Raw genomic sequence first — 144,179 nt, forward strand, 5'->3', positions numbered from 1 at the left:
GTTGTCTTATACCCGTACACATCCATTCCCTGAAACAATTTGAAACGAGACTCGTCCCAACAGGCAACATGTTTCTAGTCATCAACAGTCCAGTGGTCGTGTTGACGGGTCCAGGCGAGGCGTAAAGCTTTGTGTCGCTCAGACATCAAGAGTACACGAGTGGGCCTTTGGCTCCGAAAGCCCATACCGATTATGTTTCGTTGAATGGATCGGATGCGGAAGCTGACACACGTTGATGGCCCAGCGCCGAAAACTATTTTACCGGTTTCCTGATATTCACGGTACACTCGTGAAATAGTCATGTGGGAAAATTCCCACTTCATTCTACCTCTGAGATGCTGTGTCCCATCGCTCGTGCGACTATAACACCACCTTAAAACTCACTTAAATCTTGATAACCTGCCATTGCAGCAGGAGTAACTGATCTGGCAACTGCGCGAGACACGTTTCTTATATACTCGTAGCCGACAGCAGCGCCTTATTCTGCCTGTTTATAAATCTCTGTGTTTGAATATACATTTATATGCGAGTTTCTTTGTGCGCTTCAATGTACATTATCATAAACTTTTGGCAATAATCAGAACATGCACTTCAGTGTATCTCATAAAACGCCTGAACCTAAAAATTAACTTAGTCAAAGAATGAAATAAAAGAAGTAGATAATAAATTTTTAGGACAATAGATACATCAAAATCGTAGTTTTGAAACCCACATCCTCGAATTAGTTGTTGTAATTCAGTTACAGTTGCGTGGGGTATGATTTCTGATACATGTGTTTTAATTACCAGGAATATAGTTTATTTAGCATAGATTTATCCTCTGGGGAACTCAAGATGCTGAACCATTATTTTCAGAATAAAGGAAAGGGGAGTGTTACAAAAATATGTTATTTTCAGAATGTCCAACTATAAAACTTTGAAACATTTGGTAATTTCAGAGGTCTTTTATAATACATACATTAATTAATGTGTTTCTTGTTATCTACATTTCATTAGTGATTCCTTAGCTTCTCCCGTCCTATTTGTACATGTGTACTATTATGTCAATATCTCGTTTGCTTTTTAATAAATAGTGTATTACCATATAACCCAACCTTTTGTTCCTTAGTGAATGATTCACTAGAGGATCGTTTGTTTGTGAACTTTCGTATGAACTCTAACTTCTTTGATTATTTCGTCGTGATAATTTCGAGAGACACATCTAGGAGGAAGCGATATGTTGCCTTACTCTTCTTCGAATGTAAGCTCCCTGAATTTTGGCAGTAGCTTTCTCCTTCCTCTGCTGTTACATTCCAACTGCTCATGATCATTACATTTTAATCTTTCACTCCTGTCATACTGTCTCTTCGTTATGTGGAATTCTGTTTGTGTTGTTGGTGTGCTATTAAGTCCTGAATCCTGATTGGAAGGCGGTCCGTTGTTCTGGACTTAAATTTTTACGCACTAGGCTGCTTAGAATGCGGCTAGGGGATTAAGAACGCTCACGCTCGCTGACCCCCCTGGGAAGTTAGCATTCGTCGTAAAATGGGGCTGTCAGATTTTGTTATGTAAATCAGGGGAACCATAGACTGTTCGCTATCTTGAGAGGAATGATAATGCGTTAAATTCGCGTAATGCTAGCCGGAGGAGTATTCACTTACGACACAGTGTTTAAAACTGAGAGTAACTCATTTTAAATCTACGAAAAGCAGCATCATGACGGGTAAGAGCTTGAAAACGAAGGTAAACGTATAGCAAATCAGTGTGAGAGGCACCCACATGCCTTGCTCATACTGTGGCATCAAGCAGTCAGGCCTACAAGATGAGTGGTCTGCCAAGAGAGTGGATTCATTCTTATTTATCGAGTAACATGAGCTCTAATACTCTAGTTAAGTTACAAATATTCTCCTGTTTGCATATTACGCAACAGAAACGGATAACGCACATCTGACTATTAGTAACTTACACAACTCTGACTGTTCACTACGCACTGGCAATACCACATTTTCTTTCTTACCCAATGGCTTTGTTCAACACATGGCCATCGCACTGAATATGAATGGCGCAAACATTATAAATTCTGGATATCATGATAGCATACTATTCGAAGGAAAAGGCCACCAACCTTTTACTCTTCACTATCTTTTTTATTACGATAAATTCTATAACCTAAACACACCATTACATTTTCTACAACAATTACACATGAGAAACTCCGCCCAGTGGGCATGGCTTTACATTGTTGATTCTCTATCTTATGGTCTCGTAATTATCTAACACTACAGTGCACTTTCTGGATAGAATGGTGGATCTTTTGCTATATCTCACACTTCGACTCTCACACCCATCATCACGAAAATTTCCTCCAGACCGAGCGGTACAAAAGGAACATGCATAACCCACTGCCTCTGAACCTATCTTGCTACTCTCCCATGCAAACCACACATACTTAAATTACATGGAATACACCACACTGGCAACATGGAATACAACACAAGCAATAGTCACAACGTTATAATCACATCACTTTTAGCTTTCCCACTTCAATTAGTATTCATCCCAGTTTCACACGACACTGCCCCACTTCGTAATTTTTCTTTCCTACTATGAACTCTGGAGGATATATGCACGTCTTCCTGTGCAATGCAAGCCAAGTGGCGTTGCTGGATAGACGGCTGACTCACCTTGCTTCACTCTCAGAGTATTATAGTTTGAATCAAGCGTCACACGGAAACGTAACACGCAAAATAACATTAAGAACATATTCGTCGCACACGCGAGTCCTCAACTGATACCATGGACGAGTACTTCTCTTTATCCTTTGTCTCATACACAGATTGAGACTCACACAGTACTCACCACGTGGAAGTACTCGTCTCTAATTTCAAGTCCTGCACACGCCATTTCTTAAATATTTCCAACTTATAATACACACGCCAGTATTTTGCCTTAACTTTAGCACTCGGAAGTATTTCAACTTATTGCTACATGTGGTTTCATTGTGACCGTTGGTCACTTACGAAGATTACTACAATCCCCTTAATATTACCTGCCTGACATTTAATTCTCCCCACAAAAGTTCCTGAAATAGAGAAATTATTATTCTAAACTACTCTTAAGTATTCCTCATGCATACCATTCTCTCCACTCTTTTGTCTTTACGGAGTGCACCTAAGACAGGTCTTACCAACACAAGATCCACCTCCAAAGTGCTGAAACATGGCCGTTCTTCAGGTCAGCTAGCACCTCCATCTAGGTGGGGGAGCACCTTGCTACCATATTGGTCAGCCACATTTCAGGCGCTCAAAGCTCAGGTAAATTTCATCTCTTTGGTTCCACCAAAGGTGACCAAAGGACCGTTTCGAAGATGATCATATATTGCACATTCACTATCTGCAGTTGGCAGACGGCCATACGTTCATTCATTTCACAGATCTCACCAAATTGGGTGTAGGGATTTATTTTGTGGGTGTGCACATGTGATCAATTAAATAAATAAATTGTCATTCTTTCCTACACTGATATCCGGCTTCGGTGTATTAAGTGAAATTGAGTTATTATTACAAAAAGTATGTTGTTCTGACAAGAATAACGAAGAATGTTGTACCTATTTTCAATGTCGGGCGGTACTGTACCCTTTCAAGTGTATGTTACCTAAGTTACAGTCAGAATTAGAAGACCTACAGTGTGATAGGCAGTTGTGTGAGAAGTTTCATGTTAAATTAAACCTCATGGACATGTACAAAAAACTTCGATACCATAAATTTTCGGCACTATGCAAGCTTGCATCTGCCCTTGTGTCGGTGTTTGGATCTATGTACTTATACAAGAAAGACTTTTTCAGCGGTGGTTCAAATGGTTCAAATGGCTCTGAGCACTATGGGACTCAACTGCTGAGGTCATTAGTCCCCTAGAACTTAGAACTAGTTAAACCTAACTAACCTAAGGACGTCACAAACATCCATGCCCGAGGCAGGATTCGAACCTGCGACCGTAGCGGTCTTGCGGTTCCAGACTGTAGTGCCTTTAACCGCACGGCCACTTCGGCCGGCTCAGCGGTGGAGAGATTAAGATCTATACACATAAGGTCAATCACATGCTTCAATTTGAAAGTTTATCTTCGAATCAGTAGTGCTTAGGAAGTCGGATCAAAGATTATTGTTCTAGCAAAAATCAAAGCTAGTTGTGTTCATTGATATCTACAGCTTTTACTTTTAACATGTGAATAAAACTTATGAAATACAAGTTGATGTCTTTAAACTTCGCCCGAAAACGAGATTCATCACAAGGCTGCATCAGCCGTGAGAAATATCATGCTTCGTACTTAACTGCTACTTGTTCCTCGCTTCATGAATTATGATAAGTGTAAGTTTCATTTCACTGTCATTTGTCATCAACGCAACAGCGCTAGGAAGTAATTTCGCCACGAAAAGCGTTAATTAGCCACCATGAAGCGATATGTTTTAGGAGAATTAACTTCAATGCCCATAGAATCGACTCGTAGATAACAGTTTCTCGTGCTGAGCTACCATGTTCAGATTCCTCCCTCGTCTCCCCTCTCTACACATTCCTCATCATTAGCCACTGCCGGCCGCGGTGGTCTAGCGGTTCTAGGCGCTCAGTCCGGAGCCGCGTGACTGCTACGGTCGCATGTTCGAATTCTGCCTCGGGCATGGATGTGGGTGATGTCCTTAGGTTAGTTAGGTTTAAGTAGTTCTAAGTTCTAGGGGACTGATGACCACAGATGTTAAGTCCCATAGTGCTCAGAGCCATAGTGCTCAGAGCCATTAGCCACTGTTACATAGCTGGTTGCTCTCTGCCGTGGCGTGAGTGCGAGGTAGCTCGCACGAGCACAACGGTGAACTTGCCTGAACTAGACGAACGTGCAGTTACAGAATATTTCGGATTTAAATGAGGCTCATTACACGCCACCCGCCCCCGCCAGCATAACCCCCACCCCCTCCCTCCACCATCCACCACCCTTCTTCAGTATCTGGTCAGTGCGTAACGTAAAGCTAAACACGTGGCAGCTTGACGGCCCGGTACTTCTGCGAACACGCCGTTGACAGCCGCGAGTCAGCGAGGCCCAGCTGGGCTGGCGGACTGAATTATGCAAGAGGCGGGAGAGTGCCGCAGCTGGGCTGGCCGTTGCACGGGGGGCGCGCCGCGCGCTGAGTGCACCAGCAGACGGCGAACGTACGACTTACCAGGACGGGCGCGGCAGCACGCCGTTTCCGCCAGGGGAGATGTCTAACATCCTGCTGCACTTGGCAGCACGGCGTGTAATCCTTAGCGACTCGAAAAAAATTAACAGTCCGTAAGACTCTGTAAGCCGCTCCCCCATTATCCACACGTCGAATAAAATTTGGTATTCCTCTTAACGTAGGCTGGGCATGGTTGGCGAACAAACAACTGTATTTCAAAGTAGGGTCCTGTTATGCCATGTTCAGGAAAGGTCTCTAAAGGTCACAGGTAAAAAAAAGAAGTCGACATATGTGATTCCGTTGCAAGAGGTCGCTTATTTTATGATAAATATGTCCACGTGATGCTAAAAAAGTAATATCTTCTCAACAATATTCAAATCGTGAGCTACACCCTTATTTTTTATATACGAACTCTGTAAACTTATTCGTGGTACTTTTGTTGCCTTTGTCTGATGTCACTTTCAGAACGCAAGTTAATCATCAGATTAACTGATTTAATACGATTGCATTCTCAATTGCTGGTGTACCACCACAATAGAATAAACACAGTCAATGGCTGAGGGAGTCTAAATGAGATCAGTGACGTATTTAGGTTTCCTCCACCAACTTTCCGCCATCTGCAGGCCTTCGCGACGGACTGTCACCTGGCCCAGGTATTACGTTTTGCGAGCCGGCACCCTCCTGCTCCGACCCTAAGTGGGAAGAGTGTAGTGCCACGCCCGATGTCCCTCTGCAAAGTACAGCTCACAGAGCTCTGCTTCCTCGAATCATTTGCACAGCCAGGTCGCTGGAAGCAACATTTATGGTCTGACAGAGTAACTAAATTGAGAGAGTGGCTTGCCACCTTTCACTGTCTCGTTCATACGAAACATTACGACAGTTGTTAATTTCTTGAAACCTTTGTGGACAGAATTATGAATTAATATAGACAAAAATTCTAAAATATACGTTACGTAAGGACCAAAACAAACATACACTGACAAAAGAACATAAATCAAGTCTGCAAAATACATTATGTAACATTACGTGTTTGTTACATTGGGGACTTATAGATGCAGTTGACTTAAATGTTGACTTGTGAATATGTATGTAATTTTCTGACATACGAAAGTGTTTGAGAATTTGAAACAAATTTGCACCCAATGAAATTCGCACTCACAAAAGCTCGAGGAAAGGTTCTTTAATCTCTCCTTCCAATCTCCGCCCAGCAGGTAGAATCGCCGCTCGGCAGGTAGGAGAGCCGAAGGCCTTATTTTACGCCAGTGTGTGGCCGTAATAGTATTGCCAGCAACATTGCTGAGATGCATAAATGCCCAGGCCATATCCGTCTCGGTTCTTGTCTGTATGTGTTTGCCTTTCACTCTCAGCCTCGATTCTTCTTCCTCAGCCGTCTAATGAATTACACGAACGACTGCTCCAAGAATACATAAGCAGCTACACGTAACAAAACAACCAACGAGAAGACTATGAACGTGATAAATAGATCTACAACTAGAGCGAAGGAAACACAAAGTAATGGATACAAAGGACGATCTTACTGCTATCACTTTAGACGATCTGCAGTACTGAACATCAATTTGTATTCTTCATCGGTATTGAAGCTTCATCACGAGTTTTAAATGATCATCAATTTGCCAACTGTTATTACTTTATTGCGATGGTTGTATACATTACTTTGCACGCCCTATAACTCTGGTCAACTCTGGTCTACTACCTTAATAAATTCTTTGAGCCCTTCCATCAAAGCATTGCAAATGCCTTGTACCAAGAAGCATATGGATGAGAAATGAACTTTAAAGACATAAAATTTTTCAGTGCGTCACGTATGGCTGCTAAAAATGTAGAATAAAAGATATTTTCAAGCATTTAAAACAAAGTTGTTAGTTAATTATTTAGTGTTGGTTGACTAGTTTCAGACTTCGCCCACTTTCAACAAAATCTGTTACGAATGGATGCGTTGATTCTAGATAATAAAGGTATCGTAAATAATAGGGTTCATATGGTAATTATTTACGCATTTTGTATTTAGGATGTGTTTGGTGTGGGCAGCTCTGTTTATGTCACCACACTTGAATGTATCTCAGATCAGCGTTGGAAGATGTCGCAATTGTATTTACACCTTACTGCATCGTATTATGTTTATGTGCGCGCAATATATGTATATAGATGTGATACCTTCATTACCAAGCATGATGTGATCGACGTAACAACGACATTTTATATGCAGTGAAGAATTTGTTCTCACTGGATTACGGTGGTATATTTACTGCAGGTATTATCGCAATTTTGACAGAAACACACTCGACAACACCACCATTAATAAGGCAGCCAAAACATGACGATATGACTACCCTGGCAGTAAAAAAAGGAAAGAAACGGATGTATGAAGCCTATGGTGGACTGATGGACGTTTAAGGGGACTTGGAATAATTTTTGTCACCATCTAAAAGACAGATTTATCCTGTTTCAAGAAATGTATTTTTTATCTACTTTTCAATTGTTGATTTCGTCTTAAACGCTCTTGCAGATAAGAAATTACTTAACACATGTCTACATGCCCAAACACCAAACCCTAATGAGAGCTTCAACAGCTGTGTGTGGCAAAGATGACCAAACACAGTGTTCGTTTGATTGACAGTACTCAGGTGTAATGGATGCAGTCATCTGTTTCAGTGAAGGTGTAGTTAGCAAGACAAAACTAATGGACAAATTAGGCATCCAACCAGGAAATAATATAATTGCACTTGTGACCTGGTAGTCAGAGAGAGGCACATAAGGCAACGATTGTGGATCTACATCTACATCTACATTTATACTCCGCAAGCCACCCAACGGTGTGTGGCAGAGGGCACTTTACGTGCCACTGTCATTACCTCCATTTCCTGTTCCAGTCGCGTATGGTTCGCGGGAAGAACGACTGTCTGAAAGCCTCCGTGCGCGCTCTAATCTCTCTAATTTTACATTCGTGATCTCCTCGGGAGGTATAAGTAGGGGGAAGCAATATATTCGATACCTCATCCAGAAACGCATCCTCTCGAAACCTGGCGAGCAAGCTACACCGCGATGCAGAGCGCCTCTCTTGCAGAGTCTGCCACTCTACCGTTGGCTACAGTAAACACATACACTTTATTTGAGGAAATAATTTTCAACAATCATTTAAAGGAATTTACAGCACTGACAACTGAAGGCCTTACTAAGAAAAAATTCCAAATTATTTGTCGGATGAAGGCCACAAGCATTATTACAAACAATTAATGGCTGGAGGCCTGATTAAGAAAGGATTCAAAATTATTTGTCGGCTGAAGGCCAGAAGCAATTTCAGAATACTCAACGGTTGAAGGCCTAATTACAAGTAAGGAAGACAATGACACGTTAAAAATACTAAAACCTTTATAAACAATCGTAACAAACTATAACAGCCTATAGTGACGGCTGAAGGCCTTAGTAAGACAACAACTGAAGGCCACAAGCAATGTCAGAAACCATTAACGGGTGAAGGCCTGAATTACAAGTGAGGAAAGCAAATACACCTTAAAACATGAAGGTAAATTTTAAACAATTATAACATCTTGACCATGTAAGATGGAGTGATCCACAGATAGTGCTCCATGGATCAACCTGAGGAAGGTCACTACAGCTGTGTAAGCGGTGAGACTGACAGCCAAGAGTAATGTTCACCTAAGGAGGGCAACTCACACTAGAGACGGTTTAAACGCCGATCAACCTCCTTACCAAATCCTCCCAATGCCAGATAACCAGTACAACGATGGAATAATTCAGGTGAGGGCGAAGTGTCAGGCAGCATTGCATCTCCAGAGTCCAGTGCTTGAAACACCAAAAGGCAGAAGGAAACACTATAACCAAGGCAGACAACGAAAACGATTATACATGCCCCAATCAAGGAAGCTGTCAAATTACACGCCATGCCGGACAGCATCGGCAAGACGAGGAAAAGGGCACTGCCGAAAGTTACGCTAACATCCAGGGCAGGTAAATGGGGCATTAGCGGCCACTAGGCAGTAAGATACCGCTGGTTGCACTTCACCGATAATTACACCAAATTCAAACTAATATCAAACAGTAGAAGGAGGATAATAGCTTACATCAGCCTGACAGACTCTACTTTTTGCGGTTGATCTCACTGACCCTGGGAGCAGCAACATGCAAACAACAGCGAGATCTCAAACAGTGGAGGTTTCAGTGCTGTATAAGGTTCACTCAACTTCAAACGTCCTGGGTTCGGTCGTCAGGTACAGCCCCTCAATCAGACAGTGCCTGCACGCCGCCAGCCCTCGCGCTGAGGGCCACCTCGCTGCTCCGTCCAAAGCCGAACTGCCTGACACACGTGACGACCCGGAAAAATACAAGCGGTCGCGCCATAGATAGTACCACAGTACCGGCTATCGATAACTGCTGCTGCTGCCACTCGCGGACAAACAATACTAGTAAAGTCAGTGGTGCCATTAACAGAAGAAGGAAAGAGACGTCACTACCATTATCACAAAACGCCAAGTTAAGAAGAGCAAGAACGTGAGTCGCACACGGCTCATCTGTGCTGACTGCCATAGACTCTCAGCAAGCAGTTGAAGCTGAAAGGGTTGCGAAAGTCAGCACTAACTGTCCAAAGTAAGGAAACGTATCCTGAATAAGTCTACAGTGGATTAAGAAGCAGCTGGCCAGCAAGAATAATGCTGCTTGAATGTTCTGAGAGAGGCATATGATGAGTCAAAAACAATGAGAACAATCTTTTCTCAGTTTCTCGAAACTGCATTTTGAATTCATTAGGTACATATACCTTCACAATGATATAAGCTATGTTCGCCTAATTCCTCCAAAGTGAACCGTCTATTATACCGAATGTCGTATTTCTTAAATTATGACAGATAATTAAATAGCTATCCTCGTACAACTTTGGTTAATGTCATTCAGTGCTGGTACAAAATCGCAACTTCCTTCGCATTGTAGATCAAGAGTAACACGCGATGAAAGCGAGGCGTAGATATGCAATCCATTGAACTCCAGGTCCCCTTAAAGCGAGATATACACCATACATACACAGAAGCGAAAATAAGCTTTCAATTTGCAGCACGAACCACAGAGAATAACACACACTCCATTGAAAATGGATGTCTTCAAAGACCAATTGATGGACATGCTAGAAGAAATATCTGTACAAATCAACATTCACACGACTAAGCTCCCAGAATAAATGTTAAATCAACAAACAGAATCGCGCAGCAGAAAAATCACATAAAATTTCCATAGCACTTTACTCAGCAAATGAAAAGCACTGCCCGCATCTCGTGGTCGTGCGGTAGCGTTCTCGCTTCCCACGCCCGGGTTCCCGGGTTCGATTCCCGGCGGGGTCAGGGATTTTTCTCTGCTTCGTGATGGCTGGGTGTTGTGTGCTGTCCTTAGGTTAGTTAGGTTTAAGTAGTTATAAGTTCTAGGGGACTTATGACCACAGCAGTTGAGTCCCATAGTGCTCAGAGCCATTTGAACCATTTTTGAAAAGCACTGTATCATAAATTAATCGTCAAATACGCAACTACAAACGATTCATAGAATCCTTAAAGAGTACCTTAATCAGCATATGAACCGCAATCTATACGGTGAGAATTACAGCGATAGAATACTATTGTATGTAGATTTCATTCAAATTAAACAATATTTTTGCATTCAAATAGTGCTGAAAGGAAATGAAATATTTATTCTACAACTACGATGTGATGGAACACTGTCACACATTGGATGTAGTCATTGATCTTACTACAATCGCAGAGTACATTGAATACATCAAACATATAAGACATAATAAAATTTGTTGCATCTACATCTGTCAGAATTGTGATAACATTTACGATAAATAAGGCAGCGTGACCCACAGTATAGTACGTTGAGGAACTTCTCCATTGTATGTAAAATATCGTTGTCACGTGAATGACACCATTCTGGGTTCAAAATGGTTCAAATGGCTCTGAGCACTATGGGACTTAACATCGGAGGTCATCAGCCCCCTAGAACTTAGAACTACTTAAACCTAACCAACCTAAGGACAACACACACGTCCATGGCCGAGGCAGTATTCGAATCTGCAACCGTCGCGGTCGCGCAGTTCCAGACTGTAGCGCCTAGAACCGCTCGGCCACTTCGGCCGGCACCATTCTGGGTAATGAAGGCACAGCAATTAAGGAAAATATATGTTATGTAGATATGTTAACATAATACAGTAAGGTGTAAATATACTTGTGAAATTTTTTAAAGCCGATCTGAGATACATGTAAGTGTTATGACAGAAATAGATCTGACCACACCAAACACATCCTAAATGCAAAATATGTAAGTGGTTACTATATGAACCATACTATTATTTAGTATCCACATTCGACTCATTACAAATTTCATTCTCTGCGTCAGGTCGCATCTGAAAATAGACAAAGCCCGAAACTTGTCAGTCAGCACTAAATGACAAGCAGCTCTGGTATAAACTTTTAAAAATGTATTTCTTTCAGCTCTTGAAAGAGGAATATCAGACCTCTGTATTAACCCCCACTAGCCGAAAACTGAACAGTTACAACTCGTGGTATTGGTTTTACCAGTTTTCGGACAAATTACTTTTAAACGATATATTGGAAATCGGATTTCAGCATTTAGGGAAATGTGTGTTTCCAGTATCAGTTAACAAGCTAAAGTTTCGGAAACAGTTCGCCTACTTTAAAGAAGAACGCATCCATGATGCCCTGTTTCCTTTGTTCTTGCTAATTTTTTTCCTTGTAGAATGCAAATTTAGGAGAGCTCCACTCACATCCACTACCTTGCATTTGCTCATTACGCAACAGCCATAGCTGTGCTCGAGTAAACACATTTGGCCCGGAAATATTTTACTGCAAACATTGCTGGGCAACAGTGGTCGGCGATGTTGCCGTACATTTGGCTGTAATTCGTGTGGCCGTGATATTGGCAGACAACATCGCCGGCCTATACTGTCAGCAATAGTCAATTTTTACAGTCCGTGTAAACGTACTTTTAGAGTGTGCAAAGGTGAAGGGGACTAGTGATGATCGAATAAGATTCGTAATGCCACACTACTTATTACTAGAAGTGATCATTTTTTCTGTTAAATGATTTTTACTTAGTACTATATCTTCAGAGACCACAATCGAAATCAGAAAAACCAATTAAGAAACACAGAATTTAAAGATGTAACCACCTTTACTTCATAAAGAATACTTTAAAATTTAGTAAAATATGGTAAACAGCCGTGGATGAGCATATAGTGCAAGTAATGTACCTAAGACGCGTTGTCACACTAACTAAAAGTCCAGGGTAAGGCACGAATATAGGTACACGGCTTCTCACGTAACACCTAGTGCTACATGCGCTCAGCCCTTGTACAGAGCGCCTTCATCTTCGCACATTATTCGACAACACATGTTATGTACTTTACATTATATATAGGGTGGTTCATTGATAGTGACCGGGCCAAATATCTCACGAAATAAACATCAAACGAAAAAACTACAACGAACTAAACATCTAGCTTGAAGGGGGAAACCCAATAGCGCTGTAATAGTCACAAAAATATAAGTATGTGGCATCACGTAACATTCCCCCAGTGCGGACGGTATTTGCTTCGTGACACATTACCCATGTTAAAATGGACCGTTTACCAATTGAGGAAAAGGTCGCTATCGTGTTGATGTATGGCCATTGTGATCAAAATGCGCAACGGGCGTGTGCTACGTATGCTGCTCGGTATCCTGGACTACATCATCCAAGTGTCCGGACCGTTCTCCGGATAGTTACGTTCTTAGGAAACAGGAAGTGTTCAGCCACATGTGAAACGTCAACCACGACCTGCAACAAATGATGATGCCCAAGTACGTGTTTTAGCTGCTGTCGCCGCTAATCCGCACGTGAATAGCAGACAAACTACCCGACAATCGGGAATCTCAAAAACGTCAGTGTTGAGAATGCTACATCAACATCGATTGCACCCGTACCATATTTCTAAGGACCAGGAATTGCATGGCGACGACTTTGTACGTCGTGTACAGTTCTATCACTGGGCACAAGAGAAACTGAGGGACGATGACAGATTTTTTTGTACGCGTTCTATTTAGCGACGAAGCGTCATTCACCAACAGCGGTAACGTAAACTGGCATAATATGCACTATTGGGCAACGGAAAATCCACGCTTGCTGCGACAAGTGGTACATCAGCGACCTTGGCGGGTTAATGTATGGTACGGAGTTATGGGAGGAAGGATAACTGGTCCCCATTTTATCAATGGCAATCTAAATGGTGCAATGTATGCTGATTTCCTACGTAATTTCTACCGATGTTACTACAAGATGTTGCACTGCATGACAGTCGTTATATGTATTGCAAAATGCATTGAGGTTGACGGACATCATTTTGAGCATTTATTGCATTAATGTGGTATTTACAGGTAATCACGCTGTAACAGCATGCGTTCTCAGAAATGATAAGAAATGATAAGTTCACAAAGGTACATGTATCACATTGGAACAACTAAAATAAAATGTTCAAACGCACCTACGTTCTGTATTTTAATTGAAAAACCTATCTGTTACCAACTGTTCGTCTAAAATTGTGAGCCATATGTTTGTGACTATTACAGCGCAATCTATCTCAAAGCGAAAAAAGTGGTCCAACTAAAACATACATACTTCTTCACGTACTACACGAATATGTAATAAAAAATGGGGGTTCCTATTGAAAAAAAAAAACCGCAGTTGATATCCGTTTGACCTATGGCAGCGCCATCTAGCGGGCCAACCATAGCGCCATCTGGTTTTTCCTTCAAGCTAGACAAGTTTCGTTCTTTGTAGTTTTTTCGGTTGACGCTTATTTCGTGAGATATTTGGCCCGGTCACGATCAATAGACCACCCTATAAGCCATACTTTATTTTATGTTTATTTTGAAGTATGCTTTTGAGAAGTAGAAGAGATACGATTTTTAAATTACATGTTTGTAATTTTATATACGGTACACGTTTTACATTGTTTCTGGGGGAGGACGACATTGGCTGATAGAGGCCATATGTGAAAGTCTTGTGATTGCGTCAGAGAGAAAATAAAAAAAATATCAAACAGTCAGTCATGTTAATCCATACATGAAACGCCGCTCCTTATAAGAAGTCATAATATTGTGTCTATGGATTTTTCATAATAAACAGACTCCCATCACACTTTATCCGGGCTTTGGACTGGCTAAATGGCAAGAGGAAACAGTCATTTAGGCGTGTTTAAAATCAGGTTTTCTATATATTTTTATATTTTTTATGTTTTTGTATTTAATTATTTAAATTTTACATTTTATTTTTAATTTGTAAGTTACTATGAGTATTTACATTTTGAACATTCTTTTCATATATTTCGTCAAGCACTAACACCTGGCTTCATTCAAATTATTCGACATAAGATATTACTCTCAAGGAAGTCCTGATTTCATCATCCTCTTCATACGTTTCTACTACTTTTTCAGCCTTTCATCAAGTTTCGTATAAATCGTTTTCTTTCGTTTGCCTTCTATACGTAATTCTGACCTCATTAATGCACATGCAGAGTTCTCTGCTTCTCTCTTCATACACTCGATCAAGTCTTTAATTTTAGAATTCGGTTTTCCGTGAAGAACCTTCTACAGAGTTGATGGTACGATGGCGCCGTCTGTAGCAGTTCCAAAATCTTATCAGGTTTTCGTCATTTTCTAGCCATCTATCTACAAAATAGTCGAAAAACTGAGAAAGCTTGGCCACATCTGCTGCTTTTGAATGTGACACGAGCCAGCCATCGCAGATATCTTCAGGTTGAAGGAACGCCAGAGTAGCACACATGCGAATTTGTAGCCATACTGCTTCGTTTTCTCTGTATTCGCAAGTAAGTCCCAAGTCTTGCACTTTACTCCAGAGAGATTTCTTCATATGGAAATGGCAGCCATGCACTTGAACCGACGTGATCACAACTTTTAGCCCAGAAATCGCAGCTGATTCGAAATCAACGGTGACATTAATAGGTTTCCATTCTGGTACATTATCCTCAACATTGGGGAGAAGAAGAATGCAAAAAGCCACCAGATAGATGTTTGTTTCGTGCACTGATTTTCCGAAGTCTCCAGAAGTAGTACATATTTGCGAAAATTACTTGCTACAGCATTTGAAGATCCCATCCATAAAAAAGTCTTGTATAGTCTTCATAGCCTTTCTTCCAGCTTTCCCGCTAAAAACTATGATCCAATCTGCAAATCTGTCATCACTTAAGAGAAAACTGCTGCCGTCATTCAGGGTTAATATCTCTGCTTGGAGATCAATTTCTTGTCGTGTTTCTGGTTCTTTCTAATTGTCGTGTGATTTGGCCCACTGCATGTATAATATCCTCTACATTGCTTGTTGTTCTAGCATTTTGGTAACAAAATCATACCTTCGATTGTGCAAGTCGCCTGACTCTTCGCTATATATTTTAGAACTCGAAGTCTCTTCCTCTCGTGAACTCTTCTTCGACTGATTCAACTTCCTTTTTATCTCTAAGCGAGCATCGTCCGGCGTTCCACATTGATGCTAGTTTTAACTAAGTACGAACAGTCTTTGGTCTTCAGCAGTCCTCAGCAATCTATTGTTCTATGTTACGAACAGCACCATTTCACAGTCCCATCTGCTTTGGTTCTCTTTACGATGTACAAGTAACCAGCATAGTGGGCTCATAGTTTACTGTGGATGGTTGTTGACAGTTCGAACGTATGAGCACACAGAGCCACAAGGCGAACGAGCGAACACTCCGAAAGTGAGACTCACACTGACAGTGACTAGCCAAGCTGTCAGTCACTTGAGTGGACGAGGACTTCGCGAGTGCATGTAGGCCGTGCCGCACAGTGACCTTTTCCGGTTTTCCGGTGGATGACAACTCCCGGGGGCGCAGGTAGGCTCTGCCCTTGAGCAGGTAGCTTCAAGCAAAACTGGGTGCGAATTTCACAGATATCTGGCTGGGTGCGATTTTCACTGGGCGCGATTTTCACATATCCAGTGCCACGGCCCGAGGTCCCTCTACAGGTAAAAATCACAGAGCGCTACTTCCCCCAATCACTCGCACAGCCACGTCGCTGGACACAACATTTATGGCCCACAATCCATCTTTCTCCCAGTTCTCCGTCGCCTCTACTACGGCCCCTTTGGGTACAAGTTCTATACAGGCTACACATGCAGTTATAAGAACATTCTGCTCACAATTTCCTCGTGTAAAAAAGTCATAAGACACACATACCAAATGTAGTATTGGGGAACATGGAGATCATGACCTAAAATATGACTATTAATCTGACCGACAGAGTAGCTACAGTGAGACAGTTTCTTGCCATCTTTCACCGTCTCGTTCATACCAAACGTCCATTACGACAGTTGATTTCTTAAAATCTCTGTGGACAGAATTATTAATCAATATAGACAAAAAATTCTAAACGCTAGATTAGTGTTACGTAAGGATAATAACAAACATGCACTGGCAAAAAGAAGATAAGCCAAGTTTTTATAATACATTTTGTAACATTACGTGTTTGTTACAATGGGGAGTTACAGATGCAGCTGAATTAAATATTGGCTTGTGAATATATATATATATATATATATATATATATATATATATATATATATATAATTTTCTGACATACGAAAATATTTAAGAATTTGAAACATTTGACCCTCGCAGTTTTTATTCTGTATGAGAATGTAGGAAACAATTCCCTTTGCTTTTCGATGCGCAAATGAACATTACACTTCTGGTAGATAACTGATGGGCTTCCTTTACAGTCTTTCATATTACATCTACTTCTCCCCTCAGACACAAGTGGCCAATGTCCAGCATTTTGCCCTCTTGAACAATCATTTCGGGAACTGGCTTTGATGTATGCCCTGTGTTCTTCTAATTTGAGTATTCATTATCTACACTTGAAGGACTTCCCCTCTTCCCCCCCGCTTATGTCCTTGTTCATTTTGCACAAGGTATCAGCGATTTCAGCTTTGAACAATCGTCTCTGCTTCTTTTTGGGTACACCGAGAGAATCACAGTGTCTTCTGTATAATAACCATGCGTTTATTACCACCATATCAAGGAAGTGAAATAATATCTGATGGTAGTACTTCTTCGATATGACGTTGATTCTGTGTTATAAAATTAGTGTTTCTAAACTATTGGTTATAGAGAAGAATAGTTGTTCGACAGTATTCAAGCCTTTCTTTGGCCTTCTTATCCCATCAATTCTCTCCTTTACTTAGTGGTATCCCCAGAACGGGAACTTAACGCTGCTGTTATCATTCCCTCCACCAACCTCACGAGCGACAACACTCCTTCCCATGAAATGCTGCAGAACTCATCACTTAAAAAAAGTGTTTGCTTTTGAATGCCTAAGTAGACAGATTTGTGACGTTTAAAAATCGCTAACAAATTCTAGAACTAATGAGTATCATAATCATTTTTATACAGTTACACCTCAAAATTACCTCTGTCACGTAATATTTACTTAAAGTTGATAAACTACGCTTTCATGCATCAGTAATATCAACAACGTCTATGCTGCACAAAATTCTCAAGATACAACTGTTGAAGTAGTTGAAGAAATTCTCTTAGCGCGGCGCCACTTTCTGTACTTGTTACGAATTTGCTATGCACGACTGCGAGAAAATACTTCTCGGTATTCAGATACGGGAATGTACTGTAAGCGTTACACAGTCGTCGAACTCGTCTATAGATGGTTAAAAACCATGTACCACTGGTACATGTAATATAACTCACATTGCAGCAGAGCCGACGAGAGAGAGTCCTTGACAGGTGCAATGCGCATGGCGTAGCTGCTTTCTGCTTCAACCAATCACGTAACGCGATTTTGTACTCATCTCTATGGCAACGCCTCGGAATCGTTGCGACTCTAACATTATTGTTTTCGCCAGCAGCCGTTTACTCTTCGCAGTTGCTTGGTTGGTGACAGCGCTGTAGCTGTCATAGATTTTCTTTCGGCAATCCCAATATAGACAATAAAGGCACCAGCAAACGCGATTAACCTCCTGAACACGCATTCACACGCTAAGCATCTCTCTCACACAGACGACTTCACAACACAAGCTGCACGTCTGCGCGCGCGCAAATGCCTGTCGAAGCCAGAAACAAACAGCAATGTATCACGTGACCCAAAAGTCCGTTAACATTTGAAAATACTTCAGGGAATAACGTAGGTAGAAAGGTACAAATTTCCACACATGCTTAAAATGACAAAATGAGCAACAGATAGCGCTTCATGTAATACGAAAGCAATAATTTGCATAACGATTACTTTTAGCGTAGACGATGTTCTTTACAACAATTTCTCAACATGTCGGCTGTCATTCATCAACAGTACTGGTAATCGAGGGACAGTGTTGTGAACAGCACTGTACAGCATAATCTGTAGGAATGGTGAGAAACTGCAGTCGGCTTTATTCTTTTAGTGTCCCTAATAAGGTCGGACAGTCGTGGTAAACTTGCGACTTGAGGTAACCCTGCAAATAGTAATCACACATTGATCTCTGGGGATCTGGGAGGCCAAACGTGAAGGATGTGGCGGTTCAGCACGCTATCCTCACCGAACGATGAGAGCAAGGTATCGTCCACACGTGCGGTAACATGGCGCGGCGCACTACCCTGCATAAACGCCGTACCTTCCAGAATTGTAACTCAGCCAGGCTTGGGATGATATGAGTCGCTCTCTCACTGCAGCTCGTTTTATATACGAATCTCATGCGGCAGCACTGACCTGTTGCTGTCCAGCGCAATCTGTTAGCCAGTTTTTTCACTCATTTTCGGTTTCAATAAAACCTCATGTCATTTTAGGTACGTGTATCAACTTTTACCTCTCTACCTGCATTATTCCGTGAATTAGTGAGTTTTCAGATTTCAGCGGTCTTTTGGGTCGGTGTGCTCTTAAAGCTACACATCACTGTATCATTTAGAAAACCCATTTAAATCCCTCGTAAACAGGTACATTATGAAATAAACACGTAAAATTGGGACATTGAGATAGAAGTAGAGGGTATTACAGAATGACATCTTAAAATGTGCAGGACTGTAGAGGATGAAATTCAGAACATTTTGGAATACGGAACGTGCAGCCATAAATGTGAGATAAAAATTTCCACAGCCGTAGGAGTTGTTTGACCTCGTATCATATGGGTAGTAACCATTCAGTCCATTGATGTTATGTTATTGCTTCAGATGGAAGACTGTAAAGATACTACTACAGTAGTCTACCTCAGTTTCTGTGAAGGAACTTGTTTACTTAGCATTTGTCGTCCTTCAGTTCACCCATTCCATCCCTTGGTGCTGTACTATAAACACACAGCTATGTAGTGTGAGTTAATATACAGTGGTCTGCTTAGTGTCTGCTTACTTGCTTTACGTATTGTGGCTCAGTTCTTATTTCCTGGAGCGCAATTAGGCATTTGGAGAATTTTCTTGTGTGCGTTTGTGTTGTGGTGAGGTTTGTGTGATTACCTGAGTGGTTGTCGATTGTACGCGGGAAAATACCCAGACAGACGCCTTCCTTATAGCCCATTATTCACCAAAGTTGAGCGTCGACTGTGGCAGAGAGGAACCACGTCAGCTGATACACATCAGGCAGTTGCAACGAGAGGACACGAACCCCTGGATCACAGATCTCACCGCGTCACAACCTTGCAGCTGTGTAATAGTTTGTGGTTTCAGCACGATGGCGTTGCAGCTCACTTTGGTCGTCAGATGAGCGCATATCTCAGAAACAACTTCAGACCGTCTCTCGGCGTGCTCACTCTCCTCATCTCATCTCACTTCACTTTCTGCTCTGGGCTTATGTAATGCTCCTTGTGTACTCAACGCCAGTATGAAAGGCACCTCAGCTTATTCAGCGCATCATTACCATCAGAGGGGAGCGTGTAATCTCACAGAGAATTGGAGAAAACGTTGCTCTTGGTCGTACGTTACGTAGAAAGTTGGTAATCTCACACTGAACATTTAATTCAAAGCAGTGAAGCAACAGATTCGGTTTACAGTATTTGACCTGTTCTGCTGTTTTGTGTATAAAAGTGTTCTGAACCACAGTTAATTTAGGCTGTTGAATCCATAGAAAACGTACGGCGCTGCAGAAACTTTATGCTACATTTTCGGCTGTAGATTCCTTATTGCAAAATACTTCGAACTACACCCTCTAAAATCTTCCAAATTTTTAAGGGTGGTAGCACGTCAAAGGGCCGACTTGGAGCAGGAGAGGCATCACAGGACATTTTAATAACCAATGTCTATACGTGGAAGTTCGAAAACATAACGAAATAAATTTTTTTACGTGTCAAATTTCATCATCTGTTTCACTTGCTAATGGCAGCATTTGTTGCTATAGGTACACTTTTCTTCATAAGTTAGAGAGACTCCTCGATGAATTTTGCACAGCATACATACCATGCTTACAGGTGTATAAAACTCTAGAATATAATTTATGAAAAAACGAATGAGCTGTTATATTTTAAACTTCATGTTTAGAAAACACAAAAATTTTATAGTTGATGACCTCAATTTTTACCACAGTTTTTAACAGATTTTGAAAATCCTAGAGTTTCATACACCGTTAAGTATGGTTTGTATGCTGTGCAAATTAAATTAGTCATGCCATTGTCATCCTGCAACTGGGAGTAACGTGTGAATTAGTTCCCAAAGTTGTGATAATATGCTAACTTAAATCAGAATCGGTATCTGAACTCTAATCCTAGGAAAAGTAGAACAACTGGCTACTGACAAGATATTTATTGTACACTGAAGCTCCAAATAAACTGGTATAGGCATGCGTATTCAAATACAGAGATACGAAAACACGCAATTGGCAACGCCAATATGCGACAACAAGCGTCTGGCGCAGCGGCTAGATCGGTTACTGCAGCTACAATGGCAGTTTATCAAGATTTAAATGAGTTTGAACGTGGTGTTATTGTGATGCAAGAGCGATGGGACACAGAATGTCCGAGGCAGCGATGAAGTGCGACCATTTCACGAGTGTACGTTTAATGTCAGGAATCCGGTAACACATCAAATCTCTGACATCGCTAAGGCCGGAAAAGAACCTGTAAGAACGAGATCAACGACGACTAAAGAGAATCGTTCTACGTGACAGAAATGCAGCTCTTCCGCAAAATGGCTGCAGGTTTCAATGAGTGGGCAATCAAAAAGTGTCAACGTGTTAATCATTCAACGAAAAATCATCGATATAGGCTTTCGGAGGCGAAGATCACTTGTGTATCCTTGATGAATTCGGGCCACAAAGCTTTACCCCTCGCATGGGCCCTTCAACACAGACATTGCACTGTTGCTGACTGGAAAAGCGTTGCCTGGTCGGATGAGTCTCGTTTCGAATTGTATCGAGAGGATGGACGTGTATGGATGTGGAGACAACCTAATGAATCCATCGACCCTGGATATCAGCAGGGGACTGTTCAAGTTCGTGGAGGTTCTGTAATGGTGCGGGGCGTGTGCAGTTGGAGCGATATGGGACCCATGACACATCTAGGTACGACTCTGACGGGTAACACGTACGTAAGCATCTTGTCTGTTCATCTGCATCCCTTCATGTCCACTGTGCATTCCAACGGACTTGGGCAATTCCTGCAGGACAATGTGACACCCCATACGTCCAGAATTGCTACAAAGTGGCTTCAAGAACACTGTTCTGAGTTTAAACACTTCCTGTGGCCACCAAACTCCCAGATACGAACATTATGGAGCGTATCTGAGACGCCTTGCAACGTGCTGTTCAGAAGCGATCTCCAGCCCTCGTACTCTTACAGATTTATGGACAGCCTTGCAGGATTCATGGTGTCAATTCCCTCCAGCACTACTTCGGACATTACATGTATTGTATTGTATGTTAACCGGAGAGGCTCCGTCCCCGCTGCAGCCGCAGTGTTCCACAACCCCACGACGACTACCACAGTCCACTTCACCCCTCCGCCACCCCACACCGAACCCAGGGTTATTGTGTGGTTCGGCCCCCGGTGGACCCCCCAGGGAACGTCTCACACCAGACGAGTGTAACCCCTATGGTTGCGTGGTAGAGTAATGGTGGTGTACGCGCACATGGAGAACTTGTTTGCGCAGCAATCGCCGACATACTGTAACGGAAGCGAAATAAGGGAAACCAGCCCGCATTCGCCGAGGCAGATGGAAAACCGCCTAAAAACCATCCACAACTGGCCGGTTCACCGGACCTCGACACAAATCCGCCGGGTGGATTCGTGCCGTTGACCAGGCGCTCCTTCCCGCCCGGAAAGCTGTGCGTTAGACCGCACGGCCCTCCGGGCGGGCTACTTCAGACATTAGTCGAGTCCATGCCACGTCATGTCGCGGCCCTTCTGCATGTTCGCAAGGGCCCTATAAAATATTAGGAAGGTGTACCAGTTTCTTTGTCTCTTCAGTGTAAAAACAACACTTAAAGGAAAATATAAGAATTGAACAAATATTGAGCGAGAAAGTTAACTCCCATTCACCAGTCAAAACATAAGATCGGCATAATACTGATAAACATAGAAGATAGGAAAGCATCCATCATGGCTGGCTTCTTACAGGAAAAAGGTCCGCAATAATACCAATGGAACATAAGAGTTACTGATTAAGATTGTTTATCTGTCGAGCTGTGTTGCGTATGTCACCGATTTCAGTGCCGGGAAGTGCAATTCTGCTGCTCCGATCTCAGTGCTGTCGACACTCGGCTAGACGAAATGTGTTTTTTAGTTGTAAATTCTGACTACACGGAGGACGTCAAATGCCGTCGGTAAAATCCTAGGTTCGAAAAATCTGCCGCGCGGGGTAGCCAAGCGGTCTTGGGCGCCTTGCCACGGATCGCGCAGCTGCCCTGTCGGAGGTTCGAGTCCTCCCTCGGGCATGGGTGTGTGTGTTATCCCTAGCGTAAGTTAGTTTAATTTAGATTAAGTAATATGTAAGGCAAGAGGAGAAAGAGGAGAAAGACTAACTGACTTCTGTAACAAGTTTCAGCTAGTAATAGCGAATACCCTGTTCAAGAATCACAAGAGGAGGAGGTATACTTGGAAAAGGCCGCGAAATACGGGAAGATTTCAATTAGATTACATCATGGTCAGACAGAGATTCCGGAATCAGATACTGGATTGTAAGGCGTACCCACGAGCAGATATAGACTCAAATCACAATATAGTAGTGATGAAGAGTAGGCTGAAGTTCAAGACATTAGTCAGGAAGAATCAATACGCAAAGAAGTGGGGTACAGAAGTACTAAGGAATGACGAGATACGTTTGAAGTTCTCTAACGCTATAGATACAGCAATAAGGAATAGCGCAGTAGGCAGTACAGTTGAAGAGGAATGGACATCTCTAAAAAGGGCCATCACAGAAGTTGGGAAGGAAAACATAGGTACAAAGAAGGTAGCTGCGAAGTACCGTGGGTAACGGAAGAAATACTTCAGATGATTGATGAAAGGAGGAAATACAAACATGTTCCGGGAAAATCAGGAATACAGAAATACAAATCGCTGAGGAATGAAATAAATAGGAAGTGCAGGGAAACTAAGACGAAATGGCTGCAGCAAAAATGTGAAGACATCGAAAAAGATATGATTGTCGGAAGGACAGACTCAGCATACAGGAAAGTTAAAACAACCTTTGGTGATATTAAAAGCAACGGTGGTAACATTAAGAGTGCAACGGGAATTCCACTGTTAAATGCAGAGGAGAGAGCAGATAGGTGGAAAGAATACACTGAAAGCGTCTAGGAGGGTGAAGATTTGTCTGATGTGATAGAAGGAGAAACAGGAGTCGATTTAGAAGACATAGGGATCCAGTATTAGAATCGGAATTTAAAAGAGCTTTGGAGGACTTACGGTCAAATAAGGCAGAAGGGATAGATAACATTCCATCAGAATTTCTAAAATCATTGGGGGAAGTGGCAACAAAACGACTATTCACGTTGATGTGTAGAATATATGAGTCTGGCGATATACCATCTGACTTTCGGAAAAGCATCATCCACACAATTCCGAAGACGCCAAGAGCTGACAAGTGCGAGAATTATCGCACAATCAACTTAACAGCTCATGCTTCGAAGCTGCTTACAAGAGTAATATACAGAAGAATGGAAAAGAAAATTGAGAATGCGCTAGGTGACGATCAGTTTGGCTTTAGGAAAAGTAAAGGGACGAGAGAGGCAATTCTGACGTTACGGCTAATAATGGAAGCAAGGCTAAAGAAAAATCAAGACACATTCATAGGATTTGTCGACCTGGAAAAAGCGTTCGACGATATAAAATGGTGCAAGCTGTTCGAGATTCTGAAAAAAGTAGGGGTAAGCTATAGGGAGAGACGGGTCATATACAATATGTACAACAACCAAGAGGGAATAATAAGAGTGGACGATCAAGAACGAAGTGCTCGTATTAAGAAGGGTGTAAGACAAGGCTGTAGCCTTTCGCCCCTACTCTTCAATCTGCACATCGAGGAAGCAATGATGGAAATAAAAGAAAGGTTCAGAAGTGGAATTAAAATACAAGGTGAAAGGATATCAATGATACGATTCGCTGATGACATTGCTATCCTGAGTGAAAGTGAAGAAGAATTAAATGATCTGCTGGACGGAATGAACAGTCTAATGAGTACACAGTATGGATTGAGAGTAAACCGGAGAAAGACGAAGGTAATGAGAAGTAGTAGAAATGAGAACAGCGAGAAATTTAACATCAGGATTGATGGTCACGAAGTCAAAGAAGTTTAGGAATTCTGCTACCTAGGCAGTAAAATAACCAATGATGGACGGAGCAAGGAGGACATCAAAAGCAGACTCGCTATGGCAAAAAGGCATTCCTGGCCAAGAGAAGTCTACTAATATCAAATACCGGCCTTAATTTGAGGAAAAAATTTCTGAGGATGTACGTCTGGAGGACAGCATTGTATGGTAGTGAAACATGGACTGTGGGAAAACCGGAACAGAAGAGAATCGAAGCATTTGAGATGTGGTGCTATAGACGAATGTTGAAAATTAGGTGGACTGATAAAGTAAGGAATGAGGAGGTTCTTCGCAGAATCGGAGAGGAAAGGGATATGTGGAAAACACTGATAAGGAGAAGGAACAGGATGATAGGACATCTGCAAAGACATGAGGGAATGACTTCCGTGGTACTAGAGGGAGCTGTAGAGGGCAAAAACTGTAGAGGAAGACAGAGATTGGAATACGTCAAGCAAATAATTGAGGACGTAGGTTGCAAGTGCTACCCTGAGATGAAGACGTTAGCACAGGAAAGGATTTCGTAGCGGTCCGCATCAAACCAGACAGTAGACTGATGACCCCCCAAAAAAAAGCAAGGGACCGAGGACCTCAGTAGTTTGGTCTCGCAGGACTGTACCACAAATTTCCAAATTTTCGAAAATATTTCAGTACACTGCCGGACACGAACAAAACGCCCAGCTTACTAGTAAACCAGTAGCAGAGACTTGTGTGTGTGGTCGTAAAGACGCACTTCATAATACCTTAATCGCTACAAAGAAGCTGAAACGTCCGCTTAGAAAAATTATACATGTCTGTGCTTAAACTGACACACAATATTTTTTAGCGCAACGCAATCTGACTTTCACTAATCCCTACAAAAGAATGGCCCTGGCTAACATTAAACTATACCTTTCACAAATAACTTACCTCACAAAAATCCTCGTTACTCGAACTACTGCAATACAGCGAGCGCCACTACTGCCAGCTAAATAAAAGATTCAAACTACTGAATGCACTAACTACTGATAGGCATAGTTAGCAAATGAAAGATTTTGATAGAGAACAAACAATGTGTTTACCTTAATAGTGTTCAAAAGTGATAATATATATAGCAGTTCATGACATCCATTCTTACAAATGTACTGTTTCTGATGGACACACGTCCAGATCATCCGTTCTCAAAAATCCGCCATCTAACTTTACCACATCCACCACTGCTGGCGGCTCACCTCCAACTGCGCAACGCTACGCGCTGTTAACAGCCAACTGCCCAACACTACAGTGGCCAACAACAATGCAAACCAGCCACAGACTGCACACAGCACAGCCAGTGATTTTCATACAGAGCGCTACGTGGCGTTACCAATATAAAAACCTAAACGGCCTACTTACAAAGCATAATACGTTTCTCTGCTGACAGAGAAACGAATGATACCATTTCCAGCGGCAAAATTGACAGTTTGTCAAATCTGATAGTGAGACTGCTCAGTGGAGCGTTGCCGGCAATGTATCACAAAGCTAGCCAGTGACATGTGTACTCTCGACTCTTGACGGAGTGTCCCCACGCCGCACAGCGCCCAGTTTAGTGAAAACCTCCCCTCTTTGACGTACACTGTCCATGTAACCAATCAGCCGCCCGTTACAAATAGAAGATCTCCTGCTCTAGAAGTCATGAAAATGCCAACCAATCGCCTTCGCTTCTTGAAGAAATTGTAACTCCTTCTCTGACTACAGATTCAGCCAATCCGATTGGTTCATCGCCTTGTTGCGGAAATACGCCTTAGCGTCTGAAGTGATAGCGTGAACAATTTTAGCAGTTCTACAGTAATTTCAACACCAGCCAATGATATGACAGCGTGTTTCCCCAAACTCAGTATCATAGCCAAACCGTGCCTTCCATACTTTGCCAGCATCGTTGCGGATGCAGATAGATGACTGCTCAGTACATCCATTCCGTGTTAATTCTCGAACACATAAATCATCAAAGTATATCAGAGAGTGCTCTACATATTTCTAACAACACGAGCACAGTGCTTAATTTACGATCTATCTCTCTGGGTATGAGAGTCACAGAGAATTCTCGCTGTCTTAGGGTAAAATTAGAGAGTGAAAGACGCTCAGCACACTGTCATTGACCAACACTACCTGCAGCACCGTTACCGAATTAATCTGCAACCGATCAGAAATGTACCGCTACACTCCACGTCTCGTGAATGAATAGATCTTTCCGTGTCCTCACCCATCCAAGTGCACGAGATTTCTCGAGTTGCGCCCATGTCGAGGAGCTTAGCACTCATTATCGAAGTATAGTAACAGATTTCAAAGTGTCGTGATATAATAGCAGACGGTTAAGAAGAACAAGAAACGAATGATTTTTATACGCGATGGATCTCCAGTCAGATGGAGTTCGGCGCGTTTTTACGTAAATGAACCAAGCTGTCAACTCTAAAGTATTGTTCTAGAGACTAGGATCTGTACCAGGAAGGTATTAGTAAGAGAGAGCATGGACACACACACTCCTAAGGCTACAATGTTGTGCACTTAAAACGGGCTATAATGGAATGTAGCGCTGTTAATATTCCACTGTAAGAAATATATTTCAAGCGGATGACATACATCCTTCTTCCCGGTTTCTCTACGATAAACTACGTTATCGATCAGTAAAACAAAAAAAACGACTTCCTTAAAACATTGGCTCTGTGTGATACGATTACAATACAGCTTTCCGGAGATGTATTACGCCCACTGTTCACATCCGATCACGGTTCGGAAATTATACTATACCTGCAGCAGCCCTACATATAAAATGATCGTTAGTAACGGCGAATGCCTCTTACAAGAAACAGATAAACGCATAGCAGCAGCGTCCGACATGCGAAAATTACGAGTCACTAACTCTGTAAACAGCACACCTGTCAGGCAAATGTGTACAAAGGGACTGCACTGCCTCACAAGCAACTATGGCTATGTTGTTGTTGTTGTAGTCTTCAGTCCTGAGACTGGTTTGATGCAGCTCTCCATGCTACCCTATCCTGTGCAAGCTTCCTCATCTCCCAGTACTTACTGCAACCCACATCTTTCTGAATCTGCTTAGTATATTCATCTCTTGGTCTCCCTCTACGATTTTTACTCTCCACGCTGCCCTCCAATGCTAAATTTGTGATCCCTTGATGCCTCAGAACATGTCCTACTAACCGGTCCCTTCTTTTTGTCAAGTTGTGCCACATACTCCTCTTCTCCCCTATTCTATTCAATATTTCATCATTAGTTATGTGATCTACCCATCTAATCTTCAGCATTCTTCTGTAGCACCACATTTCGAAAGCTTCTATTCTCTTCTTGTCCAAACTATTTATCGTCCATGTTTCACTTCCATACATGGCTACACTCCATGCAAATACTTTCAGAAACGACTTCCTGACACGTAAATCTATACTCGATGTTAACAAATTTCTCTTCTTCAGAAACGCTTTCCTTGCCATTGCCAGTCTACATTTTATATCTTCTCTAGTTCGACCATCATCAGTTATTTTGCTCCCCAAATAGCATAACTCCTTTACTACTTTAAGTGTCTCATTTCCTAATCTAATTCACTCAGCATCACCCGACTTAATTCGAACACATTCCATTATCCTCTTTTTGCTTTTGTTGATGTTCATCTTACATCCTCCTTTCAAGACACTGTCCATTCCGTTCAACTGCTCTTCCTAGTCCTTTGCTGTCTCTCTAACTTAGTTATAATGTTGAAGTCTCGGTTTTACACCCAAGATTTGACAAGGAGGATGGAGTGAATCACATAAATCAGTGTTCGTTTACAGGAATGTGCCACATTTCACACACATGTGATGGAAGTCATGTGAAGACTGACAGGTTTACCGTTAACTACCGCAAGTAGGCAGAGATTTATACCACAAACATAACATGTTGCTGTATACGAGTAGAACGCTGGCTATGTCATGCCACTGATGCATCCTAACAGAACAGTGGAAAAACTGACCTCCAGCAACTTCTCCTTCGCTAGAATGAATCATCAGTCAACCATTAAATCGTACCTCGTTACAGGTTCATCTCAAACGATCACACCCTCCACTGTCTGTTATCATTTAACGTAGATGCAGGTATGTTTAGAAGCGGATGGTCAGCTGTCTTCCTGAAAAGCATCAAATACAGTAGTCAACTCGCGTATATCACTGCTACCTCAATAGACATACAGTATTATGCTGCCACGACAGAGAAAAATTGACTGCCTCCCTGATCCCATTCGTTTCGATGTCGACGTTGTGTCGAATTCCTCTTGCTGCCGTATACTTGTTCAAATGTACAAATTGTTCGGTGCGTTCCAGAAGATACTCAAGTACTTCCTCGATTTCCCCGCATTTCGATATGTTTTCAGTCAATTTATACCTATGAAGTATATTTCTGTCCTATTTCTTACGATGATTGCTGCTACCTGCGCGTGCTTGGCCAGCAGCGCTGGTGATCGGTGTGGGGGTGATTCACGTTTCCATTCAACGGTAGAAGCTTTCAGAATGGAGAGGCCTGTTGGAGTGGAGGAATGCAGATGAAATAAGTTGTAGTCCTCTAGACTGCCGAAGAGTGAACTAATATTATGTGTTGGATAGCTTACGTGATTGCCCCCCCAAGAATCCGTGTTGTTAGCAGGTGACTGAGTGTGTCCGGTGGGGACGAAAGAACACAGCAAGCTATCGACGTGAGTGCAGTGAGTATGCAGCAGCATGCCGTTAGTATATGTTGGATAGCTTTCGTGATTGCGGAGGAATTTGAGAATGAAAATGCAGGTGCATTTGATCTGGACCATTATTCCCTTCCATGTAAATTGTTTGGTCTACTGCTTCTGCACATTTCGCGCCTTTATTTAGTTGAGAGAAAACCGATTGCATCTAGCATGTGGAAGACATGTTTGCTGGTTCTCTAGACATGAGGACATAAGGATGATTTCAAATTTATTATATGACCCAGAACTGTATTTTCGGGTATAAATAACATCTTTCATCTGTTTGTTTCTAGTTACACAATGGTTTAGAGCATGATCCATTTAGCTAAAATTTTGGGTTTGTATAGAAATAAAACTACGTCCACATCTTCGGAATTATATGATGTGAGCGATCGGTAGGATACTGCAGTGTACGAACAATGCGAAATGAAATATGTTCTTGTAATCCCAGAGTCTAGAGATGGGTGTAGTAACTCAAGCAAACATGCAGGCCCGGACCAGAAACAGTAAGGTGTTTGTACCAAGCAGGTGAAACGAGCCAGTTCTGAGAGTGATTTCGATCCACTGACGGATTTCTGATGTAAAAGGGATGATTATGTATGGCAGAGGATATAAATTCTAGGTTTACTGCGTCGACACAGTTCTCGGTCATATATTGCTGTGTTGAAGATCCGATTCACACTGTAATATTCAAGCTCCTGTCCTCAGTGGGATAGCAGTGTAACTGAGTAAGAATCTTTCCGTATTTGACTTTGAGAGGTTTACTTAACGGTGCAATGTGGTGATCAGTGTAATACAGTTTTTTGCCGCTGAATGTCACGTCTGCAGAAAGAAAGAAAAGGCTGACGGTGCTTCCTTAGGACTGAAGAACATCGTAACATATAGCCACTGTGAGAGAAGGCATACCATCATTTTTTCGGGTGCCGTGTAGATACAAAAGACAACTGCACTGTTTATGTAAAATGTGTGTATATTGTATTGTAAACTTACTGTTACTTACATTGTGTAAGATGTGTTTATATTGTATTGTAAAGTTACTGTAGTTTATGCTGTTTCATGACTTGTGAGGATGACTGTGCATCCTATCGTGAGGGATGTATAGATTCAGCACATCGATAACCACGAAGGTATGAGAGAGATTTTTTCGTGGAAAATTATGTGCGCTTTAGATACAGAGATTCGTTCCAGAAGCACAGTCGTCAAGAGCTGACATTACCTGTATATAGATCGGTGTCAGACTGTAGCAACAATCGTAAAATGTAATTGTAGTTACACTGCTAAATATGTTCCAGGCTTCCAATATTCTTGTAAGACTCATATGCATTTGATGATGTGTAGCCAACTTTTCAGGTTTAACTGTCAGTGCAATTTAGCGATCTGTGCGAAATAATTTTACCTCTGAAAGCCCCATCAGCAGAAAAAAAGAAAAGGTGGATTGTGCTTTGATACCGGCGGCATCAGTAATTCGGTGGGTGAATTCGATAAGAGCCAATCGTAATGCTCGATTCATTCACATCCTTTGTGTTGGGATATTGGAGACTGTACATAGCGGTGGGAACGTTTGTGTGTGTTGAAAGTAGAAATGGTAACACATGATTGTCTGGGAACCACGTTAAGTTAACGATGAAGACTGCATTCGATGTAACGCTGCACCATTTTCATAAACAGGTTCTGTTAGGTCAAGGATTTCCGTGCATACAAGCTGAGACACCAAGAAAGCGAGAGTTAACTACTCATTTCTGGGACACTATACAATTTCCGCGAGGTCGGCTCAGTTAATATTTTAGATAGGCATGTGGCTTAAGTATCGCATTGGGAACATTGCTACATGCACTTGCGAGAGTAGTAGCTACACCTGGCGTTGCGTCAGTCACGCCGGGCAGTGAAGTGTGTTTAATGGTTGTAACCTCCCCACAAAAAATATATAATTAATTAAATATTATTTGGTTAATGATTCTAATTTAGTGTAACCTCAGAACAAAACTGGTTCCCATTTAATGTACCCACAAAATTCTTTTCTCATTTACTGTAAGCTCGAAACAGAAAAATTCCTAAACCTCGTAAAAAAATAAATTCAGTAACCTGGTAAAATTTGGACGACAGCAGTGCCGCGTCATGGCCCTGTAAGATCATTCTGAATAAAAAGCAAAAATTCTCACCTCGATAAAGTCGCCAACTATCTGCTCTTACAATAGCTCTTTTCCGGCACAGGTCTGTGCAATGCTGGCCTATACATTTGTTATTTATGAAAGGAAGCAAATGATTATTCTTTTGCAACAATCGGAATGATCATGCATTGAAAAAAATATTAAATTCTTTAAATTGAAATGAATGCTTGTTATTATTAGGACATTATTAAAAGATATACATGGGAGTTTACATAATATTACTAGATATGCGCGAGGCTGCTTATTTTACCTTATACAATAATACTCAGGCTCCGGCATCGCTGCACCGCTACCGGCCCAGCCAACATGATACACCAGACCAGAGCAGACACACACACTGGCAACAACTTACTGCTACTGCTACACAGTTCGTACAGTCAACACTGCTCTGTGGTCAGCGATTCTCTTATACCTTGCATATCGCAGGCAGTGCATGAGCAATACATCGAAATTACATCTGCTCGGACCTCTTACATAAAATTACATCTGTATTACATCTGCTCGGACCTCTTACATAACCCTCCACTGGAGGGGGGGGGGGGGGGGGCAAAAATTTGGCAGCGATGGTGAGCCAATAGGACTTGCCATGAGCAACAATTTTTTCTTAATTAACTACGTTTACAGTCACAGAGTGTATACATATGTATATATACATGCAGAACATGAAATGAAATAAAGTGCACATGCACTGAGTACAGAACATATAAAGAAATCACAAAATGTATACGCAATGAGTACAAATCATATTAACAAATGACATAAAGTGCATACGCACTGTAGTACAGAACATACCTAGCAATGACAAAATGTATACGCAATGAGTACAAAACATATTAACAAATGACATAAAGCGCATATGCACTGTAGTACAGAACATATCTAGCAATGACAAAATGTATACGCAATGACTACAAAACATATTAACAAATGACATGAAGTGCATACACACTGTAGTATTTTTTACCATTTTACAGGAACTAGAATAGGAAAGGGAAGGATTGCATCATGGTTTTAGCACAGTAGGTTGCACGTAGCTGCACTGAAAGTCCATATCTTTCTACAGAAGCACAACACCAAGTGAGACAATCTGAAGTTCTCTTCCCTGAAGTATTAATCAGTGTAGCCAAGACACTGAAATGTCATATGAATATTCAATGTTATCATTTTGGTAGTACATTAGGTACACCAAACAGTGGAACCATAATAACATCTCCATTGTTCAAGGTAGTGGACACCATGATGTGTCAACACCACACTCTTTCACCAACGTAGAATTAGTGCAGAAACCAAATATAGTGCTCCATGATCATAAGGATAGACAGGACAAACGTATATTGCAGTAATTTCTGGTAATTAAGTCAGAAGATGAAGGACATTAAGTCTTATGCTAGTCATCATTGAGAATTACACTAATCTATCAACCGATTTGAGTAATTGGTGGAACTCATTGCCTAGTTACTAAATATTTCTGTACTATGTATGCCGGCCGCGGTGATCTCGTGGTGAAGGTGCTTAGCCTGGAACCGCGTGACTCCTGCGGTCGCAGGTTCGAATCCTGCCTCGGGCATGGATTTGTGTGATGTCCTTAGGTTAGTTAGGTTTCAGTAGTTCTAAGTTCTAGGGGACTGATGACCACAGATGTTAAGTCCCATAGTGCTCAGAGCCATTTGAACCATTTTGTACTATGTATGGAGTATTACAGAATATTATTCATAAGTCATCTGATGACAGTGAATATTGGCACTCATTGGCCAGTTACAAACCATTTTTATACATTATTTAAAAGTGATCATTCAAAGCAAGAGTTAATTAATGGCATACCATTTACATAATTCATCTAGTTATAGTAATCATTGGCACTCTTTGGCTAGTTACAAACCATCAGAAGTCATCCTTCAAAACAGGAGCTAATGAGTGTAGCATCAAGCTACTGGTATTCATATGTAATAGCATGTAGGTGACATAATACAAAATCAAAATAAGAAACAGTGGCATTCATTGGCCAGTTACTAAACATATAGCAAGTATTGAATAGTACAAAACATTTTTCATCATTCAAGTGACATACGACATATTTAAAATAATTATTGGCACTCATTGGCCAGTTACAAAGTATTTTTATATTTTTATAAAACCTTATTCAGTATTATTCAGAAATTGTCATTCAAAATGAGAGTTAATTATTGGCATAGCATTTATAGAGTATAACAAAAATATTATTTACAGAAATTATTGGCATAGTATTTATGCATTATTACAAAACATCATTCAGTATTACTTAGAACTCATTATTCAAGTGACATAGGACATATTGAAAATGTAACACACTGTAACTATTACTCAAGGTCTGTGATTAGAAAACATCATTCAGTATTACTCAGAACTGATCATTCCAGTGACATAAGACATATTTAAAAATGTAACACACTGTAACTATTACTCAGTCTTACTCAGAACTCTCTTAAACTGATAGCATTATTTGGGACTGGTAACACATTTATTTTTTTTTCTAGCAATGCATTGCATTGGGATCGATAATTAATTGCTGGGGCACGAAAATATTTGCTTTTGACCTACTGCTGCAAATGAGGATTGGTAACGTCATTCGTCATGAGTCAGCTGTAGCAAGGTTATGAAACAAGTAGAGTATATGTGATCACATTCATGAATGACACACACAAATGGGTAAAAAAATGCAAGTACTAGAACAGGTTTAATAATTAACTGCTTATAGCATATTAATTTCGTGAATAGCTTCTCCTAGAAAAAATACAAAATGGATTATTAAGCTGAAAGAAGAAACGCATATTATGCTGAAAAGTAGTGAACTTCGAATTAACAGGTAATGAAATGTGTATTCAATATATATGTACTCTAGCTGTCCTTTGCAAAACCTTCAGTCATTATAGCATGCGACACAAGACATACTGTCAAAACGAACTGCAACAAATACTTAAATAACTACATAGCATTTCTTAACTAACAGTAAATATATAAACTTCATCATTATTCTCATCTGCAAAGAAAAACTTAAAAGTGGTGCGTTAAGTGGCCATATAACATTTATCACTATCATCACCTGCAAAGAAAAACTTCATTATTCATATCACCATAACTTCATTAACATCATCACCTGCAAAGAAAAACTTCATTATTCATAGTACCATATTCTTCATCACTAATCATCATCATTCATTATCATCCGCAAAAAGACACTTCATTATTCATTATTCATATTACCATTTACTTCGTACAACTATTCATAGTATAGAGTTCCTTATTTCTAGCATATTTCATCACTAAAACTAAGATGTGTAGTTCTGTCTGACAGCCTGCATCAATCGCCTCGTATTCTGAAAGAAAAAATTGGTTAAGACTGCTATCATACGATGTGTATAATATATTCATGTTAATGTTTGTTAATTCAGATCCATTTACTCTTCGTGACGAGGTATTGCATCTTCTTTCGTTCATTCCGAAGGTGAAATTCCCATTTCATAGTAATCCACTGTGGTTTGTTTCATTTATTTCATTTACACGTTATTGCTTTATGAAAATGATGAACAATGATTAATGTCTTGCATTTAAATCATATACCCATAAAATAAAAACTGGTTTCTAGTGATATAATTAAGCATACAGCATAGCATGACGGAGAACGTAATATGTCAAAAAACATAGACAGTGTGCAGGTGCAAAAATGTACACAGAGTATCATAATGTAGTAGCAAAAAAAATGTAAAGTAGTCACGATGTTGAGATATCATAAGACAAAAATGTCAAAGTCAAATGGTATTTGTTATACCTTAAAGATATAGTGCATACAAACAAACTGGAAAACAATCATACATACATGAAAAATGGAAAATGTGCACGGTCTAATATATAACGACAAGAAATGACTTTCTTTGTGTTCAGCTTGTATGTTGTGTAGTTGATAGAGGCGAGAGTTGAAGACTTAAATGGAGAAAGAATTTGATAAAATTAATATGTCACTAGATAGGATTACGTAATTGTTCATAAAATATGTAAGTTTATCTGGAAAAATGTGCACAGTCTTATGTGTAACGACAAGAAAAGCGACCTGCTAACCTTACCTTGCTGGGCACTTGCCAAGAAAAAATATTATAATAATCAGTAAGTAATCACATAAATATAATTGCATCATTGGTCATATAAAAATTAGGAAATGGCATTACAGTGTGATAAATCATAAAGTATGTTCATTCAATAAAGGGTTTAATATTGGAGACATGGTGATTGCCTTTACTTTTTCTGGTTCTCAGAGTTTCGACGTGTACAACATTGGGGTGACGAATGCTGCGAATTTTGTATGGACCTGCATATAGAAGCTCAAATTTACTACATCTGTTCTTTCCTCTGTTAGATAAATAGTGTGTACATACTAATATCTTCTGTCCAATGTGAAAGTCACACCGTGTACAAACCTGTTTTTGCTGTCTTCTCCGGCGCTCTGCGGCAAGTTTGATGTTGTTCAGCGCAATGTCAATTATTTCATGGTGTCGTAGTCGACGAGATGTAGGAAGGGATACTAATTCTTTAATTTTGTTAGGTGGTTCAACATTTTTCAGTATAACAGTCGGAGATAGCATAGTAGGTTCATTTGGTATGGAATTAACTACATCCTGGAATGAGAATATTTGTGTGTCCCAATCAATATGTCTTTTATGGCAGTATATTCTACACAGTTTACCAATTTCTTTCATTAATCGTTCACAAGGGTTCGAAGAAGCATGATACTTGGATATATAGATCGGAGAAATGTTTCTTGTTCGTAACATACATGTCCATACAGCAGATCGAAATTGTGGTCCATTGTCGGAAATTACTTTCAATACATGCCCTACATGAAATAAAAAATGTTTTACAAATGCTTTCGAAACAGATTTAGCAGTTGCTTTGCGTAACGGAGTGAAGGTAACAAATTTTGAAGTGAGTTCAACAGCGACAAAGATGTAGCAAAAACCTCTATTAGTTCTGGGAATCGGACCAAAAATGTCTACAGCGGCCATGTGTCTCAATTTAACAGGTACAATGGGATGTAACGGAGGAATATGTGAAGTCGTGTCTGACTTAGCTTTCTGGCAGATTTTACATGACGCTAAAACTCGTCGAATACGTTTCTCCATGTTGGCAAAATAACAGTTCTGTCTCAGTATTAGAAAACATTTTCTGGCTCCATAATGTGCGTAACTTAAATGAGTATACCAAATTAATTTGTTAACAAGCTCGTCAGGAATGCATAGTAACCAATTGTTGCTGTCAGGGTGAGAGCGGCGAAACAGGATATTATTGCGTACAGTGTAATGGTTTCTGATGGTTTCTGATGGTAACATTATTCCTATCTTGCTAGGGGTGTTTAACTTCTTTCCATACGTTGTCTCGTAGTGACGACGAAATGAAATTTTCAAATGCAACTTGTTGAATGTACATGACGCTGAAATTTGCTTTGCAGAAGTTGGTTGCGATGTCTAGCTGATTGTTGCTGAGAGAACGGGATAGTGCGTCTGCTACAATATTTTGTGTACCGGGAATGTGAACAATTGTAAAATTAAATTCCTGTAAATAAAATTTCCATCTGCTGAACCTGTCGTGTGTAAATTTAGCGGAAAGTAAAAACAGTATAGCTCTATGATCTGTGTAAACGGTAGTGTGTCTTCCATAAAGAAAATGCAGAAATCTCGTAAATGCTCATATAACACATAATGTTTGAAGTTCTGTGACAGAATAATTGCGTTCAGCAGGTGACAGAATGCGACTTACAAAGGCGATATTTTTAATTACTGTAGTACCATCTTCTTCAATTTCCTGAAAAATGTGTACGCCTAAAGCGGTGTTAGAACTGTCAGTAGCAATGGAAAAATTTCTAGTAAGATCTGGATGTGATAAAAGTGGTGCGTTCAACAAAGCTTCTTTCAGATTCACAAATTCAGAATGTGCTTGGCTATCCCAGGACCAAATAGTGTTTTTACCCGTCAGTTGACATAATCTAGGGGTGTCTAAAGCAAAGTAATGAATAAATTTACGAAAAAAAGTTAATTAAACCCAAAAAGCTGCGTAGTTGTTTTTTCGTCGTAGGAACAGTAATGTCACGTAAAGCTTGAAGTTTTTCCGGGTCAGGCGCAATGCCTTCTGCTGAAATTACATGTCCAAGAGATTTTATAGAAGTTTTGCCAAAGTGCGATTTGCTAAGATTAACTGTGAGTCCTTGTGCACGTAAAGTTCATAACAGTTGTTCAAGAATCAGATTGTGTTCAGACCAGTTAGCTTCTGCAATAAGAATGTCGTCTACATACGTTGTGACTCTGTCTTTAAGTTATGTCGGAAGTATGCTATTCAAACCGCGAATAAATGCTGCTGAAGAAATAGTTAAACCGAACGGTAATTTACAAAATTGATAACAGTCACCAAAACAGAGAAAAGCCGTGTACTTTCTGCAGTTCGGATGGAGCTGAATTTGCCAAAATCCCGATTTCAAATCTAATGTGGAATAAATAGCAGTACCATGAAATTTCTGTAGAAGTTCTTCTAGTGTCTGTGGGCGATCTGTTTCATTAATAGTAATGTCGTTGATGTGACGCGAATCAAGTACGAGACGAAGTGAACCATCCTTTTTCTTAACTATATGGAGTGGGTTAATGTACGCACTAAATGCCGGTTCAATAATTCCTTGGTCAAGCATAGCTTGCAATTCTTTCTTAACTTGTTCTCTGTGAATATACGGAATGGGATAACGTTTGGCTTTAAATGTGTCGTGCTGTTTAACTTGAAATTCATACATAATACCGGACATAGTACCAGGGACGTTGTCAAAAACTGGAGCTTGCTGTAAAATAATTTTGCGCAGTTGCGTGCGTTCGTCGTCTTTATTTGCACTGCTCTGTTTAACTTTATCAGAAATCATTTGCATAACGTCATAGTCGGCTTCGTCTGAAGTATTATAGTTGTGTACATACGTATATGTGAACAGTATGAAATAACAGTCTATGTTACGTGATGCGGAAATGACCTCTGTACGATTAATTGTTTGTTCTTCTGCAGATAAAGAGTGCTGAAATTCTAATGCCAGTTGTACATTTTCATCCTTTAACATTAAATAGGAATTTTGAAAGCCAATAATTGCGTCGTGTTGTACCAGAAAATTCTTACCTAAAATAACGTCTGTTGTCGATAAGGGAACAATCCAAAAATTTGAGTGAAATGTATGATCTGCAATACAAAATGATAAATGTGTCTGTAATTTTACATCTACTCCTTTACCAGATACTGCTCCTTTTACTTTAGTTTTGCCTAATGGTAATATAGGATAGGTATTCTCTTTGTCACATTCGTTGAAAGTTTCCTCATTTATAACTGACATAGGTGATCCAGAATCGATTACTGCTGAAAATTTGAATGATCCAATCTTTACTTCAATGACAGGGTGTGAAATGGTTTTTTTGAATAACTGGTCTTTCCTGCAAAAGAGTGTCTCGGATGTCGTCAAAAGTAATAACATTTTCGTGAACAAGATTCTGCGTGTCAAAAGTATTGCTTGCGTTGCTGGAAGATGCAACCTGTACTGTATCTAGTCAAATTCTATCCGACGTGCTATTATTTGCGGGAGGATGCTGTGGCATTTCCACTATTTGTACTGTTCTGTTATTTCTTCCTGACGTATTACGTTCGGGATGATATCTACTGTCTGGTTTATTCATGATAATATGTTGTTGCGGATGATTTTGCTGCTGATAAGACCGACTGTTATTAAACGTATGCTGAAAATTGTGACCATTATTTTTACGTCTGTCATGATAGTCATTGCTATATGGCGCATTGCGATAGGAATTTAAATGATGTGTTTTCTGTACGTACTGGTTTCTTTGTTGCGGTGCGTTACTATTTGGAGGAGCCGATGCTATACGTGCAGGCGGTGAAACATTAAAGCTTGGTTGACCTTGCAGACTGCATTGTTGGTTAGGTATGCTAACAGGCTGGTTTTGATGCTGTTGTTGAGGAAAACCTCTATTGTTACCAAACTGCGGTTCCTGTTGCTGATAATTTTGACGATACTGATAATTAAAATTTTGTCTGTTATTAAAATTATACTGGTAGTTCGGGAGTGTCTAATGGAAACTGTCACTTTCGGTAAAACTTGTCTTATCAGGTTTTCTTTACTCATTCTTAATTCTAGGTAGATCTATAGTTGAAGAGCTGTTTTGACAGATATAAAGGTTAGTAAGAGAGAAGGCAGCAGTCAAGAAAACTAAAGATGAAATAGCACTACTATGGCTCGGGGCCCTGTGCACGCTACGGCACATATTCATCGAAGTGGAATGAATTGCCTGAGGTCACTTACACGCTGCAAATAAATTTTAGTTTCTGCATTACAGGCAATGCCGGTGAAAATTCAAAGGCAAATTGTTGTATCCAGTCGAAAGGGTGAATCTATGTTCTGTCATTTTTAAACACTTTAAGTTTTCTCACTGATAGAAAGTGCTTGTAATCAAAATTATCGTCTCTGTATGTCTGAACAGGTTCAGGATTGTATGAGAATCTATTTGTCTGTGACTGTTAGGAATCTAACTCACGTACTCTTTGTAAATTACCTAAATTACACTGGCTGTGTAAGTCTGACAAGTGTTCGCAAAGTGGCGTATGCTGTGATGTGTTAAAGGCTAAAATATTTTTCATCTCCGTCACTTCGTGCTGTAAAGATGACAATTTTCTACGTGATGTATTATTTGAGGAACCTATCTCACTGATCGTCTGCTGTAAATTTTGGAATTCAGGTGTTTGATTAAACGAAACTGGTTAAGTATCGTCCGATTTGGTGTCATTATTACTTTCGATAACGTCAATACGACTGGCCAATTCATCACATTTTTCAGTCAGTGCTTTTACCTGATCATCGTTTTTAGTATCGCAGGCATTAATTTGTTCTTGTATTTTACGTGTAGTTTTGTTCAACTTTTTAACGTCTGCTTTGATGGCATCGGGATCCTGAATTAGTTCTAATTGTTCAAGTCTGTCAGTCACTGTCTGAAAGTCTACTGTGTGTGTGTTTTTGCTTTAAGATCGGAGATTTCATCATGCAATTCGCTGTTCAACTGTTTGATAGTATTAATTTCGTCTGATACTGTAGCAATATTGTTGTCTACGTATGTTTTTGCTTTCGTAAACAATTTACGTTTATCTTCCTGTCTTTGTGCAGTAATTGTTTCCATGACTTGTCGCTTTACTTTATTCTGTTCCTGTATAAATTTACGATAACGCGTTTCACTGTTTTGTAGGTGGTGATTATAGCGTTCGTCAATTTGGCTGTTCTGTTGGTCAAATTTCGCGTCTACTTTTGCATCCAGTGTGCGTGAAAGTTCTGCTGACATTAATTTAAACTCTTCGTGTAACTGTGTTGCATTTTCAGAGCATTGTTTAGCGACTGCATTAATTTTGTCTCTAAGTAATTTAGTTGTAGCTGCATGTGTATTCCTTAATCCCTGAGCCACAGATCTAATTTCTTCACTACTGCTCCTAGCACAAGCCTTAATTTCCTCACGTAATTGTTCTTTAGTATCATGACATTGCGCGGCAACGGCTGTAATCTGTTCACTAAGTTGTTTGGAATTGCTGTCTAGTTTGTCATTAGTTGTTTGTTCGATTGATTAAGGTTATCCTGTTTTTCTTTCAACTGTTTGAAATTTTCATTAAGTTGTTGTTTGAAATTTTCATTAATTTGTTTCTAATTGTTGTCTTGTTTTTCATTGAATTGTAGCAATAATGCTACAGCTTGATCCAAGTCAAAATTACCGACTCTATTCTCTGTACTGTGTGATGGTGTATCTGCATTTGTCACGCTTTGTGAAACAATTTGGTCATTGTCTGACTCGCGAAAATGTTTGCTAATTGGACGTGCACTTTAGTCACTACACCAGAATCAAATAAATCTTACATACCTTGAGAACACTGTTCACCTTCGTCAGAAACAACTATCTGTTCGTTACGTGGTCTAGGGGTAGCGTCTTTGATTCATAATCAAAACGTCTTCAGTCCTGGGTTCGATCCCCACCACTGCCTAAATTTCGATAAATAATCAGCATTGGCGGCCGAAGACTTCCGGCATAAGAAGTCAGCCTCATTCTGCCAACGGCCTTGTCAAAGAGGGCGGAGGAGCGGATAGAGGTTCAGGGCACTCTCTTGTCCTAGGGGTGGGAAATTGCCCCTAAAGGCGGAAGAATCAGCAATGATCAACGACATGAGGATGCAGAAGGCAATGGAAACCACTGCATTAAAGACACGTAACGTGTATCCACAGGACATGTGGCCTGTAATTGAAGAAGTGTCATGATGATCTCTCCATTGGCAAAAGATTTTGGAATAGTCCCCCATTCGGAGCTCCGGGAGGGGACTCCCAAGGGGGAGGTTACCATGAGAAAAAGATTGAATAATCAACGAAAGGATAACGTTCTACGAGATGGAGCGTGGAATGTCAGAAGCTTGAACGTGGTAGGGAAACTAGAAAATCTGAAAAGGGAAATGCAAAGGCTCAATCTAGATATAGTAGGGGTCAGTGAAGTGAAGTAGAAGAAAGACAAGGATTTATGGTTAGATGAGTATCGGGTAATATCAACAGCAGCAGAAAATGGTATAACAGGCGTAGGATTCGTTATGAATAGGAAGGTAGGGCAGAGGGTGTGTTACCGTGAACAGTTCAGTGACTGGGTTGTTCTAAACAGAATCGACAGCAGACCAACACCGACAACGCTAGTACAGGTATACATGCCGACGTCGCAAGCTGAAGATGAACAGATAGAGAAAGTGTATGAGGATATCGAAAGGGTAATGGAGTATGTAAAGGGGGACGAAAATCTAATAGTCATGGGCGACTGGAATGCAGTTGTAGGAGAAGGAGTAGAAGAAAAGGTTACAGGAGAATACGGGCTTGGGACAAGGAATGAAAGAGGAGAAAGACTAATTGAGTTCCGTAACAAGTTTCAGCTAGTAATAGCGAATACCCTGTTCAAGAATCACAAGAAGAGGAGGTATACTTGGAAAAGGCCGCGAGATACGGGAAGATTTCAATTAGATTACATCATGGTCAGACAGAGATTCCGAAATCAGAAACTGGATTGTAAGGCGTACCCAGGAGCAGATATAGACTCAGATCACAATATAGTAGTGATGAAGAGTAGGCTGAAGCTCAAGACATTAGTCAGGAAGAATCAATACGCAAAGAAGTGGGATACGGAAGTACTAAGGAATGACGAGATACGTTTGAAGTTCTCTAACGCTATAGATACAGCAATAAGGAATAGCGCAGTAGGCAGTACAGTTGAAGAGGAATGGACATCTCTAAAAAGGGCCATCACAGAAGTTGGGAAAGAAAACATAGGTGCAAAGAAGGTAGCTGCGAAAAAACCATGGGTAACAGAAGAAATACTTCAGTTGATTGATGAAAGGAGAAAGTACAAACATGTTCCGGGAAAATCAGGAATACAGAAATACAAGTCGCTGAGGAATGAAATAAAAAGGAAGTGCAGGAAAGCTAAGACGAAATGGCTGCAGGAAAAATGTGAAGACATCGAAAAAGATATGATTGTCGGAAGGACAGACTCAGCATACAGGAAAGTCAAACCAACCTTTGGTGACATTAAAAGCAACAGTGGTAACATTAAGAGTGCAACGGGAATTCCACTGTTAAATGCAGAGGAGAGAGCAGATAGGTGGAAAGCATACATTGAAAGCCTCTATGAGGGTGAAGCTTTGTCTGATGTGATAGAAGAAAAACAGGAGTCGATTTAGAAGAGCTAGGGGATCCAGTATTAGAATCGGAATTTAAAAGAGCTTTGGAGGACTTACGGTCAAATAAGGCAGAAGGAATAGATAACATTCCATCAGAATTTCTAAAATCATTGGGAGATGTGGCAACAAAACGACTATTCACGTTGATGTGTAGAATATATGAGTCTGGCGACATACCATCTGACTTCCGGAAAAGCATCATCCACACAATGCCGAAGACGGCAAGAGCTGACAAGTGCGAGAATTATCGCACAATCAGCTTAACAGCTCATGCATCGAAGCTGCTTACAAGAATAATATACAGAAGAATGGAAAAGAAAATTGAGAATGCGCTAGGTGATGATCAGTTTGGCTTTAGGACAAGTAAAGGGACGAGAGAGGCAATTCTGACGTTACGGCTAATAATGGAAGCAAGGATAAAGAAAAATCAAGACACGTTCATAGGATTTGTCGACCTGGAAAAAGCGTTCCACAATATAAAAGCAAGGATAAAGAAAAATCAAGACACGTTCATAGGATTTGTCGACCTGGAAAAAGCGTTCCACAATATAAAATGGTGCAAGCTGTTCGAGATGCTGAAAAAAGTAGGGGTAAGCTATAGGGAGAGACGAGTCATATACAATATGTACAACAACCAAGAGGGAATAATAAGAGTGGACGATCAAGAACGAAGTGCTCGTATTAAGAAGGGTGTAAGACAAGGCTGTAGCCTTTCGCCCCTACTCTTCAATCTGTACATCGAGGAAGCAATGATGGAAATAAAAGAAAGGTTCAGGAGTGGAATTAAAATACAAAGTGAAAGGGTATCAATGATACGATTCGCAGATGACATTGCTATCCTGAGTGAAAGTGAAGAAGAATTGAATGATCTACCGAATGGAATGAACAGTCTAATGAGTACACAGTATGGTTTGAGAGTAAATCTGAGAAAGACGAAGGTAACGAGATGTAGTAGAAATGAGAACAGCGAGAAACTTAACATCAGGATTGATGGTCACGAAGTCAAAGAAGTTAAGGAATTCTGCTACCTAGGCAGTAAAATAACCAATGACGGACAGAGCAAGGAGAACATCAAAAGCAGACTCGCTATGGCAAAAAAGGCATTTCTGGCCAAGAGAAGTCTACTAATATCAAATACTGGCCTGAATATCAGGAAGAAATTTCTGAGGATGTACGTCTGGAGGACAGCATTGTATGGTAGTGAAACATGGACTGTGGGAAAACCGGAACAGAAGAGAATCGAAGCATTTGAGATGTGGTGCTATAGACGAATGTTGAAAATTAGGTGGACTGATAAGGCAAGGAATGAGGAGGTTCTACGCAGAATCGGAGAGAAAGGAATATGTGGAAAACACTGATAAGGAGAAGGGACAGGATGATAGGACATCCGCTAAGACATGAGGGAATGACTTCCATGGTACTAGAGGGAGCTGTAGAGGGCAAAAACGGTAGAGGAAGCCAGAGATTGGAATACGTTAAGCAAATAATTGTGGACGTAGGTTGCAAGTGCTACTCTGAGATGAAGAGGTTAGCGCAAGAAAGGAATTCGTGGCGGGCCGCATCAAACCAGTCAGTAGACTGATGACCAAAAAAAAAAAAAAACGTAAATTTTGCAAAAGCTGGGCAGCGTTCATTGTAACGGAATGTGCCACGTCAGCAATTGTTACATTTACTGTGGACATAATTGCATTTGTTTGCTCATCATTAGGATCAAAATCAATATTAGTGGTCGGTACGCAGTGATTATCTGTAATCTGAGAGTCGCAAATATTATCGATCAAGCAATTCGAGTCGGCTATTTCACTCATTGCACATCGCGATGTACTGTTAACAGTTTTTCGCGGCATTTCTCACAAATCAAAAGTAAGCACAAAAATGAAACAAAGACGAAGCAAAAATGGAACAAACACAATTACAACAAAGAGCAATAAATTGCCGATGATCTGTGAAAGAAAGAGTGACAAATTAGGAAATGCGTTGCGCCAGACGCAAACTACATTTAAGTAAATAAGAGCAGATATATGACTACTTCTCAGAAATTCACAAAGGAAATCCGATCCTGGGCGGATGTCGCCAAGTGTAACCTCCTCACAAAAAATATATAATTAATTAAATATTATTTGGTTAATGATTCTAATTTTAGTGCAACCTCAGAACAAAACTGGTTCCCATTTAATGTACCCACAAAATTCTTTTCTCATTTACTATAACCTCGAAACAGAAAAATTCCTAAACCTCGTAAAAAAAATAAATTCAGTAACCTGGTAAAATTTGGACGACAGCAGTGCCGCGTCATGGCCCTGTAAGATCATTCTGAATAAAAAGCAAAAATTCTCACCTCGATAAAGTCGCCAACTATCTGCTCTTACAATAGCTCTTTTCTGGCACAGGTCTGTGCAATGCTGGCCTATACATTTGTTATTTATGAAAGGAAGCAAATGATTATTCTTTTGCAACAATCGAAATGATCATGCACTGAAAAAAATATTAAATTCTTTAAATTGAAATGAATGCTTGTTATTATTAGGATATTTTTAAAAGATATACGTGGGAGTTTACATAATATTACTAGATATGCACGAGGCTGCTTATTTTACCTTATACAATAATACTCAGGCTCCGGCATCGCTGCACCGCTACCGGCCCAGCCAACATGATACACCAGACCAGAGCAGATACACACACTGGCAACAACTTACTGCTACTGCTACACAGTTCGTACAGTCAACACTGCTCTGTGGTCAGCGATTCTCTTATACCTTGCATATCGCAGGCAGCGCATGAGCAATACATCGAAATTACATCTGCTCAGACCTCTTACATAAAATTACATCTGCATTACATCTGCTCGGACCTCTTACATGGTTCAAATGGCTCTGAGCACTATGCAACTTAACTTCTGAGGTCATCAGTCGCCTAGAACTTAGAACTAATTAAACCTAACTAACCTAAGGACATCACACACATCCATGCCCAAGGCAGGATTCGAACCTGCGACCGTAGCGGTCATGCGGTTCCAGACTGAATTGCCTTTAACCGCACGGCCACACCGGCCGGCTGTGTCATTGTGATAAATATACTCCATCCCTTAATAAAATGTTCCAAAATAAATAGAGTACACTCCTTCCTTACTCTCACCAGCAGCCCAGCGCAGACAGAGTAATTTTCGTGCCATTTTCCCCCTCCAGACTACCTTCTTCGATTATGTCACAGAAGGGATGACAATACACTCTAGTGGCAGTACTGTGTACTATATCAGTTGGACTCTAGATCTCATGGTGGAGAGGCAGCCTGCAAAATAAAGACTAATGTCCATCACAAGCAGAGTCCTTGTCTCACCATTTCACTCCACCATCTTGAATTATATCACAGAATGGACTACAGTGCTCTCTGGTCATTGTAGTGTGTACTATGTCTAGACCTCGTGGCGAAGATGCTGTTTGTCGCCATACTGGATAATGGTACTTGTGTCATCAGCTGCCATCATGGCTGCCATCTTGGATTATGTCATGGAATGTATGACAGCACCCTCTGGTGGTGGTACTGTGTACTAGGTCTTTTGGAGTGAAGACCTCCTGGTGAACACAGTGGATGGTGGTGCTGTCTCTAATTGTTTAAATAAAGACTGGTGCATGATTTCAAAAGTTGACGATTAGGTAGCATTTCTGCTGAGTTTTTTAGTGGTTCGTATGTCTGTGGGCTATGTGGCATGGCAGAGCATGTGTTCTGTATCACTGTGGTAAATATACCCCATACTTAAATAAATTGTTCCAAAATAAATAAAGTACACTCCTTACTCTCTCCACCAGCCCAGTGCAGGCTGAGTCCGTTCCTATGAATCCTTAGGAGGAGGTGGCATTCAAGTGACTTTGATTATTGGAGATAGTCGAAGTGTGCTATCTTTCACGTCATTTTCTTAGGGTGGCAGAAGTAGAACAATTTACCCATCTTCCCGCCAAAATTGATTCTTGGCGCCAGTTCCTAGGAAGAGGTGGCGATCAGTTGACTTAGTGGGGTAGCTCAATTGACCTATCTTCCAGCGATTTTCTTACGATTGTACTTCCCACCATGGGGGTGTGTCTGGGGGGTGCGGCAGGGGTGTGTGTTACTTCCCAGCCCTCTTGGATAACGTTACTTTGTGCCAAAACATAGGTTGGGATTGGGTGACGTCACAACCGCCATCTTAGAGTGGGTGTCTGTGATGTCACAGGTCTAATGGTACTTGCATCATCATGTGACGTCACGGCCGCCATCTTGGGGGTGTGTCTGTGACGTCACAGGTCTAATGGTACTTGTGTAAACATGTGACGTCGTTACCACCATATTTTATGAGGTGCATTCAAGCTCTAAGGCCTCCGATTTTTTTTCTAAGTAACTACTCACCCGAAATCGATGAAACTGGCGTTACTTCTCGACGTAATCGCCCTGCAGACGTACACATTTTACACAACGCTGACGCCATGATTCCATGGCAGCGGCGAAGGCTTCTTTAGGAGTCTGTTTTTACCACTGGAAAATCGCTGAGGCAATAGCAGCACAGCTGGTGAATGTGCTTCCACAGAGAGTGTCTTTCATTGTTGGAAAAAGCCAAAAGTCACTAGGAGCCAGGTCAGGTGAGTAGGGAGCATGAGGAATCACTTCAAAGTTGTTATCACAAAGAAACTGTTGCGTAACGTTAGCTCGATGTGCGGGTGCATTGTCTTGGTGAAACAGCACACCTGCAGCCCTTCCCAGACGTTTTTGTTGCAGTGCAGGAAGGAATTTGTTCTTCAAAACATTTTCGTAGGATGCACCTGTTACCATAGCGCCCTTTGGAACGCAATGGGTAAGGATTACGCCCTCGCTGTCCCAGAACATGGACACCATCATTTTTTCAGCATTTGGCGGTCACCCGAAATTTTTTTGGTGGTGGTGAATCTGTTTGCTTCCATTGAGCTGACTGGCGCTTTGTTTCTGGATTGAAAAATGGCATCCATGTCTCATCCATTGTCACAACCGACGAAAAGAAAGTCCCATTCATGCTGTCGTTAGACGTTAACATTGCTTGGCAACATGCCACACAGGCAGCCATGTGGTCGTCCATCAGCATTCGTGGCACCCACCTGGATGACAGTTTTCGCATTTTCAGGTCGTCATGCAGGATTGTGCGCACAGAACCCAGAGAAACGCCAAATCTGGAGGCGATCTGTTCAACAGTCATTCGGCGATCCCCCAAAACAATTCTCTCCACTTTCTCGATCATGTCGTCAGACCGGCTTGTGCGAGCCCGAGGTTGTTTCGGTTTGTTGTCACACGATGTTCTGCCTTCATTAAACTGTCGCACCCACGAACGCATTTTCGACACATCCATAACTCCATCACCACATGTGTCCTTCAACTGTTGATGAATTTCAATTGGTTCCACACCACGCAAATTCAGAAAACGAATGAATGCACGCTGTTCAAGTAAGGAAAACGTCGCCATTTTAAGTATTTAAAACAATTGTCATTCTCGCCGCTGGTGGTAAAATTCCATCTGCCGTACGGTGCTGCCATCTCTGGGATGTATTGACAATGAACGCGGCCTCATTTTAAAACAATGCGCATGTTTCTATCTCTTTCCAGTCCGGAGAAAAAAAATCGGAGGCCTTAGAACTTGAATGCACAATGGTACTCTGTCTCAGAACATAGGGTGTCCCAATACTGCTGCAGACCTATTGAGCGATACAATAACAGTTGACATACAATGTAAATATTTAAACATTGCTCTACAATATCAATTAATGATGGGAAATAATATTCGCCAATGTTAGAACTATGCTATATTCGAATTTGAAAGCTGGTGTACAAGTCTTTGGGTCTGGTTTTATTTACAATACTACGCGAGTTGTAAGGTTGGGCACGTCTGTGAATTTCGAGCAAGTGAATTCGTTTCTGGGTCCATACAGACGTATTGTTCAACAATGATGTTACAATATACTTGTGGGAATTATATTTAACATCAGAGAATGACATTTCTGTCATTTTATTGGTACCGCTTTTTATGTGCAAGTAAAGGTACAGGGCAATATAAGATTATTTACATCTACATCTGCACATATACTGCGGGAACCATCGTGCGGTGCTTTGTAGAGGGTACCCTGTACCATTACTAGTCGTTTCCTTTCCTGTTCCACGCACAAATAGGGCAAGGGAAAAACGTCTGTCTATTTGCCTCTGAATGAGCCCTAATTTTCATATTTTGTCTTTGTGGTTCTTATGCGAAATGTATTTTGGTGGCAGCAGAATCGTTCTGCAGTCAAATTAAAATTACGGTTCTCTAAATTTTCTCTATAGTGTTCCTGGAAAAGAACGCCGCCTTCCCTTCAAAGATTCCCATTTCAGTTTCCGAAGCGTCTCCTTAATGCTTGCGTGTTATTCAAATGTACTGGTAACAAATTTAGCAGCCTGCCTCTGAATTATTTCCTTGTCTTTCTTTAATCCGAGGGGGCGTGAATCACAAACACTACAGCAGTACCGAAGAAAGGATCGCACTAGTCTCCTATATGACTCATCTTTTACAGAAGAACAACACTTTTCCAAAATTCTGCCAATTAATCGATCTTATCATATCATATAGGAGTTTAATTATATTTATTTTAGGTTAGCCAGTGAACTTCCCTTCATGCTTTCGATTCAGAATCCCACACGAGGAACTAATCACTGATAAGTAACACTCAAGAGTTCACTCACTGTAACATAATGGAACTAGGTCACCACTTGACTACACGGTCATTTATACTACTTAAATTTACTTTTGACGACGCCGGTGTTTTGCAGTACGGAAGTGTAAATGATGTATGGCAGCACTCTTGTCACACCAGAACTACTTTTTACATTTTTGACCAAAGAGGCGACCGCCGTTCTTAACATGACCAACCGAATACTTAATCCAATGTATTATTTGCAATTAATTCTTTTCGTCTAAATCAGTTTATGTTAATCTTTTAAGATTAAGGTACTCAACAAGGAGACTGAAAGCAAAAACTTTCTATTTCAAAGAAAATATACCAGAAAACTCCCGGGTAAAGAACTCACTTCGGTATGCCTCGGAGGACTGTCTAACCATTGCGTTTCGTAGATAGTGGTGGCTGCTTCTGTAGTGGGGCCGAGACATGAATGTGAATTAGGTTTATGCAGATTCCAGCTTGTCTGCTAATGCCAGATACACGCGCTTTACAACGGTTTAAATTCTGTTGCGAATATGTCAGCGTTTATTCTAAAAATTTTCCGCTCGGGGAACACACAAAAATATTTATTTTTCTTTCACATGTACTGTTGTCACGGGTTTTTTGTCTGTACTTTTACATTTTGTTTCAAACTGTCCAGTTTGCACGCTAATGACGTCGCTGATCGATTCAGAGAGAGATACACGAACATGAAGTCCTGTTTTCATAAAAACTTAGAACATCTTTTCACGCGAATAATAGTACTGACGTGTTAGGCAAACTAACAGTTAAATTTACATTTGATTGATTTTCTAATACACAACGATTTTTCAGTGCGAATTTTCGTGATCTTCACGCCATCCGAAAAAGAGCAGATTGTTGATAATTCACTGTTTGGTACCAAAAGTATAGAAAACCTTTCTTCAGGAAAATACACTCCTGGAAATTGAAATAAGAACACCGTGAATTCATTGTCCCAGGAAGGAGAAACTTTATTGACACATTCCTGGGGTCAGATACATCACATGATCACACTGACAGAACCACAGGCACATAGACACAGGCAACAGAGCATGCACAATGTCGGCACTAGTACAGTGTATATCCACCTTTCGCAGCAATGCAGGCTGCTATTCTCCCATGGAGACGATCGTAGAGATGCTGGATGTAGTCCTGTGGAACGGCTTGCCATGCCATTTCCACCTGGCGCCTCAGTTGGACCAGCGTTCGTGCTGGACGTGCAGACCGCGTGAGACGACGCTTCATCCAGTCCCAAACATGCTCAATGGGGGACAGATCCGGAGATCTTGCTGGCCAGGGTAGTTGACTTACACCGTCTAGAGCACGTTGGGTGGCACGGGATACATGCGGACGTGCATTGTCCTGTTGGAACAGCAAGTTCCCTTGCCGGTCTAGGAATGGTAGAAAGATGGGTTCGATGACGGTTTGGATGTACCGTGCACTATTCAGTGTCCCCTCGACGATCACCAGTGGTGTACGGCCAGTGTAGGAGATCGCTCCCCACACCATGATGCCGGGTGTTGGCCCTGTGTGCCTCGGTCGTATGCAGTCCTGATTGTGGCGCTCACCTGCACGGCGCCAAACACGCATACGACCATCATTGGCACCAAGGCAGAAGCGACTCTCATCGCTGAAGACGACACGTCTCCATTCGTCCCTCCATTCACGCCTGTCGCGACACCACTGGAGGCGGGCTGCACGATGTTGGGGCGTGAGCGGAAGACGGCCTAACGGTGTGCGGGACCGTAGCCCAGCTTCATGGAGACGGTTGCGAATGGTCCTCGCCGATACCCCAGGAGGAACAGTGTCCCTAATTTGCTGGGAAGTGGCGGTGCGGTCCCCTACGGCACTGCGTAGGATCCTACGGTCTTGGCGTGCATCCGTGCGTCGCTGCGGTCCGGTCCCAGGTCGACGGGCACGTGCACCTTCCGCCGACCACTGGCGACAACATCGATGTACTGTGGAGACCTCACGCCCCACGTGTTGAGCAATTCGGCGGTACGTCCACCCGGCCTCCCGCATGCCCACTATACGCCCTCGCTCAAAGTCCGTCAACTGCACATACGGTTCACGTCCATGCTGTCGCGGCATGCTACCAGTGTTAAAGACTGCGATGGAGCTCCGTATGCCACGGCAAACTGGCTGACACTGACGGCGGCGGTGCACAAATGCTGCGCAGCTAGTGCCATTCGACGGCCAACACCGCGGTTCCTGGTGTGAACGCTGTGCCGTGCGTGTGATCATTGCTTGTACAGCCCTCTCGCAGTGTCCGGAGCAAGTATGGTGGGTCTGACACACCGGTGTCAATGTGTTCTTTTTTCCATTTCCAGGAGTGTAGATCTACCGTATCAGAAACAGACTTGAAACTAAATACGAAGTTCCTAAAAATGTGAGTATGGATTAAAGCACTGTGTCGAAATGGAGCATGAACCGCAATAAACACCGAGAAGAAGAAACTTAGAAAATTTGAAATTTAGTGCTATCGAAAAGTGTTAAAAATTAAGTTGGTGGTCAAAGAATGGAATGGAGAAGTGCTAAAAAGAATATTAGATGTCCACGAAAGACCCTTACGAGTAGAAATAATAGGGAAATGGGATATTTTCTACGCAGTATGGAAATAATTAACGATACGCTGAAAGGAGCGATAGAGTGGAAAATTGGTAGACGGAGAGGGACACTAGAACAAGCAAAGTAAACGACGTCGGATATCGTGATCACGTGGCGATGAGAACGTTAGTACAAGATAGAGAAGGTGGAGGGCAGCATCAAACCAGTCGAGAGACCAATGTCTTAAAAAAAATAAAAAAATACGTGCTGTCTGCGGCTGCCGTATCGTCCAAGACTTGCCATGTCGACTCATTACTCAGTGCTGCTTTGGGATCAAGTGTAAGCCGGTCTGTGTGGCCGAGCGGTTCTAGACACTTCAGTCTGGAACCTCAAGACCACTACGGTCGCAGGTTCGAATCCTGCCTCGGGCATGGATGTGTGTGATGTCCTTAGGTTAGTTAGGTTTAAGTAGTTCTACGTTTTAGGGGACTGATGACTTTAGATGTTAAGTCCCATAGTGCTCAGAGCCATTTGAACTATTTGGATCAAGTGTCTTTCATGTCAGGCGACCCTTACCGGCTGCATCTTTGTAGAGAGCAAAGTACACAATGTGTACTCTGAAGTGCCCATATTGTTGCGGACACACCTTTCGATCAACTGTCTTTTGATTTAGTACAGATGCAAAGCATACACACCACGAACGAAGGGCTCATCCCATAAGTCCGCTCTGCGGGTGTACAAATCTTATTTTTAGTCTCTTCCTGATGTCTGAGAGACGTTCTTACAGTCTGTTGACTGTACCTGAAATGTTACATTCATTTTGCCACAGCTGTACTCGTAATATGCGGTCTTGTATTACGTTCTTCGTACTAACGTAAGTTTTAAGTACCCTTAGTACATCAGTTTGAATGCCTTACTTTGATCAACAAAGGGCGCTCCTTTTCCTAAGTTCAGTGGGCGTATTCTTACTATTATTAAGAATGGAACGTTTTCGGTACACATTAGCATTACTTTTTGAACTCTTATAATGATGTTGGCTTCTCAAGCTGTAATCTGACTCCTAACTGTCGTACTATGTCCTACAACTGACGCTAATATAGGTTGGTGATGTAGTGTGATTGTTTATAAGGGAAACTGAATTGCCTATTTGCGACGGTTTTCTGCCTTTCTCCTTTACATGATGTGCTAAATTACGACGTTCACACAGGAAAACCCCTGGATTTCTCAATGCCTACGTAGCTTGATATTTCATCACCAGAATTGCATTTGTTTATCAAAAACTTGAATACAAAGTATTAGTTTTCAACTGTGGTATTTACTAGATCACTATGAACCAGCTTACAGCGTCTTAGGCCATCATCAGATGACTTAATGCTACACAGATAGTCCATACAACTTCGGCAAGTATTCATACTTGCACATAGATTGCTGTACACAGTTATGTGACACTTTATACCTACAACGATAAAAACAGAAGCATAATGTAATACCTAAAGAGACTCTGAAGAATAGTTCTCTTATTACATTTTATTCAAATATTAAAACTACGTGAATGTAAAATCCAAAAATGTTCTACAAGTGAGTAAATGGCACAGGCTACTATGTCACATGGACAAACTGGTGAATGTGATGAACTAACCGAATGAAAGGAGTTGGAGAAAGTACTCTGTGGAATGTGGATGTGAAACGATTATAACAAGCTTATTACGTAATGGCGAGAGATCTAATAACTGGCTCACCCTTATTAAAGTAGCAGCCAGTTACTTTTTCTTTCACCATTAGCTAATAAGCTTGTTACAATTGTTCCACATACACATTCTATAGACTTATTTCTCCCCCTCAAGTTATTTGCTCTGTTTGTAACAATCATCAGTTTGTGCATATAGCATAACAGACTGTGCCATTACTCATTTGTAGAAAATTTTTGTCTTATACATTCACATAGTTTTAATATTTGAATAAGGTGTAATATAAGATCCATTTCTTCAGAGTTTCTTTAGGTGTCACATTATGCCTATGTTTTTATCGATATAGTCGTACAATGTCACATATCTTTGTACAGCAATATTTGTACAGCTATGAATTGTCGATGAAGTTGAGTGTCTAGTATTAAGTTATTTGGCGATGGACTGTGAAGCCGAAAACCTATTCACAGCGATCTAATAAATACTATTGTGGAACATCAATACTTTATATTAAAGTCATTGATATGTCCATGTTCCTCTAAGAGCCGACGGAGTTTTATATCATGATGATGAGGTCCCATACTCCGAGGAGCGTAGGAAACGATGCCAGAGACCCGCACTGGCGACTAGGCAAGGTCGTATCGGAGGTTGTTTGCCATTGCCTTTCTCCGACCGTAATGGGGATGAATGATGATGATGAAGACAACACAACAACACCCAGTCATCTCGAGGCAGGAAAAATCACTGACCCCGCCGGGAATCGAAACCCGGGACCCCGTGCGCGGGAAGCAAGAACGATACCGCAAGACCAAGAGCTGCGGACGGAGTATTACTTTTTTCTATAATTATTCCCGAACCACCTCTAATGACTAACAACAAACAATCTACAAACGCCACCGGTTCACTTACCTTACCGGTGTCATGAAATAGTAATAGTAGAAGCTTCAATGCCCAAATAATTATTGAACTCATAACTGAAACGTCAGCAATGTTTTACCGTAATGTAACGTAAAGCAGTCAGTCCAGATCGCAATGTTTCTGGTATGATAACCGACTTCAGTCGTACACAGACCATCTTCAACCCAGTAATTTCTCCATTGTTGCCACGTGTAGTCGATGTGCGGAGCCGTTGTAAATATAAGAAGCACCTGCCGTCAACTGTACAGGTGACGTCTGGTGCGGCCGGCCGGGGTGGCCGAGAGGTTCTAGGCGCTACAGTCTGGAACCGCGCGAGCGCTACGGTCGCAGGTTCGAATCCTGCCTCGGGCATGGGTGTGTGCGATGTAATTAAGTTAGTTACGTTTGAGTAGTTCTAAGTTCTAGGGGACTGATGACCTCAGAAGTTAAGTCCCATAGTGCTCAGAGCCATTTGAACCATTTTTGACGTCTGGTGCTTCTTGCACTTACAAAGGCTCCACGCGCAGACTCCACACGTTACAAGTCGAGACAATACTGGTCTGAAGGCGGCCTATGTACGTCTGAAACCAATTACCGTACCATAAAAATAAACAGCATTTGCAACTGTTTGTTGTTACGTCCCAAACCTCTAGACTACAAACTGATCCCTGTGGATAGTCTTTATATATGGTCTTCGTTATTATCTTTTCTGACATATTAAAGACGCATGTCGCCCGTGACAGTTGTCTCTTAGACAGTTGCACAACGCCTGTAGAGACTCAAACTGCACTAGGCGACAAAAGAAAGACATAGAACTTAGGTCATCGAAAACGGCAGTAATATCTATCATCATTGCTGGAGCGTACATAGAATGAGAGTCCATCCCAATGTAATGTAATAAAATAAAAATGGTTGTGTCTCTTTTTCTTCACTATCAGTGTAATGTAATACAATGAATGTGAGCCGTGACTTATATAAAAAAGAAACACACATTAATGCAATGGCTCAACATAAAAGAGAAATAACTAATGTAGGAATATTATTAACAGTGTAATATGTTGTTTCACTTAGCCCGACGCGTATAAGCACTCAGTAAACTAGCTCAGTTCTCAGGGGTGACACGAAATTGTAAATACTCATTTATTTAACTGTTGGAACACCACAGATATTCCTCAATATATGCCTAGTCGACGTCAAGTTAAAAGTCGGGCAAATCCTGCAAATTTTTCTGAATTTCAGTTACTTCCGACTCTACCTTTTCTATTTCTTTATTAACGTGTTCTAATATACGTTGGCCCCTGTCATCTAGAGCACGATTAATTTTCTGTATTAACGCTTGTTAGCGTTTGACTGGCATCTCGTCCACTTTGGCTATTATGTTAGCCTCAACCTTTTCAAAATCGCAGTCTGACGTTGGACATCCTCCTCGCGCTCTATTTTTTCCTTCTGTTCCATTATTTCCTGTTGTTTTTTCTCTGCTGTTCCATTATTTCCAATCTCTGGAACAGCGCTGCAAGCATTTCGTTTGGTTTCACTAGCTCTACCTGCGTTCGTTCACTTTCGTCTATTCTCTCGCAGCTGATTTCCCGCGCGGGTACGACCGCCTCTAGCCGTCTCCCCCTCCCCCTCCCCCAACCATCACTACCAGCGATTGTAAATTCAGTTGACAAATATCAGTCTGCGATCCTACATAATCCGGTGGGATGGTGGTTTGTTCAGCCTCAGTAACTAAATTTCCTCATACCAATCCCGGAATGGTCTCAAGCTGTTCGTCGCTCTCGTAATTTTCTACGTCTCCACGGTTACGCCTAGTGTTTGGCCTAGCCATGTTGCAAGCTAATGTCAATACCGTCACACAAAAATCAGACACTAACTAAACAGCACTTTCTATACTAATAGTCACAATCCCAAATACTCTGTTGTGCTCTGAGCACAATGGCACTTAACATCGATGGTCATCAGTCCCCTAGAACTTAGAACTACTTAAACCTAACTAACCTAAGGACATCACACAACACCCAGTCATCACGAGGCAGAGAAAATCCCTGACCCCGCCGGCAATCGAACCCGGGAACCCGGGCGTGGGGAGCGAGAATGCTACCGCACGACCACGAGCTGCGGACAAAGTTTGTCATTCATTGCATGCTGCCAGGTGGAACAAACTAACTTCAATTAGAAACCTGGTCGCGTGCATTCGATTCCTTGCCTCTCAGTCTGTTTTGGATGTAGTGAACAGCGTGGGTCTGCGATCATTCATTCAGATTCTCTGTCAGCTTGTCGTCGTTCCCGTGCGTATGATACATGTAACGGAAACATTTTGTTCATTAGTTACCATTCACTGTGTGCTTTTATACATACATTTAATCAATGACGACAGTTAAATTCGATCAGAGGATTCTAGTTTCAATTTCGACCCCACGAGCAAGTATTCAGTGCAGTCAGCTGTTGGTGTATGTGCACAGCACTGTTGGCACGCAAAACGTTAAGTTCTGTAGTGATAATGATTATCTCTGAACATTCAGTTACACATGCTGCAGAACACTTACTACCAACGTCAGTGTAACGTAATAAAATAAAAATAGTTGTGACTCTTTTTCTTTACTGTCAGTGTAATGTAGTAGAATGAATATGAGCCGTGACTTATATAAAAAAGAAACACACATTAATACAATGGCTCAGCATAAAAGAGAAAGTACTAATGTAGGAATATTATTAATAGTGTAATGTGTTGTTTAATGTTGCCCGACGCTTATAAGCACTCAGTAGACTATCTCATTTCTCAGGGTTTCCGGAATTTTAAATACTCATTTGTTTGACTGTTAAAACACCACAGCTGTTACTCAGTATATGCCTAGTCGACGTCAAACTAAATGTCGTGTGCTTATAGCATCAGAGATTATTTCACCAGTCCGTTCACTGTACAACAATAAATTCCGTAACTCAAAATCGTGGTTTCATTCTGATTCCCAATATAAGATAACATTCATGTCCACCCAGGAGAAACAGTACACATAGCGAAATCGCCTTATTAACTGCGACTGCAGTTGACTTGTCTCTTATAAATCCTGTACTGCTGAGGGCCTATCTCATGTAGCGGTCACTATCTTGTAATCTTTCGCCGAATAATTTTTCATATAACTCACCGAGAACGTTCAGGATAAAATGCCTGTGTGATTTCTGTATCATCAGATCCTTCTTTTTTTTGTGTTGGCTTATATCTCCACGTCATCATGCTTCCACTTTTCTCATTGCACGGTTCACACACGTAGATACCTAGCTGGTCGCTAAAGGGCTTTTATTAGTACTGTAATAACTTGACACGATCACTGCTTCGACGTCTGGAGCACTAAAGACAGTCAGTGAGGAAACCAGAGTTGCGGCTTTCATTGATGCGACAGTAGAATGAGGCGCTCTTGCAGTGCGACGTCCAGCGACAACACTTTGTACAGAGTGACACCACGTCGTCTTTTCACGCGAGCCTCGACGCCACGTACATCAGGATGCACGTATCGCAGTCTTCCGATATGAAGGACAACTGCTAAGTTGTATTCGTCACCATAATGTCGGCCCAGGACCTCGGATAATACACTACTGGCCATTAAAATTGCTACACCACGAGGATGTCGTGCTACAGACGCGAAATTTAACCGACGGGAAGAAGATGCTGTGATATGCAAATGATTAGCTTTTCAGAACATTCATACAAGGTTGGCACCGGTGGCGACATCTAAACCGTGCTGACATGAGAAAAGTCTCCAACCGATTTCTCATACACAAACAGCAGTAGACCGGCGTTGCCAGGTGAAACGTTGTTGTGATGCCTCGTGTAAGGAGGGGAAATGCGTACCATCACGTTTCCCACTTTGATAAAAGTCGGATTGTAGCCTATCGCGATTGCGGTTTATAGTATCGCGACATTGCAGCTCGCGTTGGTCGAGATCCAATGACTGTTAGCAGAATATGGAATTGGTGGGTTCAGGAGGGTAATACGGAACGCCGTGCTGGATCCCAACGGCCTCGTGTCACTAGCAGTCGAGATGACAGGCATCTTATCCGCATGGCTGTAACGGATCGTGCAGTCATGTCTCGATCCCTGAGTGAACAGATGGGGGCGTTTGCAAGACAACAACCATCTGCAAGAACAGTTCGACGACGTTTGCAGCAGCATGGACTATCAGCTCGGAGAGCATGGCTGCGGTTACCCTTGACGCTGCATCACAAACGGAAGCGCCTGCGATGGTGTACTCAGCGACGAACCTGGGTGGAAGAATAGCGAAACGTCATTTTTTCGGATGAATCCAGGTTGTGTTTACAGAATCTTGATGGTCGCATCCGTGTTTTGCGACATCGCGGTGAACGCACATAGGAAGCGTGTACTCGTCATCGCCATACCGGCGTATCACCCTGCGTGATGGTATGGGGTGACATTGGTTACACGTCTCGGTCATCTCTTGTTCCCATTGACGGCAATTCGAACAGTGGATGTTACATTTCAGATGTGTTACCACCCGTGGCTCCACCCTTCATTCGATCCCTGCCAAATCCTACATTTCAGCAGGATAATGCACGACCGCATGTTGCAGTTCCTGCACAGGCCTTTCTGGATACAGAAAATGATCGACAGGTGCCCTGGCCAGCACATTCTCCAGATCTCTCACCAATTGAAAACGTCTGGTCAATGGTGGCCGAGCAACTGGCTCGTCACAATACGCCAGTCACTACTCGTTGATGAACTGTAGTATCGTGCTGAAGCTGCATGGGCAGCTGTACCTGTACACGCCGTCCTAGCTCTGTTTGACTGAATGCCTAGGCGTTATTACGGCCAGAGGTGGTTGTTCTGGGTACTGATTTCTCAGGATCTATGCACCCAAATTGCGTGAAAATGTAATCACATGTCAGTTCTAGTATAATATATTTGTCCAATGAATACCCGTTTATCATCTGCATTTCTTTTTGGTATATCAGTTTTAATGGCCAGTAGTGTACCATTGGTTGCTATTGGGTACACGATCTATTGAGTGCGCAACAAAATCATATCTGGTTCTCTTAGCCGAAGACGTAGACGGCATCCACAACATTTCTGACTGTAGTCTTGCCTTCCAAAGTGTTTGCGACGTTACCCTTCAACAGCGTGACACAAGACCGCATGTTAACCACCCTGCTCTGCCTGGCTGCCGTACCAGAAGTTGATTGTTGCAGTGGCTAGCATGTTCTCTAGATCTCTCCCTCATAGAAAAGAAGAAAACATTTGGCCATGAGTTTCCGAAATACTAACAACCAAGAACTAGCCACTCACTAAGCTTGATAAACTCCTGTATGGAAGCTGAGTGGAATGACGTATCCATACCGACCATCTGAATCAAGTTCGACTTGATGCCAAGCTGGATCAGGACCATTAGTGGTTATCTGAAGTGGCAGCTCAGTGTATTAAATCTTGCACCTTACTTATTCACAAATTACCAACATCTGTCATTATGTACTCTTCCTTAAGCACAATAAATAGTATTGTGTTACTTGCTATACTTCCTGGTGTTCCAGTATGCATAAACGACTGCTGGATAACGAAGGAATCTCCAAGAATCTTTTCACGAGTTGACGCGTTGCGTGCAGGTAAGTCCCAACGCCCGAAAGTCGTAGACTGTTGTGTGATACAGAGAATGGCAGCACTGTAGGCATGAACAAATTGGAAGCATTGTATGTTAGTAGGCCACTTCCGTCATTGATAGTCTGTAATTGGAACTAGCCACTACTGAATAGAGGGTAATACACTAGAGAACGGGTACGGAAGACGAGAGGGGAGGGAAGTGAGTGTGGTACATCAAATATTCTCCGCTACACATGGAAAGCTGTCTGACGTAATACTGACGTGGGAAGTAATCTACTCAATAAACTAAGAAACGTAATTATTATTCAGTGTATGGTAGTTCAGATGTCACATGGCACTATTTTCTTTCTTGCGTACAGGCACAACGGACACACTCACCTCAAGATGTTTCATGCTAATACCGTCAAACACCATCTCTAATCTTGACGGTGGTCTCATTCCCACAAGTTTCTTGAGATATGCCATATCCATCGAAGATCCCTCACTGATGATAAGATCCGTAGACCTACCAAAATGTGGGGATTGCTATGTTTGACCGCACACATTTTCTATGAAATAAGGATCTGCTGGTTTATTGTAGCGAGACTGTCTAATGTGCCATATGTTGCCTGAATGTTTGACAAACCAATATAATGTGTATGCAGCACTGTAAATTCGTTTGTCGTCGTTTCGGAAATGGGTTGTTCGCGGTACACTCACCATGCAGATGTAGAAGAAAGGTCAATGGTCACCGAGAATGTTGAAATAAATCATGGTAATCTGAATGACGGAGCCAAAGCTATGATACAAAAAATCCCCCAAATATGACAGAATCACTTCCACAGCGCCAACGTCAACTCTACAACAGCGTGCAGCTTAGACTCCTCATTGGGCTGTCAGAGACTCTTCACGTTCATCATTTGAAACGAGGCAAACTGGCCAATTGTCACAAAACATTGCGCGCCTCCTTTTCACGTACAGTTTCTGAGTTGTTCGGCCCACTGAAGACGTGCTGGCCTCTATACTGATCTGAGCTATGGCTTTCCGCGAGGTATTAGATTCCACATGTCTACTGAGTGCAGTTCTGCAAATGGTTCAAATGGCTCTGAACACTTTGGGACTTAACTACTGAGGTCATCAGTCCCCTAGATCTTAGAACTACTTAAACCTAACTAACCTAAGGACATCACACACCCACACCCGAGGCAGGATTCGAAACTGCAACCGTAGCGGTCGCACGATTCCAGACTGTAGCGCCTAGAACCGCTCGGTCACCTCGGCCGGCTGAGTGCAAATCTCTTCTCAGTTTTTCCCTCAGGAATTGGTTGATATGGACGTTCTTCCACTGAACACAGTCTGTCGTGCTTCAAAGCGTCACCTACAAGACGAGGTACTCGCCTCTTGTCCTGGCGGTTAGTAGCTTTTCACAATCACTGCTTTTGAAACAAGTTACGTGACTGCAAACAGTATGTGGGCGAGCGTTATCCTGTAGGAAAACACGCCATGGAATGCTGTTAATGAATGGCAACATAGCAGGTCGAATACCAGACTGAGGTACAATGTAGCCCCGAGAGTGCTCATCCTGTCATACGAAATCGCACCACATACCATAACACCAGGTATACGCCTAGTGTGTCTTGCCGGCCATCAACTGGCCTCCTACTAAACAACACATGGCCATCACTGACACTGAGGCAGAAAACACGATAGACCTCCACCTCAACCTTCCATGAAGTCTCGCAACTGACGGTGGTTTGGGGTCAGTGGAATGCACGCTACAGGGAGTCTGGCTCGGAGCTCTCCTTGAAGTAACCGACTTGTAGCAGTTCGTTGTGTGAGTGTCGTGCTAACTGCTGCTCAAATTTCTGCTTCAGATGCAGTACGAGGCTCCAGAGCCATACACCGAGCACGATGGTCTTCCCTCTCGGTAGTGTCACGTGGCGTTCCGGACCTCTTGCAACCGTACATTCTCATGACCGTCCTGCCTCAGTCACATTCCTACCCAGTCTTTCTGCAGTATCGCAGAAGTAACATGCGGTTTTCGTAGCCCCATTGCACGACGACGTTCAAACTCAGTGACGTGTTGATAATGGCGTCTTTGTCATCTTAAAGGCATTCTTAACCGACATCAACTCAACACGTCAAATCTTAAAGGTAACTAACACTCACGACCGTTACAAGATGTATCTAAAGTAATCCTGATTTGCATCCTCATAGTGCCACTACTAGTGCCACTCTTACGCTACTGGTGCGAAATTTTGACATATGTCATGTTTGAGATGTAAAATCACAACTTTCGTTAATATCACAAAGCTCCTGGTCGATGTTCTGATTTTTATTCCGTCAGTGTATTTTGGCCGGTTCAAAATGGTTCAAATCGCTCTGAGCACTATGGGACTTACCAGCTGAGGCCATCAGTCCACTAGACTTAGAACTACTTAAACCTAACTAATTTAAGGACATCACACACATCCATGCTGGAGGCAGGATTCGAACCTGCGACCGTAGCGGTCGCGCGGTTCCAGACTGAAGCGCTTACAACCGCTCGGCCACTCCGGCCGGCATTTTGGCCGCTGAGCGTGAATTACAGAGGTAGTGAAAATTTCAAAACAACAAAAAAAAGACTGAATGTCTCGTCTCACGAGTAACTGTGTATGAGACATCCAAAAAGATTCGAGACTGATTTTATTCTTGGTCTATAAGCGACGTCAGCGAGTAACTACAGTTACAATTTGAACTAACAAGAACCGCGCGACTGCTACGGTCGCAGGTTCGAATCCTGCCTCGGGCATAGATGTGTGTGATGTCCTTAGGTTAGTTAGGTTTAAGTAGTTCTAAGATCTAGGGGACTGATGACCACAGATGTTAAGTCCCATAGTGCTCAGAGCCATTTGCACCATTTTTTTTTTTTTTTGAACTAACAAGCCGGTCGGGGTGGCCATGCCGTTCTAGGCACTGCAGTCTGCGACCGCGAGACCGCTACGGTCGCATGTTCGAATCCTGCCTCGGGCATGGATGTGTGTGATGTCCTTAGGTTAGTTAGGTTTAAGTAGTTCTAAGTTCTCGGGGACTGATGACCTTAGAAGTTAAGTCCCATAGCAGTCAGAAACATTTGAACTATTTGAACTAACAACTGTGAACAACGGATGTGCCAAGTTCCAAATAATTTCGACTGATCGCAGAGCCGTAGTGAAGCAAGAAAATGGCGTCTGCGGAAAACACACGTAACCAGCAATTTGGTAACAGCAAGTCTCGTCACCCATTTCTTCTAACGTCTTCCACAGACGCCATTTTGATGGCTGACTACGGCTCTGCCATCATTGGGAAACGGTCTACGAGTGTGTGCCAGTTGTGCGGTAAGCGCCACGTGCCGCTGGGTCAGAACGGGCTGAGGCACGAGTGGAGGGAGGGGCTTGATTAGCGAGCCCGTCACGATGTGAGCGCAGCTGCGCCAGCGATTAATTAATTCCATTAACCTGGTGTCGAATTGCTGCCGCTCGCTGACGTGTGGCGAGGGCACGTGTTTTGGCTTGGCTGCTCAACCGCAACGTACGTAGACTGCCAAACTCGTTGCACCGCCACAGATTGCTGACTACTGGAAAAAGAGTCGTTTTTCACGTAATTTTTGATATTTAGCTCAATAAGACACTAAGCTAAAACTATTCGAACGTTTCAATCAGGACGTCACCATCATTGCCTCACATTTGACGCGAATTAAAGAGAAACTACTTATGTAAACTAATACATAAAATAAGCAACAAATGACAACCCATCATTCAGTAAAACGAAGTGAGAACGCATACAAATCTTAATCCGTGCACTGACACACACATTAATATAGTAGAATCACCTTGAGATGTTAACTCCAGAAGAGCTGTAGGAAGTTTCAGCTATTTCTAAAAAGACTACTGGATATTATCACAAGGTTGGATGAATTACTTGTTGAAACCTAACGTTCTTTCTCCGTCTGTGAAGGGCATCTCAGTAGCGAGGCAGTGGGTACGCGGGTCTTTCTAAAACGCTGCAGTTCTACTTGAAGATGTTCTTCGCATATGGGGCGAAGCGTTGGGTCTCAACAAGAAATCCTTACGGCCAATGCACAAAACCCCCAAATATTGTAATAAGTTTGACATTTCTAATCGTAAATGTTTGCAGTTTACAAGATTCAGATTGCCCTGGTTCAAATTTTAGCTGACATTTAGGGGGCTCAGAACAAGCAATATCCTTAGTCTCTCGCCGCCCGGAGTGGCCGAGCGGTTCTTGGCGCTACAGTCCGGAACCGCGCGACCGCTGCGGTCACAGGTTCGAATCCTACCTCGCGCATGGATGTGTGTGATGGATGTCCTTAGGTTAGTTAGGTTTAAGTAGTTCTAAGTTCTAGGGGACTGATGACCTCAGAAGTTAAGTCCCATAGTGCTCAGAGCCATTTGAACCATTTGAACCTTAGTCTCTCGAATAAAGTTATTTTCACATAGGCCACATACTCGCAGCCCAATTTTACTTCATCACTGTAATATCGGATCGCTTATTGTCTTATATGTGAGACTGATGACTGTACTACTACTGCTTTCACTCTCGCAAAAGGAAGTCCAAACTCCTAATAAAGAGATTGCCACGACTACAAATTGGCAAGAAGCAGGAATAGATAGATTTGAAATGAGATGTTGGGTACAGCAAAAGAAAAGAAACTTTTAAGAAAGGATTAGCAGCCGTATGTATATGAAGAGCTCAGATGCACGCTAGTACTAAGCAAAGAAAGGGAAGGTGAACGTTGGAACGAATGTATTGAAAGACTGTTTAAAAAGAAAATGTATTGGAGACACGATACTATAAGAAGAAGGACATGACACTGGAAGTTTTAAGTCGAAACAAGCCAACTCCAATAAACGGCACTACAGCAGAATGACTGAGATCACTGGGAGAATATTCCATTACAAACCTAGCCCATCTGTTACTCAAGATGAATGAGACAGGCGAAATAACTTCAGATTTCAAGAAAAACGTAGTAGTTCCCATTTAATTGAAGGCACCTGCTGACGGATTTGAATGTAACAAAACATCAGTCATAAGCCAGCGTACCCTCCGTGATCTCCGATCTCCGCCTTTAGCTTATGAGTTGTGTGGCAATGCGTTAGCTTCATACAAGCTCAAAGTACGTTATATTATTTACCGGTACAATAGGGAAGCAAGACTGCATTTATTACCTAGCAGCTGTTTGTCAGGGAATATTAGTGAACTGTGTTGTGTTTTCCGAACACTAACTGTGTTCCTACGCTCTAACAGTTTTCACAAAAGGAGATTACATGAATGACAGTGTGTGAACTGCGGATTATAGATATATTTTAGCATTCCAGTGGAAGACAAAACGCACTGCGGAACCTTGCGGAAATCGACAGGGAAGGTCTGAAAATGTCGACGGAACGAATGCGGGCTTGTATGAACTGAGATTGGTTCTATTTTCATTGCGGTCACCATCGAATAAACATATTTTTAAGTGCAAAAACTTTGGAATAGGTGTCTTGCTTTTTTTCTGTTACCTTCATACTCAACACATTTCCTCTGAAGGCAAAAACTAGTCTATAACAGACTGTTTCTCCACTGAAAATAAGTTTATCGCCTGAAAAATAGTAAGGACACAATAGAAGATGGAAACAGACGTGCAGGATACGTCTCGATAAGTAGCTCTTTACTATCTTTTTGCAGATGCCTTCACCCGCGTACATATGTCGCGTAGACGCTAAAAGGAACACTTCGCCAGGCCGTAATGGCCCAAGGAATGCCTGTCGGCTGCCGCGCCATCCTCTGTCTTTCAATATCAAGCGAATGCGGTATGCAGAGGCATGTGGTCAGCACACCGCTCTCGCAGCCGTTTTGCAGCCTTCCAAACAGTAAAGCTGCTATTACTTCCTGAAGTCGCCCCTCAATTGACATCACGAGGCCGAGTGTATCCCATACCAGGGCCTCTACCAATTAAAGTGCGTTGGCATCCAATGTTATAACAACAAACCGAAATTTTTGCTGGTTGTGCTTATTTCGCCACGAAACAATATCATCAGGTGACAGTGACGTAGAAACAATATAAAGAATACATAATGTAAACGACTACAACATGCGTAACGGTAGACCAAAATGTTCCTCGCTTTTTTCCAACTTAAGGGTTTTGCACACACATTGCGATAATTGGTTAATGCGCTCAGTATGGAGTGTGACCTCCCAAGGCAGTTGAGGCAATAACGCCCACTCTCCTTACAGCGCTCCTCGTAAGACTTGGAGAGTGGTTGGTAGATACTGACGTGATACAACCCGTCTCCCTAGTACATCCCTGGCATGCTCTATGGGACTCAAATCGGGAGAGCGAGCAGGCCACGCCATGCGTGCAGTACCTTCCTTTTCCAAGAAAACATCAACAACACGTGCTCTATGAGGTCGGGCACTATCGTCCAGCAATACGAAGTCTGGACCCACAGCACATCGCAAGAACCGCACATGAGGTCCCAAGATCTCCTCACGGTACCTGACAGCAGTTAAACCTTGCCGATTGAACAGTACAACTTCTTGAAAAGGTGATTGAGTGGTCAACATAAACCCTGCCCATACCATTAGGGATCATCATCACATCAGTCTTCTTCTGCAATGGTTGGACTCCAAAATCGTGTTCCACCTTCCACCCAGATGCGAATCCCCCCAGAAGCACTGTCCACACCAAATCGTGACTCATCTTCGAAAAGAATATTGGCTACTGTTCGACTGTGCAGGTGGCATGCTGGTGATTTCATTCTAGACAGCCGGCCTGGATGGCCGAGCGGTTCTAGGCCCTACAGTCTGGAACCGCGCGACCGCTACGGTGTCAGGTTCGAAGCCTGCCTCGTCATGGATGTGTGTGACGTCCTTAGGTTAGTTAGGTTTAAGTAGTTCTAGGGGACTGATGACCTCAGAAGTTAAGTCCCACAGTGCTCAGAGCTATTTGAATCATTCTAGACGTTCTCTTCTGAAGACGGGTCGGAGGTACACATACAGCAGGTCTCTGACAATAAAGACCACTGTGCCAAAGCCATCTGCACACCGTTTGTCTCGCTCCAACGTGTCCAGTGGATGCTGCGAGGTCAGACGCCAGTTGCTGTGCAATAATAAGGCTGTACCATTATGCCCTTATGTCCTAATAACGGTCATCTATTTCTGATGCCACACGATGTCTGCCGTCCCCTGGTCTTCGGTATACAGTTTCGGTCTCCGTCGCCACCCCCTAGAAACAACAACATTATTCACATTAAGCCGTGGGGCCACATCAGTTTGCAACTGTTCTGCTTCTATTCTTCCCAAGGCCTTCCACGACAGAGAGCCTCGTAGGTGTCTTCTCTGTGCCATACTGTACCATCTGTACCACAGCGATTGTGGATGTGGGGCTACCCGGCAAACACTATCTTGTTTGATAGGTGTCCTGACGTCATTGTTGGCGTGGTTGTCCTTTGACTGGAATGCTATCTTCTGTGCAGGGCACAGTCGTACGGACATCTGTTGACAGTTTGTACGATTACACCGTGAATTAGACACAAGATGGGGGAATAGTGTTTTGTTGGTTTCATTTTGGATAGTAGTGTAAATTTTGGTGAGTACTAGGAATCGAACATGGGTCCCCGACTTGACAGCCGTCACACTGACTACCCAACTACGGAGGTGGACTGCGTACACACTTCCTGACAAGAAAGTGAGGCATCCAGAAGATGTGGCTGGATGTCACTGAAGTTTTTTACACGCACACTTCATCGGAGGTTATGTAAATGAAGAATTGGAGTTCTCTGTGACAGGTAGGGCCACCAACAGAGTCCATTAGCATTTCTGGGCTTGGCGTTGTTATCAGAATCAATAGAGCAGCAGTAAAACACAGATTCCTTAAACAGTCGAAATCCCAAGTGTAAATAAGCTTCAAACTACTGTTTGCTTCGCAATTGAGTTAATGTGTTACTTACCTGATGTTAAGCATGTAAGCAAAAAGAAGTTTAGACAACGTTCGAAATCATGCTTGATGTTTATTGATAGTCGCTTTGTGCTCTAATTGCGAAACACTGGACGAATATAGTCTGGCTAATTTAGGCTCCATCTTAAGAAAAAGAATATTTTTCAGGTATCCCGGTGCAAATGACGTCATATCTCCAGAACTATGTGTCGTAAACTGACGTAATTTTGCTAGTACATTCAGTAATAATTGCAGATGCTCTCTGCAATGTGTGTTTTGAGTACAGCTATTAGCAAAGAAATAATCAATTACAACGTGATACGAGATGTTGAAGGTCGCCTGGAAAAGCAGCTTAAATGCAGGGAAGTGACAAACTTCTTTCTTTTAATCATTTTGTGGGAGGCATCAGCGAGAAGACTTTTCGGGAAGGTTTAAAATTACGTTCTAAGTGTGTTGGAAGTCACTAAATGCTCTCATTTTCAATAAATGCGTAAATGTATTCCGGCCATTTGCGCATTGAGACTTAGCATACCTCAAGACAAATACAAAGATTGTAACCCTAATGTGTCATCATGTTCAATACTTAACACAATCTACTATTTAAGAGGTATAATCTTATGATTATACCTCTTAAAGAGTAGATTATGACAAGGTTCTAAATTTGTAAATTCGATCAATCACTACTGGGGTATTCGGAAAATCAGGTCCAATCAGGAGCAAAATGGAGACCACAGTGAAAATCCTATGAAGTTTTACATAGATGTGTTGGTGTTTCTAGTATACTTGCCGATCGGGTCATGCCGCTCTTTTCTGTACTGAGCGCACAGAGAACACGTGGAGGTGCCTTGAAAATAGTGAGTCCCTTCAAGTATGAGGACCTGATAAGAAATTTCGCCTGATGTCATGCAGCCCACGTAACATAAGAGTCGCACGTCTCCTTCTTCACTACAATTCTCGGCCGCACTTTGCAGGGGCAATGAAAATCCTCCGGCACCGTTTTCGATGGCAAATCTTTGATCACCCGCAATGCATCTCATAATTGTCTCCCCCTGAGTGTTATGTCTGCTCACATGAGCCACTGGCTATGAAGACAAAATTTTGGTACATACAGCAAGCTGTAGAGCAGCGTAGAGAATTGTTAGAAAGCACAGGCGCTGCCTTCTATGACGGGCGTGTTAGAAAGTTGTTACAACGCTTCGACAAATGTCTAAGTCGGGGCATCGACTATGTAGAGAAGCAGCTGGAAGGTGTAGCTAAAGATTTCAAATAAATATTTTTTGATTTTCGGAGTGGGGTTGATTTTGCGACCGATCGGACCTTACTTTTCGAATAGCCCTCGCAAGTGAAACACTGAAAATCAGATTTTTGTTGCGCCTGGAATCCGTTACGTAGGCAACCTCCTACTAGCGGTGGATTACCCTGGCCCAGGTGGATTACCCTGGCCCAGGTGTGTATGCACACAGATATAATGAGTTGTGAACAGCGACAGACGTTGGGTGGAGGACGCTTATATGCTGCATACCCTGTGAGTCAACGTTATCAGCAACTGACAGGGTTTGAAAGGCATATCATTAGGAGTTTCCGTTTGATTGATTGGTCGCATCATGCAATACCTAGATTTGTCTGACATTCGGTTGTATCAGTAGCCCAATGTTAGACTACATGGTAACATGAGGGCAGGCATATTTGTTGTCAAGAATCAGATCCATACGTCTGACGACCAATAGGGAGGGATCGCCATATTGTGCACCAAGAACGCCACAATCCGTTAATATCTGCACCAGCCTTCCGAGAACAAGTAATGCACTCCTTGCAACAATGTGTGTCATGCCGCACCATTGGTCAGTAACTGTCAGTAGCCAGGTTACGGAATTACGTTCCCTGCCTACCCTAGCGTGAACACAACTTCACAGATGTCTGCATTTTGAGTGATGCTGTGACTAGGAAGCACGGATTGCCGATGAGTGGTGTGGCATTGAGTTCATCGATGAATCACGGTGCTGCACTACATGCTATGACCAATGTTGACGAGTACTGCGGCGATCTAAGGAGAAGTCCCATTCTTCCAATATTTCGGAGAGGCACAACGGTGTCAGTCCTGGCGACATGCTGTGGAGAACCAACAGGTATGACTTCTAGTCACGGCTGATAGCGACAGAGGGAACTTTGACGGCACAATGGTACATCACGGACATTCTACGTTATCATATTGTACGTCTTATGCGACAGTACCAGGATGTCACTTTTCAACAGGAGAAAGCTCGTCGACATGGCTCGTTCAAATGGCTCTGAGCACTATGGGACTCAACTGCTGTGGTCATAAGTCCCCTATAACTTAGAACTACTTAAATCTAACTAACCTAAGGACATCACACACAGCCATGCCCGAGGCAGGATTCGAACCTGCGACCGTAGCGGTCGTGCAAAAATACGTCTCTGTACGAGCTTTCTGCGTGATGTCGAGGTTCTCCCGTAGCCAGCAAGATCTCCAGATCTGTCCCCAATAGAACATTTGTAGGACCAGCTCTGTCGTCAAATCCACTCCTGTGCCAGCATACAGACGAACTTGCCTTTAGTCAGAATACAGTGGTTTTATGAAACCATTAGACTGAATCAGGGCATGCATCCAGGCTACAGAGAGTCAATGTATAGTAACACGTTAGTCTGTACTGCTAAATCCACTGTCAGTTTGACTCTATTTTGTAATCACTTAAACATCATCATATACTCTCTTAATAGGAGAGGGTGCTGGTAAGCACTTCTTCAGTTAAGATCGATGTAGATTAATAATGATCTGGCATTAATTACTGTTCTGTAAGTGATATGTGATAGTAATTGGATAGCAGTGACATCGGGTTTTATTTTTCTGTGCTTGTTTGAAGTGCAGGTAGGTGAGCTGTGGCGCCATTGAGTTAGTAGACTGTTCTGTCTGGCGCCACTGGCTCAGGTGTAGTATCGACTATCCATCTTGCGGCCCCATTGCCAGTATCTATGATAAAGAGTTGGTATTGTGGGTTGTTTCCTTAGACGGTCTTTGCTTGACGATATATATATCCCGTGACCGGGCCAAATATCTCACGAAACAAGAGTCAAACGAAAAAAGGTACAAAGAAAGAAACTTGTCTAGCTTGAGCTAGGGAGTGAGCTCCCTGCCACCGTTGGATAAGCAGCTGCACCAGCAAGTCGTATACTCTTAGCTCACTTATTTGTTACATAGTATAATTCTTAATTTCTTTGCGTGTTTTTGGTATTTGCATTGTTTAATTCATAAAATTCGGGCGTATTTGAGAGTTGTAGCATCGCGTTTTAGTACCTGAATAGTGTAAAATCGCGTAGTCTCCTTCCGCCGCCGAGCAGTGTGTCAGCAGTGCGCAAGTAGCAGCATTACTGCATTTACTAGTCAATCTTGTATTTTAATAACCGTTTAAATTTTGTGTCGAATTGTTTGTGCTCTCTGTAGATTAGTTCAGACGTTCTTTGCACAACAGTTTTTAGCATGGATAGGGACTGCAACTGCTGTTTTCGGATGCAGGCCTGAGTTGGCATCCCTTCGCTCCCAGCTTCAGGTAGTGTTGGCTTCGGTCACACAGCTTGAGGCTGTTGCCAATGGGCATCACTGTGGGGGTCCGGATGGGGGTTTGTCGGGGACGGCCAGCTCGTCCCACGCATCCCCCGATCGGACTACGACTGTGGCTGTCCGCGATACTGCCCACATTGAGGCTGATCCCTCACCTCTGGTAGAGTGGGAGGTCGTCTCGAGGTGTGGCAGGGGGCGAAAGACATTCCGGAGGGCTGAACGGAAGGCCTCTCCAGTTTGTCTGAGGAACCGATTTCAGGCTCTGTCTCAGACTGGTACTGATCTTCGGCCGGACATGGCTGCTTGTCCTGTTCCAGAGGTTGCCCCTCAGTCTGCAAGATCCGGGCGGTCGCAGAGGGTGGGCTTACTGGTAGTTGGGAGCTCCAACGTCAGGCGCGTAATGGGGCCCCTTAGGGACATGGCAGCAAGAGAGGTGAAGAAAACAAATGTGCACTCCGTGTGCATATCGGGGGAGTCATTCCAGATGTGGAAAGGGTCCTTCCGGATGCCATGAAGGGTACAGGGCGCACCCATCTGCAGGTGGTCGCTCATGTCGGCACCAATGATGTGTGTCGCTTCCGGCGGCTATCTGATTTGGTGAAGACTGCCAGTCTCGCTAGCGGGATGAAAGCAGAGCTCACGATCTGCAGCATCGTCGACAGGACTGACTGCGGACCTTTGGTACAGAGCCGAGTGGAGGGTCTGAATCAGAAGCTGAGACGGTTCTGCGACCGTGTGGGCTGCAGATTCCTCGACTTGCGCCATAGGGTGGTGGGATTTCGGGTTTCGCTGGATAGGTCAGGAGTCCACTACACGCAGCAAGCGGCTACACGGGTAGCAGGGGTTGTGTGGCGTGGACTGGGCGGTTTTTTAGGTTAGATGGCCTCGGGCAAGTACAGAAAGGGCAGCAGCCTGAAAGGGGGCGGTGCAAAGTTAGGACATGCGGGGGCCAAGCAGCAATCGGTATTGTAATTGTCAACTGTCGAAGCTGCTTTGGTAAAGTACCGGAACTTCAAGCGCTGATAGAAAGCACCGAACCCAGAGATAAATTCTGCCGAAATTTTTACAAAGGCACAGACGGTGTTTAGAAAGGATAGATTCCATGCAACCGGTGGTGGCGTGTTTGTCGCTGTTAGTAGTAGTTTATCCTGTTGTGAAGTAGAAGTGGATAGTTCCTGTTTATTATTATGGGTGGAGGTAACACTCAACAACCGAGCTAGGTTAATACATTCCTGGAAATTGAAATAAGATCACAGTGACTTCATTGTCCCAGGAAGGGGAAACTTTATTGACACATTCCTGGGGTCAGATACATCACATGATCACACTGACAGAACCACAGGCCCATAGACACAGGCAACAGAGCATGCGCAATGTCGGTACTAGTACAGTGTATATCCACCTTTCGCAGCAATGCAGGCTGCTATTCTCCCATGGAGACGATCGTAGAGATGCTGGATGTAGTCCTGTGGAACGGCTTGCCATGCCATTTCCACCTGGCGCCTCAGTTGGACCAGCGTTCGCGATGGACGTGCAGACCGCGTGAGACGACGCTTCATCCAGTCCCAAACATGCTCAATGGGGGACAGATCCGGAGATCTTGCTGGCCAGGGTAGTTGACTTACACCTTCTAGAGCACGTTGGGTAGCACGGGATACATGCGGACGTGCATTGTCCTGTTGGAACAGCAAGTTCCCTTGCCGGTCTAGGAATGGTAGAACGATGGGTTCGATGACGGTTTGGATGTACCGTGCACTATTCAGTGTCCCCTCGACGATCACCAGTGGTGTACGGCCAGTGTAGGAGATCGCTCCCCACACCATGATGCCGGGTGTTGGCCCTGTGTGCCTCGGTCGTATGCAGTCCTGATTGTGGCGCTCACCTGCACGGCGCCAAACACGCATACGACCATCATTGGCACCAAGGCAGAAGCGACTCTCATCGCTGAAGACGACACGTCTCCATTCGTCCCTCCATTCACGCCTGTCGCGACACCACTGGAGGCGGGCTGCACGATGTTGGGGCGTGAGCGGAAGACGGCCTAACGGTGTGCGGGACCGTAGCCCAGCTTCATGGAGACGGTTGCGAATGGTCCTCGCCGATACTCCAGGTGCAACAGTGTCCCTAATTTGCTGGGAAGTGGCGGTGCGGTCCCCTACGGCACTGCGTAGGATCCTACGGTCTTGGCGTGCATCCGTGCGTCGCTGCGGTCCGGTCCCAGGTCGACGGGCACGTGCACCTTCCGCCGACCACTGGCGACAACATCGATGTACTGTGGAGACCTCACGCCCCACGTGTTGAGCAATTCGGCGGTACGTCCACCCGGCCTCCCGCATGCCCACTATACGCCCTCGCTCAAAGTCCGTCAACTGCACATACGGTTCACGTCCACGCTGTCGCGGCATGCTACCAGTGTTAAAGACTGCGATGGAGCTCCGTATGCCACGGCAAACTGGCTGACACTGACGGCGGCGGTGCACAAATGCTGCGCAGCTAGCGCCATTCGACGGCCAACACCGCGGTTCCTGGTGTGTCCGCTGTGCCGTGCGTGTGATCATTGCTTGTACAGCCCTCTCGCAGTGTCCGGAGCAAGTATGGTGGGTCTGACACACCGGTGTCAATGTGTTCTTTTTTCCATTTCCAGGAGTGTAGTTGGCTCCTTTTACCGACCCCCCGACTCAGCAGCATTAGTGGCAGAACAACTGAGAGAAAATTTGGAATACATTTCACATAAATTTTCTCAGCATGTTATAGTCTTAGGTGGAGATTTCAATTTACCAAATATAGACATTCAGATGTTTAGGACGAGTGGTAGGGACAGAGCATCGAGTGACATTATACTGAGTGTACTATCCGAAAATTACCTCGAGCAATTAAACAGAGAACCGACTCGTGGAGATAACATCTTGTACCTACTGATAACAAACAGACACGAACTTTTCGACTCTGTAAGTGCAGAACAGGGAATCAGTGATCATAAGGCCCTTGCAGCATCCCTAAATATCTAAGTTAATAGGAATATAAAAAAAGGGAGGAAGGTTTATCTGTTTAGCAAGAGTAATAGAAGGCAGATGTCAGACTACCTAACAGATCAAAACGAAAATTTCTGTTCCGACACTGACAATGTTGAGTGTTTATGTAAAAAGTTCAAGGCAATCGTAAAATGTGTTTTACACAGGTACGTGCCGAGTAAAACTGTGAGGGACGGGAAAAACCCACCGTGGTTCAACAAAAAAGTTAGGAAACTACTGAGAAAGCAAAGAGAGCTTCACTCCAAGTTTAAACGCAGCCAGAACCTCTCAGACAAACAGAAGCTAAACGATGTCAAAGTTAGCGTAAGGAGGGCTATGCGTGAAGCGTTCAATGAATTCGAAAGTAAAATTCTATGTACCGACTTGACAGAAAATCCTAGGAAGTTCTGGTCTTACGTTAAATCAGTAAGTGGCTCGAAACAGCATATCCAGACACTCCGGGATGATGATGGCATTGAAACAGAGGATGACACGCGTAAAGCTGAAATACTAAACACTTTTTCCAAAGCTGTTTCACAGAGGAAGACCGCACTGCAGTTCCTTCTCTAAATCCTCGCACAAACGAAAAAATGGCTGACATCGAAATAAGTGTCCAAGGAATAGAAAAGCAACTGGAATCACTCAACAGAGGAAAGTCCACTGGATCTGACGGGATACCAATTCGATTCTACACAGAGTACGCGAAAGAACTTGCCCCCCTTCTAACAGGCGCGTACCGCAAGTCTCTAGAGGAACGGAAGGTTCCAAATGATTGGAAAAGAGCACAGGTAGTCCCAGTCTTCAAGAAGGGTCGTCGAGCAGATGCTCAAAACTATGGACCAATATCTCTGACGTCGATCTGTTGTAGAATTTTAGAACATGTTTTTTGTTCGCGTATCATGTCGTTTTTGGAAACCCAGAATCTACTCTGTAGGAATCAACATGGATTCCGGAAACAGCGATTGTGTGAGACACAACTCGCTTTATTTGTTCATGAGACCCAGAAAATATTAGATACAGGCTCCCAGGTAGATGCTATTTTCCTTGACTTCCGGAAGGCGTTCGATACAGTTCCGCATTGTCGCCTGATAAACAAAGTAAGAGCCTACGGAATATCAGACCAGCTGTGTGGCTGGATTGAAGAGTTTTTAGCATACAGAACACAGCATGTTGTTATCAATGGAGAGACGTCTACAGACGTTAAAGTAACCTCTGGACAGGGGAATGTTATTGGACCATTGCTGTTCACAAAATATATAAATGGCCTAGTAGATAGTGTCGGAAAATCCATGCGGCTTTTCGCGGATGATGCTGTAGTATACAGAGAAGTTGCAGCATTAGAAAACTGTAGCGAAATGCAGGAAGATCTGCAGCGGATAGGCACTTGGTGCAGGGAGTGGCAACTGACCTTTAACATAGACAAATGTAATCTATTGCGAATACATAGAAAGAAGGATCCTTTATTGTACGATTATAAGATAGCTGAACAAACACTGGTAGCAGTTACTTCTGTAAAATATCTGCGAGTATGCGTGCGGAACGATTTGAAGTGGAATGATCATATAAAATTAATTGTTGGTAAGGCGGGTACCAGGCTGAGATTCAGTGGGAGAGTCCTTAGAAAATGTAGTCCATCAACAAAGGAGGTGCCTTACAAAACACTCGTTCGACCTATACTTGAGTATTGCTCATCTGTGTGGGATCCCTACCACATCGGTTTGACGGAGAAGATAGAGAAGATCCCAAGAAGAGCGGCGTGTTTCGTCACAGGGTTATTTGGTAACCGTGATATCGTTACGGAGATGTTTAGCAAACTCAAGTGGCAGACTCTGCAAGAGAGGCGCTCTGCATCGCGGTGTAGCTTGCTCGCCAGGTTTCGAGAGGGTGCGTTTCTGGACGAGGTATCGAATATATTGCTTCCCCCTGCTTATACCTCCCGAGGTGATCACGTATGTAAAATTAGAGAGATTCGAACGCGCACGGAGGCTTTCAGACAGTCGTTCTTCCCGCGAACCATACGCGACTGGAACAGAAAAGGGAGGTAATGACAGTGGTACGTAAAGTGCCCTCCGCCACACATCGTTGGGTGGCTTGCGGAGTATAAATGTAGACGTAGATGTAGATGTAGAAGGGGGAAACCAGATGGCGCTATGGTTGGCCCGGTAGATGGCGCTGCCATACGTCGAACAGATATCAACTGCGTTTTTAAAAATAGGAACCCCCATTTTTGTTACATATTCGTGTAGTACCTAAGGAAATACGAATGTCTTCGTTGGACCACTTTTTTCGCTTTGTGATAGATAGCGCTGTAATAGTCACAAACATATGGCTCACAATTTTAGACGAACAGTTGGTAACAGGTAGGTTTTTTAAGTTAAAATACAGAACGTAGGTACGATTGAACGTTTTATTTCGGTTGTTCCAATGTGAAAAAAATGGTTCAAATGGCTCTGAGCACTATGGGACTCAACTGCTGAGGTCATTAGTCCCCTAGAACTTAGAACTACTTAAACCTAACTAACCTAAGGACATCACAAACATCCATGCCCGAGGCAGGATTCGAACCTGCGACCGTAGCGGTCTTGCGGTTCCAGACTGCAGCGCCTTTAACCGCACGGCCACTTCGGCCGGCTTGTTCCAATGTGATACATGTACCTTTGTGACCTTATCATTTCTAACCACGCATGCTGTTACAAGGTGATTACCTGTAAATACCACATTAATGCATTAAATGCTCAAAATGATGTCCATCAACCTCAATGCATTTGGCAATAAGAGTAACGACATTCCTCTCAACAGCGAGTAGTTCGCCTTCCGTAATGTTCGCACATGCATTGACAACGCACAGACGCATGTTGTCAGGCGTTGTCGCTGGATCACGATAGCAAATATCCTTCAACTTTCACCACAGAAAGAAATCCGGGAAGGTCCGATCCGGTGAGCGTGCGGGCCAATCCACCTGTCATGAAATATGCTATTCAATACCGCTTCAACCGCACGCGAGCTATGTGTCGGACATCCATCATGTTGGAAGTACATCGCCATTCTGTCATGAAGTGAAACATCTTGCAGTAACATCGGCAGAACTTTGTGTAGGAAATCAGCATACATTGCACCATTTAGATTCCCATCGATAAAATGGGTGCTAATTATCCTTCCTCTTAAAAAAACCGCACAAAACATTAACCCGCCAATGTCGCTGATGTTCCACTTGTCGCAGCCATCTTGGATTTTCCGTTGCCCAATAGTGCTTATTATGCCGGTTTACGTTACCGCTGTTGGTGAATGAGGCTTCGTCGCTAAACAGAACGCGTGTAAAAAATCTGTCATCGTTTCGTAATCTCTCTTGTGCCCAGTGGCAGAACTGTACACGACGTTCAAAGTCGTCGCCATGCAATTCCTGGTGCATAGAAATATGGTACGGGTGCAATCGATGTTGATGTAGCATTCTCAACACCGGCCTTTTTGAGATTCCCGATTTGTTGCAGGTCGTGGATGACGTTTCACATGTGGCTAAACACTTCCTGTTTCCTTAAATAACGTAACTATCCGGCGAATGGTCCGGACACTTCGATGATGTCGTCCAGGATACCGAGCAGCATACATAGCAGACGCTCGTTGGGCATTTTGATCACAATAGCCATACATCAACACGATATCGACCTTTCCCGCAGTTGGTAAACGGTCCATTTTAACACGGATAATGTATCACGAAGAAAATTCCGTCCGCACTGGCGGAATGTTGCTTGATACCACGTACTTATAAGTTTGCGACTATTATAGCGCTATCTATCACAAAGCGAAAAAACTGGTCCAACTATTTAAAAAAAAACTCAGTTGATATACGTTTGACGTATGGCAGCGCCATCTAGCGGGCCAACCATAGCGCCACCTGCTTTCCCCCTTCAAGCTAGACGAGTTTTATTCTTTGTAGTTTTTTCGTTTGATGTTTATTTCATGAGATATTTGGCCTGTTCACTATCAATGGACCACCCTATGTATGTGTGTGTGTGGAGTGACGGGGGAGGGGGGGGGGGGGTTGGGGATTGGCGGTAACGTCGCGACAAGAGGTGGTCACGAGGTCCGAGCGGCCGAAACCACGAGCTGCGCAAGGAGGGTCTACGAAGAGCGAAGATACCGGAGTACTTTACCGGGGTCAGCGTCGACTACAAGCAGCCGGCCGATATCCTGTCGGCAGTTTGGCAACATTCGTGTCGGACGACCGCTCGTGGCCCGGATGCCCTTTTATCTTTTTCATTGGTACCACTCAGTAACCACTGCGACGCACCGTGGATCTATAGAACTGCTTGTTGATGAAGGGGAGTAACATTCATTGTCTTCTTGCCCTCCTTATTATTTTTCGGTTTGTACCCGACCCTCAGGTAGTGAAGGGAGACGAAAATTTAATAGTCATGGGTGACTGGAATTCGTCAATAGGAAAAAGGAGAGAAGGAAACATAGTAGGTGAATATGGATTGGGGGGAAGAAATGAAAGAGGAAGCCGCCTTGTAGAATTTTGCACAGAGCATAACTTAATCATAGCTAACACTTGGTTCAAGAATCATGAAAGAAGGTTGTATACCCAAAAGAATCCTGGAGATACTAAAAGGTATCAGATAGATTACATAATGTTAAGACAGAGATTTAGGAACCAGGTTTTAAATTGTAAGACGTTTCCAGGGGCAGATGTGGATTCTGACCACAATCTATTGGTTATGAACTGCAGATTGAAACTGAAGGAACTGCAAAAAGGCTTATTGTAGAATTAGAACTACTGATGGCCTTTGGAGAGCCAGTCATGACAAAACTTTACCATCTGGTGAGCAAGACGTATGAGACAGGCGAAATACCCACAGACTTCAAGAAGAATATAATAATTCCAATCCCAAAGAAAGCAGGTGTTGACAGATGTGAAAATTACCGAACTATCAGTTTAATAAGTCACAGCTGCAAAATACTAACTCGAATTCTTTACAGACGAATGGAAAAACTGGTAGAAGCGGACCTCGGGGAAGATCAGTTTGGATTCCGTAGAAATGTTGGAACACGTGAGGCAATACTAACCTTACGACTTATCTTAGAAGAAAGATTAAGAAAAGGCAAACCTACGTTCCTAGCGTTTGTAGACTTAGAGTAAGCTTTTGACAACGTTAACTGGAATACTCTCTTTCAAATTCTGAAGATGGCAGGGGTAAAATACAGGGAGCGAAAGGCTATTTACAATTTGCACAGAAACCAGATGGTAGTTATAAGAGTCGAGGGGCATGAAAGGGAAGCAGTGGTTGGGAAAGGAGTGAGACAGGGTTGTAGCCTCTCCCCGGTGTTATTCAATCTGTATATTGAGCAAGCAGTAAAGGAAACAAAAGAAAAATTCGGAGTAGGTATTAAAATCCACGGAGAAGAAATAAAAACTTTGAGGTTCGCCGATGACATTGTAATTCTGTCAGAGACAGCAAAAGACTTGGAAGAGCAGTTGAACGGAATGGACAGTGTCTTGAAAGGAGGATATAAGATGAACGTCAACAAAAGCAAAACGAGGATAATGGAATGTAGTCAAAATAAATCGGGTGATGCTGAGGGGATTAGATTAGGAAATGAGACACTTAAAGTAGTAAAGGAGTTTTGCTATTTAGGGGGTAAAATAACTGATGATGGTCGAAGTAGAGAGGATATAAAATGTAGACTGGCATTGGCAAGGAAATCGTTTCTGAAGAAGAGAAATTTGTTAACATCGAGTATAGATTTAAGTGTCAGGAAGTCGTTTCTGAAAGTATTTGTATGGAGTGTAGCCATGTATGGAAGTGAAACATGGACGATAAATAGTTTAGACAAGAAGAGAATAGAAGCTTTCGAAATGTGGTGCTACAGAAGAATGCTGAAGATAAGGTGGGTAGATCACGTAACTAATGAGGAGGTATTGAATAGGATTGGGGAGAAGAGAAGTTTGTGGCACAACTTGACTGGAAGAAGGGATCGGTTGGTAGGACATGTTTTGAGGCATCAAGGGATCACAAATTTAGCATTGGAGGGCAGCGTGGAGGATAAAAATCGTAGAGGGAGACCAAGAGATCAATACACTAAGCAGATTCAGAAGGATGTAGGTTGCAGTAGGTACTGGGAGATGAAGAAGCTTGCACAGGATAGAGTAGCATGGAGAGCTGCATCAAACCAGTCTCAGGACTGAAGACCACAACAACAACAACAACCCGACCCTCAGAGTTTCACTCGGTAGGCTCGCTGGTCGTATATATAGGCAGTAGTATTGTACTAAGACACTAGTTCTCGTTTGAAAATTTGTGCCGCCGATATATTGCCTTTACTTTCTGGTTTGTAACCGATCATCGGTGTTCTAAATAATCAACTCTTGGTCGTAAATACAGCGGGAACAATTGCACAAAGGCACAGGTTGCCGTTAAACAAAGGAGGAACCTTGTGGTTAAATTTAGCTGTTAACCGGTTGAGTTCTTTGATTGTAATTGAATTTCTCAGTCATTAGTTATAATCTGAACAACCTGTTATACCAAGCTGTTCATTTCTGTGTTTGAAAGACCGGCTCATTAGTGGTGTATTTTAGCTGGATCTTGTGGTTCCACCGAGTGATTTCTCTTGTAATACCTGTTCACAAGTAATGTTTTAAGACGTTCCTTCAGAGCGCTCTTGATAACTGACAATCAGTTTAACTTTGAAAATATTAACAGCCGACTGTCACCAGGCATTTAGTAAAAAAAGGAAATTGTCAGAAGTGTCGGGTTGAGATCCAGTCGCACCTTGGTTGCCGAATGAAATTAAGAGGTTGGTTGCTTTGAAGTAAGCCTTGTCATTGTCATATTGTTTGATAATCTGTTTAACCATTAAGCACAGGTGCGCATCTTAACTCCGAATCTTTTGACATACAGCTTTCAAATTAAAACTTATCTGTTTTGAGTAACTGAATCACTCTTGACATCATATAGATTCATGTGTTGCAGAAGGGCATTTAACAAGACAGACTGTGTCCAGCGCGGTAGTAAACACCGTTGTTTCACTCGATACCGAGCGCGCCACAGGTCCGGCCGTCTTGTGATCATTGTCATATTGTTTGCTGTTTTGCAATACAACACTTCAGATTTCTTTTGCAAGGGTTAAAAGCTTATTCAAGTTAAGGTTTAATGTCAAAAGAATTTTGCAAATTAGTTCATTTTGTTAAACAAAATTTTGTGGTTAAATGCTTTGATTATCTGTAAAACACATTTTATATATTGTTAAATAAACAGGATGTGTATAAAGAAAGTTATATTGGTGGGTTCTCCCTTCCAATTTTCCCTTAATTCTAGTAAGTGCCACGTATCAGTAGCGAAAGAAAACAGCAAATTCACTATTAAATACACTACTGGCCATTAAAACTGCTACACCATGAAGATGACGTGCTACAGACGCGAAATTTAACCGACAGGATGAAGATGTTGTTATATGCAAATGATTAGCTTTTCAGAGCATTCACACAAGGTTGGCGCCGGTGGCGAAACCTACAACGTGCTGACATGAGGAAAGTTTCCAACCGGTTTCTCGTACACAAACAGGAGTTGACCGGCGTTGCCTGGTGAAACGTGGTTGTGATGCCTCGTGTAAGGAGGAGAAATGCGTACCATCACGTTTCCGACTTTGATAAAGATCGGATTGTAGCCAATCGCGATTGCGGTTTATCGTATAGCGACATTGCTGCTCGCGTTGGTCGAGATTCAATGACTGTTAGCAGAATATGGAATCGGTGGGTTCTGGAGGGTAATACGGAACGCTATGCTGGATCCCAACGGCCTCGTATCACTAGCAGTCGGTACGACAGGCATCTTATCCGCATGGCTGTAACGGATCGTGCAGCCACGTCTCGATCCCTGAGTCAACAGGTGGCGACGTTTGCAAGACAACAACCATCTGCACGAACAGTTGGACGACGTTTGCAGCAGCATCAACTATCAGCTCGGAGACCATGGCTGCAGTTACTCTTGACGCTGCATCCTAGACAGGAACGCCTGCGATGGTGTACTCAGCGACGAATCTGGGTGCACGAATGGCAAAACGTAATTTTTTCGAACGAATCCAGGTTCTGTTTACAGCATCATGATGGTCACATCCGTGTTTGGCGACATCGCGGTGAACACACATTGGAAGCGTGTATTCGTCATCGCCATACTAACGTATCACCCGGTGTAATGGTATGGGTTGCCGTTGGTTACACGTCTGGGTATCTTCTTGTTCGCATTGACGGCACTTTGAACAGTGGACGTTACATTTCAGATGTGTTACGACCCGTGGCTCTACCCTTCATTCGATCCCTGCGAAACACTACATTTCGGCAGGATAATGGACGACCGCATGTTGCAGGTCCTGTACGGGCCTTTCGGGATACAGAAAATGTTCGACTGCTGTCCTGGCGGGCACATTCTCCAGATCTCTCACCAATTGAAAACGTCTGGTCAATGGTGATAAAGCAACTGGCTCGTCACAATACGCCAGTCATTACTGTTGATGAACTGTCGTATCGTGTTGAAGCTGCATGGGCAGCTGTACCTGTACACGCCATCGAAGCTCTGTTTGACTCAATGCCCAGGCGTATCAAGGCCGTTAATACGGCCAGAGGTGGTTGTTCTGGGTACTGATTTCTCAGGATCTATGCACTCGAATTGCGTCACAATGTAATCACATGTCAGTTCTAGTATAATACATTTATCCAATGAATACCCGTTTATCATCTGCATTTCTTCTTGGTGTAGCAATTTTAATGGCCAGTAGTGTAGCTCTCAATGCAGTCCGAAACCACAAGTGAATCGATTATTCTCATCCATTTTTGTACAATTTCCCCGGGATGGTGAGATTTTTTAGATCGTCTGTCACCATGAGTGAATAATGGAAACACACGTATGATCCAGAGACAGAAGAACGGTCCAAAGAATGTAATCACAATTGTTGTCTACTCAAAAGCAGTTCAAAACAGAAAGGTCAGTTAAGAGGTTGGTCGGCTGGCTCTGAGCACTATGGGACTTAACATCTGTGGTCATCAGTCCCCTAGAACTTAGAACTAATTAAACCTAACTAACCTAAGGACAGCACACAACACCCAGCCATCACGAGGCAGAGAAAATCCCTGACCCCCCCGGGAATCGAACCCGGGAACCCGGGCGTGGGAAGCGAGAACTCTACCGCACGACCACGAGATGCGGGCAGAGGTTGGTCGCATCCGTCGTTTAGGATAATGATGAAATCCTACTTATTCATTACTGACAACATGGTATAACGATCACGATAAAGTACTGTGTTGAACTTGTCGAGAAAGTAAGCATCAGCCGGTCTCTAAATGTTGAGGAAAGTTCAGAAAAGGAATCTTGTTTCTGCTAGACAATGACCCTCCTCGGTAGGCTGCCATCACACAGCACAAATTGCCAGACTTTCACTCTGTAATCCTGAATCAGCTGGCCTATGCACTTGACTTGGTACCCCCAAACTATTATCTATTGTCAAACTTCCAGAAGCATTTCAAGGGAAGATGATTTCTGAACAATGAAGAAGTCAGAAAGACTACGGAGAATTGGTATGCACCACAGTCGACTTTTATTTAAGGAACTAGAACAAACATGACACAAATGTTTTGAGCTCCAGGGGAACTATATTGGGTAAAAACTTTTCTTCAAACCCACAACAGCATTTTCTTTCTATAAAGCTACCCCGTCGTGAGGGAAAAAATTTGGTTCATACTTTTAAAGTATTCTAAGTTAACTAAATGTAGGAAAGAATTACCAACAGGCCGTCTCCGAATACCGTTACTTGTCACGCATTCTCATCCCCACCCTCATCCTTAGGGGTAGCAGGGGCAGCTTATTACCACAGCACTTGGTGCAAATAATGAGATTGGTTGAAGCTGCTCTAGAAATTCCTACGTCATGTCCGTTTTTACCCCTATCCCTACCGCTGTGAGAGGTAGTTGCTATAACTCCTACAGTGGTTCTTGGCTGTTAGTAAATGATAGGGGTACTAAGTCGCATTGAAGTGGGCAGGAAGGAGATGTGGAACGTACTTACATAAATATAAGTACTATATGTAGTAGATTCCCTTTGCGGCAATACGTAAGTTTCAGAAGTGAAAATTGCCTATTGTAACTGGTTAGCCAGGGATGACTCTAAAGTGCGAGGCAAGTTAGTAAGTGAAGAAAATTTTTTTTCTGCTCCATATTTTGACTGCACTGACTCAAGAATGACATGCCTTAAACTTACTGGTGTTTTTGTTAGCTGTGTTAGTTCCGTGAATAGCTATATTAATTGTTTTTCAAGGCCTTTTTTATGAGTGCGAGTTGTCTGACTGCACCAACCAAGAAGTCTACGAGTATATAAACCACTTTAAAAGTGGAAGTTTTTATCTGGGATAAAGAGTAATCTGGTGGGCTATCCTCTTCGAAAACAGACAGTAACATCGAAACAGCTGCACGAAATATTTGTAGTGATTGTCGTGCAGGACTTGATAGCATCACTCATACATTGGCCAATAGCGACAGTTCAGCGTTTGCAGTTGTCCGTAAATCTATATACTGCAGGAAAGTTTGGACTCAATTGTAGCAAGTCAACTGACAGAAAAATACATAAACGTTTAGAAATGTCGATGTCGTATTTAAGGCCTTCTGATAAGTAAGAAGGAGATTTCCACAGTCGCATAGAAATCATTGATGAGACGTATTTCCATCGCTACGAATCGAACTGTAAGCGGCAGAGCTTAACATGGAAACATATAACTTCACCTACAGTAAAAATGTTCAAAAGTCAGGCTTCTGCAAACAACTGATAATAACCGTGTTTTCGATATGAAACGCCGATTGATGATTCACTACACTCATAACGATCAAACGGCGAATAGCGAGAGCTACTCCGAGATTTAAAACACAAAATCGAAGAGAAGAAGAGAGGGAAGCTTTCAGAGCATGATTATACTCCAGGATAATGGATGTCGTCTTATAGCCGGGAAAGCAATCCATTGCACTTAAACTCTTGGTCCAGCTGCTGAAGCACAAGCCGTACAGTCCTGATGTACTCAAAAGTGTTTTTCATCATTTTCGGTCGACAAAGAAGCACCTGCGTGAATCCCAGTCCTCGTTGGATGAGGAGGCTTTAGAGAACGAGAAATAGTAGGAGTGCTGCAAAAAATTTTGCAGGACGGAGTTAGGGAGCTTGCCAAGAGATGGACCAAGTACGTTGAGGTCGATGTTCAGAAGCTACATGCAATGTTGTTTTGCTAATAAAATGTTTCTTTTAAAAGAAATTGTCATTAGCTTTTGACTGCTCAAAGAAAGTGAACCTTTGGCGCTTAAATGGGTACTAAAAACCGTCTGAGTAACCGCATAGTTATTAGTCAATTCGAAAACCTCTCTTCCTTTACAATTCAGGATCAAGCACCAGAGATGGAAAATTGGGTTGGGGCAAAGTGAAATACGATACTTTAGAAATTAGGATATTATTTACAACGAGGTAAAATGGACGATGTAATTGAGCGATGTTTCTATGTACTAATCACCTGCGCGGAATGTATTTGGTAACTCGACCGTTGAAATAATGTAATAGAGACAACTGTGTCAGTCCCTAAAGCACATACTACGTCCAAGTGAGACGAAGTTTTGGTCTTTTCGAAAACGTGAAGAGCGAGCGGAACAAAGGAGCCCAGTATTACGGGCTGCAGCGAGGACTCACTCGTGGCGCTGAATTATTCACCACGTGGGAGAGCGTCGCCGCTCAGCCACTATACTACACCGCTTTGTTTCTTTGTTGCCAGGAGCGATACAGCAACGAGCTGCTTCCATACAGTTCTCTTGGCCAGTTTCATTACGCTACGCCGACATAAACCACTGCCTCATTTCTACAGTGCAGGAATTGTGTCAAACGAGCAGGACACATCGTATGTATCAAAGATTCGTTGTCCTTACAAAAGGTCGGCGAGAACCGTCTCCCACTGTATCTACATTTACGCCCACCGAATCAATGTCATGTGTGCGGCACGATATTCTAATTCTCGTGCACATCATTGTCGCTTCCCGTTCGTTTTCCCTGTAGTTAAGTCAATATTCGTGAGTAGCAGGCTACTATAACCTCGCCTAGCTATTTATTAGGTCTACAACTTTGGTTCAAAAATGGTTCAAACGGCACTGAGCACTATGGGACTCAACTGCTGTGGTCATCAGTCCCCTAGAACTTAGAACTACTTAAACCTAACTAACCTAAGGACATCACAGACATCCATGCCCGAGGCAGGATTCGAACCTGCGACCGTAGCAGTCGCACGGTTCCGGACTGCGCGCCTAGAACCGCGAGACCACCGCGGCCGGCGCTACAATTTTGCTTCCGCAGTTTTCCAGTAGGTGGTACCAACAGGAAGTGATGGTGCAGGCCGTGCATCGTAAGTGTCATACAATAACTTATAACATAACGCCATCAAAATATTAATCGTTATCTGATTGCATCATTGTCAATTGAATATGACAACTTATATGACAACTTACGAGACCAGTTCTAGTCATTTGCAGGAAGTTTTAATTTTCTGTTTTAATACGAAGAAATCTGCAACTGAAGCTCATAAAATGTTGGGTGGGACCTAGGTGAGACACCTATTAGTGAAAGAACATGCAGAAAAAGAATTCAACACTTCTAGAATGGTGAGTTTTGTTGTCCAAGGCTGGAATGCTGGTGGGAGAGTGAAAGTTTCAAAAGCTACTGAAACCAATGGAAACAATCAGCGGTGATCGCTATAGCGAGTGTGAAAGACAGATGGCCACAATACAGCGATGGGTATGCAAAGGTGATTTTGCAGCATGATAGTGCTCCATCCCATGTCGCAGAACCCGTCATAACATACTTGGAAAAAGCTAAAATGGAAAGTAATTCCCCATCCGCCATATTCTCCACACATTGGTCCCCCTTACTTCCACCTTTTTCAGCCTATGGCACACGGCGTGGCCGAACAAGTATAAAACAAGCGTAAAACGCAAGTGTAAAATTGGATCGATTGACGGCTCTCCTTAAATGACAACCAGTTCTTCCATCGCGGGACTCATACGCAGTACAAGAGATGGGAGAAAACAGTGGCAGCGATGACTAATACTTCGAATAGTAACTTTTTTTGTAAGTTGTCACAATAAACCCTCGAAATTCGAAAAGAAAAAGCAGCCGAAGAAAAGTTGTTGACCTAATTGATCTAGGTTATGTGGTTAAGGACTGTAGGGAATGCTTTGGGAGGAGTAATTATTTGATGCAAGTTTCACTCCTCAGAATGCACTTACGCGAATCTCGAGGCGAGAAGCTGCTTTACTAGTCAGCACGAGTGCTTGTTAAAAGACCTTTCGAAATACTACTGCTCCTCCGACAAACCACCCCTACCAATTTATAACAAAAGTTTCATTTTATGAGCAGACTAGTTTAACGACTTCTAGGCCATCGAAATTTAGGTTTGTCCGATTTTTCCAAAATCGCAAAATGCAAATACCGGGATTGTACCACTGAAATGGATCCTACCGATTCCTTTCTCTGTTATTTTCCATGCCAAGATACTATTTGGTCTCTAGTGAAGACGTTCAACTCTACCCTTTCGTCCTTTCTTCATGTTGGTTAGAGCAATGTCAGAAACTGCTCTCGCTGTTCTTGATTCGTTTTGTCCACAGTTTACCAAAACTGGATTGCCAATGGATCTTTAGAGGCGTGGGGGAAAGCGATCCAAACAGTGATTGATGGCAGACCAGTTCTTCCAGGTTGTCAGGATGGTGTTCAGCTCTCCCATCTTGACATTGGGTGGGAGGGTTCTTTTTGACAGGTTGACATGATACTACTCAAATCTGCCGGTGGTGAAGGTGGCTGCCGCAAGACAGAAGGTGTTCCTGAAAATTCTTCATTGTTACAACAAGCTAAATCTGTGTCGAGTCGACCCACAATTATATGTACTGCTACAGCAATGGGGGATGTCTTGAAGGTTACATACGCTGCTGGTAGTCAGTGTACTGAAAAGGCACCAGTGGCTATCTCAGGATGGTGTAGCTTTCCTTTGGGCCAGGAAATTAGAGTTCTGGGACATTTTTGATATCAAGCTGCAACGCTAACCAGTTAAACCATCCTTCTCCCCCCATCACCCCTTAACCTACTGTTCTGCTATGTGGCTTATGTCACCCAGCTAATCAGTTAAACCATCCTTCTCCCCCCATCACCCCTTAACCTACTGTTCTGCTATGTGGCTTATGTCACCCAGCTAATCAGTTAAACCATCCTTCTCCCCCCATCACCCCTTAACCTACTGTTCTGCTATGTGGCTTATGTCACCCTGGGAGCAACTTTCTGGCCCCCTGTGGTTTGGTTTACGACCCTCTGAAGATAATCCATCCTTCTGAGAAACCCCCACCACTCCCCTGCCTCCCTTCTTCTTTCCCACCTTTCTGGGAAGAGGAAGACTTGCTTTGTCACTTCCCCCCCCCCCCTCCTGCTCTTGGGAAATCCCCCAGCCCTGCCCTCCCTGCCCTCCCATCGCCCATTTTCCCCCTCCCCATCCCATCTGGATATTGGCAGGAAAAGACTCAATCTGTGAATTACTGCCAGTGAGGAAGGTTATAAGGTAGTGTCTTTATCTACTTTTTCATTAATGTTTGAGGGTGTCAGATTGTCCTCCAAACTATCCTTCAGCCACCCTTCATCCCTACACACCAGCTCCCATCATCCCACTTTCCACTACCCTCGCCACCACTCTTTCCGATAACGTCTGTATATGGTCATCTTTCTGTATGCCCTAGGAGACAATAACACTTAAAATTGGCAGGAGATTGCTGAAACGGTAACAGACACAATCTTACTATCAACTGGTCTGCACATCAAAAACTTTGCACAAATTACGTAGTGCTAAAAATTATCACTACAGTGGGGGCTAAAATCAGAGTACACATACAAAACCTGATACCACTCACCACTACTAAGCTGTTATCATAAAAATAAATGCTACTGGTAATAACACTGTTCTACAAAATAAGTATTCTTACACTGCACTGTGCTAGAAACGACTGCTTATCACTAACTATTGATAGACAAACTTTGTCTATCAATTACAGCTGTATACATATACAAAAAAAAGTTTCCCAAGGAGTTTAACAAATATATAACAATATTCTAAATTACTGGCTGCTACTGCAGTGGAGGCTAATCCTTCTGCTGCTAATGCAATACACACAACCACCCATAAAGGTGATCATGTATTGACAACAATACCCAGTGTCCACTCTGCTGGGTGCTGGGCTATGTGGCATGAGAATACAAAACACCTGGACACCCACCTGCTGGCTACTGGCAGTGTGGCAAATGAAAACATGTAGCCGGCTCCACGATCTGCTGGCAACTGCCACTTCATCTTGTGCATCAGAGCAAGTGGCAGAGACCTCTGACCTGCTGAGGCCAGCAGCAGCACCACCACTGTGGAATCCTGTAGCTCACTTGATAGGTATGTCGGACTGGGACAACAAGCCCCTATTATCCAGTTTTCAACTCTCAGAAGAACTGTGCTGGGGGTGAGGGGTCCTACTTCACTAGGTCAACACTGGTCTTGGACATAGACACCATCCAAGAACATTCTGGTGTTACTGCAAGGACAGATTGTTGTTATGGTGGATGAGAAGATGCTGATTGCTCTCATTGCTACAATGCTATTCACTTCAAATTATAATTTAACAGCTAGCTGGTCAAAGTGTTTAGATATTTGTGTAGAAAAGTCAATGGAAAGTGACTGGAGTGTTCAGTTAGAGATTGAAAATGTATCAAGAAGTATTGAAGGTCGGTTTAGGGAGTTGGAATGGGATGAATTGTGTTGTGGTGAACCCTGCATCATTCAACAGATAACTTCTGAGTATTGTTCATCTCATCCACCGCTAGAAATTTACTGTGCTGGTGGATGCTGTCTTTAACATCATTGTAAGATGGTGCTGCAGTCATGGTGAGACTGGAGGTTGATCCATTCATCTGCAACACTCTAACAAAACAAACTTGTTCGTCACAGCAACAGCACCAAGCTGTCTGAATCATGTTGTCACCACAGTCAATGTGTTCAGTCATTGATAAATGAATGACAGACTGTACTTTCATGCCTATATATACCCTATGGCTTAGTTGATGACGTACATAATTCTATAAAAACCCATTGCACATCAAACCTGTGTAGTCAGTATCGTGATGGGTTGAGAGAAACATCAGCACTTTGTTGTAAATGACTGGTCCTGCGATGGTTCAGAAGAACACCAGAAGTTGAAGAACAACAATGGGATACTCCTACCCCATGATAATTGTATGTCCATTCAGCTGCAGAAAGACTGCCAACACATCCAAATTGAGTCTGCTTTGGGCATGTGTGTACATTTTCAAAAATTCTGATTCAGCCCACGTACCAGTAAATGCAAAAGATACTTCAAGATGTCGATGGTGTAACACACACAACTTTCAGTCAAAGCTATCGAATCTCTCCATCAGACAAAGGAAAGCCAAACACCATGTTCATATTTGATAATGTTGTTGTGGAAAACCATGATCAAATTGCATGATATATATGTTTTGATCCTCATATGGATGTTGACATATTTTGTTTGAGTTACACATATTCCAGAATCCCAAAACAGCTGGTGAAGGTTAATGCAAACAGCTTTATAGTTTTCAAACAAGACAATTTGAATTTAAAACATATTTACCATGAGAATATACAAACTCACATGTCATTCAGTGGCCTTGTAGCGATATGCACAGATTGCTGGAATTAAGTACATGTTTCTCATTATTGATAATTCATAAAAACTGAATGATGGTAGGTATAGGCAGAACTTCCAGGAGTTTCTTTACATATAGCTACGAAAAACGCGATGAGCATATTACCTTACATGAAACCAAGGCGAAGATCGCATGTACATTGTGCACTGAGCCAGGGAGGACAGGTGTGTATAGAGTGATCAATAACTTAGATGTTACAGTTAAGGAATACTCATACACTTGACTCTGAGAAAGAAAGTAGATGACTAAGCTCCAAAGGTTAATGAAATTGAGACGAATGTACATGATTTAACTGTAAAGGCTGGCAGAATTGAAAGGAATGTTTATAAGGAGTACCCTGTGAAGGAGTCCACTTAGTGTATAACAAAACGTCGATCAACCATAAGGTCATGGCAGAATGGAAGGCTGTTCCATAGAAGTTACAACTGCTAAGGTTAGGACATTTGGATCGAAGGCAGACACTTATGGAAGAGATGAAACCAATTGCTGAATCTCTCAACGAACTCTCAGCGAAAATACACAGTGATCATAGCTTTGCTTAATTCATTAACTGCCATATCAGTGCTAGGATAGACAAAACGTTCGGTATCAGTGGTGAAAAATCATACATGTTTGGCATACAGCCTGTAAGTTTAAAAAAAGTATATAGATTGGTGATAGAGAATTACGAAGAACAACTGGTCTAATGAACCTCATTTTACTAAATCCCACAAAAATTATAAATTATTCGGCCAAAAGTTTGGAGATGACTAGCAAAATATTGCATTTCACTGGTGTTCATAACAAAGTGGGGAACTGGTGCATTGCAAAATACGCAACAATTATAAAACTAATAACAGCTGCTTGACACAGCATTGGTGATGGTATTGTCCAGCATAAAAGAGTCAGCAATCGTTCTCTGCTGTACATACGCTACGACGATCCCCATGAGCTAATAGATGTACTGCGGCTGTTCGTGGCATCAGCTGCTGGTGGTAATACGTCAATTGGAATAAGTTTTTTTTGAGTAATCTCTGAGCTTCGAGAGAGAGAGAGAGAGATATAATCGAAGATATATGGAGACAGCAGTTTCAGAACTGCACAAACTAGTACCCTCAAAGGCACGTTATGATTTAAAGTTTTACTGACTTACGGCAGACTGATATTGTAGATACGTGGGAATATTCATATGAAAATAATAGATTCAAATATATTTTATGGTTATTGATTCATACTCCAAATTTTTCCAGACATTACCTGTTAAAACGAAAATGGGGAGAAATATCGTGGGGGAGTTTGAATGTTTTTTGGCAGGCAGGAAAACATCGATGCCTGGACAACCTTCAAACTGATGAGAGACAGGAGAGTTTTACAATAGGTATTTCAAGACCAAAATGCAGCGGTATTGAATGCATCACTACTCAACATTCACCCACCTGAAAGCGACTATGGTGGAATGTCTGAACAGAACACTAAGAGGTCAAATGTGGATGCGTTTCGATCTTTGTAGCTCATACAAAAAGGCAGGTATCCTCCCAGAAATGACTGCACAGTATAATCGAACTAAACATAACACAATAAAAATGAGACCAATAGATGTTCGTGATAATGGACTCACGGATGCGCTATAAATCGTAATAAAACATTGGATCCATGTAAACAAAAATTTAATGTGGGTGATTTTGTGGATATCTCAAAACACAAGACAGCATTTGAGAAGTCACACCTCCCAAACTAGTCGAGTCACATATTTACAGTTTCTAAAAGTGCAGAGAACGAATCCAAGAACTTACATCTTACGGATAGCAGAGACACTGAAATTTCAAGATGCCTTTGCTCAGACGAATGGCAGAAGAGCTCAGAACCACAACTGTTTCTCATAGAGCGTGTCATAAGATAGCGATCGAATAGAGCATTAATTAAATGTGTTTGTTTTGCTGCAACACAAAACTGCTGGATAGACGTTGACGATTTACTGTATAATATGGTGCACAGAGCACCGCCAGCACACTAGCACAACATGCACGGTAAGAGACAAATTATCCTAGGTGCAGATATTCTCGACATTCTTCCAGTCAAACTGCACATTTCTGGATATAACTAATGTGGACCTGGTACAAAGCTTCAAACACGTTTGTTTTGTGGTGATAAGGAGATTAACCAGTCAGACGAGGCATGTTTCGAAGAAGACACAGCATACGAAAAACGTAAAGTTCTCTTAGGACGTGGCACAGCAGATCAAATTGTAGCTGATAAAGCCAAGGTAATATGTGCAAGAAAGGATATTGGTATAGGGTAGCGCAATGCAGAATTTGCAGTTGATAAATCAATACGTGATAAAATTAAGTTGGACTTACGTGTGAATTTCAAGCAAGTTATGAATGTTTTATGTCGTGCGCTGAAGAAGAAGAAGAAAACAATGAACAAGAAGAAAATAAAGCCAGTGGGGAGGGGTGTATGACAGCGATGTATGCAGCTAAAAGCGCCCAGAAGCATAAAGTACCGGATAAAGTACCCCAAGTTCTGCGAATACCGAAGACCTCAGGCGGAATTATCCCCTTCCTCATTCCCGTCGACGCAGGTCTCGCAGCGATGGGTTCACTGGTTGCTGATGCTGTTTCGATATCCAGAACAGTTCATAAACGCACACAACACCCAGGAACAGCTACGGGAAGCAAGAAGACGTAACCGATGGTGGAAGGATAGGACGTTGAGAAAGGACTACACAGTGGTCTATTCTATCGGATAGAACACTTACAAAAACAGATCTCCTGAAGTTGGTTAAGGAAAAATGCAGCATTCCAAGATTCTATGGCGTGTTTATGTGGGATACATTACCGAAGACCATATGGAAATCCAGAGTGTGTGGAACTATGAATTTAGATATTGCTAGGTGATGAAACACTACCGACTGATTTGGATATTAGTAATCACCGAGTAGGTGCCCAATAAATGATTTAATTTTGCTATTTCCTAAGGAAAAGAAGTTTGTAACACCGAAAATGCACATGAAATACCTTCTGCACCACTAAAACCTTCTGTCGTTTAATATCTGGTAATAAATCGTAATATAGTACTGATTCTTAAACTGTAAGCTTTATTATAGAAACTACATTTAATATGTAATGGATGTAATAGTGTATTTATTTGTGGCTTACATAACTGATTGTAATTATAATGTAAATTTTGTAAATTGCTTGGTAATCGCCAAGAGAACTTGGTTTAAAGATATCGATAACAACGATGAAATGAGAGTAGCCGTGCCATTGTTTATTTTTGCATATGGATAGTCTCTGTCGCGCTGTGAGCAGAGAGGACACAGAGCAGCTTGAGTCCTGGAGGAGTAAGGAAGTGTTTCTTGGGCGTTCCCGGAGACGCGGTGTGCAGCTCTTGTCGCACTGGTGTAGGCGCACCTTATCTGTTAACCCGCGAGTATTGACAGCGCGATATGAGTGGAGGAGGAAGCTTCAATTCTAACTATTGCCTGTCCCACAGTCATCCGTGGCTTTAAAGATCACTCGTGCATCGCAACCAGCAGCAACAGTAGCAGCTCAGCATTGTCACCAGCTACATTCTCCGTCGCCCACACTGCTACAACATCGTAAGACTGTTAACTTAAAAGCGGTTCTAGGCGCTCAGTCCGGAACCGCGCGACTGCTACGGTCGCAGGTTCGAATCCTGCCTCGGGCATGGATGTGTGTGATGTCCTTAGGTTAGTTAGGTTCAAGTAGTTCTAAGTTCTAGGGGACTGATGACCACAGATGTCAAGTCCCATAGCGCTCAGAGCCATTTGAACCATTTTTTTTTGTTAACTTAAAAGTATAGCTAATATTGTGCAGGTATTACCCAGTCACATTTCTTTGACATACTTTAATAACTATCTTTATTGAATAATAACCTGCAATCAAAATTTGTAGTGCACGTGTGTTGTCGTTGTCCTCAGACATTATGACGAAGCAGGGAAACTTTCCTTTTCATCCAATCACGGAGTGCTCTAAAACTATGAAAGACGATTATTTACTGCCGGTTTTCTTTCAAATATGGTTCAAATGGCTCTGAGCACTATGCGACTTAACTTCTGAGGTCATCAGTCGCGTAGAACTTAGAACTAATTAAACCTAACTAACCTAAGGACATCACACACATCCATGCCTGAGGCAGGATTCGAACCTGCGACCGTAGCGGTCGCGCGGTTCCAGACTGTAGCGTCTAGAACCGCTCGGCCACCCCTGCCGGCTCAGGGACAAAACTAATAACTAAAGACTCAGCATAAATTAAGAGTGCGCAATTTCGTTTATTCTGTATTTAGCTTAGCATTTGACTTCTTCTGGCTTTATATGCATTTTATAGTTCTTATGTTAAATCAGTCGCTCGTTTTCTTAAAGCAAATTCCGTCTTCCAATAATTAAAAGTAAACTCCTTTCTCCAAATTTTGCATTACGTTATGTTGAGATTACTTGAAGTCATTTTTATGTGACGAAGTTTCAGTTACAGTCATTTTTTAACCAGAAAATTCATGTAACTTCAGTTTTAAAAGTTAGTATTACAGAATAAGTAGCTGCAAACTCAGTGCTTTCTAATTAATTTGTTTTCTAGTGAAGTTTTGTGTCGTTGAAGTGCGTGGCGGTCTTCTGTTGTGTGATTAATTGCCTGATTTTCTCTGCCATTACCTTTGTTAGGGTTTTGGATATCAATTGCCCTAGTGGGCTGGCAACCGTTTGATTATCCTTTAATAATAATAATCAGCATCTTTTGTATTTAATATTACTTGGTACTCTTTTTCCCCTGTATGGTTAGAGGGCAATTTCTAAATTTGCATAAATCAGAAAAAAAGTCAATATGATGAACATAAACGAAACTGATAATCTGATTGCACTTAACAGCGAACAATTGATAGAACAAAGGGGAACGCTGGCAGCGTTACCCTTTGTTGAGGAACCGGTGGCTAGTATCACAGACGCTGCCGCTGAAACTAACTAAAATGGAATTCCTGGAATTTGCAGATGTTACGAAATTCGGAATAAAGAACAAAATCGAATCCATTGACGGTGAACACAAGGAAACCATTAAGAAATAACCAGAGTTAGAGTCAAAAAAAGTAATAGCTGGAAATACAAACGATTTGTTGAGTATGTCGATCAGTGAAATTAAAACTCAGTCTGAATTAATAAAAGCTCAATCTGAATCAATTAAAGCTCAATCCGAATGAATTAACAGTAAAACTGATGCACAGTGAAGTAAAATGTATGATCAGGCCAAAGCAATCAATATTGTTAACAATAATATTGAAATTGTTAACGCGAAAGTATATGAAATCAAAAAAGAAATAACAGTAATCAATATCGAAATCGGTAATCTTAAACAGGACATAAAAATAGAAAGCATAAGTAGTCGTTTTCAAACGGAACAAGGGAGGATCGAATAGAAATTAGAACATACTGTTGTTCCCATTGTTGAAAATAAAGTGATTCAAAAGGTAGATTAACGTGAAAAGACGATAGCGAATAGGTTACGAATTTGCAAATTTTAATATCAGACGTAGGTACTATAGTGAAGAAATAGTTGATCGTGTGATGAGAAAAAGAAGGAAGTGGAAACGTTAGCGACGACCACTAGCGAAGTGGCTACAAAAGTAACCGAACTAGGAAACAGATTAGACGAAAAGCTGCACTACGTGTCATGCAACGTTCATATTACTAAATATTAGCGAAGAAGGAGCTTCTCAAGAAGCAGTGTGGATTGCACGTTAACGTCTTCATTAAAAATTGCGAAAGGGTATTGCCAGAATCGTGGGCGGATAAGAGAAAAATTAACTCTGCAATCGACGTGCTAGCGGGAGAGTCCAAAAGATGGGCTTAAACCTCGATGTTGTGAAGTAGAGCGTTCAAGAATTTAAGAATGCGTTCTTGAAAGAATATTGGTCAGAGCAGAAGTGGGAGAGCGATTGGCGCGACTTCAGAATCTTATGATGCAAACTCGCGCAGCTCAGTTGACGCATTTAGCGATAGTTGGATCCTTAAATTAGAATATTTGCGTGTTCGACAAACTGAATTGGGTATTTTCTGGGGGTCGTGGATGAAGATTCCAGATGATTCCGAGAAGTGCATAGGCAGTAGTTGCAGAATAATGACAACGTTCTTAGAAAAGTTCGAAGATGACGATAATTGGCGGAATAACTGCGAAACTTTTAAAAGTCGTGGTAGCAGCAAGAGTTACCACAACAGCAACAACCATAGTAACGCTAACCCTGGCAATAGAGGTAACGACCACCATGGTGATAATAACTCACACCACTATATCAATAGCATAATGGGAATATTAATAGTAGAAATGACAGAGGCCAGTATTAAGTGAATATGGTACGTGCTTGTCAGCAAAATGATAATTGGCAGTACAAAAATCAGCAATTGCGACAGGCGGATAGAAACAGTCCTGTCATACTTTATCAGGGAAACCATTAGCCGTGTCGGTTTGGGGCCCATTGGCAGTGGGAAGACCATGGCGGCCCAAAAGAAAGCCTAGGTAATGTCGCTATGGCAGATCCGAAATGATAAGTTTGGTATGGGAGAATGCGCACTAAGACAGAGCGAGTAACGCACCCGCGGTAACAATAATTGAAGTTGAAACGGCAGTCGACAAAGCACTCACTGTCCGTAGTAACAATGAAAGTAGAGTACTGGTCTTTAAGCAAGAGTGGGCCGCTGTTAAAGCAACAACGGTACAGCATGCTCCAATACAGTGCTAAAATTTCCGTTATTGTGCAGGGCAACACGGAACGAGAGAAGGTGTGGCTAGGTCAGTTCAGTCGGGTATACGACAAACTGAAGAATTATGGAAGACAGTATGGGAGACGTTCTAATGGGAAGAGCGAATAATGTTTGATGCTTCTCAACCCACATGAAATTAATGTTAATGAAGAAAAGCAATGCTCTGTATCGACAAGGCAGGCTTGTTCAAATGTAGTGATCGAAGTGGCCAAACCCAACGACGCTGGTTCTAAAGAAAACCGAAGCGAAATTTCTGAAGAGTGGCTAGATGAGTTAACCGACGACGACCGGGCACGACTAATTGAAAGCTATGAAGATCACAACATCTGCGAGGTTAAGGCTGACGTCATACCGTCAGACGAGAGTAGTAGTTTCTGCATTTCGGCAAACCAAAAGCGATTTTGTACGATAATGTGTTTACTTCGTTTTGGGCACTCACCAAAACTTGCCGATTGGTTGTGATCATTGCATGGTGTGCCTGTATAGGCTATTGTCATCAAAGTATATGATATAGCACGAATCCCATAGATGTGTTATTTGTCTTCGTGTGTCTATGGACACACTGACAAAGTCTGCCACAGATCCGTCACTAAAAGAAAACAAGCATGTCAGCATTGGACAATAGTTCGATGCTTTGTTTTGTTTTCTTGAGTATAGTGTCCCAGAACAGCCCACGTGCTTTGTAATAAAAGTTGGAATCCAGAGAATATGTGACCATGAACAGACTCTGGGATTTCTCGAGAACATCCACGAGGAAGTGCATGTCTGTGTCCTTGTAAAACTGTGTACTCTCCTAAAGCGGAGTTGTTGAATTCCCGTCAGACATTCACAGTATGCTCATACTCTGCACCCGATATGGGATCGCCTGTAGGGTTGCTGGAGACTGTAGTTGTGTTGAGCAGGCTGGTTTCGTTGAGTTTGGACATACTGTCCACATACTCATATACACTCCTGGAAATGGAAAAAAGAACACATTGACACCGGTGTGTCAGACCCACCATACTTGCTCCGGACACTGCGAGAGGGCTGTACAAGCAATGATCACACGCACGGCACAGCGGACACACCAGGAACCGCGGTGTTGGCCGTCGAATGGCGCTAGCTGCGCAGCAATTGTGCACCGCCGCCGTCAGTGTCAGCCAGTTTGTCGTGGCATACGGAGCTGCATCGCAGTCTTTAACACTGGTAGCATGCCGCGACAGCGTGGACGTGAACCGTATGTGCAGTTGACGGACTTTGAGCGAGGGCGTATAGTGGGCATGCGGGAGGCCGGGTGGACGTACCGCCGAATTGCTCAACACGTGGGGCGTGAGGTCTCCACAGTACATCGATGTTGTCGCCAGTGGTCGGCGGAAGGTGCACGAGCCCGTCGACCTGGGACCGGACCGCAGCGACGCACGGATGCACGCCAAGACCGTAGGATCCTACGCAGTGCCGTAGGGGACCGCACCGCCACTTCCCAGCAAATTAGGGACACTGTTGCTCCTGGGGTATCGGCGAGGACCATTCGCAACCGTCTCCATGAAGCTGGGCTACGGTCCCGCACACCGTTAGGCCGTCTTCCGCTCACGCCCTAACATCGTGCAGCCCGCCTCCAGTGGTGTCGCGACAGGCGTGAATGGAGGGACGAATGGAGACGTGTCGTCTTCAGCGATGAGAGTCGCTTCTGCCTTGGTGCCAATGATGGTCGTATGCGTGTTTGGCGCCGTGCAGGTGAGCGCCACAATCAGGACTGCATACGACCGAGGCACACAGGGCCAACACCCGGCATCATGGTGTGGGGAGCGATCTCCTACACTGGCCGTACACCACTGGTGATCGTCGAGGGGACATTGAATAGTGCATGGTACATCCAAACCGTCATCGAACCCATCGTTCTACCATTCCTAGACCGGCAAGGGAACTTGCTGTTCCAACAGGACAATGCACGTCCGCATGTATCCCGTGCCACCCAACGTGCTCTAGAAGGTGTAAGTCAACTACCCTGGCCAGCATGATCTCGGGATCTGTCCCCCATTGAGCATGTTTGGGACTGGATGAAGCGTCGTCTCACGCGGTCCGCACGTCCAGCACGAACGCTGGTACAACTGAGGCGCCAGGTGGAAATGGCATGGCAAGCCGTTCCATAGGACTACATCCAGCATCTCTACGATCGTCTCCATGGGAGAATAGCAGCCTGCATTGCTGCGAAAGGTGGATATACACTGTACTAGTGCCGACATTGTGCATGCTCTGTTGCCTGTGTCTATGTGCCTGTGGTTCTGTCAGTGTGATCATGTGATGTATCTGACCCCAGGAATGTGTCAATAAAGTTTCCCCTTCCTGGGACAATGAATTCACGGTGTTCTTATTTCAATTTCCAGGAGTGTAGAAAAACCCCTTTCCTAGTTACAGGTTGAAACTTTTCCTCATCAGGGAATGAAGCTCAGGTGATAAGTATTTTCTTGTGAGGCACAGTTTCAACGGGTGATGCCTGCATAAAATGTAGCGAGTCAACAAAGCGAAGCATAATTCTTGGCGTCATTCGTTTGGAGAATGAAATATACTTCTCAACACTCTCAGGCGGGACACTGACCTCTTTCTCTTCCACACCGAAATTAGCCAAGTGCTCAACAAGAAAATGAGAATCATATCCACTTATATTGTGAAAGGAAAGGGGTATAAGCCGCAGTAATTGATACTTCAAGTTGCATGTGTTATGGGCGGCGCCAAGGAACTACCTCATAAGATGATGTTGGTAACGGCATCCCAAAAATACGGCATTAACAACCTCCATTTAGAAATCTTCATTGTCCTTCGATATGATCTTGGGAAAGTTGTCGCTATAAGGCTTATCGGGGATTATCCCCAAAAAATGATTTGTATCACTTAAGACTCGAATCGTAGGGTGATGGGACTTGGTATGCTGCCACATACGGTAGTTGTTTTTCTGTGAAGGTAGTATGTAAGGCTGTAGGTTCACCTTCACACTGGGTCACACGAGGGAGGAGGCATTCTGAGTTGGCATATACTACAACTGGGCATCGCTCCTGATTGTGAGTATTCTTCAATTACATGTATTTGTTTTCGTCAGTAGGCATAATAACACTACTGGGTCCTTGGAAGCAGAGTTTGCTAATAACTAGTCTGAGGAACCATAAACAAATATGCTGTTTACCCTTACGTTTACCCATTTGGGATGAAAGGTGGGATATGGCCTTGACACAAACATAATGATAATTGCCTTCCTTCTTATTTTCCTCACCTAAGAATAGCAGCATGTATACATGCATGTTATGTTCACCAAAAATTTTTTGAGAAATTTAGGGGTCCGACGACTAAATGTTTATCTTTCTCGTTCTGTTAATCTGACTTGCATTTATCCAGGCCGTTAAAAATAAACTGCTATTCCAGTATTCGTCTCCTCAAATTTAGTTGTTCCTGGATCTTGACGGGAAACTCGATACCATCAAAGATACACACTCTGGGGAAAGTGTCTTTACACACATCGTACCTAATTGGACGCTCAGGATGAACCCAGTAATTTCTCTAACAAAACAGGATTGAATATACAGTAAAAACCTCGTCGGTTTTATTTTTGACATAAATACATGCCTTCTTATCAGCTATATACTTAGGAAGCTCGATATTTACTTGATCATGGAAATGCGTATCGATGTCAAGGTGTAGTGTTTGGCTGAGTTCTTTATCTATCTTCGATCTTAAAAAACTAGGTCCAGTATAGCACTCAAGGTGGACCAATGAAAGCACTTGGTGGTTTATTTGCTCTGTAATATTTTCCTCCCAAAGGTAGTGAAAATTGTCTCTTCTGTGCCAGAGGTCTGTTTGATGAAGGGGAGGGGGGGGTTGTAACAGTTCGATGCACAGCAAAGTGCTGCATTTAATGACGTGTTACAACAGACGATTAACAATCTTGAGGAACAGGAAGGCACGTTTTCAGAATCCCTAAGAGTAACAATACCCTCCTGCTGGATTCTCGATCTTAGTGAACGAGATTTGCTCAAGTCCCATATTCTAATTGTGGTGTGATGTTACCAGTCTGATGTCCTTCACTAAAAGGATTGGGGAGGGAACTGCCCCCAGGCACAAAATTACTATTGTCACTGCAACTACAATTATTTTACAACTGCGCTGCTGCTGCTACCTATGACAAGGAGCAGGTAGGTGCACTTACCTTCCAGTTCAGGCAAGAATGTGTGGAGGAGGAGATGGTGTGTTGCCCCAGTGTGAGCAGCCTGGCTGCAGCTGTGGCTGTGGAGGTGGCTTTTGCGACAACCCTGAGCCCCTTTCTGGAGGGAGGCAGGCCTACAAACGACAGAGTGGAGCTGGCGTGGGGGAGATGGTGTCAAGGGTAGCTCCAGCTATTGCAACTTCCTGCACAGCGATCAGTGCCTTCGTACAAGGTTGTGAGTGCTGCACAGGACCGTGTCTGCATGGTGGTTTCTTCACCATCCCCGATAACCGTGCCACGATGTATTGTAGTGAGACATCTCTTGGAAGAAGAAGAAGACTAACAAAACAAGAATGAAGTGCAATATTCGAGTCATTGCTTGCTGCTGCTGCAAGGAAAGAAGAACATTTCACGCAAGCAGTGTAAGCATGTAAATAAATTACCTATATTGCTTTGGCTCCATGATATATCCCTCAGGTCAATAGGAATCATCTGCAGCATCTCCTCACGGCGAAACAGTTGCCTTTCCCTCTGTTCCATCCATTGTGGTATCTCATCATTGTCACCTGAACTACGATGGATCCAGTGATTCAGCTCCCCTACATCATCTACAACAGCAATGTATTGATTTAATAAAAGCATGTACACACAGTTAATCAAGATTTTTGTTGAATGTACACTTACAAAATAGCTGCGCCGGTGAAGCTATGACAACCACTGTCCATCTCTGCTCCGCTGCCTCAAAATCATCTGCAACAAAAAGGAATATTCCACAGACAACAAATTTTTGTAATGAAGAGAATCTGTCTCATCAAAATATTAGGTACACACAGCACTAGGAGGAATAAAATGTATATTTATGATGCTGATGCTACTGCTAGTGCAACGGCTTCCAGCCAATCCACTATTTCATGGCTAAACTCTAAAACAATAGACAGGTATCCAATACTACGAAATTCTTAGTGAAAGAATTGTGAAAAGTAAGTCACAGTTATCGATGGATATATGTGCTTTCCTGCTAATTCTCCTTGCCTAGAGCGTCTGATGTTTGCTATGCATGGCCGTTTGATCTTGCAATAGCTAACTAGTAAAGAGAGACAAGTAGCACGAGAGCAAAAAGACGAAGACTGGAAAAGCACACAGACAACCTAATGCAGCCACAGATGAGAGCAGTATGGGGATCACTTGGTGGTGGGGGATGAGGTTTACATGGGTTATATAGGTTCACTGATTCCGTACTAGCCAACAGGAATGTAGGAATGGTGACCAACGAGTTAGTAAAGGTCAGCAGATGAATGGATCACACAACTCTTTGATGTGATGGGACAACTCTTTGGTGTGACGTCACGTGTGCTGCACTGCTGTTGAAATAGCTCGTTAATATTTTATAAACTTTAGACTTCATTTACTTATTTTAAAGTTTATTTGTTTTAATATTTGCCGTAAAATTAACTTATTACTGGATTTTCATTAATCTCAGTCTTTCTTCCTGCGTTATTGACTCAAGTGGTCTATTATTTGTGAGTTTGCTTTCGTCGTTCGTCTAAGCCTCGTGCCTCAGTAGTGTGTTTACATTTTGCGGCGTGCACTGCAGCTGTAGCGGATATAAGCTAAGTACTGACAAACTTATTTGTGCTCTGTAATACAGTTATTAAATTTAATAAAAATGGTTCAAATAGCTCTGAGCACTATGCGACTTAACATCTATGGTCATCAGTCCCCATTAAATTTAATAGCGAGATCCTCTCCGAGGAATGTAGAATCTGTAGTAGAAACAAGTTAATAGAGGAGCAGGAGCGTAAGATCTGGGCCCTTCAGGTGCAGTTACAATGCGCAAAGGAGGAACTAGATAGGTTGACGAGGGTGAAGGGTGGTGGGGAATGGGAACTGGCAGTTGGCAAGAAGGTAGCTAGGAAGAGGAGGTATTCAGACAGTTTTACTTTGCATACATGCAATAGATACGACCAACTGTCAGAGTTGAGTGGAGAGGAGCCTCGTGTAGCTGTAGATGTAGGTAACTTGCATCAGTCCTCAGCAATTAGGAGGCCTAGGTTAGCTGCAAAGTCTAGCAGAAAGAAGGTTCTGCTGCTAGGTGGTTCCCACGGTAGAGGTGTGGGCCAGCAGTTGCAGGAAGTGGTGGGGAGTGAGTACCAGGTCACCTGCATTGTGAAGCCTAGTGCAGGATTGGCTCAGGTGACTGAAAGCAGCCGGCCGGTGTGGCCGTGCGGTTCTGGACGCTTCAGTTTGGAACCACGTGACCGCTATGGTCGCAGGTTCGAATCCTGCCTCGGGCATGGATGTGTGTGATGTCCTTAGGTTAGTTAGGTTTAAGTAGTTCTAAGTTCTAGGGGACTGATGATCACAGATGTTAAGTCTCATAGTGCTCAGAGCCATTTGAACCAATTTTTGACTGAAAGCATAGCGGAGTTATGTAAGAATTTTACGAAAGAGGATCAGGTAGTGATAGTGGGTGGAGCAGGCAACAGTCTCGATATGGAATATGTCAGTGGTGACTTGGTTGAGATAGCTATTCAAACTGGTGGCACTAATGTGCATTTCGAGCAACTGTTTCAGCGTCATGATCGGCGCGTTAATGTGGGGCTGGGGAGGGCAGTGATGGCGGAGGGCATGGATCACATCTCAGTGGTGCCAGTTGGGTCTATCAGTAGATGGTGCTTCACTAGGCATGGCCTGCACCTCAATAGGTATGGGAAGGGGAGGCTGGTTAAGCTTATAGGTGACAGTGTAGGGGGTGGTGGTGGTGATAGTGGTATCACTCATGGAAAAATTCCTGTAGTAGTTGGTGTTAGAGCTGCACCTTTTTTAGGCTGAAGTCAGCTGACAGGTATACATGCTTAAAGGAAGTGCCTCTATCTAAGGGCTCACCTCCAGAGGATGTAATGTTTCCAAGTAGAGAAGAATTAGCATATTTCATCAAAATATGAGGTATTAGAGGTAAAGTTAGTGAACTGCTAATAGATGTTAACTCTGAAATTATTGGTATATCAGGGCACCACTTAAATAATGTGATAATTCAGACGCTTTCATTACCAGGCTACAGATTATCTGGCTGTTTCTCAAGGAGTTCCTTGCGGGGTGGGGGAGTGGCTCTGTACGTAAAAAAACAGTATTTCATTTGAGTACATAGACTTACCACGACACTGCACTGAACAGATATTTGAAAGTTGTGCAGCATTAGTTGAATTTAGTGAAACTAAACTTCTAATTGCTGTTGTTTATAGGTCCCCTAACTCCGACTTCTGATCATTTTTGCTTAAGATACAGAGGGTTCTTGATTCACTTTGTAGGAAGTACCAGAAAGTAGTTATATGTGGTGACTTCAATATTAATTTTGTACATGATTGTGCTAGAAAAAGGATGTTGGTACATCTCCTAAATTCATATGATCTGATGCAAACTGTGTTTTTTCCAACTAGGGTGTAGGGGAACAGTAGCACAGTCATAGACGATACTTTTATTCATTCTTCATTACTAGATGGGCATTCTGTTAGTAAAAGGGTCAATGGCCTTTCAGACCATGATGCACAAATTTTAACATTAAAAGGTTTTTGTACTCAAACCAACGTCGTATTTAATTACAAACTACGTAGGAAAGTTAATCCAACAGCAATAGAGAGTTTTTCAAAACTTGTCAAGGAACAAGAGTGGCAAGATGTTTATAGTGCCGATAATATAGATGATAAATACAATGCTTTTCATAACACATTTCTCATGCTCTTTGAGAGTTGCTTTCCATTAGAACATTCTAAACGGGGTACTAGCAGTAATGGACAGCCCGGTTGGCTGACTAGTGGGATAAGGATATCATGTAGAACAAAGCGGGAATTATATTAAAATGTTAGAAGTAGTCACAATCAAGCTACGATAGCCCATTACAAACAGTATTGTAAGGTGCTTAAAAATGTTATTAGCAAGGCAAAAAGTACGTGGTATGCAAATAGAATAGCTAATTCACAGGATAAAATTAAAGCCATATGGTCAGTTGTGAAGGAAGTGTCTGGTCAGCAGCACAAGGTTGATGATATAAAGTCAGTTCGCAGTAATAATATTTCTTTTACTGATAAATCAGATATATGTACAGTATTTAACAACCATTTTCTGAGAATTGCTGGTGAATTAAATAAAAATTTAGTTTCTACAGGAAATCATATAAATTTCTTAGCAAATGCCTTTCCGAGAATGACGTCTGATATACTCCTCTGTGATACAGACAAGAGGGAGATTGAGTCAATAATTAAATCACTGAAAACTAAGGACTCTCATGGTTATGATGGAGTGCCTAGTAGAATATTAAAGTACTGTGCTGCACATGTTAGCCATGTATTTAGCCATATTTGTAATTTTTCCTTTAGAAATGGTCAGTTTCCTGAGCGATTAAAGTACTCAGTAGTAAAGCTGCTTTATAAAAAGGGAGAAAGGGATAATGTAGATAATTTTAGACCTATTTCTACGCCATCAGTGTTTGCAAAAGTTATCGAAAAGGCTGTGAATGTAAGGTTAATTGATCATTTTATATCACACGATTTGCTATCAAATTTACAGTTCGGCTTTAGAAGTCGTTTGACAACTGAAAATGCTATATTCTCGTTTCTCTGTGAGGTACTGGATGGGCTAAACAAAAAGTTTCGAACGCTTGGCGTATTTTTTTATTTAACAAAGGCATTTGACTGTGTTGATCTCACAGTATTGCTCCAGAAGTTGGACCATTACGGAATAAGGGGAGTAGCTCACAATTGGTTCACCTCTTACTTTAGCAACAGGCAGCAAAAGGTCATTATTCACAATGTTGATAACGGCTGTGATGTGGGATCTGAGTAGGGTACTGTCAAGTGGGGCATGCCCCAGGGATCAATGTTGGGGCCACTCCTGTTTCTTATTTATATAAATGATATGCCCTCTAGTATTATGGGTAACTGTAAGATATCTCTGTTTGCTGGTGACACTAGCTTGGTAGTAAAGGATGTTGTGTGCAACATTGACCCGGTTTCAAGTAGTACAGTACATGACCTCAGTTCATGGCTTGTAGAAAATAAACTAACATTAAATCACAGTAAGACTCAGTTTTTACAGTTTCTAACACATAATTCAACAAAACTTGACGTTTTAATCTCACAGAACGGGCATATGATTAGTGAAACTGAACAGTTCAAATTCCTAGATATTCAGATAGATAGTAAGCTGTCGTGGAGAGCCCACATTCAGGATCTTGTTCAAAGATTTAATACTGCCATTTTCACTATTCGAACGGTATCGAAAGTGAATGATACTTCAACAGGTAAATTAGTCTACTTTGCTTATTTTCATTCACTTATGTCGTATGGTATTATGTTTTGGGGTAACTCTTCCCATTCTAGAAGGATATTTTTGGCTCAGAAACGGGCGGTTCGGGCAACAAGTGGTGTTAGTTCACGAACCTCTTGTCGACCTCTGTCCACGAGTCTGGGTATTTTGACATTGACCTCTCAATATGTATATTCCTTACTGTCGTTTCTTGTTACCAATATTAGTTTGTTTCCAACAATAAGCAGCTTTCGCTCGGTTAATACTCGGCAGAAATCAAACCTCCATTTGGATCAGACTTCCTTAACTCTTGTGCAAGAAGGTGTGCAGCATACTGCTGCATCCATTTTCAATAAGCTGCCACTCGAATTCAAAAATCTTAGCAGTAATCCACGTGCTTTCAAATCGAAACTGAAGAGTTTCCTCATGGGTCACTCCTTCTATTCTGTCGAGGGGTTCCTTGAAAAATTAAGTAGATTCTCATTGTATTGATGATAGCGTTTGCTTAAACTTATGGACTGATTTTCTTTCAGGTTTATGAACATTTGTTTTTATCTGTTATTACTTTTATGTTGTAAGTTCATGTACTGACACGTTCCATGACCTTGGAGATTTCCTCCTCAATTTGGTCCTACGGAACTTGACATGTAAATAAAAATAAATAAAAAATAACATTATAAGTCTTTGTCCTACAGACAGGAACCTGCTGAACCTTCCACTGCGCAGGTGTTCCATCGTCTTTGACCTGTTGACTTCTTCTTCTTTATGTTCTCATTCTTGTGGGTGGTCTGGAAGCCTTTTGCAAATATATTTATTCTTTGAGATAGATCGCTATCTAGATAAAATGGTGTGTTTCAGACAAAACTATGAGTTCCCACAGTTCCCACACAAAGGAGGAGGTAACTGCAGATTTGGGTTTTTGAGGTAACTGCATACTTTCGCTGCTCCTTTGTGAGGAGAACAAGGGCATAGTCCTTCTTAGAAGGAACCTGTAGATCGTAATCCCCTTTGACACAAGTGGTGGATGGGGGGAGGGGGGAAAGCAGACATCTGCTGCCACACAAAAGTAACTGAGTGCTTTTCCTGGCTTCTTCTTGGAAGGAGTCTGAACCATCTTTGGCGTCTAATGTATTGTTCTGTTCCAGCAGAGCTACAGGTCTCCTGGAGACATACAGGGAGGAGAAAACTTGTCACAAAATTTTTACCGTGATGAGTGGATGGGCAAAGAAGCTATTAGGAACATTTCGTATGTAGATTGTGGACAGTTGGGAATGTGGGTCTCATGGGAAGCGTGCAAGCGATAAGTCCCTGCAGTTACGATATTTATCTGTGTCCTCGGTGCCTCAGATGGATAGAGCATCTGCTGTGTAAGCAGGAGATCCCGGGTTCGAGTCCCAGTCGAGGCACACATTTTCAGCTGTCAACACCAGTCGGCAGCTGAGGGTTTCAATTAATTATCATTTGTTCTAGAGAAGCTGCACGGTCATCAGTGGTATCTGTTCTTTCGAGAACAGTTACTATCATCATAAATTCAATATTCCGAGAAGAGTGTGCCGAGAATATCAAATTTCAGGCATTATCTCTCACTGCAGACAACGCAGTGCCCGACGGTTTTCACATAATAACCGACAGCAGCGACGTTTGCCTAGAGTTGTCAGTGCTAACAGACAAGCAACACAGCGTGAAATAGCAGCAGAAATCAATGTGGGACGTACAACGAATGTATGCGTTAGGATAGTGAGGTATAATCTGGCGTTGATGGGGAATGCCAACAGGTGACCTACGCGAGAACCTTTTGCTAACAGCACGACACCACTTGCAGTGCCTCTCTTGGGCTCGTGACCATGGCGGTTGGACCTTAGACGACTGGAAAACCGTGGCCAGGTCAGATGCTTCTCAATTTCAGCTGGTGAGAGCAAGCAGGGTTCGAATGTGGTGGCAGACCCCACGAAGCTATAGACCACGCTCTCAACAACTTACTGTGCAAGCTGGTGGTGGCCCCATGATGGTGTGGGCTGTGTTTACATGGAATAGACTGGGTCCTCATTACAACTTAACTGATCATTGACTGGAAATGGTTATGTTCGGCTGCTTGGAAACCACTTGCAGCCGTTCATGGGATTTATGTTTCCAAGCAACGTTGGAACTTTTATGGATGAGTGCGCCATGTCAACGGGCAACCATGGCTCGCGATTGGTTTGAAGCACACTATGAACGATTCGAGCATATCTTTTGGCCACCCTGATAGCCAAATACGAATCCAGTCGAACACTTATGGGACATAACGGAAAAATCAGTTCGCTCAAAACAGCCTGAAACGGCAACACTTCCACAGCTATGTCTCAATATTTCCGCAGGGGACTTCCAACAACTTGTTGAGTCTATGTTACGTCGAGTTGCTGCAGTACGCCGGGAAAAAGGAGGTCCGAAATGATACTGGGAGGTATATCATTAATTTTGATACAGTGCATATACAGCTGTTTTTCGTGTGTCCACTCTATATTTCTCTACAGCTACAAGCTTGACGAAAATTACTGGGATACTAAAATTTCTTAGGCAAGCCGATATTATATTCACCAAAAGCTTTTCTCTCTTTTTTTTCAATCATCAGTCGTCTTATTGGTTTGATGCGACGCCCCACGTATTCCTTACCTGTGCCCACCTTTTCATCTCAGCGCAGCGATTTTAACCTACCTCCTCAATTATTTACTGAATGTATTCCAATCTTTTTCTTCCACTACACCCTTTCCCTCTCCCCCCCCCCCCCCCCCCTTTCAGCTCCCTCTAGCACCGTGGAAGTTAATCCCTGATATGTTAACAGATGTCCTATCAACCTGTCCCCTTTTGTCGTCAGTGTTCCCCATATGTCTCTTTCCCCGCCAATTCTGAGGAGAAACTCCTCATTCCTTATGTTACCAATCCACCTAATTTTAAAGATTCTTCTGTGTCGCCAAAACTGAAACGATTCGGTTCTCTTCTTTTCCCACAGTCCGTATCTCACTACTATATGATGCTTTGCTCGGAACGTACATTCTCAGAAATTTCTTCCCTTGTAACAGAACGACTATGTACACCCTCAAATTAAGGCTTTTGTTTAATACTAACAGACTTCCCTTGTCCAGGAATTCACTTTTTGCCAGTGCTAGTCTGCTTTTTAATTTCTCCATACTTCGTTGGTCATGGGTTATTTTGCTGCCTAGGTAGCAAAATTCTTTAACTTCGTCTACTTCGTGATCACCAATCCTGATGTTAAGTGTCTCGCAGTTTTCATTTCTGCTGTTTCTCATTACTGCCATCTCCTTCTGTTTGCTCTAAGCCCATATCCTAAACCCATTAACCTATTTATTCCATTCAACAGATCAAGTAATTCAGCTTCACTTTCACTGAGGATAGCAGTCATCAGCAAATTTTATCATTGAAATAATTTGACCCTGAATTTTAATGCCAAAATGAAGCTTTCTTGCATTTATTTCATTGCTCCTTCTATGTATAGATGGAACAATTTGGGCGAAAGACTACTCCCTGCTTTACACCCTTTTTAATCCGAGCACTTCGTTCTTGGTCTTCCACTTCCATTGTTCCCTCTTGGAACATATTGTATATTACACGTATTTCCCTATAGCTTACCCCCATTTTCGTCTGATATGTTTTTCAAATCAGCGCTGTGGAATAATACCTAGGGTATCACGAACATCATGGAAATTAATCTTACTATTTTATGTAAAACCTTTCTGGTGTTGGGATCCAGTAATAATTGTCAGAGTAAAGAGAATCTCATTTCATTATTTACGTTTCATTCCATCATCGATTTAATTAAATATTTATGTGATGGTGGCACGCCGGCCACGGTGGCCGAGCGGTTCTAGGCGCTTCAGTCCGGAACCACGGCACTGCTAGAGTTGCAGGTTTGAATCCTGCCTCGGGCATGAATGTGTTTGATGTCCTTAGGTTCGTTAGGTTTAAGTAGTTCCAAGTTCTAGGGGACTGATGACCTCAGATGGTAAGACCCATAGTGCTCAGAGCCATTTAAACCATTTTTGATGGTGGCACTGAGCAGCCACGAAGCCTTTCACCATTGCCTCATACTGAAGTAACGAAAGAAATGATCTCGCACCTTTCATTCAATCAACAGTTCAATCGCATTTGATCTCATAGAAATTATGGAGTTAGGAAAAAATTGTTTCGATTTAGTATACTATCTTCAGATCGTGAAAGATAAATTTGTTGCAAGGATTTCAGGACAGTAGTTACTTCACCATCCTCCTAATACACATATCAGAAAAAAATTTACATCACCTGGGTTGCGAAAGTTTCGGAACCTGTATTGAAACTTGGAACAGAGATCAACATAAACATCATTTCCGCCATTTTTATTGCTCATGAAAACCATATATTGCATGTTGTACTATAAAGCGAGACCTTCAGAGGTGGTGGTCCAGATTACTGTACACACCGGTACCTCTAACACCCAGTAGCACGTCCTCTTCCATTGATGAATGCTTGTATTCATCGTGGCATACTATCCACAAGTTCATCAAGGCACTGTTGGTCCAGACTGTCCAAATACTCCATGGCGATTCGGCGTAGATCCCTCAGACTGGTTGATAGCTCACGTCGTCCATAAACAGCCTTTTTCAATCTATCCCAGGCATGTGCGATAGGGTTCATGTCTGGAGAACATGTTGCCCACTCCAGTCGAGCGATGTCGTTGTCCTGAAGGAAGTCATTCACAAGATGTGCACGATGGGGGCGCGAATCGTCCTCCATGAAGATGAATGCCTCGCCAATATGCTGCCGATATGGTTGCACTGTCGGTCGGAGGATGGCATTCACGTATCGCACAGCCGTTACGGCGCCTTCCATGACCACCAGCGGCGTACATCGCCACCTCAAAACAGCAGGGTAGCTCCACCTTGCTGGACACGCTAGGCAATGTGTCTAAGGCGCTCAGTCTGACCGGGTTGCCTCCAAACACGTCTCCGACGATTGTCTGGTTGCAGGCATATGCGACACTCGTCGGTGAAGAGAACGTCATGTCAATCCTGAGCAGTCCTTTCGTCACGTCGTTGGGCCCATCCGTACCGCGCTGCATGGCGTTGTGGTTGCAAATGTGGACCTCGCCATGGACGTCGGGAGTGAAGCTGCGGATCAGGCAGCCTATTGCGGACAGTTTGAGTCGTAACACGATGTCCTGTGGCTGCACGAAAAGCGTGATTGAACATGGTGGCGTTGCTATCAGGCTTCCTCGGATCCACAATCCGTAGGTAGCGGTCATCCACTGCAGTAGTAGCCTTTGGGCAGCCTGAGCGAGTCATGTCATCGACAGTTCCTGTCTCTCTGTATCTCCTCCGTTTCCGAACAACATCGCTTTGGTTCACTTCGAGATTCCTGGACGCTTCCCTCGTTGAGAGCCCTTCCTGGTACAAAGTAACAATGCGGGCTCTGTCGAACTGCGGTATTGACCGTCTAGGCATGGTTGAACTACAGCCAACACGAGCCGTGTACCTCCTCCATGGTGGAATGACTGGAACTGATCGGCTGTCGGACCCCCTCCGTCTAATAGGCGCTGTTCATGCATGATTGGTTACATGTTTGGGCGGTTTTTGTGACTTCCCTGAACAGTCAAAGAGACTGTGTCTGTGATACAATATGCACAGTGATCGGTTATCTTCAGGAGTTCTGGGAACCTGGGTGATGCAAAACTTTTTTTGATGTGTGTATGTTCTGTGATAACCTTATATTACGCAGTTCCTCCGTCGGGCATGGATGTGTGTGCTGTCGTAAGCATAAGGTAAAGTAGTGTGTAAGTCTAGGGATAGATGACCTCAGCAATTTGATCCCATACAAATTCACACGCACACAGTCATACCCCCCCCCCCCCCCCCACACACACAATGCGGTACCAGTGTCAGGGATTTCCTTAATTTGACTCGGCTGTAGTAGTGTCTTAGTAGTAAAGAATAAATGTATTAAAAATTTATACGTGACGCAGCATTTTTTCACTCATATCAGTGTTTATGACGTCATATCTCGTTAACGACGGTCGGTAAGTCGTAATTATCCCAGTCATCGATTGCTCCCTTACAGTTCAGTTAAAATCGATCCAGTGGTTTAGGCGATGTGGAGCACACACACACACACATACACACACACACACACACACACACACACACACACATACCTGTTGAATCACCTAAAGCTTGCACGGCAAATATTTCGGACGTGGGGAGAACTAACGATTTACGGTATTCACAGAATGGATTGATAGTGAAGGGCTCGTACTGTTAACCAATAAACAGATTGTAATAACACTTAGAAAGTGTATTTCTTGTACAAATATACAATTTTTAAAACGGAAAAATGCCTGTTAACATTAACAAAAGAAAATTAGCGTATTTAGAATGTCATTGGTGCTTGTTGCAGGATTCTAGTGTGAGTCGTTTACGAGATATCGTATTTTGAAAAGTTTCCACATCGACAGTTGTTTGTGTCATTCAACCAGCTAGGTACCATGCTTTTATGTTTACTTACAGCGTGCTTGTGTGTTCCTTGAATACATTGTGATTTGCTAGTCAGTTAGTGTGAGTAGTCTAAACTGAAAGCAGTGAGTGGATAATGGGACTTACCAATGCAGAGAAAGCCGACATTCTCATGGTGTATGGAAGTCTAGAAAGACTGCAGTATATTCTTGTACAGTGTAAGTGGCAAGATGTCCCAAACGACGTTAACCATTTTGACAATTATATATCAGCCTCTTCAGCTAGTCACGTGAAAGTAGTAGTGAAACATCTAGACAACTTAACAGAAAGAAACAAGTGACGACAGAAGAGGGAGAAAATAATATTCTTTCTGCTGTTGCAGTAGATCAGCACCTTAGTTCCCACACTGTCGCACGAGGAAGTGGCATGACTCAGACAAGTGTCCTATGCATTCTTCATAGACATAAGTTCTATCCCTTTCATACCTCTCTCCATCAAGATCTGCATGGAAATGATTGTGATAATCGTGTTAACTTCTGAACATGGGCATTAAGACAGGATACTGCAGATGAATCAAGTATCTTGTTTATTGATGAAACCACATTTACGACTGATGCCCGTGTACACTGCCGAAACATAGCCCATTGGCTTCATCGGGTGGAAGGTCAGCGGCATGGAGTGTAAACATGTGGCGTGGGATAGTGAACCATCAGCTCATAGGCCTGCTTTTCACAGATGGAACACTGAACGCTAGTATCACAGCCTCCTAACAGACCGTCTTCGAGGGATGATAGAAGACGTTCCTCTGCAGACTAAGTGGAACATGCGACAGCTGTCTAGCCCATAGTCTAGTACATGCAGTAGCATGTCTTCACGAATTATTTCCAAATCGTTGGACTGGATGCAGAGGACCTGTACCTGAGCTGGCTGGCTCCCCAGATTTTACGCCTGTAGACTTTTTCTGTGCGGACAACTGAAACACACTGTCTGCAAGGATGCTAAAATGCTAGCAAGTGTGCAGCAACCATTCCACGCCAGACTGCAAGCTTGTATTGCCGCTGTCGGTGGTCATATTGAACATAACTTGTGATGGTCTGTTGTCTCTTTACTGGTCACATTCCATATAACTAGAGTATGCACGGGAGTTGTTCTTTAGTGTATGCTGCCACAGGCGTTGTACAAATATCGCTGTGGGAAATTTTCAAGATACGGTGTCTCGTAAACAACGCGCACTAGAATTGTACACCTAACAGCACTGACATTCTAATCTAACCTACATATAGTCTGTTAACGTCAATAGGCAGTGTTCCATTTAAAAAGGTATATGTTTGCACAAAGAAGTGTTATTACGATCTGTTGATTGGCTAACAATACGAGCCTCAGATGTCCAATCCGTTCTGTGAAAATCGCACAGGAATGTCACTTTCCATTTCCTCTATATTAGCGGTGTAATTCTTGGGTAATTCATCGTGTATACATCCATATTTATAACATATAAGGATGACTTCGAATTCTCGATTTTGGCGTATATCCTGTTTATTAAGTAAAATTTAAATGCTGCGTATGGGATACAAACTTAGGTCCAGTGATGAGAAAGTTAATCAGCAATAAGACGTCAAAGAATGTGAAGAACGTGTGTTTGTGACGAATCATATCAGAGAGCAATATGCAATCTACAAACCCATCCGGAAGATACAAAATTGCCTAAAATCGGCCAAGGATGCTGGCCAACCGCTGGATAAAGTAGGAGTTCATTCAATTCCGATTAGTCCTGGGGAGTTGTACATGGGTGCTACGAAAACAACAGTGAAAAAATGACTTGTAGAGTACAAGGGCAATTGTCGAGTTATCAGCTGCTGCGGAACATGCTTTGCAGCCGGGAGAACTCCACGTTCATTTTGTTAGCAATGCGCGAAATCTTATGGGAGTTAACTTCTAAGGTCATCAGTCAGTAAGCTTACACACTACTTAACCTAAATTATCCTAAGGACAAACACACCCACCCATGCCCGAGGGAGGACTCGAACCTCCGCCGGGACCATCCGTACAGTCCATGACTGCAGCGCCTTGGACCGCTCGGCTAAACCTGCGCGGCTTGTCTTAGGAGTCAGGTACTGATAGCCATAAGCGGACGCCATGAAAGGTTATACAGAGAGACAATAGAGGTTGTGAAACATCTCAGGAATTTCAATAGAAAGGAGAAAGGTTTGAAATGGACCATGGGGTGACAGCAACAGCGGATGACGGCAGTCGACAACGGCCAATTGAGCTCGCGCATCAAATCATGTGACGTCACGCCACGCGGAAGCGGAAATTTGCTGTAGTCAGTACCGAGCCAGAGTGTGAATCGGACATTCAAAGAAGCTACCATCTCCCTTGAAAACGTCTTTCGGAGATGGGGACGAAACATTGGGTTCTAAGGTGAAATCCACTCGACCACGGCACAATAGCCGGGAACATTTTATTAATTGTAAAATCTTATTTGTGTGCCACATCTAAGAAATAATAAAAATGATAGTAGGTTATGGCAACAGTGATAAGTTAAGAGTTAAAAAAAAAGAAACATTCACAGTTTATAATGAAGTCAAAATGGAGCTGATCTGCTACCAGGGTCTACATAAAGTGCCTTTATCCCTTTGGAAACATTGGGCATGAAAAACTTAACACGGAAAATAGAATTCTCAAACAGCAGTTTTCACCCTTAAGCACTGACTATTCGCAATACTCAAATAATGGTAAGATCCTTTATTATAAATGATTTTTGAGCGAAGGTTCAAAAATTAAAATCTGGCGATATTTTATAATATTGAATCTCACATTTACGTCCCGAAAAAAGTAGCGATCCGTGGACTGGCAAACTTTTTTTTTATTTACCTAGTTCATTTGATATTTTGATTATACATATATTGAAAAGTATGACGTAAAATTTTTTGAGACTCAGAATATTTGAACCTTTGTTCGATGTATACGTTTTCTTATTGGAAATAAAAGTAATAAAAAAACGAAAATCAGTTGTTTTGAGAAACCGGTTATATTCCGCTGTTTTAAGTGGTCTGGTTAAACGAAAAAATGCGCTATAAACAAAAATGCGTTATAAACAAAAACTGATTGTTTCATCTATGAACGCAATTCCCACTTTGCTGGAACGATTTGGAAAACGTTTCACACATTTTACATGCCCTAGCTAGCACAGCTCCTGCGTTTCGGAATGCGTATGTCGGATTTCACGTGCCTAAGCGGCGACGATGGCACAGCTGTAGTCGGTGAGGGCGTCCCTGGGTGCGAACGACTCCTGGCAGACGACACGGCAGCCGCTACGACTGTGATTGCGAGTTGCGGTCGCCCGCAGCTCCGTGGGGCTGCGTGATTCTCCTTGCTGTCGGTCGTTGTCCGAGAGCAATCAAGGGTCGGCGACAGCGAACAGTATCAGCTGCAGCAGTGCAGAGGAATTCCTTAGGTTACAACTATAGCCTACACGGCTCCATGGAATTATTCAAGTCAGCCATTACGATCGCACATTGAGCAAAGGCTGCGTCGTAAAAACACTGCCCCACGCCGTACCAGCTGCGTTACACGATGTGGCTTTTATTTTTATAATGCTTGCAGACACCCATAATACGTTAGCGAACTCTGTTGTTTACTGAATCATTTTAATTTCATAACCTGGCAATCGGACTTTTGAATACCAGTTGGGACACAAAAAAGAAATAAAATTTTGTAGGTTCCGAACAACTTTTATAGTAAATTTTGATTTCTTCGTCGACTACATTGTGGATGTCTCGGACAGATTATTTTCTTACGTAGGGTCATAACTCTTAACCGATAACACATATAAGATATCAAAAATGAGAAAGTTCGTCTACACACTTTCAACAAAACTTTTACTTAATTAGTGACAAACATTAGTACCCTTTGTTAATGTCACTGTGGTGCAATATTTCGCAGATAAAATGTAATTCGGAAATTTAACAGTTCACAGATTTAGTAAACTAATTATTACTGTACAGCGGAGTTACTTAATTTTTATATGGATAGAAAGTATTTCTCCAAAAATGAATTATCTGAACAGTTGGCTATAATTCGCACGAATCACAGGTAGATTTGAAGAATGACAACTTATCGTATACTGTGAGCTGAGTAGCATTTCAGATACATTTGTTTACTCGACTGGTGTTTGGGCATAGCAGCCGTCATCACTGCCATATATTCTGCACGTCTACACAAACGGCATGCCTGACATGCTCAAACCATAAATTGATTATAAATTATGTCGGTCTAGAAACACATAAACCCGTTACTAATTGACAAATACGAGTGTTTCCCAGAACCTAATCTACCGCATTTTTTTTCTCAGCCGAAAACAACTCTCGTATGCGAGGCGTTACGTATGTATTATTTGAAGTCTCCTCAATGAACGCGTCAAGTTTCGGTCACTTCAGACAGATAGCGTAGCTGCAGGACGGTTTCAAAATGGCGTATGTAGGTCATGTGCGTTATAAGCATCGTGCCATCATTGAATTTCTCACTGCAGAGAAACAAACTGTGTGTAATATTCAAAAATGCTTGTGCAAAGTCTATGGATCATCAGCTGTCTACAAAAGTACTGTTAGTCGCTGGGCACGGAGGATGATGTCATCAGAAGGCGGCTCGGCGGAGCTCTACGATTTGCAGCAGTCGCAGAGACTATCCACGGTTGTCACATCTGACACACCTCACCTAGCCCCCTCGGACTTCCACTTATTTCCGCCAGTAAAAGATGCCATTCGTGGAAGACATTTTGAGGACAATGAGGAGGTGATTCACACAGAGAAGCACTGGCGCCGCCAGCAGGACAGGGATTGATACCGAGAGGGCACACACGCCCTTGTTTCGCGCTGGAGGCCATAAAACGGGATGGACATAACGTCGAAAAATAGGGTGTGTAGATAAAACAACATTCTTTCGTGTTTGTAATTCTCATTATGTTCAATAAAGAATTCTTGAAGAAAAAAAATGCGGTTCCTTACTTCCTGAACAACCCTCGTACAATGATAGTATTGTACAAAGTCATACATATATGAAGACGGTAGGGCCCATTATCTATTGACAAAGACAAAGTGTACCTTAACCGCATTATTTACGTAAAAAATTCTCTAAAGTTCTCAGATCAAAAAGATTTGTCTCTCAGAATGAGTAAATATCGATATACAGAGTAACTGTAACAAAGTGCAGAAGTGAAACATATGAACATAAATAACTGCCAGTTTGTTATGGAAAAAACAAATTACAGGACAGCGTTAAGCAATACTGGTGTAGTCTGTTGAATCTGGTGTATAGCTCAGCTTTGTATGGAGTGTTCCACACACAGCCTCAGCATTACTGTACGTTTCAATCAAATGGCTCACATTATCTGGTGCTCCGCTTCATGACACCGTAATCGGTTCGTTCGTAGTGTCAGTTATAATCGTATGTCCAGAAACGACTTTAATGGAATGAAGTAATAGATAAAACAAACCTAGTATAAGTGTTCAGGTTTCAATGACATGATTCAACTTCACTTCGCTGGGATAAAACTGACGTTTCACCGAATCAGAAAATATCGATTTTATGACTCTTTTAGTGTATCAGAATGACTCAACCTAATACGTAAAAATATTTTATTTTTATTCAGATGCAAGCGTAGCTCTGACAGAAATATGGATGTGACGGGGATGCGGGTGTAACAGAAATCTGAGTGCAACAAAATATATTGTAGTGAAACATTTAATTATGTTCAGCTTGCTACTGAGGCAATGATATCAGACTTTTTGTGTCATTATATTCATCTGTTTTTTTTTCTCGTTAATTCGTCATCATTCCCGTGCGGATGTCGCATCACACCATTGACGAAAATTTCACTCAGTTTTTTTAGTTCCCAACACGCTGACCTACCGTGCTGGCCCAAAATCGTGATGCCAGCGATCTTTTTATTGCCCGCTCCCCTTTCCTTCGTAACGAATTAGCTTCATTTAGGATAAAATATTAAGATTTGATTTATTCAATCTAATTTCTTCTAAATGTCTAATGTCTACTATCAATGCCACCACACGGTGCTGGCGCTGAACACTTGTGTAACTATAACCGTTTCGCCCCTTACTTCCATATTCGTGAGCAGAGGTTGGGAAGGAATACTTGCAACACTACCTGTTGTACCTGACCGAATTGTTTCGATATTTGATTGTAATTTTCTTCAGACAAGGCGTATTCAGTGCTATATCTAAGCAAAAAAAAAATCGGTAGCAGTAGTCCGGCATAAGCAACACACCAAGTCTGGAATGTTATTTTGGCCGGCCGGAGTGGCCGAGCGGTCCTAGGCGCTACAGTCTGGAGCCGCGCGACCGCTACGGTCGCAGGTTCGAATCCTGCCTCGGGCATGGATGTATGTGATGTCCTTAGGTTAGTTAGGTTTAAGTAGTTCTAGGTTCTAGGGGACTGATGACCTCAGAAGTTAAGTCCCATAGTACTCAGAGCCATTTGAACCAATGTTATTTTACTAAATTTAAATTGATAGTTGTCCTACTTTCCTGTTTTACTTTGAACTGTTAGAGTAAGCAAGGGCTCTCTATATACTGCTTTCATTGACTGAAGTGTCGTGAGAAATCGTTAAAGGAATTTGGACCATAAAATTGTATCTGGTGCGCAACGAAAGTATATCTCACTATCTCAATACAGCGGTGCAGAGAAAGGATTATACCAAACTTCCCATGATCACTTCTCAAGCAGGATTTACTGTTGGTAGCGCTCTAACAGTATATTTAGGAAGATAGCCGAGCTGCACTTGAAGAGAAAAGAAAACCGAGTTACGTCGCATGAAATTAAAAATTTTTCTAGATTATAGGCTCCCCTTTCTTAACTTGCTCATCACATACCAAAAGCAGAACGAACTTATTGATATGTTTCCTTAAAGTGGGATGGTTTTTCAGGATACGTAGACTAATAAGCAGGATCATCACAGGTGAACCAATGAACTGCCAGAAGTCTCCCATGCTGCGAAAATTTGAGTAATTCAGACAAATGGCAACTATCAATATCTTCCTTGACTTGCAAGCATTCGTAACGATCAATAAACTACGCGTGTAGAATACGACGGTATGTTGCTGTTGTGGATGGTCCATCACCTTAAGTTCCTTCAGCCAAAAACGTAGAGAAATGGCAAAAATAGTCACACGCACATTAGGATGTCGATCCCGGTATTCGATCTACTCAGCAGCGAACCGTCTCATAATTGTTAGGATGATAGTTTGATCCATGAGATCACACTCATATTTATAAAACAGAGAATAGCAACAGGTTTTAGAAAGAATCATGGCTTCATATATCACCAAAGAACGTCTATTCTTCTGGTGGTTGAATTTAAATACTGAAATGATCACCTACATTGAACTACGAATTAACTACCGGATCCTAAACGAAATGAACGTGCGCTAGACGAGCGTGCAACAGCACATCTCACTCACCATGCCGACAAAGACAACTTCTTAGGAATGTGCGTTAGCCGCCATGTTACCAGGGCGACTTCACTGAGTGGGGGCATTAGTCAGCCAATCTGCAAAATTCTCAGGAGGTGTCAGCCACTTATCTAATAGGGTGGGAGTTAGCAAACCGCAGAAACATCGTTGTCTTGTTTGCAATGAAGTGTAAAGGACCAAATTCGAACAGGGAAAGCAGTGGAAATTTCCACAGTTGAAAGAACGAGAGGTTACTGAGAGTTTTAGATGGAAATTAGGCAGCGGTTGATTAACTCAGAGAAAGCGAATGCAGTAAAAGACGAATCAGTAGCTTTAACATATGAAATAATGAAGGTAGCAGAAGATCAATAGGTAAAAAGACAAGACTTAGTAGAACTCCTTTGATAACAAAGGAGTATCGAATTTAACTGATGAATGGAGAAATTACAAAAATGCAGCAAATTAAGCAGGCGAAATGGAATACAAATGTCTAAAAAATGATGTTAACATGGAGAGCAAAACAGCTCAACAGGAGGGGCTGGAGGGCAAATGTACGGTGCATAAGCATGTTTCATGACGGGCATGAGAGATACTGCCTACAGGAAAAATAGAGAGGCCTTTGGAGAAAAGAGAAGTAGCTGTTTGAATATCGAGAGCACAGATGGTAAACAAGCCGCAAGTAAAGAAGGAAAAGCTGGAAAGTGGAAATCATATATACAGAATCTATGCAAGCGAGATGAGCTTGAAGGCAATATTATCGAAATGAAAGAGGACGTAGATGACCATCAGATGGGAGATACTGCGTGAAGAATTTGACCGAAGTAAAGCAGTAACTGAAATTCCTTACAGAAGAATGGAAAAGCTCGTTGAAGCTGACTTCGGGGAAGATCACTTTGGATTATGGAAAAATGTAGGAACACGCGAGGCTATACTGACCCTTCGACTTATCTCAGAAAGAGTAAGGAGAGGCAAATCACGTTTGTAGCATTTGTAGACTAAGAAAAAGCTTTTGATAATGTTGACTTTAACATCCCCTTGGAAATTCTGGATGTATCAGGGGTAAATTACCGGGAGCGAAAGGCTATTTACCACAGGTACAGAAACCAGACAGCAGTTACAAAAGTCGAGGGGCATGAAAGGGAAGCAGTGATTGAGAAGGGAGTGAGACAGATTTGTAGTCTATCCCCATTGTCATTCAGTCTGCACATTGAGCAAGCAGGAAAGGCAAACAAAGAAAAAATTGGAGTAGGATGTAAAGTTCAAAGAGAAGAAATCAAAACTTTGAGGTTAGCCGATGACATTGTCATTCTATGAGACACAACAAAGGAATCGGAAAAGCAGTTGAACCGATTGGACAGAGTGCTGAACGGATGATGTAAGATAAACATCAACTACACCAAAACAGGAATAATGGAAGGTGGTCAAATTAAACCAAGTGATGGTGAAAAATTACATTAGGAAACCTGACACTGAAAGTAGTAGATGAGTTTTGCTATTTGGGCAGAAAAATAACTGATAACGACCGAAGCAGAGAGGAGATATAACGTAGGCTGTCAATGGCAACAAAAGCGTTTCTTAAGAAGAGAAATTTGTTAACACCGAATATAAATTTAAGTGTGATGAAGTATTTTCTGAAGGTATTTTTTGGAGTGTACCCATTTACGGTAGAGAATCATGAACGATAAACAATTTAGGCAAGATGAGGATACAAGCTTTTGAAATGTGATGCTACAGAAGAATGCTTAAGATCGAATGGGTAGATAATATAACTAATGGGGAGACACTGGATAGAACTGGGAAGAAGAGAAGTTTGTTGCACAACTTACCTAAAGAAAGGGCTCGGTTGGTAGTACACTTCCTGAGTCATCAACGGGTCACCAGTTTAGCACTGGAGGCAAGTGTGCGGCGTACAAATCGTAGAGGGAGACGAAGAGGTGAATACGTTAAGAAGATTCAGGAGGATGTAGGTTGCAGTAGCTATTCGGAGATGAAGAAGCTTGCACAAGGTAGGGTAGCATGAAGGGCAACATCAAACTAGTCTCTGTAACAACTCGTAGAGTTTAGTTTGAGAACTGTTTGAGTTAGATTTGTTTCGTAAAATCTTATAAATTCAAGCTAATGGCAGAATTTGCGAAATTCTACTGATGGAATGACAAAGATATCCGTCTGAATTTGCCGGATTTTATAATCATTGCTTCCTTCATGCCTTCAAATAAACAGTTTCGTACCTCAAGAGAAATGTTCTGCCACCGAGACGACGGCCGGTTAGGGGTTCTCGTCGAAGTGCAGATGTTTCAGTCACAACTTCATGTATGTAGTGGGATGGTTACAGACAAGAAATAGGGTGAATATCATAGTAACTAAGTCTTCAAAACGTAAGTGGCATTAGAATCAGCCTTTCCATTATGAGAGCCACTAACCTCGGTAAAATTCCGATCTGTCGCCGGAGATAACCCGGTTACATACGGGGAAATATTTCACATGAAAAAGTATTGAAAAGATAAATTTTCAAGTGTACTCACGGTAAAACCTCAAGAAGACGATATGGGAGTGTCAACTATCTATGGGAGTTCCAGAGATTCATTACAAGAGGCGGCGTAGACCGTAGCGCTTACCATGTCGGTAAGTTTCTAACGGTCGCGAATTGGAAACCTCAATTAAAATCCGATGAAGCTTTGCACATATGTGTTGGGCACTGTCTCTAGTACGCCCGTCGATCGCATCACGTCGTACTTTCCAGTTCTGAGCGCACAATCAGCTCGTGTTTCTATATTTCCAAAATTTTCTTGACTCGGTCCCTCACAAGCGGCTTGTAATCGAAATGCGTGCTTATGGAATATAGCCTCAGTTATGCGACTGGATTCGTGATTTCCTGTCAGAGAGGACACAGTTCTCAGTAAGTGACAGACAGTCGTCAAGAAAAATAGAAGTGATTTGTAGCTTTCCCCAATGTGGTGTTATAGGCACTCTGCTGTTCCTTATCTATGTAAACGAGTTAGGAGACAATGTGAGAAGCTGTCTTACGTTGTTTGGAGGTGATGCTGTCGGTTATCGTCCACTAAAGTCATCAGAATATCAAAAAACTTGCAAACAAATTTAGGAAAGATATCTGTCTGATATGAAAATTAGTAACTGACCCTAAATAACGAAAAGCGTGAGGTCATTCACATGAATGCTAACAGTAATCCGTTAAACGTCGGTTACACAATCAGTCAATCAAATCTAAAAGCCGTAAATTCAACTAAATACCTAGAAATTGCACTTACGAACAACTTTACATACAAAGAACACACAGAAAACGTTGTGTGGAAGGGGAACATTAGACTGCTTTTTATTGGCATAACTCTTTTAGAAGATGCAACACATCTACTAATGAGACTGCCTACACTACGCTTGTCCGTCCTCTTGGAGTACTATTGTACGGAGTGGGATCGTTACCAGATAGGATTAACGGAGTACGTTGAGAATGTTCAAAGAAGAGCAGCATGTTATGTATCATTGACAAATAGGGGAGGAGTGTCACGGGCATGACACAGGCTTTGGGATGGACATAAATGAAACAGAGGCGTTTCTCGTTGCTGCGCGATCTTCTCAAGAAGCTTTCTCCGAATACGAAAACATTTTGTTGACGCCGATATACATAGGGAGAAACGATCAACACAATAAAATAAGAGAAATCAGAGCTCACACGGAAAGATATATACATTCGTTTTTTCCCGTGGGCTGTTCTATAGCTGAATAATAGAGGACTGCTGTGCAGGTGGTTCGATGAACACTTTGCCAGGCACGTAAGTGTGACATACAGAGTAGCTATCTAGACGTAGGTGTGGAATGTTATATGTACGTAATGCATGGTTATCTTGTCTTTTAGTACCCACCTGACTGCCAAATATCTCTATGCAACATTGCATCATTTTCTGCCATTATTTAGCGGTTGTTGCATTGAGAGTAGTGGGCATGTTTGTTAAGGAGAAAAATTTAGTGTATTTCTTGATGGGAAGGTGCGCCATAAAGCTGTCAATGAATCGCAACAGAAAGGGGTAGTGTTCCAGGGGACTTCAGTAGATTTCGGTGAACTGGACATGGTTTTTGGTGAGAGCCGGCGTCTGCCCTCCCTGGGGGCAAACCACCATTGCTATCTCCAGCGAATAACTGAGCATGATATTTTGCCCTGTCTTTAGACTCGCCAAAGAGGAGGCCGCTGTTTCACAACCAGAGTAGTTTCAGAAAGTCGGTTACTTCCGCTCCATAACTTTGCCGTATCCCATTAAGTGAGTCGCCCGTGCCAGCGTGTTTGTCGCTAAGAGGTTGATCAGTCGGTGGGACACTTCTTCACTCCAGTACCAACCTCTAGTTGAGTAGTAGGATGTTTTCCTTGCGTCCCCCGGTTTTTATGTGAAACAAGCGATATTCTGATTCGTCACAGTGTCAACAGTGTTCAGTTGCCCCCTCCAAGTGCAGTTTTTTTTAACATTCTCCAGTTGACGGATGTGAATTAAGTTTCGTGGAAATGATGTTGATCGTTGCCACGTTAGTTGAGTTTCGGGAAATGTAAATGTCGCAATTTCGATAGCGCAATCCCTTTTCTAGGAATCTTGCATGTTATTTTTGGTTTACAACTTGTGTCACCTAATTGACTGTAATTTCTTTTTCTCCTTTACTTTGAATTCAGGAGCTGCCCAGACGAGGAACTCTTCCATACAATGTACAAGCGTTGTCCAGAAAGTAATCTCTGATCGGCCGCGACATGCAAACCACAACGACAATCAGAAATGTTTTATTTGCAATAGTTGGCTACTCCTTACAGATACTTCTCTACACAGTCGCTGCTCCGACTTAGACATTTATCACTGCGTTGTGCCAACTTTCGAATGCCCTCGTCAAACAAGGCGACTGCCTGTTCTTTCGCAAATTCTCCACGCTGGCCCTGAAGCCCATTGTCTGCACAGCCAGCGGTTCATGTGAGAAAAGATGAAAGAGGGAGCCACGTCTCCCGACAGGTATCTATACAGGGTGTTTCAGAACTGGTGGTCAACATTCAGGGATATAACAGGAATGATCATTCGAAACAAAACGTCAGGTAAACATAGGGTCTATAACGCATACGTTAAGAGCTTTGAGCAATCCTTGACCTTCGATACTGTTAAACAAATCTCTTCTACTACCATCGCAATGCTTTCCATGTTTTGGGAAGTGGTAGTACGGACCAAAACAAGAAAAAATGTCCTGTAAACGTCTTCTTGACAATGCATACCTTAAAAGTTATTTATGAGCACTTGTTCTTTAGAAGAATTGTGTTTGAAAATAGCGAAGATGAACAAGTGCTCATAACTCTTAAATTATGCGATTTAGGGCACATGTTTACTGGTTCCCAAAATATGGAAAGCAAAGAGCTTGCAGTAGATGAGATTTGTTTCATAGAATCGAAGATCAAGAATTGCTCATAGCTCTTAAGGTATGCGTTTTAGACCCTATGTTTATTTAACTTTTTTGTTTCGAATAATTATTCCTGACATAGGCTTGAATATTGGCCCTCACTTCTGAAACACACTGTATTTGGCCGGAAACACTATCTTCTAGGCATCTTTACGTACTCAACGTGCGCTGAGTAGTGCAAAGGCCAACGTGGCGATCGACGGGCCCAAGAGACACCGAGCCACACATCTGTGCATACCTTTATCAGATTTTCATTGTGGTTTTCATTTCACGACCGATCAGAGCTTAATTTCTGGACACGCCTTGTAGTACACCCTCCCCACAGTGTTAGCGTCAATTTACTTATTTTTGCATAGATTTTATAGAACGTTGCTCTCTGTTAATTTTATGAGAATTCTGTTCATTTAGTGGAGCAAATAAAAAATTTTTATACCCGGTCTCGTCAGGGATTTCGGATTGCCTTGTCGATAGCATTCATCACTTCGTGTGAGTAAGGAGTTTTCTAAATCAGTGTTCACTATGTGTCAATAGACCGTTCTCTTCAAGGTAATTCATAATGTTAGAACACGATATATGTTCCAGATTCCTGCAACATATCGATGTTAATGACATGGGTCTGTAATTTAGTGGATTACTCATGTTACTTTCTTGAATAGTGGAGCTATCCGTACAACTTTTCAGTCTCTCGGTACCGAACTTTCGTCGAGCGAGCGGTTGTACGAGTATTGAGCTGTTTCATCATCATACTCCGAAAGGGGTATGAAGTGGGATACGGAAGTACTAAGGAATGACGAGATACGTTTGAAGGTCTCTAACGCTATAGATACAGCAATAAGGAATAGCGCAGTAGGCAGTACAGTTGAAGAGGAATGGACATCTCTAAGAAGGCCCATCACAGAAGTTGGGAAGGTATCTGCGAAGAAACCATGGGTAACAGAAGAAATACTTCAGTTGATTGATGAAAGGAGGAAGTACAAACATGTTCCGGGAAAATCAGGAATGCAGAAATACAAGTCGCTGAGCAATGAAATAAATAGGAAGTGCAGGGAAGCTAAGACGAAATGGCTGCAGGAAAAATGTGAAGACATCGAAAAAGATATGATTGTCGGAAGGACAGACTCAGCCTACAGAAAAGTCAAACCAACCTTTGGTGGCATTAAAAGCAACGGTGGTAACATTAAGAGTGTAACGGGAATTCCACTGTTAAATGCAGAGGAGAGAGCAGATAGGTGGAAAGAAAACATTGAAAGCCTCTATGAGGGTGAAGATTTGTCTGATGTGATAGAAGAAGAAACATTAGTCGATTTAGAAGAGATAGGGGATCCAGTATTAGAATCGGAATTTAAAAGAGCTTTGGAGGACTTACGGTCAAATAAGGCAGAAGGGATAGATAACATTCCATCAGTATTTCTAAAATCATTGGGGGAAGTGGCAACAAAACGACTGTTCACGTTGGTGTGTAGAATATATGAGTCTGGCGACATACCATCTGACTTTCGGAAAAGCATCATCCACACAATTCCGAAGACGGCAAGAGCTGACAAGTGCGAGAATTATCGCACAATCAGCTTAACAGCTCATGTATCGAAGCTGCTTAGAAGAATAATATACAGAAGAATGGAAAAGAAAATGGAGAGTGCGCTAGGTGACGACCAGTTTGGCTTTAGGAAAAGTAAAGGCAATTCTGACGTTACGGCTAATAATGGAAGCAAGGCTAAAGAAAAATCAAGACACGTTCATAGGATTTGTCGACCTGGAAAAAGCGTTCGACAATATAAAATGGTGCAAGCTGTTCGAGATTCTGAAAAAAGTAGGGGTAAGCTATGGGGAGAGATGGGTCATATGCAATATGTAGAACAACCAAGAGGGAATAATAAGAGTGGACGATCAAGAACGAAGTGCTCGCATTAAGAAGGGTGTAAGACAAGGCTGTAGCCTTTCGCCCCTACTCTTCAATCTGTACATCAAGGAAGCAATGATGGAAATAAAAGAAAGGTTCAGGAGTGGAATAAAAATACAAGGTGAAAGGATATCAATGATAGGATTCGCTGATGACATTGCTATCCTGAGTGAAAGTGAGGAAGAATTAAATGATCTGCTGAACGGAATAAACAGTCTAATGAGTACACAGTATGGTTTGAGAGTAAATCGGAGAAAGACGAAGGTAATGAGAAGTAGTAGAAATGCGAACAGCGAGAAACTTAACATCCGGATTGATGGTCACGAAGTCAATGAAGTTAAGGAATTCTGCTACCTAGGCAGTAAAATAACCAATGACGGACGGAGCAAGGAGGACATCAAAAGCAGACTCGCTATGGCAAAAAAGGCATTTCTGGCCAAGAGAAGTCTACTAATATCAAATACCGGCATTAATTTGAGGAAGGAATTTCTGAGGATGTACGTCTGGGAAAACCGGAACAGAAGAGAATCGAAGCATTTGAGATGTGGTGCTATAGACGAATGTTGAAAGTTAGGTGGACTGATAAGGTAAGGAATGAGGAGGTTCTACGCAGAATCGGAGAGGAGTGGAATATGTGGAAAACACTGATAATGAGAAAGGACAGGATGATAGGACATCTGCTAAGACATGAGGGAATGACTTCCATGGTACTAGACGGAGCTGTAGAGGGCAAAAACTGTAGAGGAAGACAGAGATTGGAATACGTCAAGCAAATAATTGAGGATGTAGGTAGCAAGTGCTACTCTGAGATGAAGAGGTTAGCACAGGAAAGGAATTCGTGGCGGGCCGCATCAAACCAGTCAGTAGACTGATGACCAAAAAAAAAAAAACTCCGAAAGGAACCTAATTGATATACAGTCTTGACCGGAAGGCTTGCTTTTATTAAGAGATTTAAGTTGCTCCACGAATTCGAGGATATCTGTTCCTAAGTTACTCATGATGGCTGCTATTCTTGATTCTAGTTCTGGAATATTTACTTCGTCTTCTTTGGTGAAGCAATTGCGGAAGACTGTGTTTAGTAACTCTCTTTAGAAGTACTGTCACTGATATTATTTCCATTGCTATCGTGCAGAGAACGCATTGATTGTGTCTTGCCGCTAGCATGTTTTACATACAAGCAGAATCTTCTTGGATATCCCGTCAGGTTTCGAGACTAAGTTTCATTGTGGAAACTATTACAAGAGTCCCGCATTGAAGTCTGCGCTAAATTTCGAGCATATATAGAAGATCACTAATCTTTGGGGTTTTGCTCTAGTTTACATTTGCCACGCTTTTTGTTTGTGCAACTGTGTTCTGACCTGGTTTGTGTACTAGTATCATGGGCAATCAGCTCCATCGTTAGTTAATTTATTTGGTATAAATCTCCCAATTGCTACTGTTACTATTTCTTTGCATTCAAACCACCTCTGGTCTACAGTTTAAATTGTTAGTTTGTAAGAAGATGAGATTGTCTCTCAGAAAGGACTTAAGCGAATTTTTATTTGCTTTTTGAATACATATATTTTTCGTTTATTTTTAATGGATTTGGGTGTTACAGTAATCAGTCTCACTACGACACACTGTGTTCACTAATCCCTGTGTCCACTTTAATGCTCGTTGTTAGCTCAGGTATATTTGTTGCTAAGAGGTCAATTGTTTTTTCACAGCTGTTTACTATCAGAGTGGACTCATGACCTAATTGCTGAAAATAATTTTCAGAGAACGCGTTTCGTACGATTTCGGATTATGTTTTAAGTGTACCTCTGGATTTAAACATGAATTTTCGCCAACATATCGAGGGTAGGTTGAAGTCACCACGAACTGTAATTGTAACAGGGGGGTACCTGTTTGAAACTGGGCACAAGTTATCTTTGAACCTTCAGAAAATATATAATCTGAGTTGGAAGGGCAATGAAAGGATCCAATTACTAAGCTACTCCTATTGCCAAGAATGGCGTCTACCCATTCTAGCTCACAAGAACTACCTACTTCAATATCGCTACAAGATAATCTACTTCTGACAGCAACAGACACGCCACCGCCAACTGTATTTAGTTTACAGTTCCTGAGACCGTTAGGACCTTCACAAAAGTTTCGGCGGAACCTATTTCTGGCTTTAGCCAGCTTTGAGCATCAGTGCTTTCTATAAGCGCTTGGACCTCTCGTGGATTCCCTACACAGCTACAACACTAGCTCTTGTATGTCCATGGTTCATAGATCTATGTTCGTCGTGTGTTCGACCTGCGCTTATTGAGGCTGAAGCCCTTTTTATGTTTTCGTGAGACTGTCTAACTCAAAATACCGCCCATTTCATGCCATTCAGACCCTGTTACAGGTGTAGCCGCCTCCTGCGTGTAATGGACTCCTGACCTACACGTATTTATCGGAACCTGAAATCCCACCACCATATGGCGCAAGTCTTGGAATCTGAAGCCTACATCGTTGCACACCCGTCTGCGCCTCTGATTCAGACCCTCCACTTGGCTCTGTACCAGAGGTCCACAGCCAGTCCTGTCGACTCTGCTGTAAATGGTGAGCTCTGCTTTCATCTCACAAGCAAGACTAGCAGCCCTTACAACTTGATACAGTCGCTGGAACCCAGAGAGAATCTGTTCCAACCAAAAGTGACGAACATCGTTGGACCGACGTGAGCCACCACTTGCAGTTAGCTGCACCCTGCGATCTTCATGGCATTTGGAAGAACCCGTTCCACGTCTGGAATGATTCCATCCAGTATGCACTCGGAGTGCACACTGACCTCCTTTCCCTCCTTGGCAGTCACGTCCATAAGGAGCCCCATAACGCGCGTAACATTCGAACTTCCAATCACCAATAATCTCACCCTCTGTGACAGCCTGTATCTTGCAGGCTGAGAGGTTCCGTCTGTAACAGGACAAGGAACTTTGGGAACTTTATCTTTCTGAGGACAGTGTCATCCACAGACAACTCCTGGAACCTGTCAGACCAACCAGGGAGGCCTTACATTCCCCCACCACCCCTACCCCCCCACCTCCCCACCCCCAGGAAATCTTTCACAGCCCGCCATGCCACAAGGAAGCCTCCTACTCGACCACATGTGAGCAGTCAACTCCAATGCGAGCAGGAATTGAGCTGGCCATCGGTACAACCTATCGGTGTTCTCGTGGGTCGTACTGAACGTCCTTCAGGTCGCCAAGGCCGGCCCACAAGAGTCATATCCATCCACTGCAGCCTCAAGCTGTGAACCAAAGGCATCAAAGCCTGGAGATGAGACCAACGTGTCGCCAACTCAGCTCATCCGCAAACAGCCATCACAGCCTTATCCATACGAAAGACAGTTGAAAACTACTCTAAACAGACAGATAAGCGACTCTCGACATGAACTACATAACCCTACGGTAGACACTGAGGAAAACGCAAGAAATGTGTCTAATAAATTACATTAATACGCAGAGATTAAAAAACTAAACTACCAAACCTCTCAATAATTCGCTCTTGGTTAGGTACTTGTAAAATATCACAAAATCGGTTTACTTTCCGACACAAACGGAAACACGAGAACTGTTCTATTAAATATTAAATTAACACCACGAGATTCAGAAACTAAACTACCAAAGCACACAGATGAAAATATATAATTCGCTCCGGGTAGAGCCTCGTTAAATGTCACAGAATCGCTTACTTCCCTGTTGCTGCTGTTTATCGGCCGGCAACTGCTGACTGACTGACTGACTAATCACGTATGTCAATATATCAGTTTGATAGTGATTCACAATTGTACTTAGCAAACGTACTGAAGTGCAGTGAAGCAATTATTACTCTTACCATAATCGTTGGACTATTTACTGTCTGTCAAAATTGGAGGTTTCTCAGACCAGTGAAAGAAAAGGCAAGGAACCATACACACATCTTGTGTCTCAAGTTCATAAATGATTAGTACCGGCTGCATTGATGTGTAGCAGGTTTTCGTAAGCTTTCTGTCGAGTTGAAATAACTTGTAGATTTAGCGAGTTACTCACACACAGACACAGTTAGTGATAATGTATTAGTTTGAAAGTGGCTACAGCCTTCCAAGTACTGTTTTTCTGTGGAGATTTTGTCTCACGTCCACCACAATCGCTTTGGTGCACATAGCATCGCTTTACACGGCTGCTCAGTTCAAGTGTTCCTGCCCCACTCTTGTATCTTGTGTTTCGCCTAATTAGCGCTCCTTGCCAACCTCCCCCAAGATAAGTGCTTCTCATATGTCTCTACACTGTTTCTCTCATGTCCACTACATAAATGAAAAGTTGGTCTGCCTAAACTGTGCAAGATACCAGTGGTAACACTACATTCACAATCAGGCTTTTCAAAGTAAATAGTTCAAAAAATGGTTCAAATGGCTCTAAGCACTATGGGACTTAACAGCTGAGGTCATCAGTCCCCTAAATTTAGAACTATTTAAAAATTACCAACCGAAGGACATCACACACATCCATGCCCGAGAGAGGATTCGAACCTGCGACAGTAGCAGCCACGTGGTTCTGGATTGACGTGCCTAGAACCGCTCGGAAATAAATAGTCTTACAGCAGATAACGATTACATAAATATTTGAAATCATGATAACAACATTATTACAGAAAAGAAAAATTGAAATCATTAATTTAAATGTAGCGTTTTGTGTACTTTTGTTACAAACTACCGTTAGGCCTCCGCATGAGCTCTAATTCCTGTGTTTTTGCCGTCATCGTTATGTTGTTAGTTGTGTAGAGAAGGACTTAATATTTCGCCAACTCTTCTTGGACCATACACTCTTGCAATTTCAACAGTAAACTTCTTCACCATGTACAATGACTACTGTAGCGTTCGCCACAGAAGTTTGAAAGCGTCCCTGTATAGCTTTCACGCTTTATAATGAACCTGTGATTGAAAGCCTTACTCCTCTTTGCATCTTATCTCCCCTGTTAATCCTATCCAGTAACTGTCTTGGATTGACGAGCATTAGTGAAGTAATGGCTGAACAAGTGGTTTTTAAACCATTGCTTTTGAGAAGGAATTACAGAAAAGGGGTTCAAATGGCTCTGAGCACTATGGGACTTAACATCTGAGGTCATCAGTCCCGTAGAACGTAGAACTACTTAAGCTTAACTAACCTAAGGACATCACACACATCCATGCCCGAGGCAGGATTCGAACCTCGAACGTAGCAGTCGCGCGGTACCAGACTGAAGCGCCTAGAATCATTCGTCCACCACGGCCGGCAGCGAATTTCATTTCGTTAGGATTCCCTCACTGAACCCTTCTCCTACAACTACTGTTTAGGGTTCTTACAGGCCGGCCGGAGTGACCGAGCCGTTAAAGGCGCTACAGTCTGGAACCGCACGACCGCTACGATCGCAGGTTCGAATCCTGCCCCGGGCATGGATGTGTGTGATGTCCTTAGGTTAGTTAGGTTTAAGTAGTTCTAAGTTCTAGGGGACTTATGACCACAGCAGTTGAGTCCCATAGTGCTCACAGCCATTTTTTTAAGGTTCTTACACTTCTAGGTTGTAGCGACCGTATACTCATACATATATTATCGATGTCCCTGTACTCAGTGATTTAGAGGCCATAGTTTTATCGAATAATGGCAGATATTTCCACCTAATTCTGCGTTTACGCCTTTCGTATGTTAAGTCGAAGGTCAGCTGACGATTTCTGTATAATGCTTCAATACTCTGTAGGTGTTCCATCATTTCCTACAGCCTTTTGCCTTTGTAAACTATCTGTTAACAACAGAGTCATCCGCGAAAAGTCTCACAGCATTTCTGACGTTACCAGTTACATCATTTATATACAGCTGGCAGGCGGCCGTACTCCCTCAGATTACTCCAGAAGAGGCTGTTACGTATGACGATTCAGTCCTGTTAAGAACGATGATTTAAATTACATCTACTATGAAGTATTGAATTAAGTCACATAGCTACTATGGTATAACGTAATCTGGTATTTAGTTCACTAATCATTAGCGAGGAATTTTTAGAGTAAGTCTAAGAACACATCATCCTGGGCAACTTAATCTACGGCCCTCTAGATCTCCATGAATGAGAAGAGTTTTCGAAAGATCACTTTTTACGAAATCCATTGACTGCTATTAAGGAGACGTTTGTTCAAAAATGTTCAAATGTGTGTTAAATCTTATGGGACTTAACTGCTAAGGTCATCAGTCCCTAAGCTTACACACTGCTTAACCTAAATTATCCTAAGGACAAACACACACACCCATGCCCAAGGGAGGACTCGAACCTCCGCCGGGACCAGCCCCACAGTCCATGACTGCAGCACCCCGACCGCTCGGCTAATCCCGCGCAGCGGAAACGTTTGTTCTCCGAGAAGAATGTAGTATACGAGCATGAAACTTATAGACGTCTCGGTGAATCGGGTGTACTGCCGGTGGTGTGCGTTTATCTAACACAATATTTCGACGTCGTATCTCGGCGTCTTCATCAGGTGCTTCCTGCTTCAGGAACGAGATGTCACAAAGAAATGAAACGTATTAATTTGATCTGCGACGGAATTGTAGCGAATATAGTATTCCAGTGAAAGAGCATTTTATTAAATACGATAAAGAGTAAGGAAGAAGGATTAGCGATAACTTCTCGTTGACGAAATGATTATTAGACATAGACCGCTATACCGGATTCCTTTTTCAACGAATCACCTCGATGTTCTCCTAAACTGGTTTTAAGGACACTAGAACATGGATATAAATCTCACTTGTCGTAAAAGTAAATCCAGTACCTTCACAATTTACTATTACTTGCAAGATCGACGATATGATACCCTATTGTTCTTTCAAACTTATCGCAGATCGTAACTCGTCCTATACAGTTGGATACCTGTTGTTCATCACAACAGGTTGTGTGGAATTCACTCTACTCTAATGAGTTTACTACGTCATAAGAATAGTATCACCCCCTGTTCGAAGAAAAATAACCGAGGATGAGGAAAGGAAGAAAGTTTAGCAAGGGTGAACGCGTCCTCTGCATGGGCGCCAACCGCACTCGCAACGACTGAAGTCAAGGTGGAGTTTCCTTAGAAATCGACGGCACTTAGAACCACTGCTCAAAATGCTATTGAGGGCTACCGCCTACTTACCCCGCTGGCTATACAAGACTTTCAGAGAAACTCTACGTCCTGGCTATGACGAGTAATGGAAGACTTGGAACTCGCTAAATAGATTTAGATCTGGAGTTGGCAGATAAAAGGTTGATTTGGCAAGATGGGGCGACACTGATCAAGACGATATTTAATGTGACTGTGGAGTAGATGAAATTGTTCATCATATGTGTCCAGCCTCCTTCACAGAAGATCATAAAGGAGCACAAAAAGCATTGGATGTGGCCGGTTTTGGGACAAAAGTAATATAATCGTAACTATGTATAATATGCATGTTTCTGATAGAGACTAAAATGAAATAAGTTAATAAGTCGGCTAGCACGACGCAATCACGAGAAACTTACCCCAGCAGTTGTTTAGTGTGCCCACAAGTCTAGAGAGCGTTGTGTCTACTCCTGCTGTCAGGACGCCCACCGTAGAACCATTGTCCTGCAGAGATGCTTGCAGCCAGTTTCTGTGGAGGCAGCGATAGAGCGTGCGGCGGCTGGCAGGTAGCTGCAGCTGCGGTGAAAAAGCGGCAGCCGCCTCTGGAGGCGGAGGAGGCAGACAAAGTGTGTGGGTCACGGACCGCGGCTCCGTCTTCCCGCAAAAGGGCCGGCTCTTAATTAATTGTCACGGGCAGACACGCGAGCGCGTAGCACGCCACGCGCCATGCGGCGTCTTCACTGCGGAAGAAAGGGGACTCCACCGTTTCCCTCTACCGGCTGGCTACGTCACCAGACGGCATTCACGACGTCATCGTTTTCGTGTAATTGCTACACCGTTTGACTGATCTTTTTTCGACATAGATGAATATATCTACACCGACGTAACAAATCGCAATACCAAAAACTAATTAATATAGCGTAATGAAATGGGAGATACGTCACTGCGTGAAGAGTTTGACAGAGCACGGGAAGACCTGAGTCGAAACAAGGCCCCGGGAGTAGACAACATTCCATTAGAACTACTGACAGCCTTGGGAGAGCCAGTCCTGACAAAACTCTACCATCTGGTGAGCAAGATGTATGAGACAGGTGAAATGCCCTCAGACTTCAAGAAGGATATAATAATCCCAATCTCAAAGAAAGCAGGTGCTGACAGATGTGAAAATTACATAACTATCAGTTTAATAAGTCACGGATGCAAAATACTAACGCGAATTCTTTACAGAAGAATAGGGAAACTGGTAGAAGCCGACCTCGGGGAAGATCAGTTTGGATTCCGTAGAAATATTGGAACACGTGAGACAATACTGACCCTACGACTTATCTTAGGAGCTAGATTAAGGAAAGGCAAACCTACGTTTCTAGCATTTGTAGACTTAGAGAAAGCTTTTGACGATGTTGACTGGAATAGTCTCTTTCAAATTCTGAAGGTAGCAGGGGTAAAATACAGAGAGCGAAAGGCTATTTACAATTTGTACAGAAACCAGATGGCAGTTGTAAGAGTCGAGGGGCATGAAAGGGAAGCAGTGGTTGGGAAGGGAGTGAGACAGGGTTGTAGCCTATTCCCGATGTTATTCAATCTGTATATTGAGCAAGCAGTGAAGGAAACAAAAGAAAAACTCGGAGTAGGAATTAAAATCCATGGAGAAGAAATAAAAACTTTGAGGTTCGCCGACGACATTGTAATTCTGGCAGAGACAGCAAAGGACTTGGAAGAGCAGTTGAACGGAATGGACAGTGTCTGGAAAGGAGGGTATAAGATGAACATTAACAGAAGCAAAACGAGGATAATGGAATGTAGATGAATTAAGTCGGGTGATGCTGCGGGAATTAGATTAGGAAATGAGACACTTAAAATAGTAAAGGAGTTTTGCTATTTGGAGAGCAAAATAACTGATGATGGTCGAAGTAGAGAGGATATAAAATATAGACTGGCAATGGCAAGGAAAGCGTTTCTGAAGGAGAGAATTTTGTTAACATCGAGTATAGATTTAAGTGTCAGGAAGTCATTTCTGAAAGTATTTGTATGGCGCATAGCCATGTATGGAAGTGAAACATGGACGATAGCTAGTTTGGACAAGTAGAGAATAGAAGCTTTCGAAATGTGGTGCTACAGAAGAATGCTGAAGATTAGATGGGTAGATCATATAACTAATGAGGAGGTATTGAATAGGATTGGGGAGATGAGAAGTTTGTGGCACAACTTGACTAGAATAAGGGATCGTTTGGTAGGACATGTTCTGAGGCATAAAGAGATCACCAATTTAGTATTGGGGGCAGCGTGGAGGGAAAAAATTGTAGAGGGAGACCAAGAGATCAATACACTAAACAGATTCAGAAGGATGTAGGTTGCAGTAGGTCCTGGGAGATGAAGAAGCTTGCACAGGATACAGTAGCATGGAGAGCTGCATCAAACCAGTCTCAGCATTGAAGACCACAACGACAACAATGAAATCTCCGAAATATTTTTGACTAGGTAACGTATTTAAGTGATTCACATTGCAAGATGACAGGTTAACGTAAGTGCGGAATTAACCACTGCAAATTTGGAATATGGTACATTAATAACCATTTTAACCAGCAGAATGTTGAAGTCAAGAATTGTATTGTGTTGTACAGGTACGGGATGTCAATTTGTGGGATGGAGTTTCACGCCTGCTGCACGTGGTCGGTAAATATAATTAACATTGGTTGTGGATGGCACTGGAACTGTGGTCCGATACTGACACACATGTGCTCGACTGGAGACAGAACTGGTGATAGAGCTGGCCAAGACAACATTTCGGTACCTTGTAGAGAACGTTTCATTACAACAGCGGTATGTGGCGAGCGTTATCGTGTAGGAAAACACCCCTTGGAAGCTGTTAATGGCCGCGCGGGATTAGCCGAGCGGTCTCAGGCGCTGCAGTCATGGACTGTGCGGCTGGTCCCGGCGGAGGTTCGAGTCTTCCCTCGGGCATGGGTGTCTTTGTTTGTCCTTAGGATAATTTAGGTTAAGTAGTGTGTAAGATAAGGGACTGATGACCTTAGCAGTTAAGTCCCATAAGATTTCACACACATTTGAACATTTTGTTGTTAATGAATGGCAGCACAACAGATCGAATCACCAGACTGACGTGCAAATTTGCAGTTAGAGTGCGTGAGATAACCACGAGGGTGCTCCTGCTGTTACGTGTAATCGCACACCAGTCGATAACTCCAGGTGTAGGCTCCCTGTGTCTATCACGCAGACAGGTTAGGTGCAGGTCCTCAACAGGCCTCCTTCTAACCAACTCACGGCTACCTCTGGCACCGGGGCAGAACCAGCTTTCATCAGAAAACACATCTCCACCCTGCCCTCCAACGAGCTCTAGCTTGACACCACTGAAGTCGCAAACGGTGACGGATTTGGGACAGTGGAATGTACGCTACTTGGCTTCTGGGATCGGAGCTGTCGCTGAAGTAAACGTTTTATAACAGTTCGTTACGTCACTGCGGTGCCCACTGCTGCTCAAATGGCCACTGCAGTTGCAGTACGATGCGGCAGAGCCTTTCGCCGAAAGTAGTGCCACGTGGCTGTCCGGAGCCCATTCTTCTTGCCACCGTACATTGTCGTGATCACCGCACCCAGCAATCATGTACAGTGGCTAAATTCCTGCCATGTCTTCCAGCAATATCGCAGAAGAAACATCCAATTTCTTGTAGCTCTATTAAACAACCTTGTTCAAACTCAGCGAGATGTTCATAACGCAGTCCACCTCGCTTTAAAGGCACTCTTGACTAACATCAGCTCACCACGTTCAATCTCAAAGGTGACTAGAGCTTACGACCGTTACAGCGCGTATTTAAAGCAAATCTGATTTGCATACTCGTAATAGCACTACTACCGCCACGCTCGAAATTGGAACACACATTACCTTTGAAGTGTAGAAACACGCCTAACTACTCGTTTATGTCGCACAGCGCCTTCTCGGCGTTGCAGTTCTTTTCGTCAGTGTATTTTATCTTAACGCTAAGGTTCACTATGGCATAGCCCTTCTCGTCTGATGTGAGTCATAGGCAGGGTGCCCTCCAACGTGGCGTGACAACAACGTTACGCGCTGTCAGCCCCAGATCTATAATATTTCCGAACAGGGGCAAAAACTTGATAGTGGCACCCCCGTCCCCTCCCCCGTTTGAGACAGGACGTCAAAAATATAAAAAAAATCTATCTTTGAAAAATATGTTCGTTTGGTAGCGCACATCTCTGTGAAGAGTTAGATATAAAAACATATATGATCGAGGAAATGTAAGAATATTGTTCGGTCTTAAGTGTGCCAACGTGCAGTGCCACGCCTCGTCACAGCATTCTTCTAGCGCACGTCACTGTATTTCGGTCTATGGAATTCAAACGTGAAGCCATCGAATCTGTATTCAGGACACTGGAAATTAAAATGTCCTGTTGTGACTCTGCAGCTCCCAGTCGTCCGGTTTGACACCGTACACACACTTTTCTTCCTTTTTTCGTTTTTTTTAAACACCCTCACAGTTAATACTGTGTGAGATTATTTGAGCACTGGAGAATAAGAACTCTTCAGAAAATTTGCTCTTTTGTTGCCTATTTCTCTTTTCTGAAGACATAAAATTAGACACAGGAGACATAAAAGCAGTAAAGACAAAAGACAAGCACGAAAGTATACATTTCTTCAATCCTTAGGTCCCAGCATTTTTTTCTCTCTAATCTTGCTACAGTCTTACATGACGGTGCTTTCTTTTCTGCGAAAGACTCCTATACCTCGTCAAAGTGCGTTAAACGTTTTTCTGCATGAAAAACAAAAACTTAAGTTGCCTAATACTGAAAAGCTGATAATACGAGTAGTATCCAAGACTGGTGTGGTTTCTACATTAGGTTACGTCTATTTTCGCACTGTCTGCAAGATAAAACGAAGTGGGTCTTTGTAATATTGCAGCAGTTGTAACACACCTCAAATAAGTGAGAGAGTCTTGGCACAAATGCTCATTTTTATGTACCCCATTTACGTAAATAACAGGACAGAACATAATTCACTAAATACCTACATCAAATGCGTATTAGGCCTACTACAAGCAAAAAGTTTTATGTTAAGAAATAGTTTCAAAAAAATGGCTCTGAGCACAATGGGACTCAACTGCTGTGGTCATCAGTCCCCTGGAAATTAGAACTACTTAAACCTAACTAACCTAACAACATCACGCACACCCATGCCCGAGGCAGGATTCGAACCTGCGACCGTAGCAGCAGCGCGGCTCCGGACTTGAGCGCCTAGAACTGCACGGCCACCGCGGCCGGCGAAATAGTTTGAAATTTCATTCATATGCTTCAGTTTCTCAAGTATGACATCGAAATGAAGTGATACGAAATTTTTGTATAAACTATATAATTTATATAAATTATGTAATTTGGATGATGTTCCCGTTTCTTCTCCTTTCTCGCTATAAAAAACAATCTTGCCAAAACTTATTTTCCGATCAACTGCACTAACCCTGCCAGAACCACAGATTCATCTATCCCGCGTTTATTCTCCGGTTAGGCGAGATTACCTGTTCGTACAGCGCGTTTTCGGCGCTGTTCCGAGTGTAGAACTAAAAGCGGCTTCTAACCGGTGACTGTACAACTGGTAGTGTAGCAATCTAGGAAAAATTTTCTGTCGAAACTGGAAGATTGTAATCTTTCTTACCTGTTTTATTCCTGCTACTCGTTTATTTCCACTCTGTTAGCCCGAATGTATAAATTTAGATATTAATTATAACAATGCTGACCATTCGCACACACGATCAACCACACAAACAAACAGCGACTGGTATTCACCCGTTCGGATTTATTCAGCTCAGCTCGTATAACCCCACCCCCATTTGTCCGCGGGAAAATTATTAATTTTTTGATGCGATGGGGATTCCCTTGGCCAACACATTACCTACACTATGCACACATTCAAAAATCAACTTATGATTCGTAGAAAAATCAACTTAGAATGTGGTCAAAATTGTTAAAATACGAACAGGGATGCGTTTCAATATCATATGAATAATCGATAGACCAACGTGCGCTGGATGCTCGGCGGTCCGTGAAAGAAAGTTTATTTCTTCAGGAATATGAATTTGGCGCCCTCTGAAATTGCCGCCCGGGGCAGATACCCCTGTTTGTCCCCTCTCCTGTCCCCCTCCCCCCCTCTAGATCCAGACCTGCATGTTGTGTGGCAGATATTCTGCAGTGGCGTGGCCTGCGAGTGACTCAATGACAGTAGAAGAGATTTAGCGTTAGTAACGCGGCAACTTGTCTTCTTTGGAAGATGAAGCTGCTCCTACTTTAGTTAACTTAATCTTAATCAAAGGAAGTCTAAGAAAGTGTGTTGCGTACGTCGTTACTGCTTAAACAGTTGAATATGTATCCCAGAAGATTTCATTCAGTTTACAAAATGACGAGTAATATATTTCATTTGTTGTCAAGAAGGATTGTGCCATCAATTTCGAAAGAGGATACCAACTTCAGAGTGTCGCTGAATACACAGTCATCTTTTGCAGAGGAAAGGAGAGCGCCCTATTGAGAATTCACATCAAAACCTAGGAAACCAAAGCAAACTAATTAGCATCAAAATGCAAATGAAAAATCGTCTTTGCAGTTTCTTTCCGAGTCTAACAGGAGAATCGTGTTTGCAGCACAGAACCGCATACTGAAAGTATCTGATATTATGTTCTTCTTAGCTTCTTGTTAACTGTCGCTCGGGCCTTGGAGACCATACGCGTTCTCTACATTCCTGTTCCAGTGTTCTCGGTTCCTGTCTTTTGTAGTCCATTCTCCTTTACTCAGGCCCGTTGCCACCGCGTCCTCGTCGATGTCGTCCCTCCATCTGGTTCGTGGTCTTCCTCGCTTTCTTTTGCCCCCTGTAGATCCTGAGAATGCTACTTTAGGTAGTCGTTCCTCCTCCATCCTAATTAGATGTCCGGCCCACATCAGTCTCCTCCTCTTCATCCTTTGACTAATATCAGCCTGTTGATATAGCTCTTTCACTTCCTGTTTTTTAAGTATTATCCACTCCTGCGTTTCTGGGTCTCTCTTGGGTCCAAAAATTTTCCTTCATATTTTATTTTCCAAAACTAATAACTTTTGTTCATCTACTTTCCTAAATGTGTATCTTTCTAACCCATATAGAGCTACTGGCAGAATTACACTCTGATA

The sequence above is a fragment of the Schistocerca piceifrons genome, chromosome 4, assembly GCF_021461385.2.
Source record: "Schistocerca piceifrons isolate TAMUIC-IGC-003096 chromosome 4, iqSchPice1.1, whole genome shotgun sequence".
Lineage (NCBI taxonomy): Eukaryota > Metazoa > Arthropoda > Insecta > Orthoptera > Acrididae > Schistocerca > Schistocerca piceifrons.